The sequence below is a fragment of the Emydura macquarii genome, unplaced genomic scaffold (assembly GCF_026122565.2).
Source record: "Emydura macquarii macquarii isolate MOO-44397 ecotype Brisbane River unplaced genomic scaffold, CSIRO-AGI_Emac_v2 contig_1483, whole genome shotgun sequence".
NCBI lineage: Eukaryota > Metazoa > Chordata > Testudines > Chelidae > Emydura > Emydura macquarii.
In genome coordinates, this window is record NW_027131620.1 from 2630925 (window position 1) to 2738907 (window position 107983).

The following is a 107983-nucleotide window of genomic DNA, read 5'->3' on the forward strand; positions in this document are numbered from 1 at the left end:
TTTGGGTTCGCATGCAGAGGGGAAGCCATCTGTGTCTCCTTAAAACGAAAGTGCTCCTTGCTGGGGTGGGAAGCAATTAAAGTGAACTGGGAGGTGCAGGGTCCTCTTACCCCCAAAAACACATGGAATGAGGATGGTAGAAGACCCTTCCCTGGGGCAAATCCTGCTACTCAGGAGGGCTGACCACAAAGCCACATGATCTACAAAAAGAGAAACCCTGGAATAGAGACTTCAGGAGCTCAGATAGCCTGGCACCAAGGGGGGAGGGATGGATGGATGGATAGATAGAAGGCCAAGGTTGAAGCCTACAACTCTGGAGCAGGGGCAGCAGCAGAGAGCTACACAAAAGATGGGGATGGCAAAGGAAAAGAGCTGGGGTGGATGGAGGAAAATATGAGTGAGCTTGCAGCAGTGGATGTGGGGGAGAGATGCGGGGTGGCCTGGAGAAGAACTAGAAATGGGGTTGGAGGGAAGTAGAGAGATGAAACTGGTAGAAAGAGAGGGTTGCTGAGAAGAGGACTCAGAAGAGAGGTCAAGGAAGGCATTGGCCAATAGGAAAGTGGCAACCCAGTATGACGGAGGGAGAATCTGGTTTTCGGTGAGGGAGAAGAGAGAGAGATGGGAATCAGACACATGGCACATGAATGGGAGGAGAAGGAGGAAAGCGGAGAGTGAAGAAATGGAAAAGGGGAAAGAGATGTATGAGAAGGGCAGTGAAGCTGGTTCGGTTTATTTAGGTTCTTCCAGTGCACAGTTATTTCACTGACAGAAAAGGGGAATTGTGTGTGTGTGTGTGTGTGTGTGTGTGTGTGTGTGTGTGTGTGTGTGCGCGCGCGCGCGCACATGCTGAACTCCATCCTGGCCTAGGGCAGAGCTGGCATTTGCTCCCAGTCCTGCTGGGGAGGTAAAGTTTCATTCCTCCCTCGTTAGTATTCATAGCTTTCCACAGCAGACTGAACACAAGCAGCTGAATGCCGCTCAAGGTGACTCAAAGGTCAGGTCTTGGTTAAGAGAAAAACAGCCGAGCATTTCTGTAGCCAGCTAAAAGCTCCAGGGTAGCTTTATACTGAGGCAAAGACCTTCGTCTAGTGAGGCACCATCTAACACTCGCGCTATTACAAACCTGGACATGACAGACTCACTGAATACCAACAATAGATGGCAACATGCAGACACACACGGTACGTCCCTTTCACACTAATAATGATATCTCATTGCTCAGATGCACTGTCACACCCCTATTCACAATTCAACACTTGCATGTACACAAAATCACTCATCTTTGGCAATCACAGAAACGTGACCCAGAGTTGCAGAATTAGGACTGTCACATAGGCTGCAACTAAACTTAAGGCACTGGTGACTTGGGTTCAGTTCCTGGCTCTGCAACAGACTCACCATTTGACCCTGGGCAAGACACTTACCCCTTCTGTGTCTCCATTTTCCCACCTGTAAAATGGGGCTATTATAATCCTTATTTTGTCTGCCTTTTCTGTTTAGATTATAAGGTCTTTGGGGCGGGGACTGTTTTATTATATGTTTGTACAGCCCCTAGCACAGTGGGGCTCTGATTTCAGTTGGTTGTGCCGGGGGCTACCTAATACAGTAATGAACTGCACTGTGTTCACTAGCCTCTAAGCTTTTATTTAAAAACACAAAGGGCCATATTTCTAATGCCCATTCAAGGTTTAAAGGTCCCATCATCCCTTTGCAGACTAGATCCCATGCAAGGAGAGGTGTATTTCCAGTGGGTTTCTTCCAGCATTTGCATCCCATGTTTCTATGATATTGTACAGTGGGCCCTTTCCTGCGGGACCTGCAAACACAGCCAAGATGATGTTAGTCATTACAGAATTGCAGACCTCAGAGTGACATAACAGGATGGGGATAAGGTGAAGGCTGCTTTCAAGTTATTCCGCAGAGCTAAAAAGTGACTTGTCTGTGAGGATGGGCCTCCCTCACCCAGCTTTGAGCCTGGGCTGTGGTGTCAGCCTCAATAACAATCACAGGGTCCCCATAGGGTAGGGTTGTGAGTGTTGCTCTGTTTTTATGTCCATCACTCATTGAATTCAGCCAGACCCTGATCCTACACGTCCATTTCTGTGGTGTAGGGCCTACCCAGGCTGATTGCATCCTGGGTTTAGTTTGAGATCTCCGCAGTGTTCAGATAGCATGATGAAGAGCACAGGGCAAGAAGCTGAACAGAATATGCAGCCTCTGTCCCTTTCCATCTCTGCTCATCAAGGGCCTGACCCAAAGTCCATTGGCATCATTGAAAAACCTCCCACGGATCTAATGGACTTTGGATCAGGCTCAGGTTCTCTTTATTCTCTCTTTGATGTCTGGGGTGGCTAAATTCCTTCCCCTCTACACAGTGCTAACCTCCAACAAAGTGCAGGTGCAAAAAAACCCCAAACCTGGTGCAAGGCAGTATCCAGTCAGGCTACACAGCTGGGTTGACAGGGAAGCCCAGCTTTATCTGTTCTACAGGACAGTTTTTGCCCACTTTTCTATTGTGCTGACCACTTGGTGAGGGAGAGAGATTCTCTCCTGGGCCCACTTGCTGTGCCAGCCCCCCAACCATTGCATCATCTCCTAACTGCTAAGCCCTCCAGAGCTTGCTTCTCAAAATGTTTAATTGTCTGGGACAGCCAGAAAAAAAAATCAATGGATGACTGGTGTTCCAAGGACAACAGGGGGAGATTCACTGTTAAAGATCTCCTTGTAAAGGTCCTACTGCTCCTTGTTCTCCTGTATGTAGAAAGTTCAAATACTTGTATGGAATGGGACAAGTTTTGGGGGAATACTTTGCTATTCTAGCCCCTGCAAAAATATATACATACATACATTGGAAAACTGAACTCCTGTGCCCTGATCTGTCTAGGGAATTCCCAGACAACACAAGACCACCTCAGCTAAATCCATCCTTACTCTGACTGTGAAATCATTCGCTCTAATGAGCTGGCCAATTCTTCCTCAACTTTTACATGGAAGTGGTGTCGTTGACCAGATAAGAACACAAAAGCTGCCCTACTGGGTCAGATCAATGGTCTATCTAGCCCAGTATCCTGTCTTTCGACAGTGGCCAGCACCAGAGCTTCAGGAGAAGTGTACAGAACAGGGCAAATTTGGAGAAATCCATCCCATCTTGCCCTCCCACTTTCTGGTAGTCAGAAGCTTAGGGTCACCCCAAGAATGGGGTTGTATCACTGGTCATCTTGGTTAATAGCCTTGATGGACTATCAATTTTTTTAAGCCAGTTACACTTTTGGCCATCACAACATCCCATGGCAATGAGTTCCACAGGTTAATTGTGTGTTTGTGTGAAAAAGGTACTCCCTCTTGTTTGTATTAAACCTGCTGCCTATTAATTTCATAGGGTGACCCAGGGCTTTTGTATTGTGGGAAAGACTAAATAACACTTTTTTCACCCCGTTCATGATTTTATAGACCTCTATCGTAACTCCCCTTAATTATCTCTTTTCTAAGATGAGCAGCTCAAATCTTTTTAGTTTTTCCTTGTATGGAAGTCATTCCATAACCTTGATCATCTTTATTCTCCTTCTCTGAACCCTTTCCTATTCCACTATATCCTTTTTTAGATGGGGTGACCAGAACTGGACACCGCATTCAAAGTATGGGTGCTCTATGGATTTATATAGTGGCATCATAACATTTCCTGTCTCATTTTCTATCCCTTTCCTAATAATTCCTAACATTCTTTTAGTCTTTTGGGTCGCTGCTGCACATTGAGCTGACGTTTGCAGAGAACTATCCACGATGACTCAATCTCTATCTTGAGCACGAACAGCTAATTTAGAACCCATCATTAGGTATGTATCGTTGGGATTATTTTTTCCAGTGTGCTCTACTTTGCACTGATCAACGTTGAATTTCATCTGCCCTTTTGTTGCTCAGTCACCCAGTTTTGTGAGATCCCCTCTAACGCTTCGCAGTCAGCTGTGGGCGTAGCTATCTTGAATGGTGCTACTTGCATGAATAAGACTCAGGATTTTGACCCATTTTAAGGAACTATTTTTCTACTGGAATAGCTATATCAGTATAACTCCTAGTGTAGACACAGCTGTATCAGTCTAAAGGTGCCTTATACTTATAGTTTATCCCCCTTCCCATGCAGGAATAGCTAGACCAGTATAAGGCGCCTCTATACCAATATAGTTGTATTGACATTAGAAGGACTATATTAACCTCACCAGTGTAGTTGGAGCACTATTATTTTTGTGTAGACAAGGCTTAAGATGCAGTGACCTACTCGACATTTTCACACTTCTGATCCTTCCAGCCTGGCCCTTCATTGTAAATATCGCTGCATTCTTTCAGCCCGGTCCACCCACTCTTCAAACTCTGACACCCATGTTCAGCAACTCTTCACCCGTGACTCACCAACCCTACCTCCCTTGGGCTTCAGCCTATTTCCCCACGTCCACTCCCCCCTCAGAAAGTCCTCTTCTGTCCTCAGCAATGCTAGTAAGCGCTGGGAGACTGTAGCAAGGAGGGAGGGGGGATGAAGGGCTGAGAGCTTCCAGGACTGGTTCCCTCATGTTTTGATAGGCAGTTCCCGACAGTGGCTGGGCTGTGCTCCTGAGGTTTGGTTTTCCTCCTTCTCTGGAAAGCTGGAATAACAGTCTCATAAACCGAAGACTGCTATCACGCTAAAGACTCCGTATCACTGCTATATACATACATATATATTTTTTATGCCCTGCTCCAGTCAGAGATGCAGCTGCACGACCAGCAGCTGCTGGAGAAGCTGTTACAGCTGCACACCAGTATGCAGGAGCTGAAAGTGGAGTGTGCTTACTGGGAGAGTTCAGACCCCGGCAGAGAGACAATCAGCGCCAGAGCTCGGTCCAGTTCAGAAGACATGGGTGCTCCACGGCCCAGAGGAGACTTGGCTCAACCCCTGAAAGGAGAGACCAGCAGGAGGAACTCCATCCCATAAGGTGGCCCACGTCATTTCCAGGCCAGAATTGATGGTCACTTTGATGTTCAATTCATTTGGAAATAACAAACCATCTCTTTTTTTCCAAAAAAAAAAAGTCATCCCGAGGTATCACATGTGACTGCTCCTTTCAGGGCTGGATTCGTCACTGCCACGCAGAGATTCTCGCCATGAACTGAGCCAAGTGTTGGATGCTCTTGCCATCCCGCGGTGTCACTGCCACGGCAGTGTTGGTGTTGTCAGCCTCGCTGATATGGTATTCCCGGCCACCAGGCCGCCTTCGATGGACACCAGAGAATGTTTCCTAATCAAATGCCCGTTCTGGGAAACACCTCTACAGACAAAAATAAGACTGTCCCAGCCATGTGTGTTTCATGGACCTTCCTTCTCCATTCCCAACACTACACCACCCCGTGCTCCTCAGCAGAGCTTCCGAATGCAAGGAGACCTGGGAAGTGATTTGGTAAGGTACCTTGGGGCTCCGACCTTCTTATTGCCACTCACAATTACCTCACTCCTGTTGTTCCATGAGTAATCCCATTGATTAAGGCTCTACTGAAGCAGAGTAAGGGTGTGTCTACACAGCTCTGCTTTCTGGGATGGGTAGACACACACCAGCTCTGTCTGAGTGATCATGCTGAAAATAGCAGTGCGGCTGTGGCGGCATGGCCAGCTGCTTGGGTTAGCTGCGTGAGCACGGACCCAGGGGGTCACGCAGGCTTGTAGTCAGGCTGGCTCGCCCAAGCTGCTGCCTGTGCCTCCATGACTGCACTGCTGCTTTTAGTGCACTGGCTCAAGCCTAGATCTGTGCACCTGTACTGGGAAGCACCCTCTCAGCCGCTGTATGGGAACAGCCAAGAGCACAACAGCTAGGCTGCCAACGTGCTGGGACCTCTGCCTATCTTATTAACCAGCGTCGTCCCATTGTTTCCTTGTACTCTCCAGTTTGTCTGTATTCATCGGTTGTCTCTTGTCTTATAGATTGTGAGCTCCTGGGGCAGGGACCTACTTTTTGTTCTGTCTGTACAGCACCTAGCACAGCAGGGTCCTGGTCTGTGACTGGGCTCGTAGGCGGTAAGCTTATGCAGATAGTTAATAATGGCAGAATTTGGCTCTATGACATCTATGGATTAGTGCTTCGATGGTGGGGGTGATTCGTGCTATCGCAGTAGTTAGGGAAAGGAAGGCTCCCAGAGACTGAAAGTTGTTGGCAGCATGTTGCTACAGTGGTTGTGATTTATGCTTTTTATTCCTGTAATGCGCTCAGAGAAAACACATTCCAATCAACAGAGATAACGGTCTGCTAAATCAGAAGTGTGTGTGTGGGTGTGTGTGTGTGTGTGTGTGTGTGTGTGTGTGTGTGTGTGTGTGTGTGTGTGTGTGTGTGTGTGTGTGTGTGTGTGTGTGTGTGTGTGTGTGTGTGTGTGTGTGTGTGTGTGTGTGTGTGTGTGTGTGTGTGTGTGTGTGTGTGTGTGTGTGTGTGTGTGTGTGTGTGTGTGTGTGTGTGTGTGTGTGTGTGTGTGTGTGGGGTGATTCTCAGAGGAGCTTTCAGAGAGACCTGCCTTTGCTCCCGTGCCTCCATAACTGTGACCGGTGCCCAGTGTTCCTCAGTAAGGGAGAGCATTTTACTGTTCCTTGACAGCAGGAAGTTCTATCTGCTACAGGATGGGCCACAGGAAATAGATGCCAGCTGAATCCCTAGCCAAGGTAGGAAATGTTCAGTCATTGCACAAGTTAAATTAACTACATTCTTTTAAGACTTAATAAGAAATGTCCTTTAAAAAGTAAACAGAACCTATTTAGAACTGCTCTGGAAGTCTCTTGTTTTTCCATGCATTCCTGTGCCCTGCTCTACATCAGCAGACTCCCAGACTTCTGGGCTGATACATATATTCAGCGTTTAAGGCACCAAAAGTCCAGACGAGATGATCTAATAGCCTGTGATCTACAGGAGGCCATCGGAGGTGTGCACAAGGGGTGGCAAGCAGGGGCACAGATCCTCCAATAATGGGCAGGGGCACAACTCCTCCGGGCAGGGGCTGTGGGCTGCTGTGGAACGGACAGCAAGCTCCGGGCCGGAGGAGTTTTGTGCCCCCACCACGGCCCCTGGCTGGAGTTGCTCTGCCCACCTCCGAAAGGGGTCAAATTTAAATTCCTGCACATGCCCCTGCAGGCAGTTAAATGTCACCCATTTACCCCTGTACTGACCACAGTGGCTTGTTTCGCTAAAAAAAATCTTCCAGAAAGGCCGCCACGATGGGTTTTTCCCCCCCTATTATATTCAATGCACTCCAAGGGTGTGTCTACGCTGCCAGCGGCATTGTCGGCAGTGCAGGAGAGAGACCGGCTCAATCAATCCTGGAAGTCGACGCCGTTCATCCACCCCCGCAAGAAGAGTAACACTGCGTCGACGGGAGGGCATTTCCCATTGGCATAGTGCTGTGGGGACACTGCGGTAAGTGGAAGTTAGTCAGTCAACCAGAGATAGGTACGTAGCTCGCGTATCTCCCTTCAGCTGCCACTGAAATCCATCAGCAGTGTAGACCAGGCCTGAGAATCCCCTTGTAGTGAGGCACCCTTCCCTACACACCATGCAGCGACTGGGACACCTAGGGTGGTTTTTCTTTAAAGCAGGGGATGACTTCTCCAGCCAGACTTTGTTGGGGTGAAGTAAGCTTTGTTAGACAGGGTTACTCTGCATGACACAACGCCTTCTCTCCACCTGTGGGGTAGCCCAGAGCCAGGAAAGTGGAGTTGTAAACAGCCTTTTATTGCTGACCGAAGAAAGGAGGTTGACGAGTCAGCTGCTAAAGGAGGAGACTGGAGAGACACCTGCCAAGACTGTTTTAATGGGGCTGTGTCCTGTTAATGAGCAGCTTATCCCTCCCCCAGTGGACCCCATGCCAGGAACCACAGCATTTGATCTGACTGGCACAGTACAGGTGCTGCAAAGTCGGTAGTTCTCCTAAAGGGGCCCTAGCACCAGCAGACATACAAACCAGCATGCACAGATCGATTTCTGATTCCAGAAGCTGCTGGGGGGATGGGCCAGAACCCACCAGCTGGCCAGGGGATTTGCATGGGACATGTGTGAAAATGTAACTGAGGATAATTGAAGTCTAATTATCGTCAGCTAACACCAGGCCACCAGGGAGATGGGGAAAGCAACAGGGTGAAGGATTGTCCCTGGTGCTGAGAGGCAGCAGCAGCAAAGCTAAGGAGGCTGTTGTCTGTGCTTGGCTTTAATGTGAGCCTCCTTTTACACCAGCAAGAGATCAGCTTTCTGTGGGCCAGATTCTGCTCTCCTATACCTTTGTGTGAACTCAGAGTAATTGCATTGCAGTCAACGGAGTTAGTTTGGATTTATGCTCATGGAGCTGAAAGCAACATCTGGTCCTTTCTTTATGTACCTAGATGTCATGGTGCTAGGTGCTTTATAATGAATAAGCCACACATTTTTATTAAGTGAGGTGAGTTTACTGGGTCCTGTGGATGTTAGCTTAGGCTCTCGCACATCCCACTGAGCACAGAATAGAGCAGAGTACAGAGTAGCTCGATCAGTATATATACACAGTCGGGTGCTGGAACAATTTTTACAGTAGGGGTGCAGAGAACCACTGAACCAAACTGTAAACTCTGTGATGAAATCCACTTCAAGCGAGGGGAGTGCGGCAGCACCCCTAGTTCTGGCACCTATGTACACGTTGCAGAGGGGTAGATATACTCGTTTCTCCCTTGCCATTAAAGTACACTGTCGGTTTACTGTTGACGTCAGTGGGAGAAGGCAATGAAAGGTTCTAAAGCGCAACACCTGTCCATGGGATGAGCAGATCGAGCAACCTCACATTGCTCCGGAGTGACTTTGATTGAAATCCAGTCCCCTTTCCTAGAGGGGAAAGCTGCCTTCAGTTCGGTTTGGACCATGCACAGGGCCTCAAGCAAACTGCCTCTGTTTGTTCTAAATGTTGCCAGTTACGCCTGGCTGTTTGTTTCTCTCTTAAACATAGTTTCAAAACATGAGACAGCCTGCCCAAACAGTGCCACAAAACCCCACGTCCTCGCTTCCTGTGCTCAAAGGCGAGCACGGGTGTCGGCGTTTGCAAGCGCTGTGCCTTGCCCCCCCCCCCCCCCCCCAAAGCTCTTAATGCAATAATAAAGCAGGGTCATAGCACTTTGCACTCAGCTCCCACCTTCCCTCCAGGGATCGCACAGTACTTTACGCTGCACGTGCGGGAGGGGCTGGCAGTACGGTTGCTGGCTGGGGAAACCAAGGCAGGCAAAGCAGCTGCGGCTGACTGGGGATTACCCGTCCGGCCCGTGGCAGCGCTACATAACGATCTACGTCCCTGTGTCCAGGCCCCGGCCGATATTCTGCAGCTCACACGCCGCTCCCAGGGGTTTAGTGCTTTATTGTCCGGGCAGAGCTACAGTCACAGCCGCCTGCAAACAGCAGCCGGGCTCACAAGCACAAGCGACGAGGTGCGGCCCAGCCCGCAGCGGCAGCCCCTCTGCACCGGGGCCGTTCCCACGCGCAGGAGGCGCTGCACGGCCCGGCCGATGCACCACGCGCCTGCAGCCGCCCGCACCAGCATCCCGCCGCGGCACGTGACGCGCGCTCGCGCGGCCCCCCCGCCGAGCCGACGGTTACGGCCGTTGGTTCCCACCCCTCGCGCCGGCGTTGCGCAGGCGCGCTGAGAGGCAGGCAGGCAGGCCGTTGGCCGGGTGGGAGGCGGCTGCGAGCGTGGAGGAGAGACGGGCGGGCCGGGCTCGCCGCGCAGCGTGTACGGTCCCCCCCCCGGCCTATGAGTGCCCAATAGTCCCCTGCCCATGTGTCCCTGCACCCCGTGTACCCCCCAAGCTCCCACTTACCCAGCCCTGCACCCCCGTGTACACCCCAGCCCCCCACCTCCCTTGTACACCCCGCCCCCCAGCCCATACAGCCCCCCTGCACCCATGTGCACTCTATCCCTCACCCCCCCCCCCCACTGCACCCCATGCACCCTTCCACCCTGCAGTCCCCATGCCCTGGACCACCCTCCCCCTATGCACCCCACACCCTCTGCCCCCATAACACCCCATTCACCGCCCCCATGTCCACCCCTCATGTCATACACTCCCACAGACTCCTCTTACTCCCCTCACCCCTACATCCCCATGTGCTCCCACCTCTGTACCCCTGTGCCCTACATCACCCTTCTCACCCTGGACACACCTATATACCTCCCTGCCCATCATACCCCTATGCCATATATGCCCTATCCCCCCCCCCCCCATCTCATACACCCCTCTTCATGCATGTCTCCTCTTCCCCCACTCTGTACCCCCGTGCCCTTTCATACTCCTACCCCTTCTGTCTTCTTTGCATTTACCCCCTCATTTGGGCTACAGGAAGGATGTGGACAAATTGGAGAGAGTCCAGCGCAGGGCAACAAAAATGATGAGGGGGCTGGAGCACAGGACTTATGAGGAGAGGCTGAGGGAACTGGGCTTGTTTAGTCTGCAGAAGAGAAGAATGATGGGGGGGATTTGATAGCAGCCTTCAACTACCTGAAAGGGGCTCCAGGGAGGATGGAGCTAGGCTGTTCTCAGTGGTGGCAGATGACAGAACAAGGAGCAACAGTCTCAAGTTGCAGTGCGGGAGGTCTAGGTTGGATATTAGGAAAAGCTTTTTCCCTAGGAGGGTGGTGAAGCAGTGGAATGGGTTACCTAGGGAGGTGGTGGAATCTCCATCCTTAGAGGTTTTTAAGGTGCGGCTTGACCAAGACCTGGCTGGGATGGTTTAGTTGGGGTTGGTCCTGCTTTCAGCAGCGGGCTGGACTAAATACCTCCTGAGATCCATTCCAACTCTAATCTTCTGTGATTCTATTCCCTCTACCACCCTCCTTGCCCCATACACATGCTATATAACACCCATGCCCCACGTATCTCCTGTACCTTCCCCTTCTCCCTTTGCTCCCTCTGCACATTCCACACATTCCCCCCCATACCTCTTGCCCGTACATGTCATATAAATACATCTCTCATCCCCACATACCCCTTCTTTCACCTCATTCTCTGCTGCACATACATGGTTTATAATCTGCTTTGTTCATGTATTCTCATTCATAGCCCCATCCCTAACCTTTGCCCCTACACATTTTCCACCTTCCAACTTTATTTCCCCAGACACCACACCCCCCTCCACAAACACACTAATCCTCTTCTCTTGCAAACTAAACAAAGCTTAGGTGGGCAATGCATGTTTTGAAAATACTCCCTTCCCTGCCCCAAGGAATTTAGACTCTTCTGTAGTGGCTCCAGAGCCTCCACATTGAGTTGTGTGTGTGCTAATGAGATGAGTGTTCCAAATCTCAGTTGCCTTGCACCCTCTGGCCTGCAGTTTCAGGGGTTGTGGCACACTGGGAGGAGTGCGAGACTGGAAGGCTAGTTAGTGGTGATTGGGAAAAGGGGGTGGAAGGCTAGAAATAGGTACTCCAAACTTTCTGTTCCATTCAAGTCTGCTTTCATGACATTCCATGCCGCCAGCTGGAGCTGCACATCTTCCTATAAACTGAATCCCCAGTGGTAGTGAAACCTTCCCAATTTCCAGACTTATTTATTATTTGCAAAGGAAACCCCTTGCAGCCCAAACTTCTTCCTCATATCCATGTTTCCATGAAAAGCTGCTTCTTAGCTCAAAACTGTCCCAACAGTGAAGATAAAGCCCCCATCCAACTGTCATAACTGTCCAATACACACACACTTGGCTCCCCTGATGAGCCTCTGCCTGCTATGAAACAGTACTGCAACTCTTATCCTTGGGGAATAGAAAATACTACAATGCCTTAGCCGCTATCTTCCATTCCTTCCCTCTGCCACAAGAATGTAAAGAAATTTTTATAGTTTTTGTCAGATATCACAAAGCCACTTTACAGAATTAATAATAATGACATACAACGTATAAAGCAGTAGATTGAGGTGAAAGAGAGGAACAATGAATGGCTAGTCACAAGAAGTAGGGAGGAAGGCTTTTTCAAAGAGGACCTGAAAAGAAACTGCTTGAACTTTCTGTTTCAGCAGATTTGTGGTATTCCTTTTACTCCTCCTTCCTTCTCTGAAGATCATGGCAACATTTTATAAAAATGCATTTTGGGAAGTCCATGCCCTCTGCTGTGCCTCATTGGTACTTCAGAAGCAGTGGCTCTTTTCTTCATTGCAGGTCACAATGTGTATGGCAGCCTCTTTTCAGCATCAATATGGTGGGACATGGCCAATTGCTGCTTCATTGGTTGATTGGCAGTCTGGGGGCTGCAGGTGCAGTGAAGTGCAGATAGATATAAAATAGGGAGTGCAGACTATGGGTCAGATAGAAGTTGATTCTCACGGATGCCGAGCCACATTTTTGTATCTATCTGTGCAGGGCTCTATCTGTAAGGGTCATGAGATAATAATACTTAATCTTTTATAGCATGTTTTATCTGTAGATCTCAAAGCACTTTACAAAGGAAAGTAAGTCTCATCCCCCTCTCTACCCACACTGGGAAGTTAGAAGCAGTCCTGTCTTGCGTTAGTAAGCTAGCACTACAAAAGAGAGGAAAGTTGGGAGTACCTCATGCCCTTTTTTCTTTTAAATATCTATTTCCTTTTTCCCAGTTTTTTCTCCATTTCCCTCTGCTTTTTGCTTATTCCCTTTTCTTCCTCTACATTTTATTAATTTTCTCTCCCTCTGAGTCTCCCATTCTTTTAATGAAAGAACACTTTAATTTTCATTTATTTGTTTATTTATTTTGTAACGAGCCGGAACATAAGATGCGCCATGCTAAAACAGTCCAATCTATTCTGGTATCCAATCTCTGATAGTGGCCAATGTAAGATGCTTCAGAGGAGGGCATAAAACTCCTACACACCTAATTGTGTTTCTTTTTCATGGTGTGTGTGTGTTCTCTTTCCCCTTTTGCCTTATCTAATACACTCTGCAATATTTTCACTCTTTTTGTTTTGGTCTCTAGCCCCTTTTTCCCTTTTTATGTATGTGTGTCTGTTTTCTCTTGCCATTCCCCATCAGAATAATTGAGTTAGGTTTTCTGTTATAGAGCAAGTTCTTTTAAAAAAAATAAGGACTCTGCTAAAAAAAAAAAACACCTGCTCCTTGATTCTTGACTAACAGAAATATGCAGCATGGCTTATAATTTATCACTTTGCTTTGTACAAATTATCTGACACGTGTCTCTATCAAGATAACAGATGTATGAAGCTGTAACTAGCAGATTGCTTCTAATAATTTACTGAAAGATCTAGATTTTTAGAGAGTTTAGGGGCACAACATTAATGTGCAGTTGTGTAGTTACCACTGTTATGCACAGAAACAGCTAATCAGACACATTTTCATGCACAGTCACCCAATTTCTATACACAATAGCATTAAATGCACAAACATTTTGCAGGCCTAAACTGTCTGAAAATCCAATCCAAAGTATTTTATCCCTATACTCCTCAATTAAAATTAAAGTTAGGTTTTTTTAATCTCTATTAAAATTATGCATTCCAATTTTTAAGATTAATTCTTATGTTTTTCCCTAGTTCATGCGAGTTCAGCTACCAAGCACAGGCAACATGTTCTATATGCATTTGTTTATGAACAAGCGTGGGCCATTGGCCAAAATATGGCTCGCCGCTCACTGGGAGAAGAAGCTCACAAAAATTCACATATTTGAATGCAATTTGGAGACTACTATTGAAAAGATCATTTCGCCAAAGGTATGTAACTGGCTGAGATGTTTAAGACCAGCTGTAGAAATGTAGATATCTTTTTTTTTTTTTTTTTTTTTGCAAAAAGAATATATCTACAAATATTGTAAAGGTCCATATTTGAAGTTAGAGAGACAAGATGGGTAAGTTAATATCTTTTGTTGGACCAACTTTTGTTGGTGAGGGAGACAAGCCCAGCTTATGCAAAGCTCTTCTTCACGTCTGGGAAAGGTTCTCAGAGTGTCACAGCTAATAACAAGGTGGAACAGATTGTTTAGCATAAGTAGTTAACATATTTCAAGGAACTCTTAAAGGTAAAGTGGGTGAAAGGAAAGGGGGAAGGCAGCTGGTGGGGGTTATAGATTGGACTTATGGCTTATTTCAACATTCTCCTGTTCCCATGATTTTTAGTGTTCATCAAAGTTATGAATTTAAGCTCTCAGGCTTATCTTTTGAAGGTGTTGTGCAGGTTTCCTTTGAAGACAAGGACTAAGAGGTCAGATATGGAATGATTACTTTGTGAAAAGCAGGTGATGTGGTGTTTTTGTCTTTTATCATTTTTCTCTGTTGATTCATTCCAGAGCGTAATGATTGTCTCGTTTCACCCACATCGTTGTTTTTGGGGCATTTAGTGGACTGGTGAGTGTGGGACCTATGGATCTTGAAAGGCGTGTTTGGGGGTGGTCTTGATCATTGTAGCAGTGGAGATATGTCTGCAGCTTTTGCATCTTTTTTTCTGGTAGGGTCTGTTGCTGCTTTGAGTTGCTGTGTCCTGCTGTATGGGGAGCTTGCTTCTGATGATGAGCTTGGAGAGGTCAGGGTTTGTTTGAAGGCCAGCAGAAAGGGTTCAGGAGAGATTTATTTCAGGATGGGATCCCCATCAAGTATGGATTGTAGTTTGGGGTGGTTAGGATCTATGAAGTTAGATGTAGTGATCCATGGGTTTCTTGTATATAATTGTCTGTAGGGTTCCATTGCTGAAGCTGATTGTGGGGTCGAGAAAGCTGATGCTACTGTGGGAGTGTTCCAGGGAGAGTTTATTGGGTGCGTGGTGGTTGCTGAAGTTGTGGTGGAAATCTATGAGGGAGTTTGTCGTCTCTCCAGAGAATGAAAATATAATCGTTGTATCTCAGGTGTATTGTTGGTTTCATGGTGCATTTGTCCAAAAATTCTTCTTAGAAACCCCAACCAAGACTGTGGCCCCAGTTCGAGGCACTGTACAAACACATAGTAAGAGTTAGTACTTGTCTTGAAAAGCTTGCAATCTAAATAGACCAGATAGATAAAAGGTGGGTGGGGAGATAGAACACAGAGATGAAGTGAATTGCCCAAGGTCACATGGCAAGCGTGGCAGAGCCAGAGACAGAATTGACGTCTTTTGAATCCTAGTCCAGTGCCCTCTCCACCAGAATTGTCTTCTTTTATGTGATAATAGCTATTGATCTTCAACCCTGCGTTAACCTGAATATCTCAGAATGACACATACTATGTTGTTTTATTGATTAATTGATCTCCTTTTCTATACTTAGCTTACACATAAAGAAATTGTTCCAAGACTCCATTACTATATCTTTTGCTTTGTATAATAACTGAAATTATTTTGTCTTAGTGATTTTGCCACAAATATTAACACTTGAACAACTTTTTAAATTATTAAAGGTTAAAATTGCTCTGCGTACCTCAGGACACTTGCTTTTGGGAGTGGTGCGAATCTATCATAGGAAGGCAAAGTACCTCTTGGCAGACTGCAGTGAAGCATTAGTGAAAATGAAGATGGCCTTTCGTCCAGGTATATACAGAATTCTGTATTTGTCTGTCTATGTCCTTTACAGCTTCTTATCTTTAAATTTCATTTGGGATATTCCAGTCAGATACACATTATTGATTTCAAAAGAAGTTCGGCTTCCTGGTGCAAAACAAAATTTAATGGTTATTGTGAATGTAATTTTTTCTTTCTGGTTCCCTGGTGGCCTGGGAGGAATCAGCTCTAGGAGTTAAAGAATAATTCAATCTCCCTTGTCAGTTCATTCCTTGTCCTGTCTAATGAGGCCACTAAATTCTTTGCTGACGCTGGCAGTTAGTGCCAATTTTGTTAGTCTTTTTGTGATCTATCAGGATGGAGACCACCGAATTAATTTCAAATGGGCCATCTGTTTGTTTCCTTTTATTTCGGCACCCAATAGGGAGGCAGTATGTCTCATGGTTAGAGCATAGAACTATGAACAGAGGAACTTCGGCTCTATTTCCAACTAAACCATTGAGTAATTATATGACCTTTGTCAAGTCACTTAACCTTTTTATGATCTAGGGCAGGTCTACACTTAAGCTGCTGCTGCAGCACAGCTGCAGTGCTTCAGTGAAGATGCTACTTATACCAATAGGAAGGCTTCTGCCATCAGCGTAGGTACTCCCCCACCCCCGCAAGGTGGCAGCTATGTCGACAGGAGAATCCTGCACAGGGGATTAGGTTGGTTTCACTGCATCGCTCAGGGTGTGGATTTTTCACACCCCTGAGCAATGTAGTTATGCCGACCTAATTTCCTAGTGTAGACCTGGCCCTAGTAGTTGTCAGTGGGCAAAATCTTCCATGGTCTTTAAACAGCTACTAGTAGTTCCAGCAGATTTACAGCATTTCAGAATCTTTAGAATTTTTCAGTGGCACCATACATTTCTTTGTATGTCAATAAATAATAGGCCTCTGAAATGTACTAAATAAAAGATTTAATTCTATATTGGGGTCCTAGTGACAATGGCAAACTTAGTTAGTTTATGATGGCTACATAACTCCTTGTTGGATTTACAGTCTTACTGTATACATTTCTGAGAACATTACTCCTTTGCTCATTTTGTTATGTTTTGCATCTCTTTTAGGACTTGTTGATCTTCCAGAAGAGAGCTTTGAAGCTACTTATCATTCCATTACATTGCCTGAAGAATTTCCTGATTTTGACACGCAGCTACCTGACTTGAAGTAAATGTTTCTCACCTTTTTTTATATTTTGTCTGGCCTCATTTTCTCAGAGGTAAAACTGTGTTCTTGCTTATTATCTGACCCATACTCAGCATATAGGTGGTACAGTCATTCCAGTTACTTAAATTTGATAACCTGATTCTTCCATATTCTAAACCAGTGTTTCTCAATTATATTTCGCCGCGACACCCTTGCGCGACCATGCAATACCCTCCACCGACAAGTCCAGGAAATCTTCCCCTTTTCGGCGGTGCGGTGTAGGCTGGTTTCGGCAGCGCGCTCTGTAAGCAGTTTTCGGCGGCTTGATCAGCTGTTCGGCGGCGCCATCAGCTGTTTGGCGGCGCGCTCACGGCTGTTCCGCGGCACGCTGCCAGCTGTTCAGCGGCGTGCGATTTGTGTTGATTTCAGCGGCACAGTTCCACTTTTTCACGGAACCATTCATCTCAGCCCGTGGAACCCCATTTGAGAAACACTGTTCTAAACCATGTTTATGAAGGTACAATCATAAGAATTATGTATTGGTACATTTCTTCCAATCCCATTTTCTGAGCACAGGTCTTTTCAATGAAATAAGTCGTTTCAGCTTAGGCTTTAGATGTTTTTCATTTAATTTATTTGAATGAACATTAGAGACAGAAAAGTTGAACTGCTGTCCTCCAGAGAAGGCTGCCCAAGTAGGCTAAACTTCATTCTGCTGTAAGAACAGGATAGCCTACTACTGTGATAAAAAAACTAAATTTAAAATTCTGGTGTCTTGCTCCCTGAGGTCTGGTATGCTATGGAAGGCAGCACATTGACACTTCAAAAGTTATAAAGAGCAGGGAACTAAAACACTTGTTTCTGATGGACTTCATTGGGGGCAGAGCCAAGGCATAGTGGACCTTCACGGACATTTTTCCTTTACATCACAATAAATCTAGTTACTTTGGCTCTGAACACGTTTGCTATTTTTTTTGTTACAAATCTAATTTCAGAAAACCTGTAGCTTACTGAAAATAATACATAATTACTTTAAATCTAACCAAGTAGCAGAATGTGCCCATCTGTGAGGAACAATGATGGCTCTCCCTTTTAAAATTATATAAAGAGTTTATAGGGTTTAATTTACGGATGATATGCTATATTGAAGTGTCCATTATGTGACATTGTGTCTGGCAGAAAATGCGACTTGTATGTGAGAAAATTGATAGAAGCTGAAGTTGGACAAGATAAAGGTGCAGTTGTTAGGCAAAAAGAGATTTTACAGAACGTGATGGGGATGATGTTTTCTCCCATTAAGGAGGTGCGCCCACCAGTTGTCAAGCAGATTTGCAGTCATGGGGTATATCTTGATTTCAAATTGCTGCTGGAGTTAGAGATATTGTCAGTAGCCAGTCGCTCCTCTTTCTAAGTGCATTTAGCTAAATGCTTTTCTCTACAGTGTGAACCTTACCACAGTCGTTATACCTATGTGACTTTGTGACTGGATTATTTAATGTGCTGTGCAAGTTTCCTTGAAAATTACCTAGAAGCTTCAGCAAGTACAGAAGGCAGCTGCCTGCTTGCTTAAAGGTATCAGATGTAGGGAATATACAGCATCTATTTTCCAGAGGCTATGCTGTCTTCCTTTTAGCTTCTAGATGCAATTAGAAGTGTAAATCTGAATCAATAAAGCCCTGTATAGTTTGGGTTCTGGATGCCTGGGAGATTGCCTTTCTCCCTTCACAGGAGTTAACATCAACGGGGGAGTTTTGGGGCCTTAAAAAGCAGTAATTTCATGCTTTTTGTCTTTAAACACTTGAGGTTTGAGGACCCTCTGGTTACAGTCTTTTTGCCTTCCAGCTACATGGTCAATGGCTTTCAATTCATGTTGTATTTTGTATCTTTACATTTTTCATTAGTGCCATTGATGTTGCTGAGCACTTTACTTTGAATCAGAGCAGACCTGAAGACATCACTCTTCCAGAGGATTACAGAAGGACTATACTTCCTAGTGATGGGATTTATGGTGAGAACAGCTGATAGAATTGTACTTCATATGCAAATGTATTTTATTTACATTGTGAATTATTTATAAAATTACATTTTAAGGTTTAATCCCTGTATGCAAGCTTATTTTTACTCAGATGAAGGATTTGTTTGCTTGCCATAATTGAGTCTACTTATTTTCTATGGGCTTGATCCAAAGACCATTGAAGTCACTGAAAGTGCACCTATTGGCTTTGGATTGGGCTCTAAGTGACTAAAATGTAATGGGCATAATTCTCATTTACTCTAATGCCCCTTTAAGCAAGTGTAAACATAATATATGCAGATTAGGTTAGGCTTGTGTTCATTGCAAAATGAAATTGACTTCTTACCCAACCCAAGCCCCGGCCACACACAGAAACCTCTCACTTGTGTTGGCTGGCCCATCAGATGATATAAAGCTTGAGTGCTTATCACATTTGAGCAGCTAACACAACCACTGTTCTAGAGCAATGTAAAGCGGTCTTAATGTAAAAGAGAATCAAGCCTAATATATTTTGTGTTTTTACTGAACTAGTTTAAATGGTTTGTTCTGTAATGCAACCTGATTTTGAGAATTTTATAAAATTCTAAGGAAATTGACATATACGTATTTCATCTGTGTTGATAGAAAGAGTTGTCAGTAATTATATATGTTTATTCAGGTGAAGAGACTGAAATACTAAGACGACATAGCTTCTTCAATGATGGCATACTAATGAATAGTAATAGTCTCTTGCCTGATCACAGCTCAGTGAGCCTCACTGGAGACAAATCTATACTGTATGATGAAACACATGGATTCAAACTCGATGGTTTTGGAGACGAAGATGTTCCTGAGGATATGATTGGTATGCTTTGTCATAGATTAACAGAATCCAATCAATTCTATCCAAAGTATTTTTCCTATAAAAGCCCCACACAAAATTTAAATAAAAATAGAACTTGCATTTGAAAACATGTTTTCTCTTACTGTGTGTTTTCATTTGCATTTTAGTTTTTCACTACTTTATTAATAAACTGAGCTCATTTATATAATCCCAGACCAAAACTAAGTTAAAATTAAATTAAAGTTGAGAGTACATATCAGTAATTTAGGGTAAAATACATTATGGGAATGTTACAATTATCCCACAATCAGGCATCATAAAACCAAGAAATTGAGAATTAAGGTTAAACTTAAAAGAAATCCTAACATGTTAAGCTATGGAAATACATAGTTAGGGCATTCAGACAATCTTAACTTTGTCCTTTCGTGACACCATGCAGTAACCATATGATTAAGGCATTTTAGAGTTTGTGATTTCAGATTAGACTAAAGTGATATTTTAAAACCCATTAGTTTTTTCTTTATTTCCCCTCATTGTGTTACCAGTTTGCCCCCTCTCCTTCACCCCACATTTCCCTGCACATGCATGCATGTGCACAAAAACACACCGCTTTTCCCCTTTCCCGCTGACCCTCTCCCCCACTATGCCCCCAGTTTCCCCCTTCTTTTCTCTCTGTTTAGTAGTTCTGGTGCAATAGTTTGCTTTTGAAAATAAATATTTAGAACTAATTGTCACTTTTTGTCATTATTTTTTACAAAATAAAGTATTTCCTTCAGTACAAGCTTGTATATAAGAATCTACTCCTTCAGCAAAACTTACATAGAATTTCCCACTTTAAAAATGATTTCAATATTCCATTGTTCTCAGAAGGACTGAGGCCATATCTTCCCTCAGTTAATGTGCCCAATTTCAAAATGCCACTGCCTTCCACTGTTTCCAGTATGAGTGAAGACACCCATCTTCTTTTTTAAGAGCAGCCTATGGCCTCAGTCCCATTGTTCTCAAATGGGAGATAGATGATCTTCTCAAAATGATCACCTAACTGTGGACAAGTTATGTCCTGAGTCGTCTTGAGAAAAATGGAATGGCAGCCATTTTGAACGAGGACTGTTCTAGGCAGAATTCATTGTAGTGGAATGCTGTTTGTTAGCCCCTTTCTGAAGAGAAACATTCAGCTATAAAAATAAACAGGGAGAAATTACCATAATCCTAAAACTTAAAGTCTTCAAATGTAGTCTCTGGAGTGAGTTTTAACTGTAAATAAAGTTTGAATCATCTTTATTATCCTGTTATTAAGATCATTCAGGACAATTAAATAGCCCTACATTGTATGCCACATTTTTAGAAGATCTCTTTTTTAAATTAATTTTAACTCAATCTAATTAACAATTTACTTGTAAATTATGAGAAAATGAATTCTGTTCCCAAAGAGTAAGTACTGCAGTTTTGGGAAGGATATGCTGTATCTTCTTACGTAACAAAGTGCTTGAGTCCCTGCTTTAAGTGCAAAACTCAGCTCTGCCTTTACTATGTCACTGCAAATGGTGCTTCCACAATGAACATCATAAGTAAATGATCATTTGAAATTTATGCTTAAAACTGGTTTCAGTGCATTTTCCTCAGCTTTTGTTTTTTGCATCAATACTCAAGCAAAAAACATTTTGGAACAACAAACTTTCCTTTTGCACTACAACAAAATACTTTTTCTCAAAATAAATGTTTGGAAATTAATGGCAACTCAAGTATGACATTATGCCTACAGTATTGAAGGACCAACACTGTAAGCAGCTATAAATAACGGTCTTAGAATTTACAAACAAACCCCTTATTTTGAGGATTAATAATGAAACGATAAACACGTTTTCTTAGCTAAAAGTTTTTTATACACATTTTAACATTTTAACCCAGAAGCACATTTTTTTTAAAAAAGTGCTGGAAGAAGAAAAATAAAAGCTTGTTTTTAACTTTTAGGAGGGAAACATAGATGCAGAAACATAGATGCCCCCTTAAACTGAATAATTTATTTTTTGATGAGTAAAATATCATAAATGTTTGTTTGTTTTTTTTTAATTTCATCCTCCTTATAATAGTAAGAGCAGCTAAGTACATTTTGTGCCTGGTGTGTTAAATTTTCATTATGATTTTGCAAGTCATGTAAAAACATAAAATAATAGACATCTTACCACAGTATGATGCTATTTTCTATTTATCTTAAAATAGTTTGTTTTCAAATAGCTGGCTTCTAAATGATTAATTTATAATATGAGTTAATCAATTTGGACATTTTCACATAGTACAATTCTAATTATAAAGCACTTTCTATAATCAGTGGGGTCTCATTGGCAATGTGCTGCACACCCTTTCTGAGTAGCCAAGCACCCTCACTCCCATTGATTTCACAGGAGATGCACAGCATTTTGCAGGATTGAGCTCTATATAATTCCTTCTGAATAATTAATCAAGATAGACTCTGCTGGCCCATTGCATAAATAATGGTTTTGAAAAAACATTTGTATACGTTTACCCTGTTGACTGGCTCACCTGTGATTTACTTAATAGCTTTTTATTTGAGATGTAAATTTACATTTGTATTAATGTAGTTGCTATACTATAGGGTATTGTAAAATATGATAATGTACAGATTAATTTTAATTTTCAAATATATATATAGCTTTCTGGTGATTATTACTCTATAATCTAGGACAGGTTTGGGGGGTTTGTTTTGCTTTTGGTTTTTTTTTTTTTTTTTTAAGAATAAGGAAGTTGTTTAAAAATAGGTTTTTATATATAAATTAAAGATCATACTGTCACAGGTGAAAGGCAGAAAATTCTAAATTAAATCTAATTCTCTCCTTTAATCACATTGTTTTGTATTAAGATAGCTTTAATTCTAAACCTTCAGACTTATTTAAGCCAGTCTCTTGTTTTAAACATAAGACTAATGTTTAAATAGTAACATTTGGCTGGGTCCTTTGTTTTATTACAGCTAAAGCTTAGAATAATTAAAATTATGAATTTTATTTTCAAGAAAATCTGCTGAGGACTGAGCAAAATAGCCTAATTTATGACATTCTTGATATGGAGGAAGAAGTTCCTTTGTCACAGGGGCTTCCAGATGATAATGCAGTGGGTGAGTTTGTAATGTTTCTGTTCCTTCTGATTACCTAAATCAGCACTTCTCCTTCTTGTTAATATGTAATACTAATGTCATGCAGGCCTTATGTGATCAGAACCATATCCTTTGCTTCGTTACTGTCTTGGATTCTGTTGGGTTTTGTTTTGTTTTTTTCTTATATGCTTTGTTCCCCTTTCAGGTACAATTAATTCTTTCTTGGAATTCTGTGTCTGTAACTCAACATTGATAGAAACATGTTTTTACATTATACTCTTTTTCTACCTCATACGGATGTTGTGAGGTTTAGTTTGATATCAGCTCCTTGGATGAGAGGGGATATGATTGCTTCTTATAAATATATCAAGAGAGTAAACACCAGGGAAGGAGAAAAGCTATTTAAGATAAAAGACAGTGTTGGCACAAGAGCAAATGGGTATAAACTGGCTATGAATAAATTTAGGCTGAATATCAGAAGCAGGTTTCTAATCATCAGATGAGTGAGATTCTGGAACAGCCTTTGAATAGGAGTAGCAGGGGCAAACAAGATATCTAGATTTAAGATACAGCTTGATAAATTTATGTATGGGATGATCTGATAGAGTTGCCTGCAATAGCAAGGGACTAGAATCGATGACCTAGGAGGTCTCTTCCAGTCCTATGTCCCTATGATGAAAGAAACCTCAGAAGTACAAAATATTTGTACTAAAGTATTATTTTAGAAATTAGTTTCAGGAAGAAAAAAAATCCTGTTGTAACTTGAGACTTACCCTCTTTTTTCTAATTCTAATCTTTATGTTTTGATACCAAATTAATTAATTTAATGATTTTTATTGGATTGTGGGATATGTATTTTACAGCGGATTCCAGCTATGTAGGTCCTATGCATCAGGAAGAAAGCCACCAGATGAATGAAACTACACTGTTGACAAATGAAAAAGAAGGATTTGCACTCGAGCCAGTTGATGCTACAGGTCAGAGTTCAATCACTTTCCTGTTAGGGGTTATGAAATTAGCACCTGCAGGATTCATATTGAAACTAAACCTTAGAATGCTTATATTTTCCAGACTTCCTGCCAAATGACTATTCAGATGCATGTATACCATATATATGTGTTTCCACATGTTTGTGTGTATGTCTCCTCATTCAACCTCTAAATATTTAAAACTGACATAAACAGACATTAATCCTAAAATATTTAAGCTTATTTAAGGACACGAGTGATTCTTGGCCTGGCTATCTAACCAATAGAGGAAACTGCCTTTATAATACCTGAGAGACAAGGCAGGTGAGATAATATCTTTCACTGGACCAAGTTCTGTTGGTAGAAGGTACAAGTTTTCGAGATATAATACCTGTCTCTCTCACATTAATCATGCCCTCGTACTTAAATAAACCATTACTTTACAGTTTTTTCAGTACAATATTTATAAATCTTCCTTCACTTAGAGATATTTGACCTTGAGAGTATATAGAATTCCCAATAAAATGAAGAGGCTGTCTTTCTGAAAACTTTTGGTGAAATGCTTCCCTCGTTGTCAATGTAATTCTCCAGTTCACTCTACTTTTTTCTACACTATTGCCATGGATCAACAGCCTGTCCTTTTTATTCCAAATATTATATTCATGTTTAAGTTTTAAAGCATCAGAACTTGTTTGTGTATATTCATAATTCAACAAGAAATCAGAGGAAAATGTTCTCAACTAGAGTTAAAATGTCTTTATTGTTTGGCTGGTGGTTGTTGTATTGACATTAATTTTTTTTAGCTCAAAGATTGACCTCAGGATGTGAGGGTGTGGGAGATGAAGTCAATACTTTTAGCTTCTCAAGGAGAGTTACCAATACACATACAATAAACAAAATGCCCTCTAAATTGCTGCAGGACTGTTTTACGAAAAGAAGTGAGGACTGGGAGTAAAGTGCGGGAAATGGCTCACAAGGGGAAGGTCAGTGATGTCAGAGTGGCCTAATATCCCAAGTCTCTGCTTTAGGAAGATAAACCAACCCCTCCCTTTTCCACACGCTTGGCACAGTGTATGCTTTCATCAGAAATATGAGTGAGGGAGAGCTCCTGTTCAGATGTTGACATCTTCATGCTGAACAATGAAAAACTGGAAAAAAGAATTCAATTTGAATAGCATAGTTCACTTCAGATGTGTCCTTCTGTGATATCCAACATCTCTATTACAATAACAGGCAAGTGTCTGTCAGAAAAAGAGAGAAATGTCCATGTTTGTGAATGTTTCTTATGCTTAGTTGTCATAGGGAGAAGGAACTTTAAAAGAAAGAGAAAGTTGCTTGTTGATGATGTGAAGGAGCTCAGCAGCAGTACTATTTACAAACAGCTTAGCAACTGTATGGATACGCTTACTGTGTTGGATCTTGCACCCCCCACAAGAAAATTGATGCTGTGGAAGACGTCAGGAGGAGTGGATAAACTTCTGTCTCATACTACACAGCCTTTGATTAATGCTGAACTACAAATGGTAAAGGTTTATATCTTGTATGCTGTTCCGATATTACCATATAAGTGATCGGATTCTTGCATATTTAGGACCTGATTATTAGAGATGGTCTCTAATTTTGTAAGCTTAATTGCATGTGCACAGATAACTGTGTGTCCAATAAACTGCAGATGCAAATATTAATAATTGAACATTATCTAATTGTACAGAAATTCAGGTAGTTGGACATCTGATGACTATATTTATATCCACTGGTATTTGCTTCTACAGAAAAGTGGAATTCAGACCCTTAATTTTCAAAATTCCAAGAACCAGTAAAAGAGGGCATAGAAATATGAGTGTGTATTTATGATTTCTCATCTAGGCACTTTGTTGATTGTACACTGGTATGTTGTTTTTCTGCATTGTTTTTCTATCATCAGTAATAGACCACACTGACCTTCTGCAATTATTGTTTTTAGTTATAACAGTAATAAAAAATCTTGTATAGTGCTTTCCATCCATAGATTTCAAAGTGCTTTATATATTTTTTGTTTAAGCATTCTGAGGTCTTCAGGCTGCCAAGTAAATACAAATGTATTATGATTGTTTTATTAGTGTAATCTAGTTGAGTAGGGATTATATTCTAGGAAGTCCTAGCTTTGAACAATGAATTCCAAGAAAAAAAATTACTACCCCTTACATACAGAGAGCCAAATAAGATCAGCTTGAAGAAAAATGTGTGAATTGACCTGATGCTATACTGTTGTAGTAAGATCCTTATGTTAGAAAGAACATTATAAAAGTCTTATAAGTCAAGAGGTGCTACAGAGAAATGGTGTTAAAACTGTTTGAAATATCTATGGACGTATCCAGTTCTACTGAAATGATTGTCATTTCATTACTTTTAGTTTCTGAAACATATTCTTAGTTGCACCAAATGGAAATAGTACCAGCTAATCAGATTATTGGTGGTGGCTACTTATTTATTGATTTAAAACAAAACTTAATTAGGTTACAAGAGGAGCATACTTTGAAAAAACAAAACTGTACTTTAAGCTCTTATCTGAAACACACAAGTCCTATCTCTAAGCCAGTCAGAATTCAGCTATGCAGTAATGGTACAGTGAACAGCTGTCACTATCTTGCTCCATCAACCATTAGACAAAAGATTTCAGTCTTTCAGTATAATGGAAATAAAATAATTGGAATAGGACATTATCACAAGAAGACTTCTGTCAGATAAATGTTGAAGCAAAGCAGAAGGTAGAAGTATTTTGTGAATGCTGGACAACAGTGTATATGTTTAAATCAAAAGCCTCTGGTATATACCTGTGTTTTATATTTTTATTTCAAATGTTTTTTATTTGCCTTTTTGTGAACTGTTTTAGAGGAAGGCAATTGAAATCAATGAAGCTGTTTGCATGAAATATAATGATTAATATTTTTAAAGCAGTGCAGAGGATTTAGCTACATATCTTTGTGTGGCAAAATCCTCTATACTGCTTTCAAAATCTCAACCTATGTCTTTAATTTTTCATTTTAAGTAAAAATCTTCATTTGTTAATTGCAATAAAACACTGCACTACATCTTTTTTTAATAATAACATACTTGCTATGTGCCATTGACCTAAAACTTATCTCTGTATCCAGCCATGTTCTCTTAGCACATTGCAGGACAATTTCTTGAACACTATTTTATTATTATGGTGAAGGATGTTGGCTGAAAAAATGGGTCAAATTATGCATGGAAGGACCTTCCAGGCATGGATCTTGTCTCTTTTCCATGGGAGGGAGGCATAAGCTGCTTTGTGGCACTGTTCCCTGCTCCTTCTCCCATGATTTCAGGAACCACCTAGACAACCTTCTGTAGGTTCAGGGTCTGTGATGGGGCAAAGACTGCTGGGACAGTCCAACTTAGGTAGGAGTAAGGCAAAAGGAAGCACATAGTGTCCCACTACTGGCCTCACAAAGATTATGTAGGCTGTATTACCTTTTATATTGGGGCACCTCTTTAGTGGGTCACCCCTTCTTATAAGAATGTTCCAGGGGAGCTTCTGGAGGAGAACACTGGGGTGCAAGAACAGGTGTGGAAGCACAGGCCTCCATGCAGATGGCCCTAAGCTTTTGTTAATCCTTTGTATCCATACAGCTCTCTCAGATCTGCAGGATTTGGGGACAGAGCCACAGGCTGTTTCACAAGGGGACAAGTCATGCCCCCACAACAATGTGAGAGAAACTCCTGTGTCCTCACAGATTTTTCTTGTCCCCCTCCAGTGGGTTTCATTATTGGGGGTGGAGGAGGGCAGTGGTAGGGAGAGATGATCCAGCCCACTGTTAGCTTTGCCACTTTCTTAGTTAGAAAATCTCTGCAAAATTTGTTAACACAGACTTAGGCTGTAGTATAGAAATAGCCTGTGTCGGCATAACTTACATCACTCAGAGGTCTGAATAAACCACCCCCTGAGCAACATAAGGTACACCAACATAAACATTCGTGTGCATAGCGCCTAGCAATATAGTTTCTGCCATTCATGGAGGTAGGATTTTTATGCTGATGGGAGAGCTCTAGCTTGTTGGCACAGAGCATCTTCACCAGACCCGCTGCAGCAGTACAGCTGCGTCGGTACAGCTGCGCCACTGCAGCGCTGCATGTGTAAACATGGCCTGAGTCAATGTCTCTGGATAAAAGCAATTAACATACAGTAAATGTTCATCATTTCCTTGTATTTTCTGTTGCGTTTTGTTGCTAGTTATTAATCTGAAGTTTCATTCTTGGAAATATAAAAAAAGAAATAAATCTTTGTTTTTACAGTTGTTTTCAAATTGCTTTAAGAATTATGGCTTTAAAACTGGAAGAAAAGGAATACAGATGGAGTATGGAACTGAAGAAACAAGAAAAGAGAGAGAAAACATAGGTGAGATTTTATAATTCTGCTTGTCCCAACTGATTTTATTATTTGACCACCAGAAAAAAAGTTTTTAAAAAACCCCACACATTTTATTTAGTGTTTCATACACAAAACAGATTTGATGTGCACCACTTCACAAACCAGAAAGGTAAGAAAACTTAATGCTTAAGAAAACTGGTTACCCCTTAACCACTTTGTTACAGCAATTATATTAATTATAAAGAAGAAATACATATTTTACTTTTGTAAATACTTTGATATCCTGTTTAAAAATTATTAAGAATAAGAGGCATAGTACAATTATTAGCTGATTTACTTTTCTCCTTGTGGTATGGTAGGTTCTTGAGGGTCTCCTTTTCTGGGAGACCGGTGAAACCAAAGAACGCTTTTATTTTATTCTGTGTTTGATCAATAATAGCTCACTGTCCCAAAACAGATATTGATTACTAATAAACAGATAGTCTAGTCTGGATGACTCATGAGTGAGTCATTTGTGGAACATCCACAAGGAGGCATGTTTCTTCCTGAAACTCTTGATTACAGGTGTTCCACCCATTTTTGGTTCTCTATTCATCTGAAGAAAACAATCTGTAATTGCCCAAGAAGTTAATTAGAGCAACTGATTAGGATACCTCTGTGTCCACAATTATTCTTCCTCAGTAGTACTTAGCAGTATACTCAGTCTCTTTTTAAAATGTTTTTCAGACCAAGATTCATCCAGTTCATTTTGAGCAGCCTCATAGCATGATTATAAAAGTTTCTCGGCATAGTTTAACATTTGCCCAATGGTAGTGAATAAACAGCACGTCATAGCCAGCCTTTATCATGTACACATTAATCCACTTCTGTATGATAGCTGTTTGGTAAGTCTACTTACCCATGGTAAACAAACAAAAGGACAAAAGTGTTTCAGACTGTAGTATGGTTTTCTCAGCCCATACAGCCATCCCTCTGCTTTTTGGCACTAATATATTTTAGATCAATTTCAGCACTGTTATAAAGGAGTGCAGAGAAGACAATAAAATTGTACCTTTTATTCTAATGCTGGAACTGGTCACTTCTCTTATTTACTCCTCCTTCTTTATTAATTTGAGAATGTGGTGACTAGCACTATACTTTATGTTAAGTAGAATGTGATATTGTCACTTGCCGAATTTCACTAGGATGTATTGAGAGAACTATACTTGTGGTGGCAAACAGTGTTTATTCCATGGGAAATAAGTCTGTTTCTTAACTAGTCATTTATTTTATAAAGTTTGCACAGTTATTTCCTGCAAGTGAAAAATCAGTCTTTAAATGCTTCCAAGAAAACTCTTCCACTAGTTTTTTTTGTCCCAAGGTACCATTGGATACGCAGCTCCTCTGCTTAGCATTCATTTTGATTCTTATCCTCCATGATCATTAGCTGTCAATGATGGTTGATTTTTGAGATTCAATGTAATTTAATTTTAAACTTTGTTTTCTTGTTAATACAGATATATTGATGATAGAAGAGTCAAGTTACCTGCAAGAGTCAGCTCATACAGAAACTGAAAGAAATAGTACTGATGATTCATTTGTGTTGGCATTACAGAATGGCAGAAATGAGGATGCTAATAAAATTAATGAAGCTATAGTAAGCATTTTCAATAAATATAAAAGAACTAATGCATGTATTTATTGGTCACACCTTATATTAAATTTCCATTTATGAAGAGTTAATAAATAATATATGTTATAAGTATGTTACAGACATGAGTAGCTTGTGTTATAGATGTTTTAAGTACATTAATAAAAGGTCTTGTAGATGGTTATAAACCATGGTTATATGCAAATTTGTTGAATGCTATACCAATTTATTAACCATTTATTAAAATATCTATTCACTTATTAACCCTTTATTAATGACTTATAAATTGAACCCATTTGTTATTTATGTGTGCTGAAAAAGATAAATGGAATGGCCATTTTTATCAAGGATAGGATTTCAGATCTCCCTGACGTTTAGTAACTTCAGCCTTACATTATAAAGCCCTTTCGAGTCCTAAGCAAGCTAGAAAATGTATTAATTTTGTTTTGTTTTTGAATTTGCGGTTTTTGCTGTAATGTAGAGTTTATATTTACACCAATGTGGTGGACCCCACAATACACTCTGCTCCTTTTTAAGCCATGCTGTAGTGCTGTGTAGAAGGGTGTGGTTTGCTGTCACACAGAGGGACCTCTGCATCCTTTGTGCATCACAGAGGGAGACTGAACAGTTTGGTGCAGGTGAGGGTTGGGAACAAGCTGGGGCAGAAGCTGTGCATACATACTGACCATGAATCTGGTAGTTGAGACTCTCAATTAAAGATTATGGGGGTGTGACTTTCCACAACCTCCATGACTTCCGTAGCTTCAGCAGCTGACATGGCTAATCTCAGGGCCGCCCAAGCAGCTGGCCCTAGGGAGCAGGTAAGATTTAGTCAAGGGTATTTAAGTTAAAAGTTATGGAAGTTAAAAGTTATGGGCCATGAATTTTTGTTTATTGCCCATGACCTATCCAGGACTTTTACTAAATATACCCATGACTAAATCTTAGCATTAGCTATGGGTGGTGTGAAGTGCCCCATCCATCATTAACTCCAAAATCTAAAGGTAACATTTTAAATGCCAGATTAATCCATGAACAGCAGCAAAATAGTTAAAAGGTTCTGATACCCTTATTCACACTGATAAGCACCTTACTGTCCAAGTAGCTCCACTGAAGTCAATGGGGCCGCTTGCATAGTAAGTAAAATGCTGTTAAGCAAGATTTGATCAAGATTTGATCTAAGTAGCAAAACTAGCTAAAGTTTTTATCACACAATTCAGCCTAGTATGACTCTACAGGCGCCAAGAGCCCCAGCTGTCCCCTACACAGTTACCAAGATATCTAGCTTCACCCTTAATAGATGTCTATGGTTAGGCATTGTCAAAATAGATAACACACGGGCCACATTTAAAAAAAAAAATTACAGCCTTAAAAAGTAAAGTTTACCACGTAGGGAGAAAAAAGAACTGTTGATATTTAAATGAGTGAGCTAAAATACTTGCCCCATTTTAACCTGTGGTTTTTATATGTTACCGTGTGATTTTTATATGTTACATCTAATGTTCATATTAATCTTCTTTGCAGGAGTTAGTGAGGAATGATCAAGACAATGAAGAAAAAAAATGGAGCAAAAGAACTCTTCGAATATTAAACACTTTACAGGTATGATATTGGATTTAGCCATTAGGTGTTTTTTAATTAGTTATTGACTTGGGTTGAATCATAAAATATAATGTACAACCACTTGCTATTTGTTGACATAACACATACTACTGGTCTGTTAGAGTTTCATGCATGATACAAATGCATTTTATTATGTGTTTACATGGATACTCTCAGGCTTCAGAATGCTTTATATAGTGGCAAATCCTGCCTAACTTTTGGAATTTTCTAATCTTTTGAGTACTTGATTTCTCACTCTTAAGTTCATTTTAACACTAGACCATGATTTTATTATTGGTGGGTCTGGTAGCATTGCCTATTAGTAAGGTTGCCCAACACTTCCCATTGTAAGACCCTATTTTCAATTGCTTATTTATAATTTTGCCTGGGGCCAAGCATAGGTGAGAGCAGAGAGATTGGTTCTCCTATACTCTTGATGCCCTTCCCTCCCCTTCCACCCAGCCCCGTGCTGGCACCCAGGCACCACTGAGGGAGGAGGCTGTCTGATTTGAATGTAGAGGGGACATGAGCCAAATCTGGGAGTGGGAGCAGAGGGGAATAAATTGGGACAAATGACTGGAGCAGGCAGTCAGTGGACAAAACAACTTGTTTCCCTAGCATCATTCTCAGAAATGGCTGAACCATTTGGGCTGAAATTTTCCACCCCCCACACCCTCTCCGCACCAAATCATGAGATTATAAAATAAATGTTGAGTTCTTTTTATTTGCCTTTTGTTATCTGAACCGTTAAGATGTACTTGCTTTATCTTTTCAAGCTTTTCTGCACAATCCCAAAGGATTTTTTTCTTTTTTTAAATGAAAGCTGAGATTCCCATGCAATCTCTTGATTCCAGCAGTGTGGGGGTTAATAAAACACAAAATATTGTGAGATTTGTGATAAAATTGCAAGAGTTGGCAACACTGTAAAGAACTTCAGGAGAATTATAGACATTAAGACATACAGATAAGATACCACCTTCAGGCCTCACTCCTGTAAATATTTACTACTGTGCAAAAATGTTTGTAAGATAATTGCTTTGGTTCCAAAACCATGGGCTCTAGTTTTATTAGTAGTTAAACTAACCTATCTATGTTTTTAACTTTCTTTTTCTATCCAGTGCATCAACAAATCAGGAGTGAATTCTTTCAGTTTTTTGAAGCTTTGTAAGAACAGTGACCGGAAAGAAGTTGCAGCCAAGTTTTACAGCTTCCTTATTCTAAAGAAACAGTTGGCTATTGAGCTTACTCAGCCTGCTCCCTATGCTGATATTATAGCAACGGTGGGTCCAAAGTTCCATGCTCTCTGAGAGCTAGCATTGACTATAGATACATTCAGAAACACTGATTGTGCTCTGAATTTTTCAAAAACTTTTTTTTCTGGAGAAGGGAGTTGAAGGTCTCTTCAAACCATGGGGAATTGACAAATAATTCCCCCTACATCATCCTTGCATCTCCTCTCAGGATCATACAATAGCTAACCTTGTTTAGGTGTGATATATATTTTATGGTTATTGGTGGAGAAAATGTTTAGTATGAGGTTTAGGTTTTTTAAAAAATATTTTGTTTAATATTATCTATAGTTAAATATTTTGTTAATGGAGTAGAGCTAAAAATAAGCTTTCCACACAAGTGAATTTTGTATTTAATATTACATTTATTTTAAAAAAACTCTATGAAAGTTCTGTAAAACCTGTCTAGAGTTATGACAAATACTGTTTTTAAAAATTGGTAAGCCAAAATCTTTTGCACTGGGTTATTTTTCAAAAAAGACCTATTAAATGTTCAAGCCAGATGTCACAGGGTACATGAATACATTTGACTATTTCCTGTGGTATTATAGGGTTATATTAGTGAGATACAAATGTCATCTGTAATGGTCCATGAAATCCTACTGACTTATGCAAATATTCAACTTGTGTACATCTCTGAAAAAGTATATGGTTTATCACAAGCCATGGTACATTCTGTTTTTCATAACTGAAAGCCTTGTGTATTTATTTTTAACTTTATTTTTATTGGCGTTATCACTGATAATAGTGATACTTTAAGTGGTCTTTATCAGAAATATTAGAGTCCATTTTAAAATTATAACTTTCTTACAAGGAGAGTTCAAACTTTATATTTTAAGCTCTAGCAATAGATTTTCAGACACTGCTGACAATGTCTCTTACTTTAGGAAGCTAATAGTCCCATTTTCTGTTACTCTGTAGATTCTTTAGGGCTTTGTAGAGAAGTTATTCCAGCCACAAAATATTCATATAACATCAGGAAGACATGTTAAAAATACTGAGCAATATTTCATAGTTTTCTTAAAGATTACTTTTTAAAAATTATTTGATGTTTAAAATTATTTGTTAAATTTATATATAATTAACTAAGTGCATTATTACATTCTTTACTGCCTTTTCTCCTAGGATGTTCTGTCACTTTTATTTCAATATTGTAAATTAGTGTTTTCTGCATTTGAGAAATTAGTTATCTTTAAAATACTGAAATGTGAGATGGTAGCGTGCATAAAATTTTTTTAACAAAATGTTGATGTATTTTGTGTTCAAACAGTTGAGATTAAATCAGTAAAAACCAAAAGCAGACATCTTATCTTGTTGGTATCAGTTGTAATGATTCAAAACCAACAGACATATACTGGAGCCAGGATTTGCTTCTTTGATTTAGAATATCCCTGCCCTCCCCTCTGGCAAACTATACAGTTAAAAAAATAGTGTTTACACTTGATTTGGAGAGCAGCCCTAGCAGGTTTTGGGGAAATATCCTGGAGAAAATGTCTCTTTTTAACTGTCAGCAGTTTAAAAGTAAGACTGAATGCTAAAGGTTCCTATTCTCCCCACAGATATCTGATTTTTGTTTAGCTTTAATGAAAAAGCTGTTATTGAAACTGCACAAAGAGTTGATGTGCTTACTCCTAGGATTCGGTGTGCAACTCAAGAAAAGTGCAAGTTACAGATGTCCAGAATGACTGGATGAAGCTGAAAACAGGGAAGAGCAGGGCAGCAGGTTTGTCACTTCTCTAGCAGATTGCACTGTATGTATTTTATATTGTACATGTACCTTGAGCTTCAGACAGGTGCATTTCAGAAATTAAAATAAATACTGTAAACTCAAGTGTACATCCCAAGGGCTCCAGCTCTGTTACTCCCTTCTTCTAGTTGGGCGTCTGCCTCCTTGATAGAATTCTGGGGATCCCTGTTCAATTCACCACTTATTAAGTTGTGTTTCCAGTTGAGGAAGACTTTTTATTTGTTTAGCAGTGAGAACATACTTGGCATTATACCAGACATAAAGATAGACCTGGTTCCAATGGGCTTACAAGTTACAAGATAGATGCAGAGGAGACAGGCTACGCAGGGAAATTCAGAGGAGGGACTAACTTCTGGATATGTTTGTTTTTTGAGATTATAGTTTTTGTTGCAATGAACTCTCAAACTGCAAAAGAAGGGAGTTTTAGAGCCTGACCAAAGGGGCTTTGGATCAGGCCCTTAGCTCCATTGAACTGGTGTAATGAGGGTATAATTTAAAGGCATGTAGGCCGCAGATATGTTACCAAGGTATGATTTGGCCTTTCATTACTGAGGATGATGTGTGAGAAGGAAAGAAGTCAGAGTCCAGATTAAGTTTATAGGGCTGGTATTTAAAAAAATGATCTATTTATTTGTTAAAGTGAGCCCATTTGATTATAGAGTCCTTGAGACACAACGAACATGAAACCCCACAATGTTCTTTTTACAGTTGTTTTTTTTAAAGCAGGACTGTACTGTATTATATTATATTTCAATTCAAGAATTGCTTTCTTAGTTTTTGATATATAAATATAGGCCTGTGATGTACAAACCCAACACTGGGCAACAAGGGGTTAAGGGATTATTTTGGGGCCCAGCCAGCCCCTCCACACCTGCAGCAAATGCTCCATCTGGTGGAGCATTTAAAAGAGAGAGAAACCGCCTATTTGGGTGGCAGCTCTGAAAGAAAGCAGACCTGCAGCCCACAGCTGCAAACAGGGAAGAGCAGAGCTACCTGAATGAAGGGAGGACCCATCTCAGAAATAATCAAGAGAAAGGGAAGTATCTCATGAAATTAATAGACAGCAGGTTTAAAACAAACAAATGGAAGTACTTCTTCACACAATGCACAGTCAAACTATGGAACTCATTGCCAGGGGATGTTGTGAAGGCTAAAGCTAAAATGGGGTTCAAAAAAGAATTAGATAAGTTCATGGAAGATAGGTCCATCAGTGGCTATTAGCCAAGATGATCAGGAATGCAACCCCATGTTCTGGGTGTCCTTAAACCTCTGACTGCCAGAAGCTGTGAGTGGATGACAGGGGACGGATCACTTAATGATTGCTTGTTCTATTGATTCCCTCTGAAGCACCTGGCATTGGCCACTGTCAGAAGATCAGATACGGGGCTAGATGGATCATTGGTCTAACCCAGTATGGCTGTTCTTATAAAGAATAATTTGATTTCAATCTAAAGCTGTGTTGCTGTCTTTAAAGCAGTCTAAAGCTGAATGAACCTCTGCCTGGTAAGTCAAGGATCATTTAATTATGTATAGTTAGTAATGCTCCACTGGGTACCATAAACTATCCAAACAGAAAAACGCATGGAGTGTAGTAAAAAAGATTAATTCAATTAATGGACTGAATACAAGCTTGGGCCCTGATTCTGTACTGTGTCCATGCAGGGAGACTCCTGAGCATGTATGAATACAGTTTCAGGATTGGGGCCTTCTCCATCAGAAACATTGCTATTTATATGCAGTGCGATGGGTGGAGCCAGGATTTTGAAAAGGATCATTGAAGACAGTCGTGGTGTTTCCTTGATGCCAGCATTAAGGTTATGTCAACAATTCTGTTTAGAAAAAATCTAGGGGATTTTAATATCTCAGCCACAACATCTTTTTCTACAGGAGGAAAGATGGAATACACCAACCTGGGAGCAAATACTATGTGCGGAAACTGAAAAAAGATTGGTTTGCCATCTGTTTAAGTTATAGGAATGCCCTCTCCCCCAGTTAAATGGGCAATGTTGATTTCAGTTCTGAATTGCTGACTTTCCAGGCGTTTATCAGTTTGGGTGAATTCCCGGGACCCAAACACATGCTACTCACCATTGACATGTAAAATGTTACTTGTTTGTAGAATCAAGGCCCAGTCCTGCATAAGAGTAGCCCTTCCCATTGATTTCATATCAGTAGAATCAACCATTAATTATTACTTAAATGCTGCTTGCTTGTTTGGTGTTGCCCAGTTTGAGAGAGCCTAATAAGATACAAATTAATAAAGAAGTCATTGCAGTTATTCCAGGATTATCAATTTGACAGATTCCCTTCTATGAAGAAAGAGATCCTACCAGGCAGAACTAAAAGATCTAAGTCTTTCTCTGTAGAAGAAGCAGAACATTTTCCATTGATGACATGTGCAGGAGAAATCTCATCCAAATTTAAAATGGCCTGGGACTGTAATTAAGAATGGCTTATATTTTTCTTTTCTTTGAGGGCTGGCCAGACACTTTTATTTAGGAGCCTGAGTACCAATTTGTGGAGGAAAAGGGAGTTTGTTTTTCAAAATCTAACATCTGTTACCTTGGGAGCAGGCCCGCGATTGAGGCAGCAATAAAAAAGTTTCTCGGCCTTCCAGACCCAGGCCTTACCCACCAAAGCTTGCTGCCTCCCCATTGAGTCATTAAGAGCATCTTGTATGTGAATCAGGAAGACTCAAATGATGAACATTCTGGAAAATGTAGTTGTAAACTAAAAAGTGAAAACTTGTAAGAAATAGGCCCTATGACTTTGTGGGAGGATATTTTTGTAAATTTATTTGCTTCCTTATCAGAAAGGTAGCTTTCAAGGACTCCTTCTGGCCAACTCTGACTATTTAAGGGAGCAGTTACTGACTCTGTCATTTGTCACTCCTCAAGTAAACTTTTATGCTAGCTGGCTGCCAGAAGCTAGGAGTGGGGATGGGTCACTTGATGATTGCCTGTTCTGTTCATTCCCTCTGAAGCACCTGACTTTGGCCATGGTTGGAAGACAGGACACTGGGCTAGATGGACCATTTGTCTGACCCAGTATGGCCATTCTTATGTTATGTTCTTTTGTAGTTGGGGAGGAAATTTACTGTATATTTTACATATGCAACAGGCTTGTGGTAGTGCCTTCATAAATCCCTGGTAGCCTGTTCTATAGCTATTTTTAAAGGGCAGAGTAATAATGCCTGTGATGCAGCTAATGGAGACCAGGCAGGAGAAGGGTTTGAACAGCAGAAGAACTGCAGTGCCTGAGGTGCATGAGAAGATATGACTACAGATCCTAGGTGCTACAATAATACAAATAAGTAATAATACAGAAGAGAGTATGACACAGAAGGAAACAACAGTGAATAGGAAGATGAGCCAGCGGAAATGGAGTCTACAGTACCGGTTGGTCCATTGGCATGTTAAAACAGTAGATGACCTGGGTGCTGCTGTGTTGCAGGGATGATTATCTTTGCCTCCTCCTTAGCTAGAGCTCTGCTGCGCTCCAGTCATTTGTGGATGGAAAATATGGATGTTCCTACCCTCCCTAGCTCTTTTCACAGTCTAGGGACACAATTCTTGGAACAGATTATTTGTTCTGTTCTCACAGTCCTGGCTTCTGATGTGGACTGTGCAAACTGCTTTGAGCTTTGGTTCAGTATGGAACAATTCAGTAGTCCAGAAAAACTGGCCCCCTGCCTCAACTTTCAATGTGTTGCAGGTATTTTTAAGTCACCAAACTCCATAGTATCTATGGAAGGTCTATTTGTGGCCCCTCCTTTCATGGGAGAAGGGATCATCTCTCCCTTATGAAGCTCTTCAATAGGACCCAGATTTCAATACCGGAGATTTTGATTCCTCCACTTCAAGATCAAGATGTGTAGATGGTTTAGGAACCGTGCAAACCACTGTTTGAAAGACTTTCATGGGATGTGTGTGTATTGAAGAGGGATTTGAAGGAGGAAAGTGAGGTTATTTAACTTGCTTGTGTTGAAGAGTGAGGGGCTTGCAGTATGGAAGAAAGCATGAAGACGAGTAGGAGCGGGATATAACGAAAGGGGTTTGGAAGGAGATCTGAGAAGGCAAGTAGAGCTGAATAAGAGAAGAAGTATAGGCAGAAGAGATATATATAAATTGAAAATGATATTTATACTTAGATGAACCAAATAAAAACCTTACAAGGAACAATACTATAATACACAATATAATATACTTACAAATTATATTCCAGATTTACACTGGTGGTGCCTGAGATCAGTGTGCCCTAGAGACTGTCAAGTGCTTTGGGGAAATCTTTCTGGCTGAATGTTGCTATAGAAACTATTATTGCTTGTGTGACATTTCCTGGGTTTTTTTCTTTGTTTGTGTGGCAGCCTTAACAAGATATGCAAGCCATTTGACTGTTAATGGAGTTTCTTGTCATTTCATTTCTGCTGCCGCTTAATAATACTATCCTCCCCCCCGCCCCCCATTCCGCTACTTGACATGAATACAGTCAGGTTAGGTGCATTACAGCAGCACTGAAAAACCAGCTGCGGACATTCCATCCCGGAATGGGCTTCGATGAGCTGTGCCCAGCTCGGGCCGCATTTACTCCTGGCGTCACTGCACTGAAATCCGGAGTGACACCAGGAATGAACAGGGCCCATCATTCTGGAAGCGGAGGGGCTGTATTAACGAAATGAATGTGCCAGAGCCGCCACACCCCCCGAGAGGCCTTCCGAGTCCTGGATCGCTGTGAAAAGAGGAGAGGGGGGGGAAGAGCCTGCCGCAAACTTTTTTTTTTTTTTTTGGGTGACAAACTAGCGGTTTAGAGGATCAGGGGAAAGGCCCGCGGCACCTGCGGGGCGGGGACCCCCCTTTCCGCTGCCAAGCGCCGGCTATCGCTTTAAGAGGGAAGCGGAGAGTCAGTGGCAATTACGCAGCGGCATGTGAGCGAAGGCAGGCTCAGCCTTCATCCCTCCCTGCCAGGAGCCCCGGCCCCCAGCCAGAGCGTCGGGCGAAGCTGTCTCTCCCACCCCGGCCGGCCCTGCGGGAGCATCCTGGCTCGGCGGCGGCATGGCAGCTGAAGGAGCAGGTGAGGGAAGCGGCTCCCCCGGCGCGGCGCAGGGACGATGCTCTGCGAGGGATTTTCAGACTGCGGCGGGCGGGGGGTGGAGGGGGGAATCGATGGCCGTTCGCCCCGCTGTGTGTGTGTCTGTCGGTCGGTCTGTCTGTGCGTGCGTGCGCCTGGAATCGCAGCAGGAAGCACGTCCCTCCCCATCTGCGCTGCAATGGGGAAGGGGGGGCCCGGCTCCGATCTGTGACCCCGGCCTCTGTCTGTGTCCCCCGCCGGCAGGGTGCTGAGCCAGCCGGCTGCAGGACCGGAATTGCCGCGCAGACCCGGCGGGCCCAGCTGAGCCACCCCAGGTGAGCAGCAGCCGCAGCAGGATGCGCACCAAAAATCCTGCATCAGCCGGGGCGGGGGGGCGGCGGAGCCCGGCTGCAGGGGAGGAAAGGCGGGGGCTGGGGCAAAGCCCCGGGGTGGAGCCGAGGTGTGAGACGGGGGCACAGAGCCATCGCGCCCCCCCCCCCCCCCCCCAGTTCTAGGGTCTCCCCGGCAGTAAAACGTAAAGCTGCTGCGTGGGGCCGGCACAAAACCCGCCCTGCGAACTCCGCGCAGCTCCGGCTCTGCGGCCAGGAGGCTGCTGGTGGTTACGTGGATCACACGCCGGGGGCAAGGAGGAGAGGCTGTTCCCCTTCGGGTCAGGCGCCCACCCGGGCAGCATCTCGGGGTCTCCGTTCCAGATTGACCCCCCCCCCCCAGCAGCACTGCACCCTGCCGCACCGCCGTGCAGCTGCGGGTGTCACTGAGTGATTTGTGCCGCATCTTTCGCAGGGGAGGCTAGCGGTGCATGGGGTGATGGATGGGTGCGCTGCTTCCCGACCCCTTCCCCCTCAAGGTCAATGACGGCAGATTCCGGCGTAAAACCCCCACTGCCGTGCGGTTCTCATCCCTGTGGGATGTGGCTCTGCCCGCCCGTCTCTAGATAGGGCCTATGTGAAGTAATGACCTTGCCCGGCAGGTAAAACAACCATCCCCCCCTCCCCCCCAACCTTTTCAAGATCTCTCCGGTCTTTAAGCATCTGCATCTTGTGCTCAAAAGAAAGCAACATCTCTGCCCAGGCTCAGAGGTGACATTAACTCCTGCACCGAGGTCTGCATCACAGAAACCCCACTTCAGCCCCAAAGGCCTCCTTAGAAAGCTCAGCCGGGACTTCTGTGGGCCATAGACCTTGCCTTGGCCCTCCGACTGGGAACAGCGTCTCCTGGCTGCTGCTCAGGGTGGATTCAGATGAGAGGGGAGCTGATCATAGCAACGTTTTCTTTCTTTTCTTCCACATTGAAAAGTGAATTTCTCTGCCAAGCGTCGTTCTCCCTAGCCCCGTGAAATCGTATCTTCCTTCTGCTCTTGGGGTCCGAGTGCCCCCCCACACACAGGACAGCCCTCTTTGCCCTCTGTAATCAGCTGTGCGTAGTAGCGTTGCTGCTTCTCTGACTCACTATTCTGTCTGGGCCTCCTCACCTAAGAACATGGGGCCTGGATCCCAGGGATCCTGCCTTTAATCCACCCCTGCTATTACCACCACTGCCCCCTAAGTATCTGTTGCAGAATGCCACTCCCCGAGCCTCTGCCCATGAGTGAGCATCTCTGCATCAAATGGGGCTTCTTGGAGACTGTGGGGTTTTTTTTGATAAAGCAAGTTAACCAACTGCCAGGTACTGTGCAGATTGATTCAAGCACACTGCAAGGTGCCCCTAACCGCCAGTTAGCCCCTGTGGAACTGGGAGAAGCTGATTAACTGACCCCCTTTTCACAACAGGGCGCGTGTAACCTGTTAACAGCGTTTAGAATCTTGCCGTACGTTTCTCAGACTATTCTTGAAGACACACAGGGAAGCTTTTCCATTGTACAAGAAGGGAGAGGGTTACCCTACAATGATCACTTCCTCCTGGGAATACCAGCGCCTTTTGGCCCTGCTCTAATATCAGTTTGAAAAAACTGATCGGCTTCTTACCACAATAATGTTTTCTTTTTTAATGGTTTCTCTTTTCAGTAGGGTCTTCGATGCAAACTCAGCATGTAGTGGTGAGCAAAAAAAAAAAAAAAATGGTTTCCAGTTGCATGTGTAATAACAGCTGTCAAATAAATCACTTTCTGCTGCTGTGGCAGCTCCTTAAAGCCCAAATCTTGAATGTGCATGTTAGTCCAGAGCACCAGGTTTCCCTAGCCACTTCTAGATGTCACCAGCCCCCTGGAAACCACCGAAAAACCCAAAGCCCACGGTACCGAGTGGGGCAGATGCTTTATCTGAAGGAGAATGAAGCTGGTTAAGCCTCAGATTTGCCCCATTATGAAACAGATAATTTGCCTAGGAAATTTCCTTCAGAGTCTCTCTCTCTCTCTCTTTAAAAACCATCATCCCGTCTCGTAGATAAGAAGCTTTTAAAGCATGTCGGATAAGTGCTGTGTTTGCTGGACTCCCTGCACCTCATTGTCGGAGATGCTGGTAACACCGCACACATCCACACTGCAGGGAGGGGGCTAAAAATAGCAGGTGGACATTGTGGCTGTGGCAGAGGCTTGGGCTAGCCACCTGAGCTCAGATGCCGGGGGCCAGGTGGGCTTGAGAGCCTGACTTGCAATGTCCGCACTGATGTTTTTAGCACACTAGCTTGAGCCCAGTTAGCACGAGTCTGTCTACGCAGGCTGGGAAGCTCACTTCCAGCTGCCGTGGAGACTCACCCACAGAACTCTCCCTGGCTTTCAAGGGCCTTACAAGTGCCTAGCACAGCTCAACACCAGGCCATGTCTGCAATTGTGCGGGTACAATCGTGCATAAGTAAAGCTCACATTTTTAACGGGCGGGTAATTAACCCCTGGAACAATTTAATAAGGCATGTGATGGATTCTCTGGAAATCAAGACTGGTATTTTTCTGAAAGATCTGCTCTAGTTCGAACAGGAATTATTTCAGGGAGGCCCTGTGACCTGTGCCAGGCGGGAGGTCAGACTAGATGGTCACAGTGCTCCTGTCTGGCTTTATAATCTATGAATCGAATCTGTTGAAGGCAGCCATAATTCCCACAAATCAGCCAGCCGTCAAAATTGTTACTTTGTGTCTGCAAACGGGGTGGGCTCAAATGTAAAGGCTGAGATCAGGCTCGTTTGAAAGTTTGGCCCAAGACTATCTTTGCGTGAACGCTCCTTACTCTGCAGCATTGGTAAATAAGCATTTCCACACGCGGAACAGGGCGTTTTCCTGCTGACCTTGGTGGATAAGGCATCAGCACCGCAGGCAAGGAAGTAAACAGAACGGAGCCATGATGGCTTGTGCGCTTGGGTTAAAACACAGAAATAAATCGATGCTGGCCCCGTGGAAAACTGCAAGCTCTGCAGGAAAACAAATGTTGGGTGAAAACATGAATCAGCTTTTGACAGTATTTGCGTGCCTGTCTGTGCATTGCCCAAGCCTGAGGGAAGCAGGTATTACTGTATGATGGCAAGGACCCTGGATGCACTTCAAATCCAACACCCCATCCTAGTTAGCAGTTTGAGGATGGGGTGAATATGAAGAGCAAAGGATTCTGGATAAGCATAAGGATTCTGGGTATTCTGCATAACAGGCTTCAAATCCACATATGTTTTAAATCTGATTAGTGAAGCTATGGATTTCAAAGCAGTAACAAAGCTAGTATTGTACCAAGACTCGGGGTCCAGTGGTTAAGCATTTAACAAAGGCAGGAATGTCTCTTTTCTCCCTCCCCCTACTGCATATTTGTTGTTAATTGCCCTATTGCAGGTTCCAGTCCAGGACTGTAATAGTAACATCACAACTTACAGTCCATGAGTGTGATGGGGCAGTTGGCTGCTTCTCTGTAAACGGGGGGATTCCAACGATTGGAGTCCTACATTCACAAAAATTCCCAGGCTCTTCCTAAAGTTTCCTCCATACTCCAATGGCTTCAAAACGCACCCAGGTCTCTTTGCTGCAGTTTGCTGATCGTTACTGAGTGCCTGGCAGTTACCCTCTGGCCGAGGGAATGGAATGTAGCACGAGCAAAGCTCATTCAATACAGAGGCCACCAGTCACCAGAGTGAGCAGCGGCTCCCATGCCCTGATAACAGAGCCTTGGAATCACGTGGTTCCAATTCCAGGCGGGCTGGATCCCATTGCTCCACAGGGCCCGTCTCAATCTGTCACTAGGTTCAACGTCCCTTGTAAGTTGTTGGCCCTAACATAAACATCTTGTGTATTCTTTTCCTCCCTTCTCCCTAGCCCTGGAAAAAAAATAACAGATGAAAATATTTGTTATGATCTGTCTCAACTTAGAACATCTTCCCCCATAGCAGCTTTATGTTTTGCGTGTGATTTATTTATTTTATTTTTAACGTAAACAAAAGAAGGCCTAATATAGAATAGCGCAGTGAGGCCTCTTTAAAGTGCGCCTCTTCATTTTTTTTTAGCGATGTCAGAACTAAGGTTCAGATCTGCCTTCGCTATCTGCCCTGGGTTTTTAACCTGTGGCGTTGCTGAACTCTGAGTATGTCCCACTAGCCACTTCGCAGGTTTGGGAGTGACACTGGTGTGCATGAGATCTCCTGATAGCATAGTGAAAAGCCGGGTGTAGCAGCTTAAATATGAATCTTCCTGTTGTATGGTAATTGCTGTGGTTTATGAAGTACGTTTATGTCAGGAATGTGCTCTTCATGCTACTGTAATGATGTGTAACAAGGAAACCCGGAAATTCTGAGTTCAGATAGTTTCTTTGTTCTTCCTTCAGCCCCACTGTGTCTTGGTTTTGCAGCCTATTTGGGTTTTTATCAGAGAGTCATGGCTGTGTGGTTGCATTGTAGTGCCAAGGCAGCTTTCCACAGGATTTCCTTGGGTTTGCCAGTGACCTTTAGGGCCTCTTGTTGGGTTTTTTTTTTTGTTTGTTTCCAGAAATGGCCTCCAATTTTGTGGTTGCAGATGAAAGCATTTAGACATTTACCTGATTGGACCCGCATATCAGGGGATTAGCTGTCTGAATTCTGACATGTGTGCCCACAGGGTTGGCGGCTGGGTTGAGGTTTATACCAACGTGTGCGGAGTAGGTTGTATTTTGTTAGCTTACTAAAAGCCTGGGTCCTGATTCAGAATCCTCCCGCATGGACCCCAGTGCCCATGCAGAGCGTATCTGACTGCAGCGGAACTCCTTACAGGTGCAGGGGTTCATGTTGGCCTGTCCTGAGGCAGGATTGGTGATTTTATGTAAGAAGAATGTGGGGAAAGCGGGTAGGCGTTCACTTTTGGGACAGAAAGCAAACTTACCATCCAGTTCCTGACGTTTTTGTTTATATTTTTTTATTTATTCATTGCCAGTCAGTGAACATCTCTGCTCCAAGATCCCTATAATTCTCATTACGTTAAGACTAGAGGCTGCAAAGGGCAGACATTCGATTAGTAAAAATAAACTCTTTGCCTTTGAGAGAAATGTGTTATCCTGGACTAGTGGATAGCCTGGTTCCGACATGCCCCTCTGCACTGACAGCTCCAGCTATGTTTAGAACCTCAGTTCAGACACAGCCAAGTTTCAGCCCTGCTTAACCATAGCTCTCAAATGCTGCTTAAAGCCCTGTCTGGGTGGGCGTAGAGCAGAGGTTACTCTGCAACGGGGTTTAGTTAGCATAGTTCTCCGGGGAAAAGATTTGTCCATCTCAGTCTGGAGAGCCATTGGGACACTTGTGTTCTGCTCCCAGGGTGATTTCCATGGGGATGGATGTAACCGCTTCTAATGCTTAGGCCTTGGAGTTGGATCCTACAGAAGGGAAGAGAAAGCACAACCACAGCCCCCAAACAAATTTACTCATTTCAATTTTGTTGCATACTCCCCCCTCCTCCTTTACCTGTTTTATGAACAGAAGTGCTCATCTGCCTTCTCTAGGCCTTTCTATAGTTTGTCTTCAGTTCCAACATATGGGAACCCAGGAGGACCCTCTCCAGATCAGTCCAAGCCGGGTAAAAAACCAATACAATAAAAACGAAGAACTAACTAATTCAACTAAGAAGAAAGTGGCGGCATGGGGAGTGGTCTGTTCTGACTGGTTTATGTCCCTTCTTGTTCATTAGGTACCCAGTTCTAGGGTGAGATCCACCCCAACTCTGCCTCCTTCATACTCCATAGTTGGGCCCAAAAGCCTCACATCCGGGTGGGGGTGGAAGGCTGCCATCCAGGAGCTCCGTTGCAAACCCTGGCATGGGAGAAATGCCCAGGGCAGGACTGCAGCAGGCAGCCCTGCAGAGATTCTGAGTGGAGCCCTGGAAGACTGCCACAACTAAGGCCCCCAAGACTGTCTACATTACACCAGGGGCCTGTTTAAAAGGACGCAATGATGCCTTCCTCCCCCTGTGCTGCACCTCTTAGAAGCACAGCACAGAATTTCACCCCAGATCTTTTCAATCTCTGTTCATATGCAAGTTCTTCCATGTCTCTGAATATTCTCATCCGTCATTTCCCAACCTCCTACGTTTCTCTTAGATCCTCTTTGAGATGCAGTGCCCAGAACAGAGCACTCGAGGTGAGGACATACCGCCAGTGATTTATAAGCTGGCATAATAACGCTCTGCCTCCCATCCCTTTTCCGGTCTAACGTTTGGTTTTCTTTTGTGGCCACTGCCTCGCGTTGAGCAGAGGTCTTCACCGAGCTGTCCACAATGACAGCAATTCTCTTTGCTGAGTTCTAGCTAATTTAGTATCCGGTAAGAGGCTCGCAGAGGGTTTCTTTTGAGAATGGAATGACAGGGTCCCTACCCCTCCCAGAGACAATGCGCTACTTTGCTGTGACGTGATGTACTGGAGAGTGTCCTAAATCTGCTCTTCTGGATTTTGGAAGCATACGTCAAAGTGTGGAAGTTTGCGGTTTGATTCCCAGCTACATGTCTTCAGTTGATATGTATGGAAGGGGTGAATCTTTGGGCTTTGGCATGGCATGGCTTTCATGCACCAGGGGAGAGAGCTCAGAATGACTGAGCCAGTCTGACAGTGACTGCAGCAACAAGGTGAAGAATTTAATTTCACAATAAACAAAGGCCGATGTATTGACTGTAATATTAACTTTCATCTTTAGTTCAGTACAATTTCCATTTTTAAATTGAAACGAAACTGCCCTAGAATTCCAGGCTCCCATACCAGCGTCCCACTCAACCCAGGCCTCTTGCTGCAGAACTTCCATCCAGCTTGATTTGGCAGTCTGTGGGGCAAAATGATCTAAGGACGGGGCAAGGGTTCAGCTAGTCCGAATTACATAGAAACTGGGAAAGTCTCTCTCTGTTGGCAACTGGCAGGCCGACCCACTGCCATCCGGAATGAGGCCAGCCTGGGCTGCGTAGGGAGTCTGAGGAAGTTGCCAACACCTGCATGCAAACAGCGATTGCAAACGAAGTCTGAATGCATCTTCCGAAAACTGTGCCTGGGGAGGCACTGAGAAGGTCTTGCCTCACAAGCATCCCTGCCCATGAGATTGGGCCCGGTTTGGCCATGCTTTGCTCTGTATTGTCCGCAGCGTTGTCAATGCCGACCATTGCTGTGAGGTGAGGCGCTTGTCAGCAGGTGTAGCCTGTGACTGACATGCTGGGTTAAGGAAGGACTTAGCCTGTGTGGAACCCCCTGTGCGTGGCTGCCAGACTGCTGAATAGTGCCATCATTCGTGCCCCTGGCTGTGTGGAGACCCCTGGCCCTAGATTACTAGCCCAGGTCCCATCCTAACAAGCAAAGACTGTTCACTCTTTACTGTAACCTAGAGGCTCTTTTCCAGGGACGTTTTGGTTTATTTATGGCGAGAGATTCCTGCGTTTCTCAAATGAGCTGCTGCTTTAAGCACCTGCAACTTCTGTCACAGGTGAAAGGATAAAAAGCCGTGGGATTTGCTCTTGGTGACTAACCCGGAATGCGGGGCTAGATGGCAAACGAGTTGCTGGGTGTGAGGGTTGATGCAGCCACAGAGCGATTGAACCGTGCGATTTTTTGGTCTTGTTCCCTGCCCCGTTGAGAGGCCGCTCTCACGGTGAATCGTGCAGCACGGCTCCCTCCACTTGTACTTCATCTACCTTTATTCTCGAGGCGGGATCCTCCCCCCACAAAAAGTCACATTTCGTCCAAACCCAGCCCCTCTTCCTGGCTCCTTAGGCAGTGGGATGTGGGAGAGAGGCAAAGCGAGTCCTTTCCGGGGTCGTTTGAACAAGCAAGTCACGTGCAAGAAAAGCGATTCCAGTGGAAGGTTTGTATTGCAGAGGCTCGGCTGCGTTTGTGCCTTTGGCCTCTGTACAGAACTCTATTGCATGCCTGCGTAACAAACACCGCCCCGCGCTGTCTCCTTGGTTTGAACCTGAAGCTTCAACACTGGCACACGGGTTTTGACACAGGAGCAAAAGGAGCGTCTCCAATAGGTGGCAACCTTAGTACTTTCTGATCGACATGGGCCGGTCCCTGGAAGAGGATGGGACATGCTGAGCTGACACGTTACACACGGGCTTAGCAGCGTCTCTCACTTCTGATGCTTTCCTGCTGCGTTTGGCTGCTGGCAACGGAGCCTGGCTGCACCAGAGCAAATGCCAAATAGTACTTCATAGAATCACTGGTGCCGGGCTGGAAGGGCATCATCGGGTCGACTGGTCCAGTCCCCTGCACTCAAGGCAGGACTGCGTAATAACTAGACCATCGCTGACAGGTGTCTGTCTAAACTGTTCATAAATCCAGCCATGGTGGTCCTAAAGTTTAGTGGGAGACCTATGCAAAGCAACTTGGAGCAGGGACGGCCAATTCCCTCTACATAACCAGGCTGGCTGCCCCCTGGCTGCCTCTGATCCCCTCGGGTGGTGAGATCTGTGCCCACCCCCATTTTTATACACTCACACACCAGTCTGTCTGAAGCGCTGCTGCTCCCCTCTCTTGGGGCCGTGGTTCCCAGCTGCATCCTCAGTGCAAGTTTCCATGTGTGGGTCAGGTGAGAGCAGCTGGGGAATTTTGCCCTCTTCTGTGCTGTCTGGCATCTTTACCAAGCAGGCGCAAGGGCAGGGGGTGGAGTGATTTTCTGGCTGGCTAGTCAGAGCTGTGTGTGGGGGTGGTCTGGGGCCCCCTATGGCTGCACGGGTAGCGGAGACTTAAGGCTGCCCCTGCAGCCAAGTATCCATGGACTTCAGTGGACTATCCCGCTTACTTTCTGAATAGCACTGAGCTTTCGTGGCTTAAGCATCTTTTGGAGGCTGGGGGGATATGAATCCCACTGGCTTGTCCTGCCTGGTGTTGGAACACATCAGCCCAATGGTTGTGGAGGGGAGGCTGCTCGTTGACTTGTCTGCAGCAGCATCGGATGATCTCTGGTCCTTTAAACCCCATCCCAGTTGCCGTGACAACCTTTTCAGTTGGGCCATAGCAACCTAGAGGCTTGCTTCCATTCTTGTGTGGTGCTGGTAGCTGCTGTCTTGGGGAGAGGGGCTGGGGGGCTGGCAGGAAGTTGGATTTCAATGGCAGCCAGGCTACCAAAGTCCCAGAGACTTTGGCTGAAGGCCGGGTGTCCTTTCTCCAGTAGATGCAGCAAACAGGAAGTGAGGGAGGAGCTGGGGCCTGGCAGTTTGGACATGAAGGATGCAGTTCATGACATAGCAGTTTTAGGGTCGAAGAGGGTTAGTCTGACCCTGTGGCAGGGTCAAAGGGTCAATCCCCTCCCCAGACTGCTGTGTTTTGGGGCAAATGGTGACTTGTCGGATAACACCTGGAGCAATGAAGAAAGTATAAATGAGCCGACTGCTTTCCAGCTTTATTCTAGGACTTTTTGTTCTGGCATTCCAGGATGCCGTGTCCCATCTGGTTCTACACCCCAGTATCACCCCACTTTGTCATTCTTGTGCTGTATGTGTCTTCTGAGGGCTTTGGGGTGTTCAGGGGGCAGCAGAGTCATTCCATTTTGGAAAAATTGCTTCTGGGCACTAGCTTTGCAAACAGTGGCTGCTGATGGTAAATGGCCATCACCAGGAGAGGGTGAAGTTTTCAGAACCTGTAGCATCAGGTCTTTTCAGCTCCATTTGGCATGCCATTGTCTGCTGAGCTTGCAGGCGTAATTTCAGAAGTCAGACTCACAGATTAGCATCCTAATGCATGTTTAAAGCTTTTCAAACTCTGTTCCAGCATTTACAATAACGCCTTCCCTTCTGACGGGAAAGGGCAATGACGAATGACGTGAAGCCATGAGGATCGGTTCATTTCTGAACTGATGGGATTCTCTGCAGTCTGCCGTGTTTTCTCTGCAGCGTAGACAGAGCCTGTGTTGGCAAAGCTAGGCCGGCATAACCTCCTAGTGTAGATGCAGCTGTACGTGGACACAGCTTTTCTGCTGGCCTGGGAACACCACCTCTCCAGAGGACATTAGCTATGCTGACAGAAGCCCTCTTCTATTGCCATAGCTATGTCTACACATGGGGGTTTTGTTGGCTCTGCTGTGCTGATGAGGGGTAGGGGTTTGTTCACATCCCTGACCAACATAGCTGTGCTGATACAGGTTTTAAGCATAGACCAAGCCTTAAATTTCACTGTTCAAGTACTGCAAGGTATTCCTCCTATTCCTTTCCCCCCAAATTGCTGCCAGTATTAAAATAGGGGGGGGGACTATTTCACCTCTTTTGGATCTTATTCAGGGCATCATAGAATCTAACTTGTAAGCAAGAGCCAATCGACCTGATGAGAAAGTGTGATCTTTAGCAAGTTTAAATGTAACCACCACCTCAAGCTGAGTGGATGAAGTTCACACCTCCTTTGGTGCTAGATGGTGTCAGCAAGACAGTGCTGCACGAATGTCTGAGTGACACCTGTACTCTGCACCCAGAAGGACTAGAAATGCCATTGTGGAATCATGCCAGCAGGTGGACCTGGCCACTGTCTGTACTGCTCTGTGCAGACCCGCAATGCTGATCTTTTCCTTCGTTGCAACAGAGGAGCCATAACCTCCCCCACTAATGAAGAGGAGAACCGAGAGGTTGTACTGTCAGTTCTGCGGGGTACATTGGGCCTGGTCTACACTTAAAAATTCTATTGACTCTGCTACACTGTTCCCAGGGCTGTGACAAGTTTTCACCCCCTGAGTGCTGTGGCGACGTCGACCTAATCCTCGGGGTAGGCACAAGTAGGTGAGTGGAAGAATTCTTCTGTTGACCCGGCTACCCCCTCTCAGAAAGGTGGGTTAACAACACTGATGGAAAAACCCCTTCCGTTGACGTAGGAAGCATCCACGCCATGGTGCTACCGCTGTGGTGTAGACCTGCCCTTAAACAGAAGCCAGCGCTCCACATAGACTTCATTTCTAAAATGCATTCCTTTCCATTGTCTGGATGCAAAGTTGCAATCCTGTTTCCATTGAAGTCAATGGCAAAACTCTCCCTGATTCCCACGGAGCCAGGATTTCATCCCAACTGTGGACATGAGATCCGAGATTTTCTGTGACATGCAATCTCCGAAATGCTCCTCCCTGTGCTCTTGGTCACTTTCTCAGCTGTGCTCCCATGGCTCGTGTGGTGTTTTTTGGATAATTGTCCCGATCCTGGTTTGCGTCAGTGTTTTTGTCTTTCCTCTCAGGCGAAGACACATCCGTTACTGGTACTTATCCAACCCTGTCCTCTTCATCACTGAGGCCAACAGTTCACTGGGTTGTTAGCAATGTCCCTCTTTCTTTTCTAGATGATGTAAATAACCCCTGACCCACAGTTTCCTAACACAGTGACTTAGACGAAGTGTCTTTTCACCTCACCTTTTTACGTAGTGCTTCCTCACGTCTCTGCTTTGGCCGTACCATTTTGTGCTGAAATCCTGCCCATCCTCTCCTGCCCCAGATGCTTTTAGAACTCCCAGAAGCACCTTTCTCTCTCTCTCTCTCATGCTTTTGATTACTCTTCTGCATTTTCTTGGCCATCCCCCGTGGCAGCTGTTGTGTTTTATTGCTGGAGAGAGTATAGAGCACTTGGGGATTCAGTCATTTATCTTTGGACATTTTCCATTTCCTCTCTGTGTACTTTTCCTAATGTCTAATAGACAAACAGCCGCAGTAGAGCGTGTTACCCACAGTGCCTGAGCTCATGGCCACAGCTACAATAAGGCAGCTTTCATTAAACTGCCATCAGAAATGCAAGGCATTTCCAAGGAGTACGAGCGCCAAACTGACTTGAGTGCCTTGGGATGAAGACAAGATGAGTGCCATTGAAGTGTATGGGCTTCTACAAATGCGGCTAATAATTCATCCTCAAAGGTAACCGTGCAAAACCATCGAGCCAACCGAAGCTTCCATACTTTCACTGATTCTCCACAGAATAAGTATTGTGCGTCCAGTGAAGAATTGGCTGCCCTTTATCCTCTTACTACCTTTGTACTGGGTCAGGTTTACTCTCTATTCTTGAGAAGATGGTCTGAGGCAGGGTACATGGAATAGAGAGCTCTTTGCTGTTGGGACCCTCCTTGCTTTTCAGATTTGACTAGCCAACCTTGGGTTTGCTGAAGCTGCTGTGGAAGGATTTTCTTCTTCCTGTAATCAAGGTCCCAGATTTCCACATTTGCATGATATATATACACCCACTCCATATCTGAGGTATTATTAGTAATACCAGGAAGGGGTCTTTTACATGCACTGGGTGTGTACTGAATTGGAGTATCTGTCTAACCAGGCGTGAGGGGGGGGGAAGCTGAGGTAGTATTGCAAGGTAGCCCTTCATGATCTTGCTACTCATCACTTGGCCTTGGCCTCACCCGAGTTGCGTTTAGCTTGGTGCTGACAGCCACCAGAAGCAGGGAGGGGATGGAGCTAGAATTATCCACCCTCTGACGCCTCAACTCACCCTATGCAGGTGCCGTTGAGCGCACAGACACAATCGCCACCTTCCAACTTTGGAAGCAGAGATCTCTGGCCAGTGAAGTGCTGGAAAAGGAGTCAGGATAAATCCCCGGCCAGGGAGAGGGGGCAGATAGCAGCCCAGGGATGAGCATGATATCAATACCTAACTAACACATGGGGCTGCTTGGGGCATCGCTCCCATTAGAATAGGGGTCCCCAAACTTCTCCTCTCCCATCCCCCCCTTACCAGTAATAGAACGTGTCCACATCCCTCCCCTGGTCGGGACCGGGGTCACACCACAGCCGGAGGCTCAGAACGCAGAGCTGGCAGCTGGGGCAGGGGGCTGGGAGCAGAGCCGGGAGCAGAGTTGGGTGGGTGGTGCTCCCTCCCCACCCCTCATGTGGGCTGACAGGGCCCTGCCATGCTCCCCCTCCCCCTGGACATTCCTCTGTGCCCCATGGGGGCCGGGGGGGGCGCATAGTTTGGAAACCACGGCATTAGAAGATAGGGGCCTGGCTGCCACTGGGAACTTTGAAAACCTCCCCTTAAGACAACTCTTTAGCTACCCACTGAATACAGCGTCTCCACGCGGGGGAAACGTGAGTGGAAAGGCACAAGCAGGAGGCAGTACTTTGCGACTCCAGCTGCTAGGAGACATTTGGGCATTTAGTCTGCAGAGAGGGTGTTAAGTGATTTATACCGCAGCAGTGCCTACCCCCGACGGTGAACAGCACTGTGCTAGCCGCTGTACGTACGCACAGCAACACGGTGCCTGGTCCAGAGAGCTTATGGCCTAACTATAGAAGGCAGAAAGAAAGGATTATCATCCCCTGTTGGACATATGGGGACTTGAGGCAGAGAGAGGTCAAGCAAGTTGCCCAAGGTCATACAGAGAATCTGTGGCAGAGCCGGGAATTGATGCTGGCTCTTTGAGTCCCCATTCAGTTCTGAGGCACAAGACCATCCTTCCTAGGTAATTCTGTGGCTGCTCCTGGAATTCAGCTAGGCACTGGCTGGCCTGGATTTACTTGTCTAGCACGCGCAGCAGTCTCCACCAGCTGCTCGTAAAGCTTTTGGCAAAAGCAGTGATTTCTCTCCGCATTGCTGCCTTTCCCGTTCTCCCTTTCTACCCCAGTGCTGCACTTGGAGCGTTTTACAGCTGTGTGATTCCCTCAGCTTTCCCACAGCCCCATCCCAGTCCCAATGAAGCGTGTCCAGCTCGCTGCAGCCTGAAATCCTCCCCCACCTTCCGAGGGCCGTCACCTCCTGCGCTCCCCGGCAGCGCTGGAGCCGTTGCTTTCCTCTCAAGCTGCACTTGGTGCTCGCTGAGCCTCTTCAGTGGCACCAGGGAGGTTAGATGCCGACTAACGGTAGTGCATTCGCAAAGCCTCTGCAGCCGCCTGGCTCAGGGAGGTAGACACAGGCTCGGACACAGCTGAGTTTGGAGCTGTTATCCAGCATGGCTTCCAGACTGCGCACACAGCTGCTGCCACTCCGAGCGTCCATTCTCGAGGGGAGCACAATGGCCAGACCGCAAATATCTCACTAGGATTTGGTTGTGACTCTGTACTGCCCCCCGTGGCGTGCTCGGCGCTGCACAAACCGAGGTGAGGACACGGTACCTGGCCCAAGTTGCTTATGAGCTAACGCGGGAACTCAGTATATTCGTTTGGGGTCTAGCCGTTCCCCGTGCTTTTGATTCTTTAACTGTGTCGGTGCTGTTGGTTTGGGAGCCTTCTGTGCAGAGCTGGATGCTGCGGGGGAGGGAGGGCGGTGAGGAATGTCTCTGCTGTAGGCATGAGGCAAAATTTGCCATATTTGATGCTCCCAGAAAAAAAGGGGTTGGGTGGAGGGGAGAGAAGGAGGGAGAAGAACTCCAGAAAATGTTGCCGAGCCCTTTATCTGCCATCGGTTGTATCCTGGTCATCCCTTCTCCCTCCTTTCCAGCCATCCCCCAAGGAGCATGGTCCAGCCAGCACTTAGCATTTCTAATAGCCACCCTGTGGATTATTAGATGGTTGGCTTGCTTGTTCCAATCTCACTGAGAGAAGGGAAGCTGACCGCGTTTTCCATACAGGGGTGAAACCGGTCAAGTCCTGCTCAAAGCATCAAGCAGTGCAAAACTGCAGATTGTATCAGCTGCCCGTCAGCTGTGAGGTTTGTGAGGCTTTGAGAAGTTTGCCCTGGAAGAGATCTTCCCTGAGCTGCCATACTCTGCATACAATCAGAGGAGTGGGGGGAAATGCGTGTTCCCCCATCTAGGGGGGTGCCAAAAGAAGGAGACCCGCCTCGCACCCCAAAAAACCACACTGACACAGAGCAGTCATGTCTTCCATAGGTTTATGGTGTGTTGGATAGTGTGTGAACACATGATGGTGTATTGAAGAGACACTGTACTGCTAGATGGTAAGGCCAAAAGAGGTGGCTGTGATCATCCAGTCTGACCTGTATAACTGCGTGGAAGGCACCGAGCCGAGCAAAGCACAGTAGTAGGTGGAGAGCGATAAACCTTGCAGGAGGATGGATAATGCAGAGTGTGTGAATTGTTAGTTTTAAAAAAACCAAAACCAGATTCTGGACCGAATCTTCACGTGGTGTAACTCTGCAGAGCGCCTCTCCAAGGTGACTTTCGTCGGCTGAGGACTTGGCCCGCTGTGCAGAATGCCTTCCGCCAGGTATTGGGGAGTCTAAGCATCTGCCAGTGCTTCCATTATTAGCAGCCTGGGGGGCCCTGATTCCTCACTGGAGCCTAAAGTCAGAGGCAACACGTGGGGGGAGCCTATCATTTCCCCCCGACGTATCTTGTCCCCCCAGAGTTGCTGCTTAGCTTGGACTGAGGAGTCTCACACAGACTGAGCATGCTCAGTAACGTCTGCTGAAGCCGCTGCCCTCACTCTGCCCCCTCTCCCCCACTATTGGCAGGTGTGGGTCATCTCTTCCCAAAGTGCTAGGTACCGGGCACATACAATGAAAAGGCTGGACCTTGCCCCAGAGAACTTACAGTCTAAATATATTCTAGCCGTCCAGTCGGGTGCCTGGCCGGTGATGTCTTCCACATTTCCACTTCTCACTCTCTTTCCTCCTTTCTTTTCCTTTAGCTGGAGTGCCAATTATCGCCATCCCCAGCTCCGGCAGAGCCCTTGCTATGTCCCTGCCGGGCAGCAGACGGCCCTCCACTGGTTCTCGAAGGTGAATACGTCTAACCTCTTGTCCCCTTGCAGGTGAAATGGGAATCTGTGCAGCACTTTGACAGAGAAAAGATACAAACCAGGGACCGTTTTTCCTCTCCTCCCAAATGCATTAATGCACAAGAGAGCAGGAGTAAATCCAAGAGCGTTCATTTAAAAAAGGTGTCTAGCAAGGTCCTTTCGGGGACCTGTACCTGCAGCACTGTGTACAAAGCAGACTCCAGGCTCGGGTATTTGTGTTTGCAGCCGCTGAAATGCCTTGTTGCATGTCTAACAACCCTTCTGCACCGCACTTGCACGAGTGCCCGCACTCATGCACACACGTTTGCATGTATGTCTCTCCACGGAAGCCTGGACTTATCTCTTCAGTTCCGTTTGGCCAAAGGCAGGTGTTGGTGCAGTGTCCTTCTCCTCAGCCACTGGTGTGGAGGTTGTGAGGCTTTGAGGGGTTGGCCCCTGGGAGAGATCTTCCCTAAGCTGCCACACTCTGCGCACGATCAGAGGAGCGGGGAGAAATGTGTGTTCACACCAGAGTTTATTCGTTGTTCACATCCTCCCTGGACCAAGGTTGTTCCGCCATTGATTGTGTCAATGCCGGGCTAGCCACAAAGCCAGAGTGGGGATGTGACGCTATCAAACAAGTGATCCCCCAGAGGTGGCCCATCAGCCAGATGTTTTTGGAGTAGGAGGATTGACTTCACTGTAAATAAAACACAGTGAAAACTGAACTGAGTTCCCACAGGCCCAGGAAAGGGTTGGGGTCACGGGAACAGAGTGTGGAAAGGGAAAAGGGGGGTGGGGGAGGAGAGTTCTCCACACCAAAACGGCACCCGGGGCAAAACACACCACTGCTGTCATTGGGCACAGGGCCCTGGACTGGTGCCCCTCTGCCCAGCCCCCTGTCTGCAGTGATCCCTCGGGGGCGGCTCAAGAGTTGTAGGAGCCATAGGGAGGTAGAAGTGGGGAGATGGGGAGCAGCCGTCACTGGACAAGAGGGCAGCATAGAGTTTGCAGCTCAGCCTCCCTCCGCCGTTGCCACACTAACCGTGCCAAGACAGCCTTGCTCTGTTCCATCTTGATCCCCGCTGTTTTGTTTTGTCCTTTTGTCTTGTGTGTCCGTGTGTCTCTGGTGGTTTGGAAGCCGTGGGCTTTATGGAAGGAGTGGCTTGGCCTCGTTCTTTAAGTCTTCAGCACCCCCTGCCACTCAGACTGAGAAACAGCCTCTTCTTCCTGCCTCCAGGCGCCCCTCTCCCCCCGTGAGCATGCGGGACACCTACGGCACCTCTTCGCTGAGCAGCAGTAGCAACTCGGGCTCCTGCAAGGGCAGCGACAGCAGCCCCACCCCAAGGTAACCGGTCCCTAGCTCCGTGGGGAGGCCACCTCGCCTAGCCCATCTGCTCAAATGAATATCCCTCCAGGCGCTGACAGGCAGCGGGGAACGGGGACCCGGGGCCTTTGAGTGGCTCCGTGAGCTTTCCCCGATGGGGTCTTGTCTGTGGAAGCTTCTGAGGCGGACCGCGGGGCAGCGTGTGAAAGCCCTCACCAGAGCTCTGGCTCCGCTGGCAAAGAGCAGCGTTCGAGTCTGAGGAGCGGGCTTGAAGCCCCCTTAATCCCGTAGGTTCACATCCCCGCAGGGCTGACTCGTGTGGGCGCTTGTGGTAAGTGCGCACGTGCCATGAGACCAGACGTGGCAGTCTGAGGGTTTGGGAAATCCGATCGGCTGGTAGGTTGCGTGAGAGGAAGGTTTTGCCCTGGTGTCCTTGTCCAAAAATTTCCCCCTCTCCACTCCATTTTCTTTCCCTCCCCTCACCTTGATTTCCAAGCACTCTTTTTCCTTCGTCGCCTTCCCCGCCACCACGCGTGCTGTTGCGTAGAGCGCTGTGCGCCACTTGCCTGCTAGCCTCCCCCACACCCGGGGGAAATACTTTGAGATCCTTCAGGAGGAAAGGCACCATGGAAACCACAGGTTTATTATTACCGTCCCTTTGTGATGCCTGGAGGATGGTGGGCTGGAGAGCAGTGGACTTGTCAGAAAAGGAGAATTTGGAATCTCCCCTGTGATAAAGGACAGTTGAGCACGGAGCACGTGAAATGCCCCAGATGTTAAACACCGCTCCCATTGCATTTCTTTTCCCCTTGGGGGTCGAATTCCTGGTCCATGGGATGGCATGAAATGCCGTGGCGCTTGCTACAGACAGTAAGTTGGTCCCAGGGTATAATGGATCGTTCTATCCCTCTTCCTCATTCCCAAACCTAATTGCTGGTTCCTCAAGGAATGGCCTGGGCTCATCATGGAGAAACTGAGCAACTTCTCGAGATAACTAAACATATGGCCCCCTCAGAGTTTGCTGGAAAGGATCTAGGGGCTCAGGAAACCCGCTCTCTCTGCATTCAGCTGCTGTAGGCCCCTCTGCTCTCTGTCTGGTAGCAATGCTTTGCTTGCATATCTATTGTATAATGCAACTGACCGAACAGAGCTCCAGTGCTGCAGCAGCCACATTTGGCAAACGCAGTGCACGGCTGGCTTGGTTTTCAGCGTGCCTCTTCACACTTCTTGTGCCGCGCATCAGATCCGGCCTTGCGGTGTCACTGGGTCTTGTCGTGCTTTGCTCAACGGATAAAGCAGAAGGTTTAAGGCCTAAGGAAACAGCAGCCCCATGCCCTGGGGGTCACTCAAGTGGTGTTTAACAGCTGAGAAGATATTGCTCTTTTTCTGCTCCCCCGCCCCGTCGCCACGCTCCGCTCCCCAGTTAGACCCAACACATTAATGAGTGTAATGCCATTGAGTTCAGGGCAGCTGTGGTGATTAGCACCAGGTGAGAACGTGTCTCGCTGTCTGCGGTGTTTTGTGTGTGTCTCTCAAAGCCCGTTCCAGATGGGCCCTCAAATCTACTTGGTTCCTCTGGGTCACGCACAGCCCCAGGGCGCCCTGCCAGGGCAGACATTTTGCTGTTCATTTCGAAAAGAATTTTCTCTGCGAGATAGTGATGAACTAGCCAGATGATACTAGCCAGAGTCTGCAGATAGACACGGCCTAGGCTTCCTCATGTAGCCCTGGCAATGAACCTCAACCCGCCTCCATGCTGCACTCCTTGTTCCTGCAGTCCCAGGCCCCCATGCAGTCGGGTCAGTACCCTTCCTTCCTGAAAAGCAGCCCCCTCTTCTAGTTCAGCCCTGGCCTTCTGGAGCAGTGGCTGCTGCTCATGCCCCGTTGTCCAGTGGCTTTGTGCTGTGGACAAATGGCAGCTGTCGCCCTGTATTTGCTTGTGTGATGCCACCAAGGTTTGAACGCGGGTCTGCAGGAGCGAAAAGCTTAGAGTCCTCTTGGCGACCCTTCGTGGCTGCGATGAGCGACTGCCTCAAGCAAGTTCTAATCCGGAGTCCTCTGCCTCTTGTAAACGTGCTCTTGGTTACGGATCCCAGGGGAGAAATCCCACCGTGGGCTCTCCTTAGAAAATCAACGAGAATCGTGCATTCTCGTGGGCGCTCGCTCAGAGAGGTAAGGGCGTTGGTTGCCCGCGGGGTTCTTCTCTCTCCTAGTGGAGCTCTGCAAAGGATCTACACTTCTCCTGAGGCCCAGGTTCAGTGTTAGCTGCCCAGTGTGTCAGTAAACTGGACAAGAGACGTTTTTGTAAGTGTCATTTTCAATTAACACTTTCTTTTGCTTCTGGTGGTTGTGTTTTCCAGGGCTGAAGTGCAGCCCCTCTCTGGGGAGATGCCACAGCACCTGTTCTGCTGATAACAGTGGGGCTGTCACCTGCTTGGGGGCCAAGGGCCTGTCTTCAGTGTGTCTGTACAATGCTTTGTGTGCCTATGAAGCTTCAGTAGTAATAACCATGACCATAGCTCAGTGCTGCAGCAAAAATACTGTCTACCTCGGTGAGGGATGTCCTAAGGGAGTCTTGTTAGAGAACAGTCTGCTTCAATTTCTGAATGAAAACACGTGCTGTTTCCGCAGTTCTTAATATTTTTCCACGTGTCCCGCTTTAGGAGTGTCAGGGCTCTTACACTGCGGTGGGTTGTGGGGCGAGGGGGTCTTCTGTTAGTCGCACAGACAGACGCCTTTCTCCAGCACTGATCTGAGATGCTGTAGGTGTGGTCAGCTGAGTGCATGCTGGGATGTCTCATTGGAGTCCAGGAAGGTGTGTAACCGGGGGGAGGGGGAGGGGAAGGGTTAGTTATACTTCTGATCTGAGAAACGGGAAGGAGAGGGTTAAAATTCCCCACCTGGTGAAACTCCTGTGCTCTCTTTGAGCCCATGCCCCAGTGCACAGCTGTGCTCTTCCAGGAACCTAGCATCCCGCTCAGCAAAGGCAAGGGAATGAGCTGAGCTGAGGTCAGGGGCTGACCGGCTCTGAGAGGAGCAGCACTGATGTGGTTGGGGTGCTTGGCAGGGCTGATGACTGTCATGTTTTTCCAGGCGGCCAGTCAAGTATAGCCTGTGCAGCGATAACCATGGGATAAAGCCCCCCACTCCTGAGCAGTACCTGACCCCCCTCCAGCAGAAGGAGGTCTGCATTAGACACCTGAAGGCCCGGCTGAAGGATACCCAAGAGAGACTTCAGGACAGGTAAGGGCTGATGCAGGTGAACAGGCAACACCAGCAGGGATGAGGGAATGGATGGACCAGGCTCTCTGCATAGCACAAATTGTAACTGATTGCATAGAAACCTCCAAATCAGATCAGGCCATCTAATCTAGTATCTGGTCTCTGAGAGCATCCAGTGCTCCAGAGGGGGTGCCAGAATCCTTGTAGTGGACAACTATCACCAGAGGAGAAACGCCTTCCCAGCGCCAGGCAATTAGTGGTTGGTTTATGTCCTGAAGCGTGAGAGTTAACATCCCTTACATAGGATAAAAATGGGTAGCTGTGGATGATCTCATTATCCAAATGAATGTCTACGCCTTGTGCTAATCCTACTAAACGGTCAGTAACATCCTGAGGTGGTGAGTTCCGCAGGTTAGTCACATGTTGTGTAAAGCAAAGTGTTTCTTTTTATTGGTTTTAAGTTTGTTGCCAAATTTGGGAAGGAAATTTGGAGATTACAGAGACCGTGATTTTTCACCTGGCAAGATTGTGACTCTCCAGTTTCTCCATTAAGTTGCTTTCATGAGCAGCAGATACTAGTATTTTGGGGGTTCTTACATTTCCACCTGTATATTGTATATTTATTGAAGGTTGTATGTGAATACAACCCCACCGCGCCCCAGTACCCAAAATGTTGGTGGCGTAGGAGAAGGGATAGAGTTGTGAACTAGACTCATAGACGCTAAGGTCAAAAGGGACCATCATGATCATCTAGTCTGATCTCCTGCACATTGCAGGCCCCAGAACCTCACCCACCCTCTCCTGATATAGACCCATCACCTCTGGTCAAGTCACTGAAGTCCTCAAATCATGGTTTAAAGACTTCAAGTGACTGAGAACCCACCATTGACACTAGTTTAAACCTGCAGAGTTAAGAAGATCCTTGTCTGAAGGGACCACCGTAAGAGATGTTCACATGTTTTCTGAAATATTTGGCTGTCCCCTCACTCCACTTCCCTCAGAAAGTATCCCCAACGTCCCTGTGTGCTTTCTAACCCCTTCCCCACTGAATACACACACACAGCCCCAATGCAGGGAACCTGGGATGGGACAGTCTAATCACAGAACCACTTCATGCCAAAGTACATTGTGTTTTGGTTTAAGACCATTTTATCCCATGTAAGTCCTGTCTGCCCGTCCCTTTGTACAGAAGGTCCTTGCATAAGTGATAGGAGAAAGATGGTGATTAGGGATTTGGCCAGTAAATTGCCCTCAGAGCATGACCCCAGAAATGCTCCGTCCAAGTTACTTTTAGTGCGGACTGTCCACACCTATGCAAAATTCCAACCTCCGGTCGTGTCCCAGAGCCAGCCACCTCTGGTGGAAGTGGTGGCAATTGTCTGTCTGTCTGGTGCAGGGACACTGAGATTGAGGATCTGAAGACCCAGCTCTCGAGGATGCAGGAGGACTGGATCGAGGAAGAGTGCCATCGGGTGGAGGCGCAGCTGGCGCTCAAGGAGGCCAGGAAGGAGATAAAACAGCTGAAGCAGGTGATTGACACGGTCAAAAACAACCTGATGGAGAAGGACAAAGGCCTTCAGAAATACTTCGTGGACATCAACATCCAGAATAAGAAGCTGGAGACGCTGCTGCACAGCATGGAAATAGCGCAGAACGGGACAGTGAAGGAGGAAGGGGCCGGGGAGTCAGCGGGGGGCTCCCCTGCCCGGTCACTCACCCGCAGCTCCACCTACACCAAGCTGAGTGACCAGGCAGCTGGGGACAGGAACCCTGGGGACTCTCTGACCATCTCAGCTGAAGAGGTGGCGGACAGTGGCTTTGTGGCTGCGGCTGACTCCCTGAGCCGGACGGACTTGCTGGAGCAGAGCAGCCTGCTGTCAGCAGGGCTGGAGTTCTGCACAGAGGAGGGTTCTCTGCAGAACTCCTTCACGCTGGGCTCACGGCTTCCAACCAGCTCCACCTATGAGAAACTGCTGGGGACGCCAGGCAGCGTGGAGGCAGGCGTGCAGGCAAGCTGCATGCAGGAGCAGGCCATCCAGACTGACTCTGTGCCCTACCAACCTGACCTGGACACTATCCTGGAGAAGGTCATGAAGTCCCAGGCTTGCAGTCTGGGCAGCCCCACGTCAGTGTGGGTGTCCGAAATGGAAGACATAGTGCCCAGCTCAGAGGCTCAGGCCCAGAACTTCTCCGGGACCATGGACTTGATGGCAACCGATCCCAATTCCACTGTGGTGGTGACCGCCGGAGATGGGACAGAGACTCCCGTTGGGCACGAGGGCTGCCCGGGACTGGTGACCGGCAACCCGGCCGCGCAGCAGCCCTCTGGCACGAGCCAGGCGGTGAGCGTCACCTGCACCCTGGAGGAAGACGCTGCCGAACTCAGCCAAGAAACTCCAGTCCTAAAAAGCTATTGGAGCCGCCACTTCCTTGTGGATCTCTTGGCCGTGGTGGTGCCGGCGGTGCCTACGGTAGCCTGGCTGTGCCGTACTCAGCGGAGGCAGGGCCAGCCCATATACAATATCAGCTCGCTGCTCCGCGGGTGCTGCACGGTCGCTTTGCACTCCCTACGGAAGATCAACTGTCGCTCTGTTAGCAACGTGGGAGGTAGCAGTGGCAGCTCCCAGCTGTAACTCTCCTCTTCCACCAGCCAGCCGCACTGCACATGCTTCAAGGTACGACTCTGAAACGACCAGGATTCCTTTGACCACTGATTGTAAATGTCAGACACACAGGACGTTCATTTTATTTATTTTAAGTACATGGGCAACTTGACATGCTCTGATCTGCTGCGTCTAGATTATGCAATTCCTGGGGGCCTGAGGAGATGAGATTCTGGGTTTGCTTTGCGAGGCTTGAGGAATAAACCACGCCGATTCTGGAAGACCAGGGTGGGGGGAGGAGGAGGCATGCTGAAAGACGCTCACCCAGCAGGTGATGTAGCTAATGGATTTTGCACCATCCACACATGGCGTCTGTGTAGCACAGATGCGTGCATACGGGGTCCGTCTGCCCAGCAAAATCCCCTTGCAGCAGCAAGTCTCAGAGCTCGGGTCAAATAACTCAGGCTCACGGGGCTAAAAATTGCAGTGGGGATGTTCCTGCGCAGGCTTGGAGACCCTCCCTTGGCCAGGGTTCGGAGCCGGGGCTCCAGGGCAACCCCAACAGCTGCGCTGCTATTTTTAACCCTGCTGCACAAGTCAGGCGACCTTGTACTCTGAGACTTGCTGCCTTAGGATCTTTTTTGCTGTGTAGACGTACTCACAGTCACATCATCTAGGGAGAAAGGGCATTGCGAACCCTTTCCTGGACCGACTGATCCCTTCTACCCCACCCTGCCTCCCCTGACTAGTCCTTTTCTACTGTTCCTTCGGGACATGGCAGGGCCATTTCAAAGGCTAGCTGCCCAATTGGCCTTGTTCTTACAGTTGTTCCAGGAGGAAAGCGCCACGTCTCCCATCTGTGTTAGCAGAGGCAGGCAGGTAACATCCTGTCCGGTGCTCTGAGGACATAGGTGTTCATGGGTGAAGTAACGATAGCTCTCAAGTGACATTGCAGAGGCTCCTTTTAAAGTGTAGAGGACAAAGGGAAAATCAACAAGGCCTGGGCAGGAGAGACAGGGACAAGGGCTAGAACTGGCTGAGAGATGCCTCCCTCGAATCGACGTCCGTATTCCCAATATGCTTTGCAGACTAAACGGGGAGAGAACTGAACTCCTGGTTTGCAGAGAGGAGTATAGTGTGGATCGGTGTGTGAGCAGTTGCAGCATGTGGCTTCCCTCCTTCTAGGAGGAGGGGTGGAGCAAGGAGGGGTGCCCAAATCTGTCGTGGGAAGATCCACTCCCTTTGCCGGAGGGGAGATTCAGAATCCTTTCCCCAGAGAACGGGGTCAGTGAACAGAGTAGACAGGTGCTTGCATACAAATTCCACATGGCCGTCATGCCCTTATCCTTGTTACTTCCTGGGGATTTTGACCTGTTGGTTCAAGTCCTGCTTCGCTGACCCAGTTTTAAAGCGGGAAGATGTGACGGGAAGGGCACTGTGGCCAAGTGAGAGAAGCCAGATATACCTCATGTGAATCTTCAGAGCCTGAGCCACCTGCTGTCTCTGCGCAGTGTCCTATATGCACTCAGGCGGCTCATGATGAGAAGTTCTTAAGTTCTGTATCTTTCGTTCCCTGCTTTGCACTACGTTCACTTTTTGCAAACTGTATAAGGTGATCTGCTGCAGACCTCCGCTGGCTGCCGGGTTCAATGACAGGCTGACGTCTGCACTGTTGGCAAAAGAAGTCCTTAAGGGTGACACTTAAGAAAAGGCCAAAGCAAGACCCCAGAGTTCTTTGATCCTGCTTTGCTTCCATCGCAGCTCTTAGTTCTGGGGCAGGGAGAAGCAGCTGGTGTTTCCTCAAGCCGGAGCTGCAGCTGCCCTCAGTCCCGAGGTGTCTGAGAGGAGAGAAGAGCAGGGTGCAACTGTTCTGGGTACGTGAGCAGTGCTGGGGCGTCGGCTTGCAGAGCCGACTGCAGAGCTGTCAGCGCCGATTCGGGAAGCTGGAGCTGAGTGGTGGTTTGTCGTCATTGCTGGGGGGACAGAACAGACCAGGCCGAGCGGCACATGGGGCACAGAGAGTGTCTTGCCCTGGTCTAAAACGTCGGCTGGCAGAAAACAGCTTCAAATGATTTTCACCTCCCGAAAATGCCTTTAACAGCAACATTTCACTGCAGCGATTTGATCAGCTGGGGACAAATGCGGGGAGCGAGTACCAGCCAAACCATGTCCTCTGCCGATCTAGCTGTTTTGAGCACAAGCCTGCTGGCTTACGCCCCAGTGCTCTGATGTGGGCAGCCGGCTGTGGGTTGGGTTAGTGGCCGTGCTTGGCCCTGACAGCACGTAAAATCAACGCCGGGCGTTTGGGTGGCCTTGCCCCCGTCTTGTGTGTGAAGGGACTGACCCGAAAGGCCAGGGCTTCAGAATGGTGTGTGTGCATATTGGTACAGGACCCCCCCTCCCACACACACACACACGTGCATGCACAGTGATAACTATGCACACACTCATCTTGTGTCCAGAATTGCACATACATGGTTCTGAATCTGGCTACAAATGTTCTGTTTGCCTTTGCGATTACTTGAACTAATAATGTTTCTTCTCTTATGTTCCCCCCACCCCTTCCCTGACCTGCTGCCAGCTCCTCCAGACACCGGTGGGGAGGGAGTCTTTATTTCCATATTTGTATTTTGTGAGCTAGTTTTACTGGGGGGCAGGAGGGCGTCCAGTCATCTGGGGCTGATCACCCTGATACATCTTTTCTCCCCCTCCCCCTTCGGGGTCAGACGTCAAACAGCTTTACTTAGACTTTCTCCACAGGTGGCTGGCTACCTTGGTTATATCCTCCTCCCCCCCTCCCCCCCAGTTGCGATGGAGGGGGGGTGTTGCTGCATGTGTTGATGTTGCCACATGCTCGTACTTTCACAACCTGTATCCAGCACGCCTAGACCATCACCAATAAATATCCTTGTGAGACAAGAGTTTGTTCCAGGACAAAAGCGAGCTACTGCTTTTCAAAATGTGGTAGCCAGCCAGGGATCCTGGGGCGCCGTAGCCTGGGGTTTGATAATGTAAGATAACATACTGGGGACGAAATGGACAAAATCCGGTCAAAGTGGCACCTGTCATTGGCACTAGGATCTCAGCCTCTTGTGCGATGTGTTTGTGAATCTGTGTACGTCTTAGGGTATCCAAAGCTCTGCCGAGAAATAAATGTCTGATTATATTTGAAAGAGAAATCTCTATATTTTTTAAATACAGAACTGAACAGCTGTGGCCATGCTTTGTTTCCAGGGTCCTATAACCTGTGTGGGTAGCGATAATAAATGTCAGCGAATCTCGGCCGTGTCCGCTTCCCATGGAGCGAGCTGCATGCTTCGGCTCTGACGAGAGTTGAGTTGGAGCACACGGCGCGGACCTGTTCTCCTTTCATTTCAGCAGTGCCCCTGCCGCTGAGTGGTGAACCGTTGCTAGGATTAGGGTCTAGGCCCTGCGGCACGTGTGCAGACACGATGTCTCAGCCCAGAACGTACCGTCTGCACTAACGAGGGGTCAGCGGCGGCTTTTAGGCATGCGCTATTCTCAGAGGCCCCGCACAGAATCTGTGCCCAGCCGCGGCTCTAGTGGGCCATGGGAAAGGAATGAGACAACTTCATGAGTAGGGCTGAGTACAGCATGTAGGGCCAGGCCAGGGGGTCTGTGCTACATGGACTTAGGACTTCAGTCCACCCATCCGCACCATGCTTCTGTGGGCAGGAGCCAGGCCTGGATTCACCTGCCCCTGTCCTTCTACCTGGATGTATTTCCCATTCTCACCTATTCTACCCATCAATCTGCTCTTTAAACACCTTTAATCGCCCCCCCACTACCCCGGCCATGCATTTAACCCAGGCAGAAAATCATGCCTGTGGTTTTTCCCTCTGCTGCGTGTCATGTCCCAATGTGTGCAAAGGGGAACAAGTCAAAATGCACAGCTGGCCAGCCGCGGGACTCACCCTTCACTAGTACACTGATTGGGGGTAGGATTGCACAGTGATATTGACCCAGTCGATTGGGGCGTAGCCAATGTCCAATCTCCTAAAGCTGCCCTCACTTCCCTCGGTGTAAAAACAGCCAAATGGTAGCAGCTTTCGTTCAGTTTATTAAAATCACGCGCTTGGTGTGGGTCTTCAACGAGTCACAGGCATTTCGCTGATCTCCACCAGGGAGGTCCTGTAAGCGTTCACGTCGCTACTCAGTGTGTACACCTATGTCTCTACCCCCATCCACCTCCCCACGCTCTTTTGGGCACCGGCAGATTGAATGGACACGACAAGGCTCAAGCCCGTCCAGGTGAATGAATAAAAGATTAAAGGAATCGGTTGGTCTTGTCTCTAGACTATGCCCCAGGGAGTGTTCTCCCAGGTACTGTAGGAAAGTCTTTGGTATATTTCATTTAATAAGAGGAAGGAAGATGCTCTGAGCCGCCGGCTGACCAGGGACCTGGCTTTAAACCTCAGGAAGAGAGTGGTCCATGGATGATTTCATCAGCCCAGGTGACAGCCTAGTGAGATGGGGGAAAAAAGGTCAGTGAGGAAGTGTTTGTGCAAAGGATCTGCCAAGTATCTTTACCTAGGAGCCCTCCGCCGGCCCTTGGACAGAACCTACTTGCAGCACGTGAGGGGGAGAAGAAGTGACTTCAGGAAAGGTACTAGCTAAACCCATGGGTGTGGTACACAGAGTGTGTCAACGGCTGCACCGAGAAAGAAGATGACCGGGCCCCAGCCGCACACAGCTGCTGTTCTAACCATGCACCGGTCAGAGGAAGGTGGAGGAACTTTGAATAAGAAAGGCCTGGCATCCCCGCAGCAGCCAGCCATCCCCTTGCACTAAGCTGGGTCAGGGAGTTGTGTCAAGTACTCAGCCTGCCCCTTCTCTAGCACCTGTGGCTGAACGTGCTGCCCATGTCCCAAGCCACTTAAGGTAGTCTCCGCGCCTCCCTGAAGGATCAGGCCCCGTGTACCAAGGGGAACAGTGCAGCAGCACAGAGGCCGTGCCACCACTGTGATAAAAGAGCCGGGGCTGGCCCGGCTCAGGCTCCGCATTCGAACAGCGCCCTATGACGCGTGCACAGCTGCCGCCAGCTGGGCTGCTCCGAGCCAGGAGGCAGCGTGTCGCCAGTGTCGGGGTGGGAGATGCTGGTGTCCTACCGTTTGATCATGTGCTCGTAGATCACCGTGGGGATGATCGTGATGGTGACGACATTGCCGGCTGTTGTCAGGATATCCAGGATCTGTTTGTCCTGGGGGGGGGGGGGAAGAGGCAAGAAACAAGGTGCTATGAGACACCGAGAGCCTGCGAGAGGCAAGGGGTTCCCGCCCATGCAGCACGCACGGCCCGCTGGCAGGCCCCTGTGCACTGCTGAAGCAGCACAAAGGGAGGGTGACAGTGGCCAGCGCGTGGACCCTTTGTTTTACTGGTAGGTGTGAGTGATGCAGCCATGGGGGGGGGGAGGGGATGGTTTAGTTGGGGTTGGTCCTGCTTTGAGCAGGGGGTTGCACTAGATACCTCCTCGGGTCCCTTCCAACCCTCATCTTCTGTGGTGCTACGATTCCCTCAGGCTCCTGCCACAATTTTTAATATTAATCAAACGGGGGGGGGGGGGGAGGATTTGTAAAGCCACAAGGGGGCGTGCGGGGCCCGGTTCCCACTGACAGGGGCTGGGTGGCTTTAAAAATCTTCCCCTCAAACCCGTCCATGCCCAGCTTCTTTGCCTGGCCATGACACCATCCCCGTGCTCGGCGCAGGAAACGCGGCACTAGCGGCCATTGGCCAGGCGGCAGCAGTAGGCCACAGTGGCAGCTGCTCCTGCCGCTCAAGAGGGAGACGAAGCCTGAACTGCAGGGCGCCCGAGACAGCCGCGAGGGGCTGCCGACGTCTTTCTCATAGCGACGCGCTGCTGAGCTCGCATCTCCCGGGGCGGGACCAGGCCCCGCGTGAGGTGATAGTCACCAGCACGTCCCTTTCCTGGCCGGGGGGCCCGTCTCACACCCACACACACAGACAGACACACACACACACATCCCCGTGCACAGCTCACTGGGGCTTTACCTTCAGCCCGATGACGTTCTGCCCGTTCACCTCGCAGAGGTAGTGGTTGGTGAGGAGGCCGTTCCGGGCCGCAGAGCTGTCTTTGGTGAGCGACACGATCTTCCCCTTCTTGATGACGAAGCCGACGTGGCCCGTGCTGTCCTTGTGCATCGTCACCGTGCGCTGGAAGGGCCTGGGGGAGTCCCCGGGAGGACACGGGAGGTTAGCCGGGACCCGACCCGCCGCTGAAGACGTCAGACACAGGCCGAGCGCTCCCTCCCCCCGCTCACCTGTCTCGCACGACCAGGACGATTTTCTCAGGGGCAGCCTTTTTCAGGGCCCGGTGCGCCTTGTCCGTGTTCCAGCCAGCACAGTTCTTCCCATCGAGCTGCAGCAGCTGGTCTCCGAAGCGCAGCCCGACAAGGGAGGCCGGGGAGTTGGCTTTGACCAGCTGCACAAACAGCCCCTGCGGGACGAGAAGGAGTCAGAGCGTCACCTGGGAAGCGCTTGGTGCATCCTGGGCCCAGGACAATGCCGGGGCCAGGTACCACGCACGGCCGGCTCTGCTGCAAACCAGCGACACCTGGCTGGCCGGCCCAGTGGTAAAGCTTGCTCTTCTCGGCTCAGCTACGCTGGGAATCTATTCCCAGCCCTGGCCTTCGCGGCGCTGGGCGTGCTGCAGCCGGAATTTGCATCGCTCAGCGGCAACCTCAGCTGGAAGGATTTGGGGCTGCAAGAAGAGGGGCTGTGACAGAGGTGAAGGAATGCAGCCATAAGACTGTGGCCCCAGGCTGGCCACAAGGAGTTTGGCACCCGGCACCCCCTCTCACGGGCAGGGAGCAGCAAAATGCCCCGTCAGCCCAAATGGATCACCACGACTCCCAAGGGTTTCAGCTTCTTCTTGTGTTAGTTCCTGCTAACGCCTCGATTGCTCAGCAGGTCCCAGACCCGTCGCTCAGGAGCCAGGCCCAGTGGGACCCCCAGCGAGCCCCACGGGCGCGGTGCAGCCCGGCCTCGGAACCCACCTGGTCGATGCTTTTCAGATGGAGCCCCGTCTTCCCGCGCTCGTCCTTGCAGAGGTGGAGCTCCCGCACGCCTGGCCTGATCTCTGCCCGGCGCAGCCCCAGATCGTTTCCCGTCAGTGGGGCGACCAGCCCGCCTTGGGAGGGAGGGAGCAGGGCCCCCGCCTGCTGGAGAATCCAACCAGCCTGTGAACAATCAGCTCGCCCGCACGACTGAGGGTCCATGGGGAGGAAGGGGAGTGGGAGGGAACGACTGCCCCATGGCTGGTCCCTCACACGTCTCCATGGCTGGAGTGGGCAGCGGAGCGGAGGGAGGGGCGGGAACAGGAGGAGCTGTGGCAGCAGAGCCTGGCAGCAGAAGAGGGAGGTGACACACACACACACACACACACACACACCCCGTACACATCCCCCAGCTCCTTGCATCCAACAGCCAGGGGTCAGGGCTCAGCCAGGGTCTTTCCTTGTGTCCCGGGGACCCAGCGTCAGGCGGCTCAGGGCTGGGGGCTGGGTGGGAAGGAGGTTTCCCAAGCTGCAAAGGAGACAAGGATACGGCTCGTTCCCAGAGAATCGGGGCAGCTAAAACTTGGGCATCAGCCTCGTCCCCGAGAAACATCTCCGGGCTGGCCAGGAAGGGAGCCTCCCGCTGCGTTGCCCGGGCCCAACGCCAGCTGCTTCTTCAAGGGGGTGGGCCTGGCTCTGGCCTGCAAGAGCCAGACTTTAGTGAGGGCTCCAGGGGAAAGAGCTGGTCCCTCCTACCAGGAGTGTCAGGAGTGGCTGGGGAAGTGGACCCGGCTCACTGGGCCCTGGGACGGGAGTAGCGGCAGAGGGAGGGACGGACGGACAGACACACGGTTACATCCTCTGGCCAGAGCGAGATACCTACGTTGCCACTTGGTGGGACCAGGGCTAGGTCCTTCTGGACCGCTTCGCTGGAGAGAGAGAGCCCCATGTAATCCCCGAGCGCCGCGAGGTTTGGGTACAAAGCGGGTGGGGCTGAGGGGGAAAAAGAAGAACATGGTCCGTTCCGAGAGCGAAGATGACCGGGCACCTCCCAGGACAGCCGGGCGGCGGGAAGCTCTGGGGCCCTATCCTCCTGCCACCAGATACGAGCGACTCCCCTTGCAATGAGCCGCAATTGCCCCAGGCCGCTGGGACCCAGCAGACCAGCCAACGTGCTGTCTTTAGAGGGGAACGGAGTGCGGGAGACACCCCTCAAGTGCCCCCCGCTGCTCCTGGACCAGCCTTAAATGGGGGCGAGGGGCCCAGGTTCTCCGCCGGGGACGCGACGGGTTAGCCTGGCACCTGGTGAAAGGGCTCAGCCACCCACGACGCTCAGCGGGGGCTTGTCCTCCAGGGCTGGGGTTTGAAGCCTGGTCACATCCTAGCGCCCCATGGCCAAGGTCTGCCCGGCCCCCAGAGCCTCCCGCCCCACGAGCTGCCTCCTCGCTGCACCTGGCCTGAGGCGGGAGCGTAGCTGCAATTAACCCTTTGCTCACAAGGGACCAGGTGCCTTCCCCTGCACCCCAGTGAAACCCAGGAGACGGCCCCTCAAAACCACCTCTCCTGGCGAGCAGCCAAGTCTCAGCTGGGACTTACCGGCTCCCTCGGCTGGCTGTGATGGCGCCGCAACCGCGGCCAGCGCCCGGGTGGCTGCATTCACCTGAGCCTGTAAAGCGAAGACAGAATTCGCTCATTGGGGACGTCAGTGGGAACAGATGGTCCCTGCTGGGCCGTTTGCTAGGAGAAAGGCGGCAGCTTGCACCCTCATTGCCCCTCCGCACAGACGGGGCCATTCTGGCGCCTCGGTTCCAACAGCTGAGCTCGCCATCAACTGGCCCCAAAACCAACCTCTTACCTGGAAGGTTTGATCCACCGTCATGTCCTCGAGGGAGGGGTATATTGTTGACATGGCTGCGTCCTTCACAGGCACCACCTGTAAGAGGGCATGCGACGGTAAGTGTGAGACAGACGCACGGGCGCAGACAGCTAGGGTTACACCCCGCCATGGGCGCACAATGCATTGTCAAACCTTATTCTGAGCATCCTGATGTACCAGTGCGTGGAAAGACCCAGCCTCTCGGGCCACAAGGCTCCACGCATTGCTGCAATAACGTCTGGATTCAGCACGCGGCAGGGGCCAGTCTGCACAGAGCTGTGCACATAAACTGTCTCCCAGTTCCCTCGTTTCAGGTTCCAGTGTGTGTTCATGGCACACACCCAGAGAAGGCAGCTAAACCATACAACGCTCTTGCTGGAGCGTTGCAATGTAACACTGCTCTCGCTCAGCTGCCAGAACCCTCATGGACAAGAACCAAAACCAGCGAGAGAAAAAGCAGGCTGCTCCCTAAGGCAGGGGTGCACAACTCACCCCATTTTGCTGTAAGCTGGTTCTGTCTGTCCTGCAGCACCCCCCCCAGCCGGCAGGCAGGCCCAAGCCACCCCTTGCGAATTAAAATGACAGCCTACAGTTCCAGCACAGTTCTGCAAAGACACCACAAAACGAATCCACGAGCTCAATGCAAAACCGGAGCCCAAACCACGATGTTGCCACCACAGGTGCCTCTGAGCTGCCACAGGAAGGATAATTCAGCCCAGGGTCACCAGTCCGCAGGGAACCGGCACCTGGCCCGAGTGTCTAGATTGGAACAAGGGCTCTGGCGGGGGGGTTGGTGTCTCTTACCCAAGCTGGGCGAAGCTCTGCTGCCAAGCAGCCGAAGCAAAAGAGATGAGCTCACCCTTCACCCTGTAATCTGCTCAGCCTCCATGGCCAGAGGGCCCCCGCTGGGGGCTTGAGGAAGATGACCTCGGCCCCCCTTCCCCATGTGATGCACAGTGGCTCTACAGGACAGCGCCCGTGTCCTGCCTCATCCATGCAAAGAGTGGTTTGCACGTGTAGCCCACCAGGTGTCACTGGCCCTCGCGAGGGGATAAAGGTTTTTGTCATTCCAAGGCATGCCTGGCTCAGATTCGTCCCGTGTCACGGTTTTCACTGCCCAGCTCGCCCCGTGCAAGCCAAACCACCTGTTGCACTTGTGCAGCACAAGGCTCTCGAAGCACTTTGTATGCAGGTCTCACGTCCCCCCGTCAGCTCCGCGAGGTATTCATCGCCAGGTGGGGAAACTGAGGCAGAAGACAGTGACGGGACTGGCCCAAGGTTTCACAGGGAGTCTGTGGCAGAGCCAGCAATAGCCCCACAGCACCTGGTTCAGTGCCAGCCCCACCAGACCATCCTTCCACGCCAGCCGATTGGCCGCACCCCTGCCTGGGAGGGGCTCCTGTAACCCCAGGGGACTGCTGCGGGGCGAGGCCGGCGCCTCGGCCAATACATGTGTTCTGTGGTTTGCTGGCTGCCAACCCCTGCTGGTAACAACCCAAGTTATGTGGCTTTAGCCAGTGTGACCTGCTGGCTGAATAGCTGCCTCTGTGCCATTAATACCCAAATGATCAACAGGCAGCGGGGCCGGGCGCCTGGCCCGGGGTCTGATTTCCCCACAGCTGTGAGCCGCCCTTGCACGGTGAGCTGCGGGCACAGGAGGCCTGTGTCAACCAGCACGGCCCATGAAAAGATCCCATTCAAGCCAGGTGGTCACGTGAGGCCTGGATCTGCTACAGCTTCGGGTCTAAGCCAAGTTTCTGCAGCGTCACATGCTGGGTTTCTGCACGCAAGCAGAGGGAGCCCAACTCCCACAAGAACTTAAAGGGACAGAAGCCCTTTGCTCACTCGCCTAGGTGAAGCAGGCACCTCAACCACCCTCGAAGGCTGGCACAGCGCCTATTTTTAGCAATGCAGGTCTCTGTCCCCTGGGACTGCCTCGCCTTAAAGCTCCAGTGGGCTTATGACGAGGTGTCCGTGTTTCTTTCTATGCACACGTCCCTCTGTGTGTGTGTGTGTGTGTGTGTGTGTGTGTGTGTGTACATGCACATCTGTCCCTCTGCGTGGCTGTGAGAAGGAGACAACTGGAGCCTAGGAATGAAGCGCAGGGGAGGCTAAGAAAAGATTTTGTTCTCAGCCCCACACACGTGCGCGCGCCTCGGATGCCAGCTGCAGCTAACAAAAGCCTTTAGGGGGGAAAACAAGTCAGTTCCTAATGACGACTCCTGCGCCTTTTGGAAGCTGTTTCAGGTAAATTCAAATCCTGCGCCAGGGAAAAGTCTCAGGTCACGTTTGCCCCAAATTTAGGTTTTTTTTATGAGACGCTTTTTACAAAAAACAACAGGTCAGAGACCCTTGGATTTTATCCCACCGGAAAGCCCGCAGTCTCTCAAGGCAGGAATAAACATGCCCCTGCAGACCTCACAACCCAACCCTTTCAGCAGTGTTAAGCGGGGGGGGGGGGGGGGGGGGGGGAGGAGGGAGGGTGTGTCATAAGACGAAACTGACCCTCAACACCCGTGAAACTGACTAGTGACGTACCTTGTCTGAGATGCAAACAGTACCCAGCTAGGGTCAGTAGAAACTCTGGCTTACCAGCCCGCTCCCTTTCAGCTACCGTTAGTAACAGCGGCCAGACACTCGCTGTGTTTGTTTCTGTAGACACGGTATCAGATCCATTAGGGTGGGAGCTGGCCCACAGTTTTTAACCTGACGCTGCCCTGCTCATCAGCAGCCTGGTGTGGTAGTAAATCCATTCTAGCTGCATACACACCCACCCCGCAGCGGGGGACGTCAGTGTCTTCAGCACCGCAATGCTGTGCGGCAGGGGCGTGCTATTATCTCCATTTTACAGATGGGAAACTGAGGCACGGAGAGCCTACGTGACTTGCCCACGGTCACACAGGGCGGCTTATAGCAGAACTGGGATTTGAACCCGGGTCACCTGAGTTCTAGGCTAACAACCACTGGGCCATCCTTCCTCTGCGCCCCGTAAGGCACAGATGGGGGACCCCCCCCCCCGCATCCATAGCATAGGTCTGTGGGGAATCCTGGCCTGATGGCCAAGCACTCGCTGCTCTAAATTGTCTTTGGAAGCAGCCAGGCTGCAAGGGATTACTGCAGCAACCAGGATCTGATTGCTGAGCTCAGCCGCTAAACCAATGACTGTGCAGAACTGCGGGTTTTTCTCTGACCGGCTTCTCCCCTCTCCCTGGGCAGAGCCATCCAACAAGATGAACCAAGTGAAGAACATCTCTCTGGCATGACACTCTCCCAGCCCATCCCACCCCCAAGTGATACTGACAGAGGGCAAGAGACTGGGGCCCAGACCACAGCTGACACTAAAAGCAACCGAGAAACGTCCCCCAGTCCTAGCGAGGCCTGATACTGCAGCCTGTCCTCAGGCTAAACTGCCTCTGTCTGCGGCCAGAGTGTTGGGAAACCAAGCAGGGAAGGGCAGAGAGGCGGGGTTAGACACGTGGGACCCCGCCTTTACTCAGCAGGGCAGCTTTACTTTCTCCCCTTCCTGCGGTCTGACCTGAACCGGCCCTAAAGATTCTGGACCAAGTCCTCAGTGGGTGTAAAATGAGTGCGGTTCTTCTGGTTACACCTGGAAAGATTTTGACCGTCTGCACATTCTGACCCTACGGAACAAAAACCACCCTGGGAGTTAGGGATGTGAACAAGCTCCTACGTCACTAAGGCCAAGATCCAAGGTGCCTAACTCCTATTGAAATCAATGGATCCGAGCCAGAGTCCCTCCCCGTCAAACTCTTCCTCACTGATCTGTCCATCCTGGTTTTTAAATGCCTCAGTGCTGGAGGGGGCGGATGTTTTTCCACTCACTGCCCTGAGATACTATCATATGATCTACTAGCAAAGGTTAACCCTGCCCAGCTTATTGACATGGCAACATCAGCAGTGGAAGTTCACCGGGTCTGTTCAGATACCGCGCGGCCGGTCAGCGATTGCCCAAGCCAGGGATTAGTCAGAGCAAAACAGAGGCTGTTCTGGGGCTGTTGCTTTATTTTTCCCCCTCTTGCAGGTTTCAGGGTTACAAAGGGATGTAGAAATAAACCCTAGCTTTGAAAACACAACCCGGAAGAGCAGGATCTCTTGAATGAAGCGAGCTGTTGGGATAAAAGCCACAACAATGGCCACTGACTAAAAGGGCTGAAATCTCAGAACAGCAACAATTCAAGGGAGAAAACAAGGACCCTTGGTCCTAATACCCCACACTCAGCACAACCTCTGCACCTCTGGAACACGGACGTACCCAAAACCACTCGAGTGGCCCATGAGTTCAGAGCCAGAGAGCCCGGTAAGTATCCGGCATTGATTAACTCCACTCACAGACCCAGCCAGTGAGGGCGTATGGAAAACAGACACCACACTGAGCTGTGTCAACGTTACCATCGTCCCCATCCCCGGCACTAATCCTGGAGGGGAGACTCTGGGAATCGAGCCTGAGTCCAGCAAAGTCAATTGCTGAGCAACTCGAATGGGAGCAGGGCTGGGCCCTTAAAAGGACTCCAGGCGGATGGAAAATGTTCCAGGCAAAAAAAAAACCAAACCCATCTTGTCCTAGCACCACTGCACCAGCATGGGAAGCGCGATGGTGGCAATAAAGGAAAGCAGATCCCAAAGCTGAACAGAGAGGTTTCCCAGCAAGAAGCACAGAGCTCTCTTCACACAAGCCCTCCAGCCCTCCAACCATTTCGCACACTGGGGCAGAGGGCTCAGGGCCACCTTCCCAACATGCATAAATTGTCAGACCTCCCTTGGAGTCGCCGGACCCAGGACAACTTCTATGGGCTGAGGGCCTGCCTCCAGACGTTCCAGGGATCAGCACGCAGCAGCTGCCAGCGTGACTCTTCGGGCCAGATTTTCACAGGTGCTCAGCACCCAGCGTGCACCCCAGGTGCCGCTTCCCTTTTGAAAATCCGGCCCGCGGAGCAAACTCCTGTTGTGAACGGAGCAGATCTGGGGCGTGCATGGGTCCCCTGGAGTGCCACCGTCAGCGAGCAGAATCTGCGCCTGGAACGCGGTCAGTTAGAGCGGGTGAAATCCCACTGTCGCATCCTGGCCGAGAAGAAAAAAAGACCATGTCCCTTCCAGCACCTGCCCGCCAAGCCCCTCCCTTAGTAGCACGGAGAGGAGCAGCCCAGCCAGAAACACCAGCCTTTCCTGCTCCGGGGAGTCACATGCAGGGCTGGGCTGAACCAGAGCCCACAACAAACACCCGGACTTGATTACCAGACCTAGTGAAGATGAGCATCCCAAAGAACGGAGGGCTGGGGTTGGGGGGAGCCAGATGAACTTTAGCGCATCCTGCCCCCTCTCTTGCTGAAGGGGTAATCCTCCTTACCTGGCGAACGGCTCTGGAGCAGGTTTCTCTTCGCCCACACGCTCTGCCTTCCTCTTCCAAAGGTCTGTGGCTTTATAACAGCAGCAAAAGACAGGTGCTGCCTGCCTGGGAGGGGCCTCACCCCATCAGCTGACTTGGTAGTCACCGGAGAGACATTCAGCAGCCCAGGAAACAGGCAGGTGCAGGAAAGAGGAAGCCAAGCGCTGGGCCCTGGGCAGTGTTCCACACTGGAAAATGTGCTAGGATCAGCCAGGCCCAAAGCAAGGCGCGAGCATGGACAACGTGAGTGTCTGGGACTCAGGCTGCTCGGTGCAGAACGCTGGGAGTCGTGGATTCTCGGGTGCATCGCGTCAACCCTGCACAGTCCTTGCATGTTTTCCGGCACAGACAGTTCATATCACACAGGTCACTGGGACTAAAACGGCCCATTGGCTCTAGGATTCAGGCTGTAGCTGGAAGGCAGGTCTAGTCTGGGGGAAAGCATCTCCTCGTCTGTCTGCAAGGTCTATGTCCGTCACAGGGGCCATCTCAGCGAGGCAGTGGGGCCTGGTGCTGTGGATACAGGTCAGGGGGCTCGGGCTGACCCCTGGCTCTGACACCCCCTCTGTGGCCTTGAGGAAGTTGCCTCCCAGCCCCACACCAGGGTTGAAGATACACAGCCCATCACTCCCACCCTTCAACTCAGTCGTTAGCAATTCTCTGCATGTGACTGTGACCGTTTGGGACGTTTTTAAAGCTGTTGCAAAGTCTTATTTCCCCAAAGGCATGCCCGGTTTTCTCTGGCAAATACGTCCCGTCTCTGTCTAGCACGTCGCGCTGCCTGGGCACCACCAATAATGACAGGACGGGTGGGCTTGGCCGGCCTGGGGAACACTGAGACGAGAACGGCTACAATGGTCCAAAATCTGCGCTTAGCTCCATGGGTGCAACCTCACTGAGTACAAGGGCCTTGCGTGGCCTGGTAACGTTGATACAAAGCAACACAAACAGACACACCCAGGGTGAAGTTAATACCGGAGCAGCCTGACCGGCCAGTCACTGACGGAGAGAAATGCACGGCGGATTCCATAGGTTTAGAGAGGCCAGCCTTGCTCTGGAGTGTCACCCTCCTTTCAGCTGCTGCTGAAGCACGCAGCCTGATGAGGTCCGACCCCTGCAGGCCAGGACAGTGTGTCCCTGGACACTAATTTATTACGTATTCTGACAAATGCTCAGCGTTGCAATGACCCTGTGACGGTTCACAGGATACCCGCTTTGTTACCCCTGCCTCCAGAGTGTGGGAGACTTGCATGTTCTTGGCTGGGAGTCAGCTCCTTACCACCACCAGCCCGTTAGCCACTGTCCTCTAGGCAACGCCAGCCCTAGCTTCGCCTTGCAGGTTAACAATAGGTGCACCCCAGGCCCGAGACCCTTTGAAACATTCCCCTCTGACATCCAGCCCCTGACACTGGCCACTCACAGAAATCCCAGCTCCTCTGTCCCCAAAGGTGAAGTGTACACTAGTTTTACCTTAAAGCGCCATTCCTGTAGAGCGCACAGCACTTGTGAGCACTTACAATAGAACAAAAGTAGGTTTATTTAGGCAAGAATTAATAATGTAACAGGAAACAAGAGAGATTGGTGGAAACAAATGGCACAAAACCCCAACCTGGGCCTATCCTTATGACAAGTTACCTTTCCTAGCGAATAAAGTAGGTTTTTTTTCCCCCCTAGAAGTTCAGTTTGTCACCAAGCTGGCTGCCTTCCCAGGAACCAGTGTCCAAAAGGTCATGAGAACAGCCCTGCTCCCCCCCCCAAGGGTTTCCTTAGTGCATGGATACAGAGTGTGTCTCCCTCCTCTGTATTACACTGAAAACAGGGCAAAGCTCTGTCTAATGCTAAGGTTCCTTTGTCACTTGCAAGTGGTTTCAATTGTTTGCCATTGCTGCTGATGGTTTGCTGCTGAACGTCCTCGTATTGTGCAAGGTTACACAACTGAGCCTCTCATTACATCACAAGCTTAAAAAAAAGGCACAGTGACAACACCAGCCTACCTGCATGGGCCATCACCGACACATCATCCCCTGGGACTAATTTCTACCCCAACGCTGGAAAGCACACGTTCAATATAAAAACATTACTCCTTCAATATTATCCATGCATGCACACATCAGGCGAGTTTGTTGTAGATACATGTTAATCTTTATGGATAAATAACCTGCAAGACGTGTGTGGTGTAATGAGTTTGTCAGGGCTGAGGTGAGAGCTGTTTGCAAAGCTCAGGGGACCCTTTCCCAAGGGGCGCATGTGTGTGAGCGACGCCTCTGCCCTGGTGTTGACGCAGCAGGGTACCCACGGTTCTCGGCTCTCTTTTCTGGACAGGATGTCTCCTACTGTGTTTTCTTCCCCTTTGATGTGCACAGTCTCCCGCTCCTATTCCACAGTGCTATGTTCCAGCACACCAGCCTAGAGCTGGTACCTTTGGGCTTGGAGGGGGGGGATGGAGGGTGATCCGATAACACCCTGACATTTCTGCTGCACAGCTAATGGTTTCACTGTTTGTCTGCCTCATTGCACACTCGTTCTCTGGCAGAGTAGGTTTGCTCAGCTGGGGTGTGTGTGCAAGAATGCGGTGGGGTGTTTCCCTTCTTTGCATAAGAACTGCCTCCAGTCTAGCATGGGACACATCTGTACATCCCTGGCTGGGATGATATAGCTGAGGTTAGTCCTGCTTTGAGCAGGGGGTTGGACTAGATACCTCCTGAGGTCCCTGCCAACTCTAATCTTCTGTGATTCTACACAGCTTCCTTTAGTAAGTGGCATGTCACACAGGTTAATTAACACGCACCGCCCCCACGGAGGACAGCGCTAATAAGCCCATTCAACAGATGGGAAAACTGAGTCACTCCAGGCTGCATATGAGTCAATGGCAGAGTCAGGCCCAGAGCCCAGGATTGGCTCAGGCCTGTGCTTCTCCGTTAGGCACCGCACTCTCTTTGCGCCAGCTCATGACAACACCGTGATCCCAGGCCTTCGCTACAGCAGCCCATGTCACCGCCGCCACTGTAATGCCACGGGGACTTTGAAACCAAGAAGCAAATTAGCAGCTGGTGTGACGCACTCCTAACAGCTCTTGGCCCCTAGATGTCCTCACAACTGATCATTACAGTGGCTCACCTGCGTCCCTCCGCTGTGGCAGGGGAGATGGGCCGTGGATTTCTGGGGCAGCTAAAGGTGCTGGGCACACACACACTGCCTTTCATAGGCATAAAGGTTCGTGCTAAGGTTAAATGCAAATTTGGTCTGAGCTACATTTAAATGAACTTCCCCCTTGTGGTCAGCTTCCTCGTTGACAAAGGGCGTGTTTAGTTTGAGCGAAGCGGGGAAAGCTGCTGCTAAGTGCTTTTTTGCATAGGGCAAACTGCAGCGTAAGTCAGGAAGGGTCAGGCGGCGAGGGGACAGTGAGCATGAGGGCGCATGCCAGGGCCTGGATGCCCCCCCGATTTTCTCTGCTGCACTGATGGGCCCAAAAGGAGGGGTAGTCACATGGGTGCGTGAACCTGTTTGTTGTTTGCCAGCACCACCCCTTGTGTGCAGCGCACACAGCCACGCTCGGGGTGTGCTAAACGCCTGGCGTCATTTCTCCCAAGGCCCTGGCATGCTGCCCCGCCGGCTCCGGGACGTCACTGCAGGAGGGGACCTTGGCCAGGGCAGGGCCAAGGGGGAATGCCAGCTATTTTTAGCAGCAGCCGTGGGAAGAAGTGCCCCGCCAGAGCATCACTGAAGCCCTGATAAGTTTTTTTCCATGCAATACCCGTGCGGTAACCTGGGCCTCTGTGTGGGCGAGGAACCCGGAGCTGCGTGCAGGGGTGACGGGAGGGTGTGTGGGGCTCTCACTCAGATGCCCACTCAGGATTTTCCGTCTGAGCCAGAAAGGGCCTATCTTGCTTTCCAGAGGCCAGAGCAGTTTTCAAGCCATGCAGTTAGAGAAACCTGGCCATCTTCACTGGGCGTGCGGACACTTTTATCACCGTTTAAACTTGCCTTAGAGCCACCTAGCGGGCACAGATAAGTGTGTCCACACACACAGACCCGCACAGGTTTCTCATCCTCATGCCTGGAGCAAAACCGGAGCACGATCCGTGTGTAGACAAGCCCCCAACGGCAGGGCTGAGTCCACCAGGAGCTGGTGCAGGATTCCCCCCAGCCCTGTGTTACGCTGAAACGCTGCTGCTCGCTGGGACAGTGCTTGCAGCAAAGGTTAAAGTCCTGGGAGGAAACAAAATATAACCACAGCGGGGAAAGGGGCTACCCCTGCACAAAGCTGAAAACACCTTCACAGAGCAGCATCCCTGGGCAGGCAGGGACTAAACCCGGCACCCGTTGAAGGGAAAGGACAGGGCCCAAGCATAATGTTTTCGGGCCCAGTACAAACTTGAAACACGGGCCCCCTCCCACACACATACCCATGGGGGTTGCAGCCTGGGCCGGGCCCCCTATGCCCCGGTAAAGTGTAGCCTTTTTTCCCCCATGTGGGGGCCCTGGGAAAGGGAGTTTTGTTATGGATGTCAAGGGGGGGCAGCAGCAGTTGCTGATCCCCAGAGGGTTCACATTAAAACTGGAGGTGAAGCGGACACTGCTGGAAGCAGCTGTGCCTGCCGCATGGCTACTGCCGCCTTGCAACGTACACCGGCCCACAGCCTGGCCTGAATCTCCAGCCTTAGGGCGCACAGGGCAGTCGGGCCTAGAGCACCGCCAGGCAGCAGGTCGGTTATGCCACCGCGTGGGGCACGCGCCCGGCTTCCTGCCGTGGGAGAGGCCAGCAGCTGAGAACCGGTCGCTGCCGGCTGGGTTTGTAAAACCCCCGAGGGGCTCGGATCCTGCAGTGACGCGCGCCTGGCGCAGGTCAGGTTAAAGGGAGGCCTTTCCGGTTGCACCATTCCCCTGTAGCACCAACACTGCAGCCGCCGGCTGGCGCATGAGAGCCAGAAAGTGAATCTGCCTCGAAACCACCGCAAAACCTGGCCGGGCAACACCCAGGAAAAGGTGACTTCAGAACAGCTGCCTCCGAGAAGCTGCTAGGCAACAGCGACACACCCTGATTACAGCACAGCCAGGGAGTTTTCTTGTGCGCTGGAGCTTGTGTCTCATTGGCTCGGTGCATCGTCAGTTGTCCTGCGGCTGGCGGAGCTGCTTGGGGTGGCGTCACTGCAGCCTGGGGTGCGACTGTCTCCTGCTCAGGGCATGCTCCAGCCGGCTCCCCGGCTCGTGCAGTTGAATTGATTTCTGTTCACTGAATACGGGTTTGGACATTTTTCTGTTTCATAGATTTTTTAAGAGCAGAAGAGCCCAGCATGGTCATCTCATTTGAGTTCAGGCATAAGACAGGCCAGAGAACCTCACCCAGGAATTCCTGTGTGTCACGCTAAGAGTGTTAACTGTTCTAAGAAGGGGTCCAGCGCCCAGGCTATTTCCAGTCATTTGTTAATACCTGGGCAGGGCTTCGAAAGTGTATCTATTCCAGCTAGAGGGCAGGGACTGCTACAGTAAAGGTTGAAACTGCCTCTTCTGGGGTGATCTTAACTTTTCCAGACTTTCACCTTTTGGACTGAACTTGGCCAGGTTTGGTCTCAGAAAAGAAAAAGAAAAAGAAAAGAAAAGAAAAGAACCGCTGAGCCATTTTGGAGTAGAAGGAGAGAGGGGAAAGGAAAAAAAAGAACTTTTCCTACTGCCAAAAGAAAACAAAATAAAACCCAACCCCAGAACATACACCCTTGTTCTGATCAACTTTACAGCTAAAACCACTGTGGGTAAGAAGCTAAAGCAGGGCAGGGCAATGGGTGTTATTGAGGAGGAAGGCCTTTGAGAGCTGTGGTGTAACTGGATTTGATTTGACCGATTGATGACCCTTTGTGTGAACAGATGCAATTTTCACAGTCCAGTTTGCACAAGGTTTTTCACTAGCCCTGCCTCCGCAGCTCACGTAGGCCCTGACTCTGCAAAAACGTAAAGACATGCGTAGCTTGACGCAATCGGAATAGCCCCCTGGAAGTCAGTGAAACTACCAGTGCAGAAAACCAAGCAACGCCGTGTCGTCCACTCACACTTTGATCAGGAGCTGTCTGACGTTTGGTATATTTCTGAAAGCCCCAGCGCCTCCCCGAGAGTCCTGGGATTATGGGGGAATCTCAGCTTTCATTGTAGGTTTTAAAAAGTATACTTCCAGCCCCCATACTTGCGGAGAAAAGCCTGAAAATGCAAACCCTACAGGCTCAAAAACCAGAAGGCAAAAGCCCACCAACCCCACCTTTATTAGATTTCCAAATCTCATTATTTTAGGGGAGGCCCTGGATCAAGATTTTTGAACTCCTGGAGTTGGCAATAACTTGATCCCGCCAGCTGAGCAGGTAGAGGGGCGCTTTGTGCCCATGCAGAACCCAATGGAAATATTCACACGGGTAACAGTAATAATACCCCGCTCCGGGGCCATGTCCCTGCATCCTCGTCCCTCGCTCTGTCCACTAGCTCACACCTGTTCTTTATTAGACAGTAATCTATCTAATGATAACAGCTGTGGTAATGCAGATACACCCAGGCATTTCAGGGTTTTGCCCTTATGGGGCTTTTTAAAAAAGAAAATAGAATCCGTGTTATTTATTGTCCAGCCTTCGCAAAGAGTAAACACTCGGCCTAGACGGTGACAAGGGCATTTGATTTCAGCAGCTCCCATTCAATAATCAGCGGTTCTATTTGTAATGCACAAAGTGAATTTTTTTTTTAATCTATTATATGCTGGTTTTAAGCAGGTGCTGTCCAAGCGACCCAGCTCAGCCGGGAACAATAAGTGGGTAAAGCAAGAGTGAGAAAAAGAAGTCCAGGGAGGGGACAGATTTCTAGTTCAAGCTAGAGAAAGCACGTTTTAAAAACCATTCCTACTTTGAAGGTGTCCCTTGAGCGTGTCCTCTGCTGCTGCCTGCCGCGTCGCGTGTGGGAACACACACACACCACAACACAGCCAGGGCCCCCTTCACACACTCTGCTAGGAGGATTTTTAAAGCGGAATCTGAACCCAGGCAGCTCCTGCAGGCTGCATCCTGTCGCCGGGACCCGGCCCTGTCTGTTCAGAGAGGAAAAAGCTGCAACAATGGAGCGCATGCAGCTGGCCGTGCTGGCAGTGGAGCACCCTGTCCTACATAAGCGAGAGCAGAACAAGAGGCCTCAGCCACACTGAGTCTCTCATTCTTGGCTTTCACCCTCCAGCTGAGATTGTAACTGGCCAGACTTTGCAGGTGCCTCTTCCTCTCACCTTCCGGGCTGGATTCTTCGCCCCAAGAGAATGAAGAGCATTGCTTGTTACGCGCCACCACTGCGCTCGGCCCTGTATGCAGACACAGAACCCAATCCTGCTTGCATGGACGGCAACAGAAGAAATCCCCGTGGCTTCTCCAGCAGGAGGATGGGGCCCATGGACGGTGCGGGAGCCCCGGACGTGACATGACAGAGGCCCTGGGATGTGCTGGAGGAGCTGTCCGACCTGGGCCATTTGGGGGTGTTGCAAAGAACGGGCTGTTCTCCCTGCTCTAACTCTAGGGCACTGCATTCAGAACGGGAACACGGAGACCCTCACGCCTGGAGGAACAAGCTCAGCTGAGAGACGGCCAAGCAGGAGCCGGTGCTGCTGTCTGACCCACCGCGGTGCATTGAGTTTTTCCCAGAGCAGAGATCCTGGGGCAGCCCGGAGGGACCGACACAGCTGCTGTCTGACACACACACACAAGAACAGCAGGGGGGCAGCACCTTGCCTCCGTGCTCCTTCGCTTACCCCAGACCCAGGGCCAAATTCTCGCCGTGCATAACTCCCACTGCTGATGACACGCCGGGGGGAGGGGGGGAAGAGACAATCACAGACAACTATTGCAGGAACTGCTTGTAACCCTAGTGCATTCGCCCCCCCCCCCAGCCCAGAACCACCCCCACACTCTCCTTTGAGCACAGCCCGCTGCATGCCGCCTCCGAGAGGAACAGGCACATGAGCTTCGGAGGCCTGTGCCGTGCAGGAGGTCCGATTAGATGATCATGACACTCCCTACGTCTCCGCGTCCACGTGACGGCCCAGCTCTGCTTGTGACATCAGCTCCCCGTCCAAACATCCTGCCGCCCGGGTTGTAAGGAACAACTGGTCGAGTGATGCGGCCCAGCCAACGCTGGCCTGACGTTGCTAGACGGGGCCTGCGTGGCCGGGGTGCCACCCTCACATTTTAGTTTTTACTAACGTGAAGCTCTGACGTTGATTTTTTTTTTTACTGACATCACTAAAAATACCATGAACAATCCACTGGTGTCACACAGGTGTGTACGCGCTCGTGATATTCTGCGCACAGGAATTCGGAGTGACGCCGTTGCTTTAGCTGCAGTCAATTGATCCCTTGGGTTCTTGGGGCGTGCGAGAATAGAACACAGGAAATTGATAAAGTCCTGGGCAGTGTCGTTTAATGACACAAGAAGTGATCCTGGCTGACGACAATCAATGGCAAAATACCATGTGTTTGATTTCTACCCCATTTTCATTTATTTACGGGCTTACAGACAGTGTTAAAATTGCACATTTTTTTACTGACTGTCTGTAAATCTGCGGATGGTTGGCAATCCTGGAAACTGTTGCTAAGTAGCGTAGGAATTAGTGCTGCAGGCCAGCTGGGTCACTTACAGCCCTGAGAGAAAACAAGGAAGCAGATTATTTTCACGGCCACGCTCAATGGAGGCAGAAGGAGAGTTCAGCTCCGAAAGTTCAAACACGTGGCTCGGCTTGAGTCACGGCCCGGTGACGCTCCTGCCGTCATTAAAAAAAAGGAGGGCAGGACAAAAAGGGAGGGAGTGAAGGGGAAACGGAGACTGAAAAAAAATCAGGAAAAAGCGACAGGGATGCGGATTTCTCTGTGGGCTCCGTCACCTGGGCGGGGACAGAAAACTCAGCGCTTGGCACATCAACAAGTGAGGCTGGACAAAGCAGCAGTCGACGTATAACAAGGAGCCATCCAGAACTGGCCAGGAGACGAACTGCATGACAGGCCAGGGCCAGACACCTGGATTCTGGGCTGACCTCCCCTCTGCTGCCTGTCCACACTGAGCAGCTGCTCCCTGCAGTGACAACTCGCCTGGCTGCCCGCGCTCCGGGCTCACCGTCTGCTGGTAAATCACCAGCCCCAGATGTCGAGGTCAGGTGCTGCAGTGAGCGGGGAGGGCTGGGGCCCTGCAGGACAGTAGCCCCAGATACCTTGAAATGCCATTTTACTGCTAAAAATGAGCTGTAGTTTGTCCCAGGATAACCCCCCAAAAACCAGAATCCGAGAAGTAGATTGCGCCTGCACAACCAGGCTGCCGTCACCCAGCCTGCACGGACGCACACCCACGGGGCTCACGGGCTCCACACAACACAGCACAGCCAGGCCTTGGTTAATAATTGAAGAAACCCGGGGCCTGTTTTCTAACGTGCTCCAGCTCCCCTCGAGAGCCCCTGCCTCTGCAGGGAGCTTTGACCAGCACAGCAGGCGGCGTTTCTACCCATGCCGCCAAAAGGCACCCGTGGTCCGCGACACACCAGCAGCACCGGAACGCACGCTGCCGCCCGCGCCTGCCCAGCGTGAACGGGGCCTGGGGAGACATTACAGGGGTTTGGCTGATCCATTCTGGGCAACAGAGCAGCCCTGGAACCCGCGAAGGCGCCGCGTCTCCGGCGAACGCTGCCCAGCTCAGAGGAAGGTAGCACTGGCCCTGTTTAGCGTGAATACAAGGTAGGGTTTCCAAAGGCACCGACATGGCTTGAGAACCAACGGTTCCTTGGATGCGTTAGAAACTCCCACTCATTTCCTCTAGCCGCAATTCAGGCGCACACCTTCAGAAAGTCAGATCAACGGGAGGAGGAGCAGGTGTGAATGACGGACCAGGGCTGTCTCCAGGCACTGGCAGGAGAGTTCACATTATCATTAGTGCAGTTGGGAGCTGAGAGGCGAGGTGGTGAGTCAGATGCTATTTTAAAGTGTGAACAACCCCCCCCCCGTCCCCGGCAATTTCTAGAGACAAAGCACAGAGCAGGGGCTAGCTGCCCGCTGAAGGCAGTCTGCACAAAGGAGGATGAGGGAGGAAGCTGGGATTCAGAAAACGGGATTCAGTGCTCCGCCGTGCCACTGCTTCCTCGCGCAGCCTTGAGCAAATCACCCCATCGCTCTGCCCCCAAACCTCCTCTGCTGTGCCGCATCGCTGGTTACCCGCCTTCCTAAGCCAGCGCGAGAGCCACCCTCATAGTGCAGCTAATCGCTGGCCCCGGGGGCCGGACCCCATTCTGCCGCTCGCAAAGCACCGCCTGCGTTCACGGCCCTGGCGAAGTCATAGGGCAACGGATCACTCGCTGTGCTAGAGCCATTGGGGAAGAGACCCAATTCACGAGGAGAGCAGGGTGCGAGAGAGCGCAACTCTGATTTCTGTCCGAGCGGCTTTTCGTTCACTGCTCTAGTCTCCATTCCCCCACCCTGGGCAAAGCTGTTTAGCAGTTGCCTGCCCGTTTTCCCTGTTGATGGAGCTTGTCAACTGCTATTTTCTTACCCCAGCAGAATCCTGTAAGCTCAGCTGTGGCTGTCTGTGGCATCCACAAATGGTAGCCCTCAGAATGCGGAGCAGTTACACTGGTGAGAGTCCACCTTAGTGCAGACAGGCGCTGGGCAAACTCCCACCGCGCCCACACACGCTGCAGCTGGAGCAGAGGCGCCAGTATGGTCCAGATCTGTAGTCACAGAGAGCCTGGGGAGGCTGCTGAGACTGCAGGCCAGGGCAGGGGCTTTTGGACAATGGCCGCATTTTTTCAGTAGCAAGTGAAAAATCCAAAACCCAAAAAGTTGGTTTGTTCTGAACCAAAACCAAATGTTCAGGTTGTTCCCCCCTAAGCAAGATGGTCAGGGACAACTCCCTGGTCCGGGTGTCCCTAAACCTCCGACTGCCAGAAGCTAGCCTGGATCACTAGATGATTGTCCTGGTCTGTTGTTCATTCCCTCTGACCCATCTGCCACTGACCACAGTCAGACACAGGATACTGGGCTACATGGACCATTGGTCTGACCCAGGTTGGCCGTTCTTATGCAACACAGAGGTTCTTCAAAGACACCTGCGTTGTCTGGGCCATCTGAGCAGGTTGGAAGATGGACACATACTTAAGGACATACTATATGGGGAGCTATCAGAGGAGACAAGAAGAACAGGACGCCCCTAACTTCCCTATAAAGACACACACAAGTGAGATATGAAAGAATTTGGAATTGCTCCTGACCGATGGGAACCCTTAGCAAGGGATCGTAAAACAAGTGGCACCATCACCTCCATCAGGGCGTCAGAGTCCATACAGCTTGAAGAGCAAAGAGCTTGCAGGAAGCAAGCCGCTCCCAACCAAGACTCATATTTGCAATAAGTGCCAAAGATTAAGCAAATCTTGGATTGGAGCATGTAGTCACGAGACATTGCAAACCGTCTACAACATAGGCTGCAATGTCCACCGCTCTCGCAGTCGAAAGGATGCCAATCAATCATGTAAACAAATCCCATTTTGGATCAAAAACCCCTGCCCAAACCCACCCCCAGCAAGATTTTTTCCCAGGTTTTTTATTATTGAGGGGAAGGGGGAGATTTACTAGCTAACATTTTTCCCCTCAACAAATTCAAGACTCAAAATTCCTCTTGGGTCCTTGGACTTTAAAAAAAATAAATAAAGCCAATGAGATGGAACAAGAACTGAGTGAACTCAGCAGTGCATGACTGAAGCACAGCTGTCATACGTAGACTAGAGATGGATTTTGATTAAGCAAATCTACTTGCAGAGAAATGAGGGTGCTGTGCATCTTCCGGTACCTAAAACCACTAAACCAGAGTCCAAGGCGTACCTTTAATCTCCCTTCCAACAGAAAAGCAAGTTAGTATCAGCTTTCCTCGTGTGTCCCAGTTGCAGAGTAAGCCCTCTGGATTGGTACAGAAATGTCTCTGATCCCGGCCCCCCACTCATCCTCCATTCTTTCTTCCTCCATTTGCACATGAAGCAATTGCCATTTCCTGCTCCCACTTGGAACCTTTCGTGAAAGTGACACGATCTGCTCAGCTTCACTGTCCTCCTCTGCTCTCGCTGAGCAGTATAAAGAAAAAGCAATCAACCATTAGGAAGAGAAAGCAGGCAACCAGGATACAGCAGAGGGTAACCAGAAGAGAAGAGGGGGTTGGAGAGGCAGAGAAAAGGGAAAGACACAGAACATGTTACAGAGATTACAGAGGTCTTTTGGGGCTTCGGTGCTTCAAATATTTTGCATTTGTGACATTCAAGCGGACTGGCAACCCCTGCTGCAGAAAAATGCCATTTCAATCTCCTTCCCTACTCAGGATCCAATTACTAGCAGCTGGGCGGAGTCCCCTGCAGCTCCCTCCTGGGCTGGTTTGGAGTGCATCTGCTGTCCTCACTAACCAGCTAGGAATCAGAAAGGCCCCAGGAGCCCTCCATGTGCTCCTTGCTGAAGGCTGTACTGCAACCCAGCACTCCATGCAGAAACAGGGCTCGCTCCACACCCCATATCCAGCTGCCCTCAACAGTGCTGAGAACTGGAATGCTACGCTGGTTCGGTCACCATTCCAGCCAAAGCATTCGAACACTCCCTACCTGGAGCAGCGCTAGTGCTCAGCTGAAGGCAATTCAACCCGCTACTGCCTGGAAGGTGATAACTGCATTACCAGAAAGCTATTAAAAGCATGTGAATTTAGGCCGATCCATCACCGACACTCTCAAAGCGCCTACTAGCCTGAAGGGAAGTTCTCAGCCTCTCTGAGCCTAAAGGGCCGAGATACTAAATTCAAACGCCTTGCTATGGAGAGAGCTGGCCTCTGCAAGTCTTGCCGCACCCCAACATCAGTGTGTCTGCACAGATCTGCTGCCTGCTTCCGGTTCAGCGTGCTGTTAAGCCAGCCGAGCTACGTGGCAGAGAGGCGAGTGAAAAACCTCCGACACACAGCAAGTGAGAAAAGCCAGCATAAAGCATTTTATTGCAATAATAAAACTTGATACTTTAATGTGGTGGAGGAGGACGTGATGGCGGCAATTTCTCTCACCAAATTACTACACAGGGCAGAGGAAGGAGGGGGTGGAAATGACATCAGCGGAGGGGGAGCTGTGCATCATGAGAGACTGCTGCAAGCTGTGATGACCAGCATCAAGTTTTGGTAGAACACACTCCATTTTAGTCCTACTGATGACGACCGGGGTTGGAGTTCTCTTTTGTGGGTTGGTTTCTTTTTTATCCCTCCACCCCCCGCCCGCATAAACAGCACCTTCAATTTACAAAGTTCAATTCAAGTTCCTGGAGCTTTGATGACTAAAGATAAAAAGGTCCTTGAAATCCAAGAGAAAACAACCAAGAGATGGAAAAGTCAACAGGTAGTGTTGGGGGCAGGTGTAACAGCAGCCCCAGCCACCCTAAAGTAAAAACACTGCTGGGGCAGCAACACCATGTTGAATCTGTCCTTCCACAAGGCAGAAGGCACAGGGGAAGCTGGTCGCTCCCATGGACCCAGTTTCAGGCAAGGGAACAAATACATCATCCTAGAACTACTTTGCTTTTCAGAGTCAATCAGCCCTCGGTAGCTCCTCTATCTGCTATGGCTTTTGGAGCAGCAGCAGCAGCAATTTGTTTGTTTTAATACACAATAGAGATTTGCATCCAAAAAATTAACAGGTTTTCTTTGTTCAAACAATTCCTATCTAAGGTTAACTCATCAGTGTACTTACTGGTAAATGCTTGATCATACACAACTTAATCTATACCGAGAACAAAAATAAGATTAAGAATTTGACCCCCCAAAAGTTGAGGTTTACGGCGTATAGTTTAAAAGACATAAAAACACAATACAAGGAGGAAGAGTCAGAAGCAAAGCTGAGTGGTCAGACACATTCAATCAGGGTATATGGTTATACAATGAGTGTAGTGGAATATCAGGAAAAGCTCCATACAAAGTCATGTGCATTTTTCTTGAAGCTGAGATTCTGGATTCCTCCATGTGCCAAACCTATTGGAGAGAGAAGATGAGACATTGCATCAAAGCAGGCTGCGGAAGTCCCTGGAGGGAGCTCGATTCCGAGTCCCAAGACACCTGGAGGGAGAAACTGAGATACGGGAGGGGAGTTGAAGACAAAGCTGCGCTTCAGTAGAATAACGGCCCAGTTATTACTGGAGCAGTCGCATTCTGATGTGTGTTCAGCTTTTGTAATTAATTCCCCCACCCGCAGTGGGAAACCCTGTTCACTGCGCTGGGTTAAGAGTGGATCGACGCCATGCTTCACCTCGGGGCAAGCCAAGCCACCCAAATCCCTACACACAAGAGGCTTAAGTGCACAAGCAGGCTCAGTCCACTTTCCTTAAACCCTGTAACAAGCAGCACCTTCCCTGCCCTCCCAAAGACCTCCTCAGAGACAAGCAGAACCTGTTGTAGAACATGCAGTTCAAGTGGTTTTTCCCAAGGCCCCTCCCTTCCCCACTTGCAGTCACCAGTTTCTGGCCTTCACCTACCCAAGAACAGGGAGTTGAGTACAGGGCCTCCTGTCATTCCAATTTCATAAGCTCCACATCAAAAATTAGCGTGGCATTTGGGGGGATGATGCCTGGGTGGCCAGTAGAACCGTAGGCGTAATCTGGAGAGATGATCATCTTTGCTCTCTGACCAACACTCATCTATGGAAAGACACAAAACTAAGTTGGACGAATGCAATAAACCCCAAACCCCGTGAAGGTGTCTTGTTAGCGCCAAGCATGTTCTCGCCGGGCACCTACACGCAGGTCAGCAGCCAATGTTAGCACAAGGGCATCCCACCCACCGAAGACAGGAGTCGTCATGTCGTGACCACAGACAGTAGAACAACGACAATGGTTTGGCTGCTCGTGTCCTGCCCAGCATGCTGACAAAGTCTCATTGTCTCCCTTTCCTCCCCTGCTCGTCCGTATCTATCGGTTGTCTTGTGTTATACTTAGATTGTAAACTCTTTGGGGCAGGGATTGTCTTTGTTCTGAGTTTGTACAGCACCTAGCACATACACCAGCATCTGTTCATGACTACAGCTCCCAGGCACTATGGTAATACAGATAATTAATAATAATTAGCCCTTGCAATATAGACCATGCTCCTCCTCAGGTGATTCCTGAAGACAAAGGAAGAGGAGAAGTCACTTCTCTCTGGCACGCACTCAGATTCCAGCTTGTTCCTAGTGATGGATATAGGAAATGACTGTCTGGGAACTAACTCCATTTAAACTACATTACAAACGCACATGAGTGCCCATCTTCTCCCGCAGGGGAGATGGGTATCTCCTCACTCAGAATTAATGCACCCACCATTCTTGCGAGAAGGGAATACGTTAGCTACGTGCGCTAACCTTTCTTCCCAAAGCACTTCAGCACCATTGCAGATGCTCCATTCTCTGCTTTGCCAACAACTCGGCAGCCTCAGGCAGTGTAAGTCTGGTGGCAGGTTCTGTCGTTCCATAGGAAGTTGGCATATGCCTGTCTCCTCCATGGCTTCTGTATCCAAGTTCCTGACTGAACCAGCATTACAGCCGACAACTGTTCTGCTCCGAACAGGGGCTGGGTTACAGGCATGCTGAGTGAGACGTCAACCAAAGACACAGGGACTCCCAGATGTGCGGTGTGGACACAGGCGGCTAATGAAGCCTACGGTGCTACCCGCTCTGGGCGAGGTAGCTCAACACTGCACCCACAAGCAGCGTAAAACTGAGAGTAAGGCAAGAACGAGATGGGGGTGGGGAGGGGAAAATCTTTTACTTGGCTTAGATTCCTCCCCTCAGCCCTGCCCAGGCATGGACATGTTAGGATAATAGCCCCAAAGGTGCTCACGTTGCCCACGATGGTTAGAACACCAAGCTTCGGATGCCCTGGTAGCCCCACCCCAGCACACATTCCTCCCCAGTCACATTGGGTGGAAAGTACAACTAGGGGTGAGATTTTCCAGAGCGCCCAAGGGAGTTAGGCACCCAGCTGCCAGGGAAGTCAATGGGAGTTTGGTGCCTAAATCTCTTTGGTGCTTTAGAAAATACCATCACACTCTTCTGGCTACGTTTGCTGGCATAGCCAGGTGGGGAAGGGAGAGCCGTGGAGAGAGAGGAGGAGATGACAAAAGAACAGGGCAGACTGAAGCAGACTAATACAGAAAGACAGAAGAGTGACAGTGAAATGGATGCAAATCTGAGTGACACACCCTGAGACAGGAGCTAGGAGCTAGGCCACGTACCCAGGGAATGCAGTCAGAGGCATAGGAAGCTGGAGGGGAGTAGAAAACAGGAAGTGGGAAAGAGGAAGGCAAAGGGCATACGCTGAAAATGGGCTACACGTCCTATTTTTAGATTCCGGTTAATATGATGCTCTCCAGAGAGGAAGCAGAACTGGAGACGCCTTTCACCTGAACTGGGAGAAGACCACAGACCATTTCCCCAAGACACTGGCACACACTGTAGGATACACGGATTGCTACACACAAGACGAGGCGTGAGCCCTGCGCAGTCAGGAATGATGGAAAGTAAAGATCCATGTTCTACTGAAACTGCAGGACCTCAAAGGGGGCAGACCCCAGGAATCCAAACTGGAATTTGGCCAGGACAATACAGTTTGCACTCTGCCTCCTACAGCAAGCCTTCGGCTCCATTGTCAAGGGACACATTTATTATCAAGGAGCCCATTGTGCTAGGTGCTGTACAAACAGAACAAAAAGATGGTCCCTGCCCCAAAGAGCCACAATCTGAGTAGAACATGGATGCGGACAAGGAAATACCGAGGCAGTACAGGTCAGCAAACCAATGTCCAGTTTTTTTGTAGGCATCACAGCAAAGGAGAGTTTGAAGGAGAGATCTGAAGGTGGACAATGATTTGGTTCTGCAGATGTTTACAGGCAGCTCTTCCCAAGCCTGAGGGACAGCATGGGAGATGGTAGCCTGACTTCGGGTCTGCCCCATCTGAGAGACGGAAGCTCCCAGCGCTACGCCGGGACACCAGTTCCGTGCAGGCTGGGCTGGAAAGATGGCACCGATTGAGTCACTGACACTCCGTAGGTGTTCTGCTGATGGGCTTGACAGGCCCAACCCAGATGAGCTCATCAGATCCAGGAGATGGTGAGGCAGAAGGTGACATTTACTCCCACACTTAAAATCCTGGATCGGGGGAAAGAAGAGAACAGCACATGCTGCACGCATGTGTCTCTCCCACGTCTCTGATCCTCAGCCACACATTTCTGAACAGCCCGCGCCACAAACAGGAGACAGCAACACACCTGCGCAACCCCTTCTTCCCAGCCGCGGATCACCTCCTGCTTGCCCATTACAAACTTGAATGGCTTGTTCCTGTCGCGGGAGGAATCAAACTTTTTCCCATCCTCCAGCATACCTGAAAAGAGAAGCAGTCTATTAATCACGGAGCAGGGAAAAGAGCACGCCCTTTTCAGACCCTGGGGCAGACGGGACACCCATCTGGAACCCGCTACCCGCTACGTTGATGTCAAACGTTGCAGTGATGACCTCAAGTAGGGCTCCCACCACAGGTCAGTTATCTGGCCTCCAATGGTCGGCTTTTCAAAACACAGGTGCCATCAAGGAATGCACGGCACAGATCGCAGCATTGAACTTCTCCCCATTCACGTCCCCACCAAACACCAGCAGCAGATGGACCCAAGGAAACGAATGCCTCTCCAGATGCTATGTCTTCTCTAGATGGGGCGGTAGCAGCGCGGGGGGAGAAGCTAAGGTCACGGAGAGACGAAACATTCAGACAGGACAGGTGGTCTTGACATGTCAAACCACACACAAGCCTCAGGCGCCCAGAAGGAAGATGGGAACAATGATAGCTGGGTGAGAGAAGAGCCCTTCCATCTCCTGGAGCTTCTTGATGGGTCATTTCGCACACCAAGTGGCCCCATATTTCTTGCTGGTCTGCTCTCACCTTGCTCCTCACAAGATCACAAACCCCAGTTAGTCTAAGAATGCATAGAGGGAAATCTCTCCTCTCACTTATGCCCACAGATCCGCAACCACCAATTGCCATGCCAACCAGGCGTGCAAAGCTGAAGGAAGCTGTGCAGCCGACGCCAGGATTTCTGGCTCCTGCGCTACCAACCCTACCCAGACAAGGAGTGAGATGGCAGGGCGTTTACAGAGCTGACGCTGACCAGCACACACACGGTGGCCTGCTGCGAGCGGCTGTAATCAAGGCTCTCACATCAGGGCATTTCCCCTGGATCCCCTTCCTGGTTTTAGTTTGGATTCAAGCACAGAAGCAGCCACAATCCACAGCCAGAGTCGAGGACACGTTATGCTAGACAAAGAATACACAGATCTTCCAAGGGAGCCCTGTATCTAACCCTTATTCCGGCGGGCACATTGGTACTTTGGATAAAGCACAGTTAACATCCTCGGGGCCAAATATAGCTCCTCCACACAAGCAAAGGAGGAATTTCCTCCCCTTCTGGTGGTTCCCTCCCTCACTCCTTGGAGTTTCCATGACCTTCTTGGGGAAACCTGGGAGCTTTCGCTCCCTTATACGAGCAGCAGAGCTTGTCCGTAGGCCAAGTTTCCTACACAAATAGCCATGCTGGGAATAAGCCCTTTGGGGGATGCAGGCACACAAGGAGTCTGGGGAACACAGTGTATCAAAAGGGATCTCTGCACCACCCGGTGTTTTCGTGGAGTCAGTTTCCTATTTTAACGGCTTTGTCCCCAACCCACACATTGCTCTGACCCTCCACACATGCCCAAAGAAAGACAGATGACATTCTAGCCACGGCGTCCAAGAGAAACGAGCGGGGACCCCACCAACACAACACAAGAAAACCAAACCATGGGGCTTCCTAGCAAAGCCACAGAACTATGAGCTCCAGGTGCACAGGAAATAGTTGTGTTCACTAAACCGAAGCAGGGCAATGAAGCAAGGCTGCATGTAAGCAGAACTAAAGGGTCACACGGTCAGTTTGCTATAATAGGTGCCCGAGGCTGCTTTCGCCCAGGGACTGGTCTCCTTTCTACAGGAGCCATAGATCAGGCTAATAGAAGGTCACAGAGAAATCAACACCCACAGGCACCAAACTAGTTAACTATTGCAAACAGGCTGGATAGCAATAAGGAGTGTAATGATTAACTACATTGCCCAGGCTTCTCTTTTCCCCAGTTCTGCAAAAACAAGAGTCTGTTTTCCCCAGTGGAAGCCGTTTTACTCTCAGAAAAACAAATCCACTGTCTCGTTCAGCAGGGAATGATCCAGAGAGATTTCCCCTAATCAGAGCAGACAATGAGTCACTGCCCATGGGCGAGAGGACAAAATGCACTGTGTGCATGGGGGAGAACAACAAATGACATCTTACTCCAGGCTGTTATCACAGCAGCCAGAATGTCTAGGGCCATAACCAAATAGGAAGTGGGCGGGGAGGGCCAAGGATATGGGGGTGGGTAGATATGCTTCTAGAGGAGGAATATAATGGAAGGAAGGGGATGGACAAAGCCTCATGCTGGGGGAGCAGCAACCATTGAAGCCCATCCCACCTGTGTCTATACCAGCAAAGGGAGATGCAAGCAGCATAGGAACTCATTCTAACTGATGAGGTGCTCCTTGATAGATCATCAATATGTGAATGATTTTTAGGTGCACTCGCTCACATCTGCTGCCACTGACTGGCCACGTCAAAACAACGTGACAGGACTGCTCAGGTTTAACTCGCTGGGTAGGATCCCTGCTCTTCAGTTAGCCGGCAGCTATCCAGCCAGTGATCCTGATGGGGAAGAGATACTAAAACCCCCACCAGGCGTGGGACATGGCCTTTCCAAATGAGGCCCATGAGCTCCCATCTCCCCCAGTGCTGAGGCAGCACGGCTGGCATTTCAAAGACTAAAGAACCAAAGCCAACCAAGTACATTTGAAAGGCAAAATAATCCCGAAGCCAGGTACACCGCGTGACATCTGCACGACAATCATCCACACGCTTCACAACCCGCGTGAAATGGCCATCAGAGCACCTTGCGGCTCAGATTTAATAACAGGCTGAAGCGCGGTGCCACGCTGAGTCCATTATTTTACAATTCGGTACAGAACGTTTCAAAGTACATCACAAAGAGCTGTAATTAACATCGACTTACAATGGCCAAAAAAAGCAAAGCACTGAGCGCACAGCCCCTGTTCTAGTCACTTCCTCGCTCGCTCACAGCATCCGCAACGGCGCTCCCCCATTGACAGCGTAGGCGAGCCTGCAGATAACTGGGAGCGTGTGCGAGCACAGAGAGCAGGCGCTGAGTGCCAGCAGGCTAAGAGGAGCTGAGTGGCATGCTCTGTATGAGAGGAGAGCTGACTGCAGTGAGCACTCGGGTATCACCTGGTGCTGTCCAGCTCCGTTCGGGCCACACACCAGCGCTCCAGCCAGCACCCATGCAGGCACTTCTTTGCTGGAGTTTTGTTCGTTTCCAGCTCAAGGTTTTTTTCAAATACAGCGAACGTGCTCAATCCTGGGAAAGCGGCTCCATTACACCAGGGGTCCGGGGTCCCTGGCTCAGAGCGTCAGCACCAGCATAACCCTGCAAGCAACACACTGTCCTGGCCCAGGGAACAACGCGCCAGGAGTTACTGCTTGCTTTTATTGTGGGTTCTCAACCTTCTCCCACCTGGGATTGACAAACCAGCCATCGTCTGCTGCGCCTCACCCAAACCCCACAATCCTTCGAGCCACGCACCGGGCGAGGCGCCAAAGCAGGGAGCAGAAGACTGGCCGTTTAATTACAGGGTCAGGCTGAAAAGTGCTTCGCTACCCCCTCTCCCCCAACTGTGCTCTGCTCCAGGGCATCCTCTCCTGGAAGCAGAACACAATGCTGCCTGGGAGGTGCTGCAATGGCCTGGAGCAATGGCACAAAGAGGGAGGGAGGGAGGGAGCGAATTTTTCCCCTCCTCCCGCTCACTGACCCCAAGAGGAGGTCCCCTCTCCTCCCCCAATTATCATCACTTTATTAATGATGGGGGTAGAAAAGCAGGAGCCCCTCATGCTCCATAGGGGCAGGCACTGCCATTATTTTCCTCTCCCCTATCGCTCTGCGGCCACACCAAGCGTCCGGTGGCGTGCAGCACCAGGGACGGTACTGAGGTCACTGATTTCCTCTCCTCTACAGCTTGTGGCTTCGGCATAGAATTGAGCATCACATGGCCCGTGTTTGAGGTTGGTGCAAGGGTGCAGATCAGCAGACGCTCTCACAAGCCAAATGCAAATTGTAGCAAAGTAAAGTGAGAGACTATTCCCTAACCTTGCCCTCTCTGCATTCAGGTACAATGCACCACAGCCAGGGCTCAGAGTCCATGCATCACTGAACAGCTTCCTGCCCTGCCTGGCCTTGGCCAGTGTATGTGTTTTGTGGGGGAAGGAGGGGCATCAAAGCATCCAATTTCCTGCAGAATGTAAACTCATGTAAGAGCCCCAGTCAGGATCAGGGCACCGCTATACCAGGCAGCGTACGGACACACTGCCCTTCAGAGCTTAACTTCCCAAATATCACCTGACAAAGTGTTTTCCTGGATCTGCAAACCCATGGCTCTACTGCCTCCGCTCACATCTCTGGCAAGGGATGGAGGGAAATGCACAGGATGCTCCTCGGTTTCACAGATGCTTTTTAAAGCTCCACGCGCAGCTGTGAAACTGTTAAAAATCAAGTCACTTCCACATTGCTGCTGATTAGGAAAGCTCTGGCAGGTCCTGGAGTTATGCTGAGTGGACGACCTCCGGAAAGAGACAGATAGAGCAGCAGAGACAGCGATCCCTTTTCTGGCATCAGAGACTTTCCCTCCCAGCGGCTAGAGGCGAAGCAGCAGACACCAACTAATCAGAGGCTGAGATGGAGCCCCCCCCACAGGAAAGCACTATGGTAGAAACCCTGGCCCCCTTCTTTGCTCTCCAGCAGCTGAGATGGCCTGGGCGGGAGAGGACCAGGCTGCCCACTAGGATGTTGCCTCCCGACCCCAATGGCAGAGCTCTGCCTCCTGCGCCTTTTCTATTTACTTCTGCAGAGTGGGGTTTTTCGAGCTTTGGACTTGTCTGTTTCTTATTCAGCCCCTCGAGCAAGAGGATAACGTGCTGCATCTGGCGTTTACTGTTACTGCAAACCCGGTCACCAGCCCGACCTCTGCATACAACCACAGCCCAAAACCAGCAACAAGCTCTACGATACAGAGCAGTGAATTACACCTCACAGCAAACGAGACACGTGGAGGAGTGTCCGACCCCCCCCTCGGCATGGCCTCTCATGCAACGTTCCCCTCTTAAAGAGCTCTGCCCCTTCAGAAAGAGATGAGCCCTGCAATTCAACAGCTTCGAGCTACATCAGAGTGTGGGTGGGTGTAGTGAGCTCCAAAGGTAAGCCTCCCCACCTCCCCGCCCAAGTGCAGACCCACCAGCAGCTCCAGCCCAGGCCGCTCCATTAACCAGGTGTGGCTGCCTGGCGCAGGGCAAGAGGCATTCGCTCAGGCAGGCAAATCCCAGGCCGTTAAGGATGTGGAATCTCGTACCAACTCCTTTTCAGAGGCCTGAGCTCTGAGATAATGGCACAATCTGCTGACAGCAAAACCCAGCCAACAGGAAGTTTAAGCTTCCCAGAGAGGGTTATGTTTGCTGTGTAATGCTAAAGAGAAGGCATTGTACTAGTACTGCGGAGCATGTAATCCAGAAAGCAATATCTACCTCCTGCACCCGGGATCCCGGAGCACAGCCCAATCTGAACAGCACTTGGCTCCACTTCAAGAACTGCAGAGAGCACACACTTGGCGGTTTCCTGCCACACTTTGCAGGCTTTGCTGAAAAGACCCACGATGCAATATACAAACCAGCTAAAGCTCCCCTGCACAGCACCCTCCCCTCTGGATCAGCAGTGCTGGAAGAGGGATGGCCTGAAATCCACCTGTCCTCTGGACCAACCAGCAATTTCAGGCTTTGAGTCCGAGGTCCCTTCTTCTCCTAAGCCGAAAAGCAGCTTCAAGGTAGACAGAGCCCTCCCTTGAGAAGAGGCTGCGAAAAATGGCATGGAAAACAAAGAACATTCCTGCACTAGCGCTGTTTATTGTCAGCAGGCAGGAACAGAATGCAGTTTGCTTCCCACATCATCCTAAAGCACTAAGATAGATACCTCTCCTCAGGCCCGTTGCTCTTCCTAATGACTGGGAATGGGGCAGGAAATCTTCCAACTCTAGGTCAACTGGGATAAACCTGGCTCAGCAGTGACCAACAGAGGTAGCCTGTGTATAACAGCAGCCGCACCAGAGATCAGCAGGTCCAGTATCCTGCCAGTCACCCACGCCCAACGCTAATCATCAATCACAGTGGTGTACCGTGGGTCTCCAGCGCCCAGGGGCCAATTCTGACATTTGCACCTCCCCCCAGCGGCGACATTGCCCCACAGGTGGGAGAGGGGTGTCCTGTGGGCCCATTTCCCACTCTCCCCCCACTGCCACCTCTCCCCCCGCTGTGGGGGCGGTGGGGAGCGGGAGTGACAGAGGCAGATGCCCCCCAGGCCGCCCGGCTGCAGGCGGTGGGAAGAAGGACGGCATAACAGGCTGTGCCCTGAAGCTCCTCCTTTGGCTGCCTGGCCCCTGCGTGGCTGGGGTCCCCACGGCTCCCTCCTTGCGCCCGGCGCAGGGGTTGGGGGGGTTGAGAACACTAGCTGCCCCCGCAGCGGGAATCCTCGGCTGTCAGCAGGCTTGAGCTGGGGTCGGCGCAACCGCCAGGATGTTAAAACCGGGCAGCCCCATGCCACCTGTGACAGCAGGGAGCACCCCCTCCCCCCCACACATAGGCCAGCACCTGGGGGCAAGGCCCTCCCACCCCCGTATGCCACTGCCCAGTCACGGATCAGGGCCCCACTGTCCCAAGAGCTGTACAAACAAAGAGATGGTTCCTGCCCCAAACAGGATGCAACCTAAGTAGACAGTTTCTAACCTTCAAGCCAAGTCAAACCAACTCCTAAGAAGGTGCTATTAATTCAGGGACGCTTTTATTAGCCTTCCCGCTAAGTTAACCAGTGCTAGTTTTTCTAAACTCTGCCTGCAAACCCCTTTCCACATCCACTGACCTTCTCGCCACCTCTTCTAATTTCTGCCACATCCTGTAGAGATGAGGATGATCAAAACCGACCACAGTATCTCAGGTGAGGCCACCACCAACTTCTGCAATGGCCTTGGACTATTTGCAGTGTTGTCTGTCCGTTCCTTAGTGCAGCCTCACACCCGATTTCCTCCTTCACAGTGCCACTGTGCAGCAAGCGTTTTCACCGAGCTGGCCACAGTGACACCTACATATCTCCCATCTCCCTGCACCGTTCCTTCCAGCGTGCAACATCCTGCATTTGCCTCCCCTACATTTCATCTTCCATCCTTCACCTCGCACCCAGCTCACGCTCAGCACGCAGGTGCTCCTTCCCCACGCCCAGCACCAGCCAGAAATCTGAGCGCAGATGCCACAATGAGGAGCACTATGTGAATGCTCCGCTCACGTTACCCAATCTCACACCTTTGTTAAATCCTTCTGTGGGTCTTCAATATCCGCTCACGTCTCAACTGACCAAAATAACTGCGGCCTCAGTATGCTCCGCCATCCTACTCTCCCCTCCCCTCTTCCAGGTCATTAGTAACCATACTGAATACCACAGATCCTTCGGACTCCACACAATTAACCTACTTCCACGTTCAGAAGTGGCTATTCAATCCCACTATTTTCTCCTACCCTGTTTCTAATACATGAGAGAACTTTACCCTCGACTTAGTTTCCTTAATAGCCTTTTGTAACAGACTTTATCAAAGGCTTTTTTGAAAACCCAAATGTGTTCTATCCAGCCATGCTCCCTCACCACTGCATTACTAGCCCTTCAAGGAATCCACACAGGTTGGAGACACAACCTTCCATTACACACACAGTACTGGTTAGTCCATCACGGTTCCCTAGGTGCACGAATACTATTTTTCTACCTCATTTACCTGCCACTGTGGTAAAGCTCACTGGACTAATTGCCAGGATCCCCTTGCACCATTTTTAAAGACAGGTACAATACTCCTTACCCTACAGTAGAGTGGCTGATTTTGATCAATTACATATTTGAGTTGGCTCCTGGTCTAGTTCCTGGTGGACAGGTGTCTATGATGAAAGCCAAAATGAGCACTCAGTCAAGACCATCTTCTTTCTGCTCCCTGTGGCATAGAGTCTGGTCCACAAATACAGACTCTGTGGATTAGACACACCAGGTTTCCAAGGATGTCAATCCAGCATCTTTCATAAATGCTCAGTTTGACGGATTTTTTTAAATGAAACACTTGTGGAAGTGCTGGGTCTGCCATCCTGGGGACCAGACCCTCCACCCACACCACACATGCAGTACCCACATTCTGTTGCTAAAGTATTGGTAGAGCAATGTCCTTAATACATACAGACAAAGTGGTAGCCTAGAGAGACCTCTCCACAGACCATTGGCAAAAAGGAATACGTGCTTTAACCTAAGTCACTGCATTTGAGAAACAAAGGAGTTAAAATGAAACTGAATACGATCGAGAAACAGGGATGCTGTGGTTTAGCTGCATCAAGCTAAGCTAAGCTGCTTTGCTCTTGCTAGTCAAATCAATGCAAGAGATCCCGAGTTTCCCTAGCTTTGCAAATTCAACGTAATAGGTAAATTGATACTATTAAATAGACCGTTCTCAAAGATTCCCGTTTAATTCAATTGAAATAATGGCTTCAGAAGTAGATAATATTAGCCAAAAACTAAGTTTCTAATCAAACGACTCCAAAACCATAACTTAATGAAGCTTAATTAAATAAGACTTGCATTACCATATAGCAATTGTGAGCCATTACAGAAAGCTACATGTAAAGTATTCAGCCTTGGGACCCAAAAAGTCCTTCCCTGCCTAGAGTAGAAGCTGCCTGCACTGAAGACATTTATAATGTGGGGATAAATCCCATGTCTATGCCCTTTAAGGTACCTTTTGGGAATAGCATACAATGCACTCCAAATTAGTACTCTCATTTACGCTGGTCTAGATTCCAGGAATGTTATTAAAGAGACAGAGGGACAGGGGAGTTGAGCTGTGCGGGCCTGAAACATTTATTTAGGACACAATTCCCCTCTCCAATCTGCACAGCAGACCTTGACTCATCCTGCTCTTTACATGCACAATTCTCACATGTACAGGGGAGTGGGGGCATTAGAGCCAACATCCGCTCTGCAGACTGGAGAGTTTTGCTGGCATTGTCCCTGGGGTTTAGCAGACCAGGATCTTGCTCTGCTGAGCTGCCAGTCTCTCAAGAAAGTTGGGGGATGCAACCAGGAAGGAACCACAAAATTCAGAGCGAACCCTCAGCCCCAATGCTCACTCGCCAGCCTGACTCTAGGGGGAAGGGCCATTAGAATACAAGTAGGAGTGGGAAGCACTGAAGACAGGCTGCTGTTTCAAACGCAGCCTGAGATCTGTAGTGGGGGTGGGATGGCAAGGAAACACTTGGGACAACTCCCCCTTAACGAATCTGTCACCTCTGAGAGGAGGGGTTGGGGAAGGGGTCCAAGGAAGAAGCACCTGTGCTGCCTCAAAGCCATTAAAGCCAGCAGCAAGGACGGGAGAGGGCATGCTACTGGGGAGCTGGGAGGGCTGATTCACAGCAAAGCTGGCCCACCGAGAGCCACTTGACCGCCTGCCAGCCATGCCTTTGTTCTTCCACCGGCACAGGAAACAGGGCTGCCGGCAGAAGAGGCAGCCCCGTTTCCTCCCCCCTCCAGCCCCCGATTAAAAGGGCAGTGGGGAAGGAAGGAGAAGCAGATGGTCTGGTTGGTGGGCCATCAGACAGCCCTGCAGGGGCAAGTGCAGAGGGCTAGCCTGACAGTACACGGGAACCTTCCCCTCTCCCCCATTACCATCATGTGGCAGGGCTGTAAGGGGCACAGCTCCACAGCTGGAAGAAGGTAGATGGACGCAGGCATTCCTCACCCCACCCCGACAGTGGCTCTTCTTCAAATAGTAGCAGCTTGCCCCAGGAGACTGCTATCTCCCCTTCTTCCTCTGGACAGTGGGAAGAGCAGAGTTCGGAGCATCGGGGACGGAAGAACTATCTGTAATTAGTTATCTAAAAAATGTCCAAGAATGGGCTGACTCACATTACTGAAGACAATGCTAATAGGCAAAGCTACAGCAATACGAGCCTTAGAATGACCACCACTCCCAACAGTCGTGAGCTGGGAGTCCTACGCTCGGTGTGCCGGCACAGAGATGGGGGCAACCACATCACTCACCAAGTGACAGCTGGCTTTTCCCAGTGCCCCTCTTTACAGCTACAGAGCTGATCCTAGAATCGAGAGCTGCAGGTTGGCTGAACTGGCGTGTCATTTTACACCACAGCCAAACAGACTTCAAAGCAGGAGGGCAAAGAGACCCCCAAAGAGAGGAAAATGAGCTGTTTGTCCCAGCAGACGCAGAATGTTATAATATTACAGGCAAGGAATAAGGACTGGACAGGAGCAAGAATATCTGTCACTTGTTTCCCCAGCAAGGTGCCCGGATGCGGAGAAAAGTTAGTCTGCTCAGACATTTCTGAGCCAAGGGGCAGCAAGTTCAAACCTTCTACACGGTTTTAATTTTATTGCTTGTCAGGAAGACTTTATAGCTGAGTTTAGTCAAGAATTTAGTGCAATAGGGAGTAGAGAATAACCTGAACAGAGCCCAGACTGAACAGAGCCCAGACTGAACAGCACCCTCACAGAAAGGATTCTCCAAGACAGAGAACTACCTCTGACTTCTGTGTAAAGGAGACACCACCAACCCCTCTGGGGCATTTGTATTCTACACCAATACAATCGTGTCATGGGAACCACTTACAACACTGTTCCACAACCTTCCCCTTCTTCTACGGCCAGGCTGAAGCTTTGGACAGCACCAAGATGTTAACAGCATGATATTCCTGCCTACACTACAAGCTGGAATCCTATTACAATCAGGTTCCTGACACTTGTAATGTAGATGGATCCTTCCACGGCACAGTGCAACAGCAGCAAGGGTTTGGACTCTACACCGCCACCCCACGTGCTTATCCCTTTTTCACCATCAAAGGGAACAGACTTCTGGACTGAGAAGGGTGGAAGACTGGAGGCATTAGGGAAAGATGACAGGGCAAGTTGCATGTAGGAGCCATAACAGCCACCTCCTGTTACCCGATAGATCCCACCAAACAGCGGGACACCAGGAAACGTCACCAAAGTGCCTCTTATTTGACCCACACCCAAGCATGGGGCTGCTAAACTAGCCTGTCCTCTAGAGAGCCCATCAGAAAAGACCCCAAAGACCAGAGGGAAAAGATCCTGAGCACAGTACTGCGTGCCAAGGAGCTTTCAAGTTACAGCCTGCCAGGCGCTGCCGGAACACAGGGCTACAGAGCAGCTGCTCGTTCAAGTGTTGCAGTGAAGAATTACCCCTTAAAGGTGGATCCCAGTAGGGTGTGGGGGGGCTCTGCTCTTGCGGGTGGGTTTCAGCACATAGGGGAGCATGGACCCGAGGACAGGCTCCTTCTGTACCATGCCTCTTTCCTTCCTATCAGGATCCAGGCTCCAAAAGCAGAGCAATGAACTGTCCCTTCAGCCTAACCACGACGGGGACCTCCACGTCCCTTCTCCCCCTTTACTCCTGGGGGATGGCCCAGCGCCCCATCCCACAGCCCCTCCGTCACACACCACCCCCGCAACTGGGGACACACACACACACACAACTCCATCCCAGACTTGGAGCCCCTCCATCCCACGACACAGAGCTGAGCCCCCCAACCTCCAACCCGGCAAAGCACCATCCCAAGGATCTCCCCCCCACCTCGCCCCACAACCAGAGCTGCCCCACGGGTCACAGCCCCCCCTCCCCACCCCACGGGGCACAGCTTCCCCTTGCCCCCACAGCGACCACACGGGGCGCAGCCCCCACACAACCCACAGCCCCCCTCACCCCAGAGCACACAGCCCCCCCCCTCACCCCAAAGCTTCCCCACGGGCCGACAGCCCCCACACACACCCCCACCCCAGCCCACAGCGACCCCACGGGCGCAGCCCCCCCGCGGCAGGACTCACCCGTGTAGTGCACCACGCAGGTCTGTCCGCGCTTGGGGAAGGTGCGCCCTGCAGGGGAGAGACAGACAGACAGACAGACGGTGAGCGCCCGGGACCGGGGGGGGGGATGGGGCGAGGCCGGGTGCAGGACGGGGAGGGGGGGGGAGGGTAGCCCCGCAGAGGCGAGGCGGGGCGGGGGGGGGGGGTTGGCGAGCCCGGGCTCCCCTCACCGTCTCCGGGGGCGATGGTCTCCACGTGCACGCCCATGCCACTGCCGCAGCCCGCCCGATCCCGCAGCCGCCGCACTCAGCAGCAGCAGCAGCAGCCTCCCCGGAGCAGCGAAAGGCAGCGGCGCGTGCGCATGCGCAGCCTCGCCTCTCGCCGCCCGGCCCGGCCCGCATGCCGCCCGCCGCCGCCATAGAGCCCGCCCGCCCCGCCGCCTAGAGAGGCTCCGCCCTGCGCGGGGGCGGCGGCCATCTTGCGTGAGGGAGGCTCCTCCACCCTCCCTCGCTTCTCCACAGCGGCGCGGGCGGAGCGAGGCGGGCTGGGCCGCGCCGCCGCTGGGCGGCCATCTTGGCGCGCGCCGGGACCGTTGCCATGGGCACCGGGCCCACCGTCCGCTGGCAGAGCCTGCCAGGCCGCTCCTGCGCCGGCCGCGTGTCCCGGCCGCCCCCGCTCCGGGGAAGCGGCAGCGGCCTCCGCAGTCCCAGGACTCCCGCAGCTGGGGCTTGGCAGCATCCAGGGAGCGGACCCCGCCGCGCCCCGCTGCTCCGCCCCGGGCGGGCCTGATGGAGCCGGCGCGGCTGGTGGCCGCCAAGCCGCCTTAGCGCGTCTCCTGGGCGCTGCCTGGCGCAGGGGCCGCACCTGTGGGGCGCTGACGACGCTGCCAGGCCGGGGCTCGGCTGGCTGCCGGCCTAGATGGGTCTGGGGGGGTGACACATCCACACACACACCCCCCCCAGCGACCTAGGGTGACCCCATAGCGAGTGTGAAAAATTGGGCCATTTCTTTTTATTCGAGGGGCTCTAGGGGCCTGTACACGACAAAGCCCCCGGCTAGCGGGACGGCTGGGCACCCTATACTGACCCACCACCTGTGCAGACAGCACCACGGCCACGGAAGAGCTTTGACAGCAGTACCACCGCTCGGGGCGGCCCATTGACTGCAGGAGAAGTAGTCGCGCTGCATGGGTGCCGTAGCGCCGCACACGTCGACAAGCCCTCAGACTTTGAACTGTACGTTCACGGGCCCTTTTCCGCCATAGCACGAGTGTCTGTTTTCTCCAGACATCTCTAGGGCTGCAGGACTGGCTTTGCACAGAAGAGGCTTGTTTCTACAAAGAAGTCTTATTTCCTCATCTGCAGTGGATGAAGCTGACTTTTGCTAAGTGAGCGGGGATGCTTCACCGCCAGGGAAGGGCTGTTGCAAAAGCAAACACTTTCAGCTGGTGGTATTAAAATGCGAGACAAGAAGAGATGCGTGACAGACTAGATAAGAGGCTTGGACAGAGAGCGTTTTAATTGCACTTCATTGCTCACATCTTTTAGAAAGCAAGCTATTCACACTCCAACATTACTGGTTTGCTTTGTTCTTAACTGTAGAATTATTTTACTTAGATTCACACGCCCCCATTCTGTTACTTGCCAGATTGCCATCTCCCCCCCTTCCTCCAGACTGCTGTCAGCAGAAGACAGGTGGGAAGCTCATATCCAAGCACTTTCAGCTCACTGCTGATTATTGCCATCTCCGTCTAAGGCCCGGGTAGGCAATTATTTTTTGTCAAGGTATAGTCAAGGTCTGGACTCCAGAAAAAATAATATAATAATAATATGTAAATAAAAAGATGTGGGGGTCCATTCAAAAGCATCTGGCAGTCTGGATTTGGCTCATGGTCCACCTCTTGACTACTAGTCTAAGGGGACTGCAGAGTTCTGCTCTGGAAATCTGTAGTGTTTGCTTTTCCCACATTGGTGAATGGGAGTGAAGGTATGTGAAGCGAAGATACAGCTCTATTTATAAGTATTTTCCTGATGCTTATTACTCTAGGATGAGCATGTTGCAAGCATTAGTCATTTTAACTGCCCAGCGTTCCAGTAAGGTAGGAAGTTTTACCATCTTCGTTGTCAGCTGGGGAAACCATGCCACACAGAGGACAC

General features: G+C 49.2%; 4 protein-coding genes across 7 annotated transcripts; 2 read left to right on the forward strand and 2 right to left on the reverse strand.

The window, feature by feature from the left end:
* The first annotated feature begins 12342 nt into the window (after positions 1 to 12342).
* On the forward strand, positions 12343 to 34274 carry RAD21L1 (RAD21 cohesin complex component like 1). Of its 2 annotated transcripts, none has more exons than XM_067554588.1 (14): positions 12343 to 12372; positions 13523 to 13699; positions 15350 to 15479; positions 16562 to 16661; positions 18542 to 18648; positions 19313 to 19498; positions 22506 to 22607; positions 23450 to 23563; positions 24848 to 25077; positions 27851 to 27953; positions 29423 to 29562; positions 31081 to 31158; positions 32277 to 32438; positions 34007 to 34274. In XM_067554588.1, exons 2-14 carry the CDS (start codon positions 13526 to 13528, stop codon positions 34130 to 34132), a joined length of 1752 nt encoding a protein of 583 aa, XP_067410689.1. In that variant the 5' UTR covers positions 12343 to 12372; positions 13523 to 13525; the 3' UTR covers positions 34133 to 34274. The 2 variants fall into 2 exon arrangements, with proteins under 2 accessions (XP_067410689.1, XP_067410690.1); XM_067554589.1 differs by having other exon boundaries at positions 34083 to 34274.
* A 4826-nt stretch (positions 34275 to 39100) lies between these two features.
* On the forward strand, positions 39101 to 65934 carry SNPH (syntaphilin). Of its 2 annotated transcripts, XM_067554007.1 has the most exons (6): positions 39101 to 39264; positions 39526 to 39596; positions 55180 to 55270; positions 56510 to 56617; positions 59690 to 59839; positions 61215 to 65934. In XM_067554007.1, the coding sequence occupies exons 3-6, from the start codon at positions 55227 to 55229 to the stop codon at positions 62449 to 62451; spliced, it is 1539 nt and encodes a 512-aa protein (XP_067410108.1). In that variant the 5' UTR covers positions 39101 to 39264; positions 39526 to 39596; positions 55180 to 55226; the 3' UTR covers positions 62452 to 65934. The 2 variants fall into 2 exon arrangements, with proteins under 2 accessions (XP_067410108.1, XP_067410107.1); XM_067554006.1 differs by lacking the exon at positions 39526 to 39596.
* Positions 65935 to 66482: 548 nt separating this feature from the next.
* Positions 66483 to 76746, reverse strand: SDCBP2 (syndecan binding protein 2). The gene is made up of 9 exons (XM_067554008.1): positions 76697 to 76746; positions 71311 to 71388; positions 71052 to 71121; positions 70339 to 70448; positions 69456 to 69620; positions 68721 to 68896; positions 68452 to 68623; positions 67551 to 67642; positions 66483 to 66904 (listed from the first exon to the last, which is right to left on the reverse strand). The coding sequence occupies exons 2-9, from the start codon at positions 71362 to 71364 to the stop codon at positions 66850 to 66852; spliced, it is 894 nt and encodes a 297-aa protein (XP_067410109.1). The 5' UTR covers positions 71365 to 71388; positions 76697 to 76746; the 3' UTR covers positions 66483 to 66849.
* A 12967-nt stretch (positions 76747 to 89713) lies between these two features.
* Positions 89714 to 106215, reverse strand: FKBP1A (FKBP prolyl isomerase 1A). 2 transcript variants are annotated; one of them, XM_067554009.1, is made up of 5 exons: positions 106058 to 106215; positions 105849 to 105896; positions 94025 to 94137; positions 91261 to 91422; positions 89714 to 90760 (listed from the first exon to the last, which is right to left on the reverse strand). In XM_067554009.1, exons 1-4 carry the CDS (start codon positions 106092 to 106094, stop codon positions 91294 to 91296), a joined length of 327 nt encoding a protein of 108 aa, XP_067410110.1. In that variant the 5' UTR covers positions 106095 to 106215; the 3' UTR covers positions 89714 to 90760; positions 91261 to 91293. The 2 variants fall into 2 exon arrangements, with proteins under 2 accessions (XP_067410110.1, XP_067410111.1); XM_067554010.1 differs by lacking the exons at positions 105849 to 105896; positions 106058 to 106215 and adding an exon at positions 100833 to 101075.
* Positions 106216 to 107983: the final 1768 nt, after the last annotated feature.

What these genes read in the sequence shown, in the direction of transcription:
- RAD21L1 (XM_067554588.1), top strand. Translation starts at nt 13,526, where the DNA reads ATGCGAGTTCAGCTACCAAGCACAGGCAACATGTTCTATATGCATTTG. An exon ending in TCCAGATGATAATGCAGTGG is followed by an intron (nt 22,608 to 23,449) that starts GTGAGTTTGTAA and finishes TGTATTTTACAG; the next exon opens with CGGATTCCAGCTATGTAGGT. An exon ending in AAAAGAGAGAGAAAACATAG is followed by an intron (nt 27,954 to 29,422) that starts GTGAGATTTTAT and finishes TTGTTAATACAG; the next exon opens with ATATATTGATGATAGAAGAG.
- SNPH (XM_067554006.1), top strand. An exon ending in GACAGCAGCCCCACCCCAAG is followed by an intron (nt 56,618 to 59,689) that starts GTAACCGGTCCC and finishes ATGTTTTTCCAG; the next exon opens with GCGGCCAGTCAAGTATAGCC. An exon ending in CAAGAGAGACTTCAGGACAG is followed by an intron (nt 59,840 to 61,214) that starts GTAAGGGCTGAT and finishes TGTCTGGTGCAG; the next exon opens with GGACACTGAGATTGAGGATC.
- SDCBP2 (XM_067554008.1), bottom strand. Translation starts at nt 71,364, where the DNA reads ATGTCAACAATATACCCCTCCCTCGAGGACATGACGGTGGATCAAACC. An exon ending in CGGTGGATCAAACCTTCCAG is followed by an intron (nt 71,122 to 71,310) that starts GTAAGAGGTTGG and finishes TTCGCTTTACAG; the next exon opens with GCTCAGGTGAATGCAGCCAC. An exon ending in AGAACGTCATCGGGCTGAAG is followed by an intron (nt 67,643 to 68,451) that starts GTAAAGCCCCAG and finishes CCCCCCCCCCAG; the next exon opens with GACAAACAGATCCTGGATAT.
- FKBP1A (XM_067554009.1), bottom strand. Translation starts at nt 106,094, where the DNA reads ATGGGCGTGCACGTGGAGACCATCGCCCCCGGAGACG. An exon ending in CTGCGTGGTGCACTACACGG is followed by an intron (nt 94,138 to 105,848) that starts GTGAGTCCTGCC and finishes TTCTCTTTTCAG; the next exon opens with GTATGCTGGAGGATGGGAAA. An exon ending in GGGAAGAAGGGGTTGCGCAG is followed by an intron (nt 91,423 to 94,024) that starts GTGTGTTGCTGT and finishes GTCTTTCCATAG; the next exon opens with ATGAGTGTTGGTCAGAGAGC.